Below are 144,179 nucleotides of genomic sequence, written 5' to 3' on the forward strand. Positions count from 1 at the left end.
CCAGGGGAGCATCCTACCAACCCATGCTTTCCGATTGTTGCGAAGTACAGCTCGACCTGAGCCCTAAAAAGGTGGAGCAGAAGACACAGAGCAAGAGGTGAAGTATTGAACACACACAACCGGCCGTCTCAGAACAAGGCCGGGGGGGCCGCCCGGAAGTGGCGGCCACATTAAGCTCCTGGGGGCGGGGTTAGCAAAACCAGTCTAACCGCGCACCCGCGAAGAGATGCCTACCCCGTCCCTACGAACACTGGAGTCGCGATCCATTCTGCTACACACCTTTCTGCATTAATAACAACCCCCAAATGCAGAAGGGGGGTGGGCATTGGCTAGACGATCTTGAGCTGCGGGGAGGCCGGATAGGGATAAAAGCTCCTGCGGGACTACCGCCAGGAGCCCGGGGCAACTGCCAGGGCGATATGCCATCGCAAGACGCCACCACCATCCCATCAACAGCCTAGGCCAACTTGATGCACTAGCATCGGTCTGATAACCCCACAAACAAAGGCCCTAAAAAGGGCTGAGACAGGTCTTACTGCAGTTCATGCGCTAGCCTGACCTCACATATTCATCTAGACATTTCACTAGCAGAGGTGCTAACGCTACCCAAAGGTGGCTACGGCTAAAAAAGTTCGCTAGGAGAACGTACGTCAGTTTACATCGCCGCTACATGCCCACGGCATGTGCGGTGGCCTCAACTGCTCATATTACACATATCCAGAAGAGAAACAGCCTTATAGACAACCGTTGCTACGCTAGCAAACATACAGCCTACATAAACACTCTGTGTTTATCACAAACATCGTTCTAGCCACCTTAACAGGGGAACTACAGGCCCAAACTCCAATTGTTACATATTTTTTGCAAAAAAAACCATCCCTCAGGGAAGCATAGAGTCCAAACATACGGCTTTGAAAAGAAAGAATGTTTGCCCTAAAAAGGGGACTCACCCGCTGTCTTCAGTGCCTCATCGCAACATGTAACATGCACGCTTCGGCGCACTAACCTGAGGGTGGGGCGCTCTCACACCCCGGCCTGGCAGGCCGTTAGAATCTCACATCCGCTCATCATAGGCCCGCCCGGCCTGGTGTAAAGCGCGCCCAGGGAGAAAAAGGAAGAAAAGGAAGGGGCACATCATTGCATCCTCCACGCCCTTGGGGGCGGAGACTCACCTCGCTTCCGGAGCTGGAAGCGGTTCTTCTCCCCAATGTCCCTCCTCCTGTTGCGGGTGTCCCACCTCTTCTGCGTCCTGCTCCTCCACGGAGGGGGTGCACGAGAGGCCAAGCTACTACGCTGGCCCAGCCCATGATCCTCAGATCTCGACGGGCCAGGGACACCCTCCTTGCCTGGGCGCCACCCCGGACCTCAGCGGGATACAAGCTCTATAGGCCCCCGAGCCCGCCCTCGCCTCTTTGAACCTTCCCACCACCCCCTGACGGAGGTGCCGAGAAGCTCAGAGGGCAAGACCGGGGCATCGAGGAGAAAGGCCTTTTCTTTCGCCCCGATGTCCGTGAGGTTCAGCCACAGATGCCTCTCCGTGGCCACCATAGCCGCCATCGACCGTCCGATGGCGACAGCTGTCTGTTTGGCCGCTCGGAGAGAGAGATCTGTGGTGCGGCGCAACTCGGCCATCGCATCACCGGTATTACCCAGCAGGTTGGCCTGATAAGCTTGCTACACTGATACGTGCCTGACCCGCCGACGTGTATGCCCTGCCATTAAGACGTGAAGTCGTCTTTAAGGGTTTCGATGGCAGGGCAGAAGCTCTCAGTGCTGATGGCCGCCCAGACACGCAATAGTTCACAAATGTCTCGTCAATGGGCGGCATCGACACATACCCTGCCTCGGCCAATCCCTCGACATCAGCGAAAATAAAACGCTGATGTCGATGGATTCGAGCCTAGTAGGTTTCTTCCATGCCCCCACGACCTGATCGTGAAGGTGAAACCTGATCGTGAAGGAGAAACTGATCGCCCAATCTGTCAGGGTGGGCGGCCTCTCCCCTGGCTCTCTGCCACGGCAACTGAAGCCTCAGTGCTGCACGCCCCATCACCTCCAGCAGCTCCCCATACACGGGGCAGGATGGCTGGGAGGATTCGGCCTCAGCCTCATTCTCCTCCTCATCCACAGCCATCCTCTGATCGACTGGAAGAGCACGGGCTGACGAAGAGGAGGAGTCTCCATCCGACTCCTCCTCCGTCAGCCTGCCCTCGCGACCTGGCTGATCGTCTGCGAGCACCGTGCTCTCCAGACGATAAGCCAAGTCCATCTGGGAGCCCCAGGACAGACTGCGCCGCTCAGCCTCGACATGAGCGGGACCGCTCCCAGATGCTGGCTCTTCTTCCCTCGAGAAGAAGGCCAGACGAGAGCGGAGCGTCCTCAGAGGAAAACGCTCGCAGTTCGCGCAGGAAGCCCCCTCGAGAACCTCCCGCACGTGCTCTTCCCCCAGGCAGAGCACACAAAAGGTATGCATGTCCTCAGGCGTGAGAAACCTTGGACACGGGTCAGCGCACTTTCTATACGCACCCTTACGTTTCTGTGTGCATTTCATTTCTCTTTCGACTTTCTAACGAACCAGACAGAACAGTCCCTGAAGACGAAAAGGATAGCGTCATGTTGGCACGGTGCCCTTTTATACTTCCTGGTCGCATGGTGATGACGTCACCAGCTGCCGACGGTCAGTAGGATTGTGATTTGATAGCGACTTCAGACACCTGTCACGCTGGAGGCGTTTCCCCGTAGCGTCAGCTGACGCAGCTCGAGTTCCCTTTCGAAAGGGAACCGCTATTTCTGATTGTAGCACATATTACATGTCTTAGGGTGAACAATTAATCCGTCCAAGTTAATACAAAAAAGTTTGCCATGGTCATCTTTAATCAAAATCTGAAAAGTAACTTGGAATTTCCGATGACAGTTTCACGGCTTGGGTCCCTTCCTTAATCGCTCCTCTCCAACCGTGTCTGCTATGAGCGCTAGATGGAGAGGAAGAGGGTTGAAGTAAAACCTTTACTCTCTACGAGTAAAACCTTGCCCTTTATTCAATATTGCGTTTCAATTGGAAATACATCACTCACAGCACTGAAATAAAATCAGTTGTAACTTCCAGTTCATTGGGACTTTAATGTTAAAAACAAGGTTGTTATCAAAATATTATCAACAAAATAAATAAACCTACATGGCCTTATTCATGCACTGCCATTCAAAGTTTTTGATCAGTAAGATTTTTAATGTTTTTTAGACCAAGGCTGCAATTATTGGATTATAGCTGCAGTCCGTAACTTTTTGCACTCTAGCGGAAGAATCTTCTGGACGAACATTGCAGCCAGAGCTAATTTTTTCTGTTTATGTCTGGCAAGTCACGCAGGGACTGTGCTCCCCCACAGCAGTTCCTACCAGACCGGTCTGAAATAGTCCCAATATAAACACTTATTATAAGTGTACCATAGTGATTCAGGATAAAAATAAATAAATAAATAAATAAATAAATAAATAAATAAATAAATAAATAAATAAATAAATACAAATAAAAACATGGTTTGGAAAATGTATTAATGTTGTACATTCTCAATATATAATTTTTGTAAATCTTTGTAAACACAAAAAGCTGCTTAAAAAACAAACAGTAGGCTAATATTGTGAGATATTTTTAAAATGGAAAATAAAATGCAAAGCTGAGCATCACTACTCCAGTATTCAGTGTCACATGTTCCTTCAGAAATAATTCCTAATGATTTGCTGATCAAGAAACATTTATGATTATCAATGTTGAAAACAGTTTCAAACCTTTTCAAGATTCGTTTGTATGCCATTGTAATAGCCTACTCATTATTGAAGTGTAAAATCAGAATAAACCCATCATTAAATATTCCAGCAGAACATGCTCCAAAGATTAAATAGTAACCTTCTGAACACAAAAAACATTCATAAATGAGAACATGTGTAGGCCTACACTTATCAAAGGGGCATTAACAAAATATTATAATACATTGTTTTTTTTTTAAATCAACTAAATACTACAACATCCCAGCCTTTTAATTATTATTTAAGTAATTCTTGGAAAGTACAAACAGGAGGAGAGAAAGCATGAACAATGCACATTTGTGGATAAAACCATGGATAAAACACTTAGATAAGTGTTTCTGCTTAAAACGGTAAGCGGAAAAACTACAAATAGAACAGAACTTCCTGTCGCGCGGTTACACGTCATCAACCGACGACGCTTTTGACTTCAACGCGGCGCGCGAAACGACCACTGTTTCTATAGCAATTTTAACAACAATGGCCAAAGAACAAGCGATAACTTTTGCAGATAGACGTCGTTTAAACAGCGATGTTGAAACAAAATTCAATTTATTTTGAGGAAATTGCATGAACTAAAAAGATGACACAGTCTATAGTAGTCCAAGGTAAGAAAGTTCATTTTTAATAGTCACACTTTAGTTAACCCCATTATTAACGTTACATGCGCTAGATCAAACAGGTGTTTTGCGTTATAGTTTAAAGTGTGTTTAAATATAGCTTAAAGTATTTCTTGGATTCATGTTTACAAGTGTGCAAGGAATCCAACTCCAATCCAAAACTAGAAGTGCACCACCAGACAATCATGTCTCACCCGGACAACACGGTCAAGCTGTCATTGTTGCACGAATAAAAGGTGGCTTGATGTCCCTGCCAAGAATTTGTCTACCTGTTTTTTTTCCAGTTGGTCAGTGTGGGAATCAGGTGGGCTGCCGCTTCTGGGACCTCGCACTCCGAGAACATGCACATATCAATCAAGTAAGACATTATTTCTTACATAAACGTTATACATCTGATTTTCAAAATACTTGATTCTTATAATTATTCTTGCATGCAACAGTATATGATGATCTGTGTCTGCTCTCTCTCTAACGTTACTCATGATCATCACCTGCAGTTTCCTCTGCTACTACACAAACGTATGTTGCATACAGGGCCGTTTCTAGGCATAACGTTAGGCGAACTTGGCGTTTGCTTAGGGCCCCTGCGTCCCGATTCGCATACTTATACTACGTCCTAAAATTATGTACTCTTTTTGTGAAGAAAAAGTACATTTTGAGTGTGTAGCAAAAAAGTATGCAAGATTTGAGACCTACTACTTTGTCCTATTTAAAGTGTTAGCTCAACCAAAAATGAAATTTATGTCATTAATGACTCACCCTAATGTCGTTCCACACCCGTAAGACCTCCATTCATCTTCGGAACACAGTTTAAGATATTTTATATTAGTCTGAGAGCTTTTCTGTTCCTTTAATGAAAGTGTATGCACACTATACTGTCCCTGGCCAGAGAGGTAATAAAAACATCAAAGTAGTCCATATGTGACATCAGTTAGTTTAGAATCTCTTGAAGCATCGAAAACACATTTTGGTCCAAAAATAACAAAAACTATGACTTTATTCAGCATTGTCTTCTCTTCCGCGTTTGTTTTCAATCCTCAAATAAAGATTCAAACAGTTATGAATCACTGGGCCTTTATGGGCATGTACAATAGTATAGTGTGCATACACTTTCATGAAGGAACAGAAAAGCTCTCGGAATAAATATAAAATATCTTAAACTGTGTTCAGAAGATGAACGGAGGTCTTATGGGTGTGGAACGACATAAGGGAGAGTCATTAATGACATAAATTTAAATTTTGGGTGTACTAACCCTTTAATGGACTCTGTTGCTTAGTTACGTGCATCCCGTCACAGTTTAATGGAAATGTCCAAGTCAAATGCGCTTATGACACCACCTACTGGTTAAAGTGGTAACTTATGTTTTTTTTAAAATGTAAATAAAAGTGTTTTTTTTGCAATAAAGTGGCCTACACCTTTAAACTTTAAAAATTTGAAATTAATTAACACACTAAAAATTATATTAAAATGGGATAATATTTAAGTGCTGGGAAAAGTGTGAATTTCACTATCCAAAAAGGTTGTATTTACCCTGAGGTGAATAATGTAAAAACAATACCTTAGTATTCAGGGTGTTAGCCCCTGAAACCCCTAAATTTTTACATTTTTCTCCTAATCTCTGCATCAACGCTGTGGATATCTGTGGTTTATAATTTAACAGGGAGAATTCTGCACAAAATACTTCCCACTAGGTCTCGCAATAGCAATGTTATAATACTGTGGTGAATTTAGGCGCTTTCTTACCCGGTCTCCCAGCACTTTTTATACAGGGAGTGCAGAATTATTAGGCAAATGTCTAAGGCTGCAGAAGGAAACTTATGCAGCGACTGTGTTCTTCCACAATGAGGAATAGCGCAATATCTTTATTTTCCTCTGCATATCTATTGTTGTTGACCAGCTAGCACAAGCCCTCCTTGAGTCGTTGGGCGGGGCTACTGGATTAGACGCGCTGTATAGGCGGTGTTTCATCTGATGTCAGTATGAAGCAAAAAAGGCTAATATTCGGGCCTAAAAACATAGTCTATTTAGTTTCAAAGTTAGGCTATGTTTTCTTTAACCCACGGAAGACGAAGATGCTGGCAAATTAAAGCTACACTGTGATATTTTCCCCCATCTAGTGGTGAAAAGATATATGACCATCCAGTGAATAATAGTTTCTGTTCCTCTCAATTTCGATTTCGTTTGAACTCCTACTGTGGCCGATTTAGTCATGGCTTCCAGTTCGACCTCTTCGGTGAGTGTTGCTTCAAGTGATGAGGTTACTTTTGAAAACTATTATAATTTGCAGTTATTTGCCAAATATCAGCCAAATGATCTATGATCAAATTAATCTATGTAAAATGAATAATAGTTTTATGTTTTCGTTTTTTTTCCATTTCATTGCTAATATCAGCTATCAGGTTCCCAGACGAATGCAAGCTAGTAAAGGAACTTTTATCAGTGCTATCGTTATTCTGTATATTGTACGACATCACTAGCGTAAGGCAAACAAATTATAATGCAATTAAAATATTAATCTCATCTTATCCGTCATAGAACACGGATTTATGTTATAAGGTAAACAATACTTTTTCATCATTGACGCGAGGAAAACTATCCTAGACGCCGTTCCAGTGTTATGCACAGCACACCATGATATAATTAGCCAAGCAACAATCAAACTTCCAATATACACAAATAGGCTGAATTAATATTACCTGTCGAGAAGAAAGCAGGCAACGTCGGCGTTCTTTTTAAAATCGTTGCTCCTCATGAGCTCTTTCCATCTTGGAAAGGCCACTCCAATATTTACTTTTGTCTTGTTGATTTGGCTGTTGCGTTGCCGTCTTAATTCTCTTTTCCGCTTCCTTGGCGACTCTGATACATATCCCGCAATGTTACTAGGTCCCCGCCCCGGGTCGAATTCGGTAATCAATTCCGGGACGTGGTTGCTTTCACACAGAAGGCGACCCGGCAGTGTCACATGATCCTTCAGAAATCATTCTAATATGATGATTCATTTTCAGTTGGAAACAGTTCTGCTGCTTAATACTTTTTCATAACATGTGATACTTTTTTATAATACTTTGATGAATAAAAATGAAATAAAAATAAATAAAAAAAGAAGCAAATGTTTTAAAAATCGAAATCTTTTGTAACACCAATATACACTACTGGTCAGTACATTTTTTTTCTTTTTTTGAAATAAATTAATAATTTTATTCAGCAAGGATGTGTTAAATTGATAGTAAAGTCAAGTCAAGTGCATCTTTATTGTCATTCCCCTATATACATGTATACATTGTAACGAGATGGCATTTCCTCAGGACCGAAGGAGATTTATATTATTTGAAAATGTTTTTATTTTGAATAAATGCAGTTCTTTTGAACCTTTTATTCATCAAATATATTAGGCAGCAGAACTGTTTCCAACACTCATAATAAATCAGAATATTAGAATGATTTCTGAAGGATCATGTGATAGACTGGATGTCACATGTGACACTGAAGACTGGTAGCGTGACAAGCCAGACCCACATCAAGATGTTTGGTCTGGAAACTCACCATAGACAGGGCTCAATCCGAGGGGCGGGATAAATGGTTGTCTTTCAAACTCCCTCTGCAAGCGATAGGATAGCGCGACCACCAACCGGAGCAACGACGGTGAAGGGGAGCTCGCTGACTGATTAAACATTTACCGTATCCGGTCGGCTAAACTCCGAACACATCTTCCCTTTTTAAGAATGACTTCAGTGCCGCTCTTTGTTCTTTTCTCAGAGGAAAGCTTAACTCCAAGTCTTCCGGAGGCTGGGGCAGAGCTGATTCGAAAGACTGCCGCCGTTCGCCAGTTTCTGTGTTACTAGAAGCACGCAAACGCATCTCGGCCGTCGTCATTATGGCCCCGCCCGCCGACTCTATACACGATGTGATTGGGCCGTCCAGATTCTGAGGAATACAGCTCAGATAGGAATTGAGAGTTGCTAGACCACACTTGCGGGCAAATTAAATTTGCTGCCGCTAGGGTGCGTCTAGATTTCTAGGCTAGAAGACTGGAGTAACGATCCTGAAAATTCAGCTTTGCATCACAGAAATAAATGATAATTTAAATTATAATAAATTAAAAAACAAATATTTTAAATTGTAATATATCACAATATTTAAAAAAAACTATATTTTTGATCAAATAAATGCAGGCTTGATGAGCAGAAGAAACTTTTTTCAAAAACATTACACTTAGGAATGTGTCCAAGCTTTTGGCCTTTACTGTATGTGCCGCTCAAATAGCCTAAAAGGGGCTTTCCTTGCCATTTAATGCTTGGATAACGCACATCTCCTTCCATTTAATAATAATTTTGCCTGTACTACTGTACAACATCAACAGATGAAAACGAGAATTATAATGGATGGAACAAAAAAAGTAAAAAAGAGCCAGAGCAAATACTTTTAAATTGTATCTGCATTTTTATATAGAATCAATACAGAAACAAACTATCTGTGAAATGAGATAATAGTAACACTTCAGTTTATTTTTCGTATAATAACAAGCAAAGAGTGTCAACTGAAAAAAAAAACGCTGCGCTGCCAAAACACACTCAAGCGCCTGTGGTGGACGCACAGCCTTATTGGCATTGGTGTTTTTATAACATTCACTGTAAAATGTATTTTCTAAAATGTGAATGCAACACAAATCTGACTGTATTTAGGCTGGTGCAAATCCTGATCCACTTAAAATGTAGGTTTAAATCATCAAATACATCTCCGATATGTGGACATCTAGCCTACATCTAAACAAGTACAGTTTTTCTCATGTTTACATACAGTCCCCCTTGCAAAATATACATGATCAGATTTTTCTGATCTGAATGAAAACATTAACCGAGTCTTGCTTTTGTGTCTGCAGACAGGAGTTTATGATGAGGCGCTGAGCAGCTTCTTTAGAAATGTTGACCAAAGGTAGCCCCTCTCTCTCCTCTAGCTGTCTTTTCTAGTCTGTTTATGTCACTCTGGTAGTCCACATGTCTTCACTTTGCTGATCCACTTGAGATATTGTGGGATCTCATGTCTGTACTTATGGTGTATTTGTAGGAGAGGGGGTGGAGCAGACACTACAGGGGGAAGGATTACATCTCTAAAGGCCAGGGTGAGCACCATGTCAGTTGATGGATTGGGATTGGAGCATGGAGACATGATTGTAGTATCTGACTTCTACTTTGTATGTGTGAGAGGTGTGGCTTTTAGTTCCTAACGAGTCTTATGCTCATTAGAAAAGGCATTACATGAGCAGAAAGCCAATGTCAGTATACATGGACCAACAATTAAAAGAAAATGTTCTCAGTTGATTAATATACTGTTCAGTACTAAAATAGACAACATGACATTCCTAATTAAAACTTAGAACAACAGAAGTCAGTGGTAAGATAATAGAATAAACAAGTGTGTGTGTGTGTGTCTCTGCAGGCTGTTTTAGTGGACATGGAGGAGGGGGTACTAGGAGAGATTCTGCAGGGGCCGTTGCGTTCTCTCTTCAACAGCACACAACTCATAAGTGATGTCTCTGGTTCAGGGAACAACTGGTGAGGGTCTTTCTCAGCAGGGACTTTGTCACATAGTCTTCATGTATACATGTGGAATGGCTGCTTCTAAAAGGGGCACAGTTCTAACCTGGGGCTGGAAGGTATGGTGTCATACTCTGCAAAAAGAAATGTGTTGACAGGTTAATTTAAAAGCACAGGTACTTGTCAACCTGCTGGGAATTATTGTCTGCCATTCAGTGAACACCCTCCCCCCATTAGAAATCCTAAGGCCTTTGTCCTAAGGCCTATGCAATTCAGACTATACTAAACGTACTCTTGACAGACACATTGCTCTTGGTTCTGTATGGCACTCCTTTTTCTCCAACACCATGGCTAAAGCTCAAAGTAATATTTTATTATTTGGGTTAATGCTATTGTATGCATACAGGGATGGTAATTTCATAATTAGCATAGAACATGTACACTATACACTAGATTTTTTTAACCAGCTTGCACAAGGTGGCAGCATCAGCCCTGGCCATTGTTTCACATAAATAAATAAAAACAAGTTAAACTAGAAAAACGAGTTACGCATGTAATCCTGGTTTCCTCAGTAGGGAATGAGACAACAGTGTGGATTAATCATTTCATCTCCATAAGAACTTTGATTTGCCCCAAAGCAGACTTCTTACGTCAGCCCGTTCTGATTTTGTATGTGCTCATAACGGTAATCTTAATTCTACATTCACACAGAGCACATTACCAGTAATTTACTGTTAATGTTACAACTAGAGATGCACTGACATATCGGCCGGCAATATTTAAAATCAGTGGCATATCAACTATAGCATAAAAAATTCCTAATATAATAAACCAATAACCATTAAATAACTAATATCATCTCTCTCTCTCTCTCTCTCCCTCTCCCTCTCCCTCTCCCTCTCCCTCTCTCTCTCTCTCTCTCTCTCTCTCTCTCTCTCTCTCTCTCTCTCTCTTTCTCTATCTCTATCTATCTCTCTATCTCTCTATCTCTCTATCTCTCTATCTCTCTATCTCTATCTCTATCTCTATCTCTATCTCTATCTCTATCTCTATCTCTATCTCTATCTCTATCTCTATCTCTATCAATTCAATTCAAGATTGCTTTATTGGCATGAATGTAAAAATACAATATTGCCAAAGCGAATTACATAAATAATAATACACATTGACATAAATAATGATAATTGATAGTAATAAGAAAGAAAATATTACAACACCGTATAACTTAACTTGAACTTAAATAACCGGTGTAACAAATTAGAACATTTGATACCACAGTGTTTTAACATATACACACAATCACACATTCAGGGGGTCACTGTGGTGGACAGTAGGGACACACACTGAGGTCAGATGCATTACACACATTACACACACTCACCTGCTGTCTCTCAGGCTGTGGCACGCACACACGTATCTTGCAGCCGCTGTCAGGCTGTCTGTCCCTCTCCTAGTATTATATGTATTTGTTCTATTTCAGTCATGGCTGTAAAGTTATTCATTAATGTATTAAATTTATTAAAGTAGAGGTCTCTTATAGAGATGTATTTGTGACAGTGAAGGAGGAAGTGCGTCTCTGTCTCGATCTCTCCTGTCCTACAGTGAACACACACCCTTTGCTCTCTGGGTAACCAGCTCTTTCTGTGCCTGCCCGTCTCGATGGCCAGACTGTGCTCACTGAGCCTGTACTTGGTCAGGATCCGTCTCTGCTTTGTGTCTCTGACACTCTGGAGATATTTTTCCAATTCATAATTTGATTTTAGAGTTCGATAGAATTGTAATTTACTTTGTGTTTTAGTTTCCTGATCCCAATGTTCCAGATATGTATTCTTCAATTGTTTGGTAATTTGGTTTGTTCTGATGTTCGTGTGAGAAGCAGTGCTGGTCTGAGACTGGTGTGTGTTAGTAGAGTTAGTCTGGTTAGTAAGTCTCAGGACCAGCTGACTGAGGGGACTTTTTTCGGGGTTCAGTTCTTGGGTTTGTAACGCTTTAAAATGTAGCGATTCTGTGGGACTTGATTTAAGGTGCATCCAGAATTTGAGGGATCTTTTTTGCATATTAATAATCAATGGGAATCTGCCTAATTCTGCCCTACATGCATTATTGGGGGTTTTTCTTTGTAATTTTAGGATAATTTTGCAGAATTCAGTGTGTAGGGCTTCTGTTGGATGCCTGTCCCATCTAGTGTAGCTCTGATCACTGAGTGGACCCCAAACCTCACTTCCATACAGCGCAATGGGCTGAATCACACTATCAAAGATTTTAATCCAGATTGGAATCGGTAAATCAGTGGTTTGAAATTTTTTCTTAATGGCATATAGAGCTCTTCGAGCTTTGTCTTTGAGAGCATTCACTGCCAAACTGAAACTCCCCGATGCAGTGATGACCAGGCCGAGGTAAGTGTACTGCATCGTGTGCTCTAGGGCGGTGCTGCCTAGACTGAACTGGTGTCTGTGTTCCTGACATCTGGGCTTTTTCTGAAAGACCATAATGTTGGTCTTTGTGAGGTTGACTGCCAGGGCCCAGTTCTGGCAGTATTTCTCCAGCAGGTCCAGGTGCTGCTGTAGTCCCTGTGCAGTGGGGGACAGCAGCACCAGGTCATCTGCGTACAGCAGGAGCTTTACCTGTTCGTCTCCTAGAGTGAGTCCAGGGCCTGCAGACTGGTCCAGCTGCACCGCTAGTTCATTAATGTAAATGTTGAACAGCGTTGGACTCAGGCTACAGCCCTGCCGCTCTCTATCTCTATCTCTATCTCTATCTCTATCTCTATCTCTATCTCTATCTCTATCTCTATCTCTATCTCTATCTCTATCTCTATCTCTATCTCTATCTCTCTCTCTCTCTCTATCTCTCTCTCTATCTCTCTCTCTCTATCTCTCTCTCTCTATCTCTCTCTCTCTCTCTCTCTCTCTCTCTCTCTCTCTCTCTCTCTCTCTCTCTCTCTCTCTCTCTCTCTCCAAATGGAGATCCAAATGTAATATCTTGTATGACTTCCATGAGCTTGAAGGACTGCATCCATGCGGTTTGGCAAGGATTCATTCAATTGATTGATGAAGTCATCAGGAATAGCTAAGAAAGCAGTCTTGCATGCCTCCCAGAGTTCATCAATATTCTTTGGTTTCGTCTTCCATGCGTCCTCTTTCATCCTACCCCACATATGCTCAATGATGTTCATGTCTGGTGACTGGGCTGGCCAATCCTGGAGCATCTTGATCTTCTTCGCCTTGAGGAACTTTGATGTGGAGATGGAAGTATGCGATGGAGCACCATCCTGCTGCAGAATTTGGCCTCTTTTATGGTTGGGAATATAAGAGGTAGCTAAGATTTCTTGGTATTTTAGACTATTGATGTTGCCTTCCACCCTGCAGATCTCTCGCACACCCCCATACTGGATGTAACCCCAGACCATGATTTTTCCGCCACCAAACTTCACTGTTTTCTGGGTGAATCTCGGATCCATTCTGGCTCCACTTTTCCAGCGTCCATCCTTTTAGCAGGCTGTAGGCCTTGGCAAATGCCACACGGTTTTTCAATTGTCTTTTGTTTAGTGCTGGCTTCTGGGCGCTGATTCGACCATGGAGGCCATTTCGAGACATAATCCGACAAACTGTTCTGGTTGACACAGGGACTTCAGGTGACCAGGTCTCGTGGAGCTCTGCTGCAGTGGAAAATGGGCTGGCCTTGGATTTTCGAGCCAACAAATGGTCCTCTCGAGCAGTTGTCTTGCGGGGTCTGCCTGACCTTGGGCTTGTCAAAAATGTCTCCAGTCTCTTCAAATCTTTTTTTTATCCTCTGTACTTGACGCTGAGACACATTGAAGTTGTCTGCCACATCAGCAGTGGATTTGGTCTTCAGCCTCTTGATAATCAAAACTTTAGTCTCAGGGTGAATCTTAGGCATGTTTGCAGAGGTCTAGTTGCAGTTGATGTGAAGGTCTAGTGTACTGGGATTCTTTTTATACACACTTGAGACCTAATCGATCCATTATTAGTCACAGGTGAAGCTCATATGACAACACTTATGTCTTTGCAAAAATTGACTCAATGGGCTTTACCAAGCTGTGAATATTAGAATACTTTTTGAAAGTTTAGTTTTTCACTGAAACATAATCACAAAAGCTTGAATCTAGAAAATCTAGAAATATATTTCATCGGCACTTTAGGTCAATTTGTACACAAGCGACAATACTTTTGTCAGGGACTGTATATATATATATATATATATATATATATATATATATATATATATATATATATATATATATATATATATATATATATATATATATATATATATAAAATATTAAATTCAGCTTTATTGGCATGACTGTCGGATAGTACAATGTTGCCAAAGCCTTAAACGTGTAACAAGTTATACAGGTATAGATATATAAATGGAGAGTATAATTAAAGAAGAAGAAGAAGGAAAAAAAAAATATACATTGCTATATTGTAAATATATTATGACTCAATAGGTTGTAAAATACAGGGTAAATGGTTACAGAGAAGTGAAGCATCAACTGTCACTTGAAATAACGGTCTTTGTCCAAACATAAACAGTGCTGCTTACGTGATACTTAGTCCATTAAACTCATTTTTAATACTCCAAGGAGATTGGAAACTATATTTCAACTCTTAAAAACACTGAGAGAGTGAATTTGTTGTGAAAACACCCCCTTTACACTTAAAATAACAACTTATTAAAAACTCTGCGCCCACCGGAGAAAAAACTTGCGTCACTTCACTCCCTCTCTCTCGTTCTCTCCCTTGCGTCAGTCGTAACCCACCAATAAGAATACACCTGCCGCTAAAGGAGGTGGGACCATTACTTTCATAAGCCAATCAGAGAGAATGACTGCGTAACCATATTTGCATACTGAGGTCATAAATACAAGTTAACACTTTTTCTAAACATAAGCACTAACAACTTAACCTTCAATAGGAACAATTAAAGTGTTCCTGTACCATTGTCAATAATCAACAGGTATTAACCCAATTTTGCCCAGGGTTACATCTATCTGTCTTATCTATCTGTCTTATCTATCTGTCTTATCTATCTGTCTTATCTGTCTGTCTTATCTCTCTGTCTTATCTATCTGTCTGTCTGTCTATCTATCTATCTCTATCTCTCTATCTCTCTATCTCTATCTCTATCTCTATCGTGCCTTGCGAAAGTATTCGGCCCCCTTGAAATTTGCAACCTTTTGCCACATTTCAGGCTTCAAACATAAAGATATAAGACTGTAATTTTTTGTGAAGAATCAACAACAAGTGGGACACAATCATTAAGTGTGAATGAAATTTATTGGATATTTCAAACTTTTTTTAACAAATCAAAAACTGAAAAATTGGGCATGTAAAATTATTTGGCCCCTTTATTTTCAGTGCAGCAAACTCTCTCCAGAAGTTCAGTGAGGATCTCTGAATGATCCAGTGTTGACCTAAATGACTAATGATGATAAATAGAATCCACCTGTGTGTAATCAAGTCACCGTATAAATGCACCTGCACTGTGATAGTCTCAGAGGTCTGTTTAAAGTGCAGGGAGCATCATGAAGAACAAGGAACACACCAGGCAGGTCCGAGATACTGTTGTGGAGAAGTTTAAAGCCGGATTTGGATACAAAAAGATTTCCCAAGCTTTAAACATCCCAAGGAGCACTGTGAAAGCGATAATAATGAAATGGAAGGATTATCAGACCACTGCAAATCTACCTAGACCTGGCCGTCCCTCTAAACTTTCAGCTCATACAAGGAGAAGACTGATCAGAGATGCAGCCATGATCACTCTGGATGAACTGCAGAGATCTACAGCTGAGGTTGGAGACTCTGTCCATAGGACAACAATCAGTCGTATACTGCACAAATCTGGCCTTTATGGAAGAATGGCAAAAAGAAAGCCATTTCTTAAAGATATCCATAAAAAGTGTCGTTTGAAGTTTGCCACAAGCCACCTGGGAGACACACCAAACATGTGGAAGAAGGTGCTCTGGTCTGATGAAACCAAAATTGAACTTTTTGGCAACAATGCAAAACGTTATGTTTGGCGTAAAAGCAACACAGCTCATCAACCTGAACACACCATCCCCACTGTCAAACATGGTGGTGTCAGCATCATGGGTAAGTGGATGGAGCCAAATACTGATGGAGTCTGCAAAAGAACTGAGACTGGGACAGAGATTTGTCTTCCAACAAGACAATGATCCAAAACATAAAACAAAATCTATAATGGAATGGTTCAAAAATAAACATATCCAGGTGTTAGAATGGCCAAGTCAAAGTCCAGACCTGAATCCAACGCTCTCCATCCAACCTCACTGAGCTCGAGCTGTTCTGCAAGGAGCAATGGTAAAGATTTCAGTCTCTCGATATGCAAAACTGATAGAGACATACCTCAAGCGATTTACAGCTGTAGTCGCAGCAAAAGGTGGCGCTACAAAGTATTAACTTAAGGGGGCTGAATAATTTTGCACGCCCAATTTTACAGTTTTAGATTTGTTAAAAAAGTTTGAAATTTCCAATAAATTTTGTTCCACTTCATGATTGTGTTACAGTTTCATATTATTATGTTTGAAGCCTGAAATGTGGCAAAAGGTTGCAAAGTTCAAGGGGGCTGAATACTTTTGCAACGGACTGTGTATATATGGAACGCCAAACTAATTGTAGCCTCTTTTTTCCTATTTGTACTGGAGATGAGTAGACCAGTGGGGTCTTCTGCTATTGTAGTCCATCCACCTAAAGGTTGTGCATGTTGTGGCTTCACAAATGCTTTGCTGTATACCTCGGTATAGCGTGGTTATTTTAGTAAAAGTCAGCTTCTATCAGCTTCAATCATTTGGCCCATTCTCCTCTGACCTCTAGCATCAACAAGGCATTTTCGCCCACAGGACTGCCGCATACTGGATGTTTTTCCCTTTTCACGTCATTCTTTGTAATCTCTAGAAATGGTTGTGCGTAACAATCCCAGTAACTGAGCAGATTGTGAAATACTCAGACCGTCCCGTCTGGCACCAACAACCATGCCTTGCTCAAAATTGCTTAAATCACCTTTCTTTCCCATTCTGATATTCAGTTTGGAGTTCAGGAGATTGTCTTGACCAGGACCAAACCCTTAAATGCATTGAAGCAACTGCCATGTGATTGGTTGATTAGATAATTGCAGTAATGAGACATTGGAACATGTGTTCCTAATAATCCTTTAGGTGAATGTATTTATTATAAATTATAATTTTGTCTTATCTGTATGGCTAAAAATTAGGGAGTATTGTAAGTTATAGCGGCTGTCATAAAGGAAAATATCCATCAGAATGCGCCGCCGCCTTTGTCGGCCATGGGTTAAAGAAACCGTAGCCTATTTAGTGTCACAGTTAGACTGTTTAAATATTAGCCTATGATATTCTTCTTCTTATTATTATTGTATATGTTGACTATGAAAAGTAAGCAGCATGAGTAAGATATACATAAACATAAGATGTGCATATGTCTGGTGACATGGAGTGGGGTCAGACATGATTTTGACCCCCAGTGCTTCATTGAGTATTGTTTTGTAGAAAGTGTATTTATTTAAAGTGAATTTTGTTTTGTATAAATTTGTATTTTAATTTTGATTAATCTTTCATCAATTAATTGTCTGTATATTTAATAAATAAAAAGCAAACCTAGAACGTCAGGAATGGATTGATATGCGTAACAAACCCACTTGCCTGTTTCCACAGCCTGAGTAAGACTGAAACGCCACTGAGGCAAATCATGAGCAGTCCATGGCTCCAAAAAGTTTCTGAAATTGTGATTTAGATGATGGCTTTTTGTTATGAACTGTAGGCCACATCAATAAATAGCAACAATTTTGTGCTATGGCACTGCCACAGATACAGGCAGTGGAAGAGCCTATTTTATGATGAGCTTGCTTCTGCTTTATGAACATGGAAGTTTGACAAAGGTACAAGCTATATAAATTATATAAATGTGGATAAAGGCATATTTTGTCCACATCGCTATACAACATGTCGTTTTAACATCGTTACACAGGGTGTCCGCGGGGTCTTAAAAAGTATTAAAAGGTGATGATGAATGAAATCCATTTTGGGAAAATTAAGACCCTTGAAAGGTATTGAAAAGTCTTAATGACGATTTTATGAGGTATTACATTTTGTTCAAGCTTTGTCAAAAGAGTTTGACTTCAAAAAGTATTCATGAATATATTTTTCATCCCAATTAGTATTAAAAAACAACGGGGTGCTCAGTCTGAGATTGGCTCGGAGAGCACGCGCCAGGGATGGAAATTAGCACCCGCCACCAGACAAATGCGGGTGATTTTGAGTTGTGGCGGGTAAACTCGCTTCATCTACCGAGCTGTTTCACCTCTTTGTAAACTTACAATGCATGCGAGTGCTGCCATATGTTCGCATATGACCAGTCGCTTTCCCCGTAATCCCCCGCGTGAAGACGCTAATGAAGCGCTGTGAGATCTGTCTGCGCATCATCCGAGAGCGCGCATTCGTCTCATAGCGCGCAAATATTGAGTTCTCTTTCAAGTCTTGTGCTTAAACGGACAAATTCACACAGAAAGTATGTCAACATGTCCATCTTGATGAGTATCCTAGCAGACATGGTCTGTATATGCCTCAAGTGAACTGTATAGAGTTGAGAAAGATGACGCATATCCTTCCATTATGTCTTAAAGGGAGAGTAGCCTTAACTGCTGTCTGTTTAATGTCAAACAAAAGATAAGGACATCACTCAATGCTCTTGATTGAATAGCTTTTGTAAGTTTAATAAGGATTAATCTTTCATTTAAACAGTTAAATATACAGTTATTTTACATTTGATTACTTTATTCAATTTCTGTACCTTTCTGCAGGCCAGTAGGCATGTGCATTATTATTTAATGTACCAATGAGTGCGGTCAAGTTAAACATTTAGTTTGAATTTTATTTGACTAAAATGCAACTCAGAAATTGGGTCTGCAGCATTTTCGAGGTTTGCAAAAATTGTGCATTTAAAAATGAAAATGCACTAGTACACAGGGCCTACAACTCAGAGTATGTTCCTGGTTCAAGACATTCTTCACAAAGCAACAAATCAATGATTCACCATGGAAACAAATACTAAGAGAGAGCACGCCAATGGCAAGTTTTTAATGGCAAGTTACATAATAATAATAATAATAATTCATTACATTTATATAGCGCATTTTTAGGCACTAAAAGCGCTTTACATATAGAAGGGAGAATTTCCTCAACCACCACCTATGTGCAGCATCCACCTGAATGACTGCAGCCATATTGCGCCAGAACACCCACCACACACCAGCTGATTGGGGTTACACCCCTACTCTTTATCGAAGGACATCCTGGGATTTTTAACGACCACAGAGAGTCAGGACCTCGGTTTAACGTCTTATCTTAGGACGGTGCTCATTGACAGTATAGTGTCCCCATCACTATACTGGGGCATTAGGACCCACACAGACCACAGGGTGAGCGCCCCCTGCTGGACTCACTAACACCTCTACCAGCAGCTACCTGGTTGTCCCATTTGGTCTACCATCCAGGTACTGACCAGGCTCAGCCCTGCTTAGCTTCACTGGGAAACCAGTCTTGGGCTACAGGGTGATATAGCTGCTGGCCATATTTACATACATAACCTACTTAGTGCACATCGCCACCTATTTGGTGATTATGAAATATTATTTTCAATGTCTTCATTTAATAAGTAATCTTTATTCACTGAGAATAAAGATTATATTTATTGTTTATCTGATGCAAATTAATTCAATGCAGATCCTTGTGTGAATTTTTTGTGTGTGAATAAAACCTCTACAAGAATATTGGTTGCTTTCTCAAATTGTACATGGCTGTATTATTAGTGCTAGCAGTCAAACATAAAAATAAATAGTCAAAGAAATATTGAAATACTGTTGATCTCATTTTTTTTTGTTCTTACTGAGAATCATTCATAAAAGAGTAAGGTACATTTTGAATTAGCAGGGTATAAGGTGGAATAACATTCATAGCATACTACTCACTACTACTTTTAAAAGGTCTACATTTTACTCCTACTTTGAGTAGCATTTAGGACAGGTATTTTACTCTACAGGAACTACTTTTTATTTTACAAGTAACAGTACTTCTACTTGAGTATGCGTTTTCAGTACTCTTTCCACCACTGTTTCTACTCTCATAAAATACTTGATTTATGTGTTGACTTTTAACTAAATTAATGTTTTTGTGCTGAATATTAAAGGTGTCATGAACTGGAATTTTTATTTTTATTATAATGTTGTCTGAGGTAAACTAATGACGTTCATGTGGTTTTTACTTTCAAAAACATCATAATGAATAAGTAATAGGCTCTTTTTGAAAGAATTCAAAATAATCAAAGATATTTGAAATTGAACAAAGACATTTGTTTTACTGTTTTTAAACAATATTTGTTTAAAATATTTAAACAAATATTTTTTGTTTAAATATTTGAATTTTTCAAATATTTAAAAAATTAAATATTAATTTTTATACATAAAAATCCCCCCCCCCCCCCCCCCCCCCCCCTTATCAGAGGGGCCATTTGGGATTCCTAAAGACAAAGAGATGCTGAAGGCCTGTAGGCCAAATGGGTGCCACACCTGTAGTACAGTGGGGGAAGTTTGGTCTGATTGGTCAGTTTGAATGTCTCAGGGTTTCAGTCACATGGTCAAGGGATAGATAAAAGAAGATTCCAACTGTTGCTCTGGCTCTTATTCTCTGGCTGTCTCTTCTCTTCTGTCTCTCTTCTTCTATTTGTCTTTTTGTCTCTATCTCTCGCTCTCTCTCTCTCTCTCTCTCTCTCTCTCTCTCTCTCTCTCTCTCTCTCTCTCTCTCTCTCTCTCTCTCTCTCTCTCTCTCTCTCTCTCTCTCTCTCTCTCTCTCTCTCTCTCTCTCTCTCTCTCTCTCTCTCTCTCTCTGGTAACATTCTATACTTGCTGGGTACGATTAATGGTATAAGTTTTTATCATCTCATTCATCTATTTTGTAACTATTTTAAGTGTAACCATAATCAGATTTTGTCATTAAATTATTTAAATTATAAATGATTTGCTAACTAGTTTTGATTTGGTATTGACTTTGAAGTGCTACCTATTGCAATACAATATAGTCACATTAAAGCAACAATCTCCCACATATTTTGCTATTGTAACTGTGCTTATTTCTGTCGTTGGTATAAGTTGCAGTGGGTGGTTATAGACAAGAAATGTACAGTTTTCTACCATCTTGCTGATAACGTTTCTTTAGTCGTTCGGCAACCCTGCAGTCAGAGCCACTGTAGGCGATCCACCCTTAACGTTTTGAGGCTCTCTCCTGCATACTCGGTCTCTATGGGCGTGCCTTACTAAAGACTTGGAAGTAAACGGCTTGGATTGGATAATATTTGCATATTATAATGAGCTCCAGTTCCCCTGTCAGTACATGTGGGAATTGTTTTGAAAGAGTGTGGAGAAATGTAAACCCGAATTAATTCCCGAATGGGCTCGCAAAACATCTTTAAACATCTTTAAACACTCGACTTTAAACATCAAGTAAAGAGCATGAACAATGCACATCAAGAAATTAATGTTATTTCACTATTTAAGATTTAAGGCCGGTGGTTTTGGTAGCCCAGGGACTTTGGGCTTTACGAGCCATGGCCCATAAACGTCAGAGTCCGATTCAGAGTATTCATTAAAAATAAAGTTCATCCATCCATTCATAATATTGGAATCCGAATGAAGCTTATGCAGTATATTTATTGCTAAGAAGTTGGATCCGGTTTAGCTCCAGGTAGGCCTGTGTCATGTCAGTGGGATGAGATTACGTGGCTACATAATCAGGTGTTGTTTTTATTCTGTTGAGGCAGTGTTTCACCTAAGGGTGTGCCGGTTTCAGAATAGGTGACGGTTATGATGTGAGTCAAATGTGACGGTTCGTAACATAAACGTAACATAAAAAATGCATTAACAGTCTGACAGTCATAAACAGGACTCAGGCCACAGCCTGTATAGAAAAATAAATTGTTAACTTAATGTTTGAAACAGCAGGTTATCAACTTAATCGATATGAAGTGCCACTATGCAATCATCACAGCTTTCAGCTTGTCTGTCACATTAGATGTCGACGCCTTCCTCTCAAGGTTATTATAGTTTTGCTTTTTTAAATTAGTTTTTATTTTATTATCGTTTTCAATTTTGCTAGTTTCAATGGTTTTGCTAGTTTTAGTTTAGTTTTTATTTTGCACATACATTTCTATTTAGTTTTTATTTATTTAGTTTCAGTTTTAGTTTTAGTAATTATAGTTTAGCAGAGTTACCATAATGAAGTGTAGAGACCAAATCAAGGTTTTTAATTTCAGCAAAGTTTAATTAACAGATTAGAGTTTAATCTTACTAAACATCCTTAAGTGAAATAACTTGATAAACGAGCATTATTGTTTAAACCCAGGACGGTCTTACAAAACATGCAGTAAAGTTGGGTCTTCACCTTTGAGCAAAAAAGCTTGAGTCAAACTATGACCTATACAGGATCTATCTTAAAGAACAAAATAGATGCAACGTAAAATATAAAAGTAAAAATTATAAATTCCAGACAAACTCACTCATAACAGATGAAATATTGTTAAACAATTAAAAGCTTATTTTAATTTCTTCAGTAGTACAATGTAGGCTAGCAGTGTCTACACACTGTTTTGCTCTGTGTGTGTGTGTGTGTGTGTGTGTGTGTGTGTGTGTGTGTGTGTGTGTGTGTACATGTTTTTCTAGCCTGGTGAGGACTTCAAACTGAATGCACACAGACTCATGGGGACTCGTGTCACCGTGGGGACCTAAATTGAGGTCCCCATGGGTACAAAAGCTTATAAATCATACATAATGAGTTCTTTTGAAAATGTAAAAATGTAGAAAGTTTCCTGTGATGGGTAGGTTTAGGGGCAGGGGCAGTGTAGGGGGATAGAATATATGGTTTGTATGGTATAAAAACCGTCTATATGGCAAGTCCCCACAAAGATAGCGCACCAGACGTGTGTGTGCGTGTGTTTGTTGTGCTATAATTGTAATGGGGACCAATGTCCTCACTTATCTAGTAAAATATTATGATAACTGACTAGTAAGGACATTTGACTGGTCCTCACTAGTTAAAAAGGCTTATAAATCGGCCAAAACATGTTTTTATTTAAATCTATTGTTTTGCACGTTCTTGGGATGGGTAGGTTTAGGGATAGGAATTGAGTTAGGAGATATAAAATATCATTAACCTGATATAAAATCAATGGAAGTCCATGCAATGTCCTCACTTATATAGTGAAACAAACCTGTGTGTGTGTGTGTCCTGGCATTCCCTACTTTGTGGGGAAATGTCTCCACACAGATAATAATATTATTAGTAGTAAATGATTATGATAACACCTTTGAGCCTGTCAATATTATGCAAACATGAAATCTCAAACGCACAGTAGGCTAGTAACGTTATTTGCTAATATAGTTGCTGACTTTTGCGCCTGCGTCTCTCGTCACGTAAGAAACGGCATTCTAAAGCAGTGAGCTTAAAAGAAGTTCAACGTGCATCTCATTACCTTGTGTTATTTCCCCTTTCACTGCCACGGACGCATTGATTCTTTGTGAACTGCCGTTTAAGACTAGCGATGTGTTGACTGTCTGCACGCGTCCATCACAGGACAGCGGTTAATCTCCTCCTAAGATCACTTCACGCGCAGTAGCGCAATATACACTCCCTCAACCGCCACAGTCAGATTTTCCACCACATTAAAGAGAGCTTATTAACAACGAAAACGAATATTTATTTTTGCTAATTATTATTTTATTTCAGTTAGTTTTTTAGTAAGAGTAGTTAGTTTCATTTAGTTTTAGTTTTTTATTTATTCAGATTTTTAAATTTTATTTCAGTTTACGAAAATGTTTTTTGACCAATAGTTTTAGTCTTAGTTTCAGTTTTCGTTTACGAAAATAACCTTGCTTCCTCTCCAGCAGCTGGAATTTGTTTATGGATGCCATAGCAACTCTCAACTGCCACCAGGACTTATACGGTTTTATAAAAGCTATTTATTCGTTGTAAAGTGTAATAATCATCTCAGAGAAAAATAAATTCTAATGTCAGGCGCAGTTGAAGTAGTTGATTGTTTGCTTACATGGGTAGGTTTAGGGACGGTGTCATCATGCCAACATTATCTTCATAACTATCTTCAAAAATAAGAAGTTTATCCCTCTCTTGTTAACATTATAGCTTGGTGCATGTGAGCTCGGCGAGCGCTCTGTACGTCATATAAGGACACACACTCAAAAGTAATCCGGTCAGGTCGTGTACTACATGGTTAAGCATGTTGGTGTATTTACGTGCCAATTTTGCTAAGAGCGGATAGTGCGTTTCATTGTCTTCACCATGCTAGTGGATTAGCCGTAGAGTCGATTGGTTGTTCTTGGAGATAGCGGGTTAACTCCGTGTCAGCGCAGGTTGTTCTTGGAGATAGCGGGTTAACTCCGTGTCAGCGCAGGTTGTTCTTGGAGATAGCCGGTTAACTCTGTGTCAGCGCAGGTTGTTCTTGGAGATAGCGGGTTAACTCTGTGTCAGCGCAGGTTGTTCTTGGAGATAGCGGGTTAACTCTGTGTCAGCGCAGGTTGTTCTTGGAGATAGCAGGTTAACTCTGTGTCAGCGCAGGTTGTTCTTGGAAATAGCGGGTTAATTCCGTGTCAGAGCGCGCTCTGGGGGCAGAGATTTCAGACCTCTGTTTATTAAGGAGATGATGATCTCCAAGATTTCTCTTCTTGGTAGAGGGTGGTGCACAGACCTCTCCTGAATCATCTCCAGCAGTAGCAGCCTCCGAAGCACCACTAACTCCACCTCCGTTTCCCTCGTCAGCTGATACAATTTCCCCTCGGAGTGCATCTTTTTTTTTTATGTTTGTAAAAAATATTTTTTAATAACATGGTTTTGGCGGTTATAGCGTTCTAATGATGGTGTTTAACTATAACCGTCGGTCTCACGGTTATTTACTAAACATCACACCCATCTGTCAAAGTCCGTGGCCGAGTATGTTAGATGCTAATGCATTCGCTTGAAGCTTAAAATAAACAATTCGCATGTTTTGGGTGCTTGTATCATGTAAGCAAGAGGGGCTTTCTGGCATGTTAATGAACAGTCGCACATTATGGTTTTTGACTGTTTAAAGGGGGGGTGAAACACTCAGTTTCAGTTAATCTCATGGCAATCTTGAGTACCTATAGAGTATTGCATCCTTCATATCTCCGAAAAGTCTAGTTTTATTATATTTATAAAAGAAATATAGGCTGTACCGAGTCTTTCCGGAAAAAAACAGAGCGCCTGGAGGCGTATCGTGTGGGGGCGGAGCTAAAGAATGACGAGCACCCCTAAAGCGGTGACGTCCTCAAGCGTGGAGAAACCCATGTATGCTATCGACCCATGTATGCTATCGATCGGATTCAGCTAATACGTGATCCAGAATCAGGCTGAAATAAATTGAACAGGAGAAACAGCAACAGCAGGACATCCGTCTCTATGGTATGTACTGTATTTAGTGGCATATGTCAACATTTGTGTGTCTTTACTCGCAGTTTATGAGGACATGATTCGGTTTATGGACTATTGTATGCGACTAAACCTTAGCAGTAGCAAGCAAAACGGTTTTGCAAGTCAGACTAGTGTAACGTTATACATAGAACAACAACGGAGTAACGCTAACCCATAGCGCATTTGAATGACGAAGCACGCGATCGTATCGTTTACTGATGTTTACTCACGCGACGAGCCAACAGCATAGACATTTGAAGCAGTTTTACTCACCGGCTGCTTCCAAAGCAGGACCAAACCTTTATCGCTGGGGCCGCTCCGTCAAAAACACACTTCTTTGGTATGATTTGGTGAAGTCCTGTGACAGCAGTGACCGTGGAAATCCGCGATGTTGTGAAGCTTCCCGCCATTTCTGCGTTCAAATCGCTTCAAATGCAGCGCTGCCTTCCGGGAATGCTGTGCTGAAGCGTTGAAGTCGCTTGATGTCACCCATTAGCCTGACAAGCCAGACCCACATCAAGATGTTTGGTCTGGAAACTCACCATAGACAGGGCGCAATCCAAGGGGCGGGATAAACGGTTGTCTTTCTAACTCCCTCTGCACGCGATAGGATAGCGCTACACCAACCAGAGCAACGAAGGTGAAACAGAGCTCGCTGATAGATTAAACATTCACCGTATCCGGTCGGCTAAACTCCGAGTCATTATGGCCCCCACCCGCTGACTCTATCCACGATGTGATTGGCCCGTCCAGATTCTGAGGAATACACCTCAGACGTGTATTGAGAGTTCCTAGACGACACTTGCGGGCAAATTAAATTTGCTGCCGCTAGGGTGCGTCTAGATTTTTAGGCTAGTCATCCAAAGGAATAAAGAAGAGCGGCAGCGCGGCGTGTCATAAGTGTTCACGGACGACTGGATCTGCAGCTTGAGAGAGTGTTTATGGGCGTGCATTTCCTCTCTCGCGCGCACCCACCCTACCGGGAGAAGAGCCCGTATGGCCCATACAAGGACCTTCCGCTCTATTGTCAAGTAGACCCATACTCGAAAAAAACTGTCCGAAACTTGTGAGAAACCGGAAGGAGTATTTTTGACAAAGAAGTACTCCATCAAACGTCCAACATTAGTTTTTGAAACTTTGTCTATGTTTAGGATGGGAATCCAAGTCTTTAACAGTGTAAAAAGCTCAGTATGCATGAAACGGCATTTCACCCCCCTTTAAGTGGTTCTTCATATGTCAGTGCTCAAGTTCGGTTGCACGTCATCTTAATTATACAGGTATTCAGAAACATTGATTTTGATTGGCATGACACCAGCCAGTGAAGACATTTTCATGTTATCTCACATTTGTAGTGTTAAAAAATTTCAAATGCCTATGGGCATTTAACATTTCACAAAATCAACCAACCGAGGCATTGTGTAGGTGTGTTATTAATGCAAAAACTGATCAAAAGTTGCAAAGAAATGTAGATTAAATAGTTTAACTTTATATTCATTGATGTTATTTAAGCACCAAATCATTAAAGACTGGAGTAATGAGACCAGGAAATCATTTCATTTTAAAACATTTAACTAGAAAATTATTTAAAACTTCAATAATATTTTACATTTATTATTGTTTTTACTGTATTTTGGATCAAATAAATAGAGCCTTTTAACAAATTTTACTGACCCCAAAGTTTTGAACAGTGTATATACCTGTTTTTTGCTTTGTTATTATGGGATATTTAGTGTAGATTGATGTGGAGAAAAAAATAAATAAAGCATTTTTATCAAAGGACTGGAACTTAACATGTCGAAGTGCACTGCAAGTGTGGAAAAAAACAACAAAGGGGACTGACTCTTTTCTGAATGCACTGTATACAATCGTTAGTTCTGTCCCTCTAACTTGTTTGGAATTTTTTTTTAAACAAAATATTGGACAAGCAGTATTATACGAGTGTGGATTTGATTTTATTAAGAGTGCTGTTCTTTTATTAACAACTTAATGTGATTTTAGTTATACATGTTTTTTTTGACTGTTGATCAGTGATTGTTCTATGACCCTTAGGGCTGTCGGACACCACACATATGGCTCGACCTACAGAGAGCAGATTGTGGATCAGGTCCGTAAGGCTGCAGAACACTGTGATTGCCTTCAGTGCTTCTTCCTCATTCATTCAATGGGAGGAGGTGAGCTTCTGATGACTGTCATGTTACCTGTTTTCAGATTTAAAGGGTCATGAAACCCCAAAACACTTTTTTTGAGATGTAAACAGATATGTATAGGCTGCACATCATTGAAAACACTAAGGGTACTCATTAATGGTATTCATATGTGAAAATAGTTATTTTTGCATTTTTCAGAGCGATTTCTGTCTTCCGGTTTGAAAAGCTTAGTCGGAGCAACGTCACAAATGCTGACGTCGGCACAGCCTTTTCGGCCCAAGTATGGGCTGCTGGGCACATGCTGACGTCGACCGCTCCGAGCCATTCTCGATATATATTCATGACATAAAGCTCATTCAGTCCAATCCCTGCGCTGTAGTATGCATACAAGATAATTTAGTTAATATGCATGAGACAGTCACTTCTGTCAGGCTCGTCTTACATCATTATTGTAGAGATATGGTGGGGAAGTTTTGGAAGCAGCGTGCGGAAAAGTCACGGAGGAAAGCTAGGCGTTGTGCTGATACGAAGTAACGTAAAGGGCGCCGAGCGAGCTGTAACCGGCGCCGTCTGTGGTAAAAAGGCTCGGTAAAGTAAAATTCACCTGAGGAATCGCACGCCGAACCTGCAAGCGTTGACTATCTATGTCAGGAGTGCAAAATAACCAATCTGTAATTTCTAGGCTAATGAACAAAAGCCACGTCCTCTCCGTTGTATTTGTCGTCACAGCCATGCACTAAACCGCATGTGTTCGGGCTCTTAGTGAAACTGTGCATATTTGGACAAATATAGACTTAGCTGCCGAGTGATAGACAGCGCGGATCATCACGGCAACCCAGCGCGCGTCGCTCTGTGCTTCAGATGCACGGTCGAGACTATAGCCTCAAACCCCTTCGCTTTTACCCCGATCTAAAATTACACATCTCTATCACATCGCATGTTGGGTGGTTCACGTTCTCTTATCACGTCGGCGCGTTGTTCATCTTGCCAAACAGCGTGCATATTTGGACAAATATAGTTTTATCACGTTTGCAAAATATTTCGTCATGCAGAATAACATTTATCTTCATTTCTCACTGAATTATGCTGGTTTGAACTTTGAAGAGCTGAATGATTTGCGATCTCTGCTGCACGCCACTCATAGCTCTCTCATTCGCTGTACTCATCCCTCATTTAATCTCACTGTGGTAGACTATGCCAACGTGAACCAAGAACATGTCTCAGAACCGCTGTAACTGCTGCTATTGGTATCGCTAATCTTAATGCACCTATTGACACTCCCCTATTTATGCAAACATTCCCTCTTTCCACACAATACCATCCCACCTTTTCACAGTCGACCACTCCCCTTTTAACAAGCTTTTTCAAATCGAAGGTGTGAAAAAACACCGCTGCAGCAGGAGGGTTTCATGACCCTTTAATGCTTGAGAAACATGGGGTAACCTAAGCGTACGTTTGTGTGTTTAGGGACTGGTTCGGGGTTGGGCACGTTTGTGTTAAAGCTTCTTGAAGAGGAGTTCCCAGAGGTATGTCGTATTGTCACATCCGTTTACCCGACAGCTGAAGATGATGTCATCACCTCTCCCTACAACAGCATCCTAGCTATGAAAGAACTCACAGAACATGCAGACTGTGTCTTGCCAGTAGATAATCAGGTAAGGATTAATTTCAAGGGTATCTAGAACTTAAAATTGTCATTCTTTACCTACTCCCATGTTTTTCACTTTTGATTTTGTTTTGTGGAACAGATGTTAGCCAGAATGTTCACACTGCTCTTTTACATACAATGAAAGGAAATGGGCACAGATGTTTGCAAGCTCCAAAAAAGAAGAAAAAAAGAAAGAAATAACATAAAGAACCTCTGAAGTTCCTATCTAAACAACATTATAATTTGTAATTACATCCTTCCCTCTTCCAGCTCTCGAATACTATTTGTGGTCATGTAAATTTCAATAAGTATGTGAAGACACAATGCACCGGATTTTAACAACAACAAGTTGAATATGTTGACATGCCAATTAATTGTAAACATAGGTAGGAATGCCTGCAAAGAATTTCTGCCTGCCACACCTCAGGCAGTGCCATTAGGGCTGGCTGCAGAATCATCAGCCGGTAGCAACCTGAAATGCGGTTTCCACCACCCTCTGAAGCCAGCCCTAGGATCCTTCTCTACACCACACCTTATCCTTTCTCTGGAGCCAGAGCCATAAACTCCCTTTCTCAACAAGATAGCACGGCACAATCAATTCAACCATAACCAAAGCGTTTCTGTCTTTTTAGGCAGTTTCTATCATAAAAACTGCCTAAAAAGACAGAAACGCTTTGTCTAACATCCATTAGAATACATGGAGGGGTGGGGGTTATGAGCTATACCCCCCCCCCCCCCCCACACACACACACAATAATTTCAGTAATTTCAAGTTTTTTAAATAAGTTTGGTTTTGGTTAGTGGTTTGATTCTATATAAACAGGGATGTGATGTCATGATTGACAGCTCCTCTGAGGCACCAACAGATTTTTTAATTACTTCTTTTGGCCTGTGTATTCACAACGAGTACAAATAGCGATTCAGATTAAGACTAGGCGATTTCCTAGGCAGATACTGACTTGGGACTATATTATGGGGAAGCACTGCTACTTGGGTGCAGAGATATCACGGCTCTCATCCTCATGTCCTCTGGCTAATGAGCAGTCAAAATGTGCTGCGTGATATCTCTGCGCCAAAGTAGCATTGCTTCGCCTGTGCTTCCCCATTATATAGTCCCAAGTTATTATCTGCCTAGGAAATCGCCTAGTCTCAATCTGCATTGGTATTTATACTTGTTGTGAATACGCAGGCCACAAGAAGTAAATAGGTGTTGGTTTTTTGTGCTATTTTATCACTTTTACTCAGGACATGCTAGCTGAATCATTAGTTGGGTTTGTAAATAACAAAATTATAGTTTTTAAGTAGAAAATATTTATGTGAAGAGATATACCGTAGTAACCACCTCCCCAAGACAATATCATAATCCGTGTCTTACTTTAAACATCATCAACTGCAAATTTAGGGGACATCGCCAACCCTAATTGATGTAACTTTTCCTTTTGTGTACAAACATATTGGATCTTGTACAGTTTTGGAATGTCTTGAGGGTGAATAAATCATAATAATTGTATTTTTTCTCTACTATTATTCTAGTCTCTGGTGGATATTGTTGGTAAGATACAACATATGTCCAACACTGGCAAACCAGGCTGTACCATCAAGAAGGACTGTACCATCATCTCTGGACAAGGAGGGGTGGTGAAGGTTGAAAAACCTTTTGATGCCATGAACAACATTGTGGCCAATCTACTTCTTAATATCACCAGGTACTAAATCATGTGCTAAAAATGTCACCTTTATTTGTATAGCACTTTTTACAAGTCCAATAACATCAGTTTTCTCCAGAGTTCTGTGAATTCTGTTGCATTATTTTCCTGTTAACACTGTGAAGCTGCTTTGAAACAATTGGACTTGTAAAAAGCACTATATAAATAAAGGTGAATTGACTTGACTAAAAATGGGAAATGCTTGTGCTTTATGTAGTTGTAAAAAATGAAGTGAAACCTACATTAGGTATTAAAAGAGAAGTACATAATAAGAGGTATGCTTTTTACACAAAAATAATCTTTTAAAGATCAATCACAGGAATTATTTTATGCATAATAATTGAGATTCATAGAAATTAGATGCATTTCACTCCTAACTTACACCAGAATATACCATTTATCTTGTTTGACATTAATTGACATTAAATCACTACTTGAGTCTAAAAACACGTGGAAAACACCGGCCATGCTGCTTTCTTCTTCTTTCAAAAAGCGATCGGGAGCACGGACTCCCATCCTGTGGTGTCTGCCATTGCTTAACAATCATAAGCCGCATTCTCCATGCTGACGAGTAAGTTTCAGCAAAGGATAAATGGATTTCCATGTTACTAGATCATGTGTGCTGATACTAGACATATTTTTATGCAGATGAGGAGAAAACCCAGCCTGTACAGCTATCATCAGCTGTTCGTCTGTTTTGGCTGAGCTTTCATTGTTGTTATGGAAAGGGTGGAACTGCTTCTTGTCACTTGACCTGCGACGCACTTGCAGCATTCTGAGTTTTTTATTTATTTATTTATTTATTTTTTATCTGGAAAAACATGTACGTCTTCATTTAAAAATAATGAACTTGAGCATGTAAAAGACGTGATTTGAACGATCTGAAGGCGCAGCACAGTAGGGCTGCAACTATCGATTCTTTATGTAATCATTTCATCTAGCACTTAATTGATTGATTAATTGGATAATAATTATTTTTTTCTTTATTAAAGAACAATACTAAATATATAAAAGAAAATAAGACGGGTATCTTAAAATTAACATCTAATTTGTTTTCTTTTTAGAAAAAAAATGTTTTTTTGCCGAAATTGCATACATTAATAACTGTGAAACTAAATAATTTTAACACATACATACAAATTGCAATATTATCTAAAAATCTATTTCAAATTACTTTAAAAAGTACATTAATAACTGTGAAACTAAATAATTTTAACGCATACATACAAATTGCCATATTATATTATATAAAAATCTATTTCAAATTACTTTAAAAAGTACATCAATCTAAAACTAAACCTACAACCAAGAAACCAAAATAATAGTAATATAAATAACAATAATGCCTAAAGATTGTATTTATGTTGTGCAACTTTCATGTTTCAGCTTCAGCTCAGGCATGACATAAGCCTTTACTGTCTTCTGAAGGCTTTGTGGCTTTTGTAAGAAGCAAAATTGTACAGGAAGGTAGCTTGAAATAAGAACAAGAGTATGGATGGGCGTAATGATGCGCGGATCAGCTCTAATTTCACCGAATTCACTGTTAAAAACAAACCATCCATAAGCACCCGACTGTCACATCTTCAAAATCTCAGTGTTAAGTGTGATATCGTCACATATTAGCTACACTGAAGTAGGTTGCTTTAAAAAAAACTTATTTGGCGAAATTACATTTCATAACCTAAACCAGGGTTGACAACCTATATACATCACACAGAGGAGTAACCACTGGAACGTGAGCAAATGCGAGAGATGTGTTTGTATATTGAAATAAATTATAACGCACATACAGATGTTCATTTTGAGCTAATCATTCATCATTTTAACACAGCTTGTTTTATTAAGTTAGTAGCTATAAATAATATTAAAGTGTGATATTTAAATGACACAAATCAATGAAAGCACGAGCGCTGTGCATCACGCGCGTTACAACACTTGTTCTGATGTTTGTTACAACTAGGGTTGAGAGCATTTTAATGGTGTATTTCGAAGATATTATCAAATGTATATATGGTCTCATTAAAGTTCCCACACACATCACAATATGATCCATGTGCAAAGCTGCAAACTCCATCACATTCATGCGTTTTAAGTTGCTTGTATCTCTTCAGCTGGTGCGCGAATCGCCGCAAATTGCTGCAAATTAAACTTAAATGTTCAGCGTTGCATCCTGAAGCTCAACACACAGTTGTCTTCATTTATAAAAAATAGCAAAACTAAATGATATCACCAGTGCTAATGCCACTCTCTCTCGCATTGCAGTCTTTGATCTCGACATGAACTGAAAACGAAAATTAAAGGTCGCATTCTTTGCGATTCCATCTTTCAAACTTTAGTTAATGTGTAATGTTGCTGTTAGAGCATAAATAATACCTGTAAAATTATAAAGCTCAAAGTTCAATGCCAAGCGAGATATTTTATTTAACAGAAGTTCCCTTTCAAAGCCTACAGCGAACGGCCGGTTTGGACTACACCCCTGCACTTCCTGCTTTATTGACGCAACTAAAACCGTTTGTTGACGAACCCTCCGCCCACAAGAACACGCAAATTCGGGGGCGTTGTCCTTTTGCTCTTGCAGGTCGAGAATAGGAAGCGTTGTTTTTGTAGAGTGCGTTTGTCGCCATGCCATTGAAACGCTGTTATTTTCATCCCGGAGACAAATCACCTTTGTTTGGCCTTCCCACGGACGCTGTACGGAGAGATCAATGGCTACAGTTTAGGTTTAACTCGTTTCTGGAAAATTATAATCACAATTTAAAACTATGTGCAGCACATTTTGCTGAAGACTGCTTCCTCAATCTCAATCAGTTTAATGCCGGATTCGCAGAAAGATTATTCTTAAAAGATGACGCAGTTCCCTCTTTGTCTGGAGAAGGCGTTGTTTATGGTGCACAACCAGTAAGTGTATTTTATTATTTAAGCTGGTCCGTTTAACAGTTTATGTAACTCATTACACAAAGTGCAACACTGTTTAGCTTTGTTAACTAGTTAAATGGTAAATGAAACTAATCCGAAAAATTTAGCATATAAAAGTGTAGTAATTAATTCAGACACCATCGATTGTTGGTGTTTGTAATGATCAGTTTAAACTACTGAATAGACAGCTTACCATTCTGAAACATCCAGTAAAAGTTTTTCCTGAGCAGGTTGTAATCGATCCTCTTCGATATTCTCCGGGTCTGATTCCGACTCAAATTGATAAGGCAATATAGACATTTTTGCAATAACATTGAGCGCGCATATCTACCCGTTATGGTAAGACGCGGGACCTTTCCGGGCAACGTGCGCTAAGCTGCTGTACAATCACAGCACGGGAAGTGCTGGCCTAATCAGAACTCGTTACGTATTTCTGAAGGAGGGACTTCATAGAACAAGGAAATCATCAGGCGTTTTTAGGACAGAGGAAACAGCGGTATACAGATAAGTAAATTGTGTGAAAAATACTGTTTTTTTACACGCAAAACATGAACTGCACACTGTAAACATAATCAAAGCTTCGAAAACACGCGAAGAATGGGACCTTTAAAGAACGACACTCTTTCATCGCGTTTTACCTTGAAATGAGCGTTCCGTATCTTTATTAAAATCAACACAATAAGGATTTCTCATCCACCTGCAATGCTTTGGATGTTTTCCCACCTGAACCACGGATATAACTGCAATCCGCTCATACTCCGAGTCCTTAAACAAAACAATTTTTTTTTGCTAAATCCGTGTGTAGTTAAATGGACTAAACAAAGCGTCAAGGCAGATGATTTTGTAAAATCACTTTATATCAACTTGTTTATTGGACTCTTGTCACATTTGCAATCATGTCAATACCCGGAGCAACAGGAGTCTCATGTTATATTGCTTAAAGATGCAGTCCATAACTTTTTTGGGCTCTAGCGGTTAATAAACCAAACTACATGCATCTTGCGTAAGAGTCACGAAAGTACTGGGCTAATCCGCAGCAGTGTGACCCAAACCGGTCTAAAATAGTCAGAATGTGAACACTTATCATATGTGTAACAGAGTGATTCAGGATAAGACAAAAACACAGTTTGGAAAATGGATTCATGATGTAGTCACTCATTTACATTTTTAACTCAAAAAAGTTTAATTTCTACTAGCCTAGAAATCTAGACGCACCCTAGCGGCAGCAAATCTAATCTGCCCCCGAGTGTCGTCTAGCAACTCTCAATACCCTTCTGAGCTGTAATCGCCTAACTCTTGCCGGGCCAATCACATCGTGTATTGAGTCGGTGGGCGAGGCCATAATGACGACGGCCGAGTTGCGTTTGCGTGCTTCTAGTAAACACAGAAACTGGCAAACGGCAGTCTTTCGAATCAGCTTTCACCACGACTCTGGAAGACTTGGAGTTAAGCTTTTCTCTGAGAAAAGAACAAAGAACGGCACTGAAGTCATTCTTAAAAAGGGAAGATGAGTTCGGAGTTTTGCTGACAGGATACGGCGAATGTTTAATCTCTCAACAAGCTCTGTTTCACCTTCATTGCTCTGGTTGGTTGTAGCGCTATCCTATTGCGTATTATCCTGCCCCTCGGATTGAGCCCTGTCAATGGTGAGTTTCCAGACCAATCATCTTGATGTGGGTCTGGCTTGTCAGGCTAAATTTCTACTGCTTCTATTACACTTTTGCGGGAACCAATCACAGACTGGCTTATCCACCTGGCGGGTTTCACACAATGACAGATAGAGAAATTATGGGTTATTGCCTTTTAATCATGCCTCTTGTGGTCTGATTAGTTGAAGGACTATCCAATCCTCTTGTGGTCTGATTAGTTGAAGGGCTATCCAATTGCGTACATTCAAATAATGCTCATTGATCACACCTCTTGTGCAGTAGAAAATACAGAGCAGACTCCCCAGGCAATTGTTCAATTTTAAATTGATCTTGGTCTGGTGATAGCCAGACATTTTTTTGCCTCCAAAATGGATACAATTAATTTGTATTACTACATTTGGATTATCATAACCTTGTTTATGATAATACAAATGTAGTATTTTCAGTTATTTTGATTGCAAAGAAACATCAGCAGCATGATGCAGTCTGGTAAGTATGCATACATCCCACCTATTTCACCTTGTACACTATCTTTGAAGGGTAGTCTTGCATATGTTTTTTGCACTTGCTCTGCTGACTGAAGCAAAGTCTTTGAAGGCACAAAAAGCAGCCAATCGCAGTCCAAAATGTAACTGTTGCTTAGTGTTGATGCATTTTTGGAGTTGTACTTTTTATTCCGACTGTATTATACATTAATTCCTGAAAATTGATCAGGTCATTGCATCAGTGCGACTAAATATTTTTTTCACAGTCACACGCAGTTATTTTTGATTGTATTGTATGTGCAGTTCGATTTTTTTTGTTGTTGTTCTTTTCTATCTTTTGTTAAGATATTTGATTACTATTTAATTCGATTTGATTTCTTCTCTTGGAGTTCAGCACGTTTTGAGGGCTCTCTCAACATGGATCTGAATGAGATAGCCATGAACCTTGTACCGTTCCCGCGGTTACACTACCTTGTACCCAGTCTGACTCCTCTCTACACACTTGCAGATGTCAACGTACCACCACGCAGGTTTGTTATTATACATTTGCAGTCATTTTTACCCAGTTATATCTTCAGTACTTGCAGTATTAGCTGTGTGAACAGCCGCACACACAGAGAGTTGCGTTTTGAGCAGACATAAAAAAAGTAAGTAATAAAACATAAACAAAACCATAACATAAAGTCCAGGTCCTCTCTCTTCCTTTACTGATGTCGCTATCCTTATATTCCTCCGAGCTCCCTCATAAGAGAACTCAAGACCAGTGAGGCTCGCAGGTGACGCTCATTCGCTAACACGTCCCCTGTCTCGCTCGCTCCCTCCCATGTCTCTCGCTCGTCCACCTTGCCACATATGTCAAATAGCAGTCTTGGCAAACATTTTGTAAACTTAGGTGGTTATTGCTTAAGTGAACATAAATAGTTGAGAGAGAAACTGTGCATCATAATATTGGATCCATGCATTCTGTCTTAAAGTGAAAAGGGACTTATAAATACCTGCTGCCGTCTAACACCACGTTCACACATACTCTTTTTGCAGTACGTATGTGGAGAGCATTTTCTTCTGTGCCCATGTTAACAGGTTAGAATGTTTACACATTCTATGAAATGTGATGAAAAATTTATTTTTAATATGTTTAAATGTTTTGCCACTTGCTTGAGCAACGTCCAAGTAATGCATTGAATAATATGTTTAAATGTGAATACGTCTATGAAACATTGTATAACTGTATAGTGTACTAAGAGAATCACAATGCTAAAAACATTTTTAGTAATAACTTCTGGGTTTTAAATAAATATAATGAATAAAGTGAATTGAATTACCACAGTTACAAGTTCAATTCACATTTATTTGTATAGTGCTTTTCACAATACATAGTCTTTCAAAGCAGCTTTACAGAAAATGCATGTTTCTACATTGTATCTTCAGCTGGTGCACGAATTGCCACAAATTAAACTTAAATGTTCAGCGTTGCATCCTGAAGCTCAAAACACAGTTGTCTTCATTTAAAAATAGCAAGACTAAATGATATCACCAGTGCTAATGATGCTCATGCGCAGCATATACAGCCAGTTTATGGCTCACTTCAAACGTATCATATGTGAAAGCACAATAGCCTGTGCGGTTTCTGCACTGCATAAACACTGCAAATGAAGAATGAAGAGTCAATAGAACGAAAAGTGTATTGTGACAGCTCATTTAGAGCTGAACTCTACAGGACAGTGACCCTCCAGGACTGAATTTGAAAAACTGCCACAGAAGCCTTAGTGTCTTATGTCATCATCAAGTGAATAACTGAATGCTGTGCTGTGTTCTGTAGGCTGGATCAGATGTTCTCAGATGCATTCAGTAAGGAGCATCAGCTGATCAGAGCCGACCCCAAACACAACTTGTATCTGGCCTGTGCTCTTATGCTGCGTGGAAACGTTCAGCTGTCCGATCTGCGCCGGAATATTGAGCGGTTTGTCTTGTCCCATACTTAAATTCCATAATTTTGTTTACTGTCCACATGCAGCTGGTCTCTAAGGCAGGATCCTAACCTCTACATAGGCACTCGCACATGTTCCTCGTGAACTGATTCCAATAAATCCTGTTTACACCTGGGGCTTATGCCATGAAGCCCGTTTAGCTGGATAGCCAGATATGTTTAAGCTTAGGTTTAAGGTACCATTAAATTGGTTTGGCTTTTAGCATTGTTCATCTCCATAGTAACTTACGCTCCACGGCTTTCCTGCTCCAGGGCAGGTTATGTTCTGGATAAGAGATCTCAAACTGAATTTGGACCAATAAGCTGTGAGTAAAGTGACACACCTCTGATGCAATAAAGTCACTCCCCCTGTTTCTACTCCCAATTAAAGGTCACTACATAGCAGATGGTTTTTAAAGACTAAAGTGTTTGGCTTTTAACAATGCTTATTTATAATAAAAATAATTTTTAATGATTAAGATATAATTTATGTAATTATTATACACTTACTCAATTACACATGTATAATTTTAAATAATCAATCATTAATCTGCATTTTTTTTAAATTTATATAAATAGCCAATATAAAGGTCATACAAATTAGCTTTAAAATCAATAAATAAATCTGTATAAATTACTACATGTGAGCTTAAATGTTCAATTCTCTATATATCAACTAAACTAACTTCATGACTTTTTCTTGCGCTGACGTAGTAAGATTTTTCTTTAAGTTGTCCTCTTTCATAGACAGTTCTTTTCTTCTTGCTGTGTAAATTTGTGTAAATTCTTAATATTTTTCAATCATGAAATATTCTGGAGAAGAGATAAATTAATCTCAGTTCCACTGATCCAGAGCATGCAATTGGCTGTTCCCTACTGATGTCACAGACTTTGATCCTGAATTTAGGAGTTTAGCTGAGTTGACAGAGAAAGCTGATGATCAGTATCATGGGATCAACAAAGCCCAAATATATTGGTTTGGTTTTGTCGACTCAAAACTAATCCTGTAACCTTGAGTTTGTTAAACTACCATCATTGTTATAGGCCCCTGGAATCACATCCATTATTTATTTATTTTTGACAAAGAGTGTATTACCGATTTTACCAATACCGATTTTAACAAGCAGTTATTTGCCAATTCCGATACCAGTATTTGTCACTTGCCTTCTTATTTAAAGTTTTGTCATTAAAATAGATAGTGTTTTGATCATGTTTTAAATCAGCAAAGTAAAAATAAAATAAAAACATACATTAACTTAGCTTACTAGCTAGTTTATTGCAGCATTATCAAAAAAATTCAAAAAGGGATTCATTTAACATTCAGCAGGCAAACATAAATGCATCAATACAACAGAATAATGATACATATGAAATAAAGTGCGTTTTAGGTATGTTTAACAGTTTCAGGTATAGAAATAAAGTAAACAAAATGTTAAATAACACTGCATATTTTTTACTGTATAAATTAAATGCATATATTAATATTGCACAACACTTTTATTATTAATTAAGAGGTAGCTAAATTTTACTCTTGACGGGTTGCCATGAATACCTTTAAGTTTTTATGTGTGTTTATGATATGATGATAGATTGTTGAATGAAATATTCAGAGGTGGACAGTAACTAAGTGCGTTTACTTGAGTACTGTACTTAAGCACACTTTTTAAGTATCTGTACTTTACTTGAGTATTATTTTTTCTCGAAACTTGACTTCACTACATTTGAAAGACAAATGTCGTAATTTTTACTCTACTACAATTCTATCAAGGTCCTCGTCATCGAAAATCATTTCTGTAGCAGCTTTGAAAGTCAGTGTATGATTTTTTTTCTTTAAAAGGTGTTTGGTTTTTGCAGAAAGCCTATTAGGAATCACACCTGTAGGGTCGCGTGAAGATCAGAGATTTCCCAGCATTTTTTGAACACTGATCAAGTTTATAGCAAAATGATAGAAAACGGATGTCAAAATCTTCATTTTGGCGAGTATTCACGTAAAGTTGATTATGTCTTAAGTGAATGCAAACAGTTGGGAGAATATCAGATGTGTATCAGTGTATTGGATCCGTGCATTCGGCCATAAAGTTACAGCAGCTTTGTAAAGAGCTTTGTAACTTATATATAAGTATTTAAATGAGTTTAAGTAAGTCATATGCTAGCATGGCATCACTGACTGGCTTAAACCATGATGGCATATTGTGCATTTGTACAACAGTTATAAAATAATGCTTTGACATAAAAAAGGACATTTATTTTTAATACTTAAGTACTTTGGAAAAAAAATACTTCTGTACTTTTACTTAAAGGTGCCCTAGAATGAAAAATTGAATTAACCTTGCCATGGCGAAATAATAAGAGTTCAGTACATGGACATCACATACTGTGAGTCTCAAACATCATTGCCTCCTACTACTTATGTAAATCATTTATATGCACGCCCCCAACATTTTCATCTGTCCAAACATGTGCATTGTCAGGTGGAAATGGAGCGAATCATCAAAACAAGCTGCTCGCGTGGACACACGTCATGTTCCAGGCTGTTCAGGAGACTTGTCTACCCTTCCCACAGATAAAAAATGTCAACAGTCATGGTTTATGTGTATAATCGGATACCACAACAATTTAATTCAAGATCGTTTGTTTGTTCGGCCCATTTCAAGCAAGTTTCGCTCAGCGTCTTAAACTGAAGAAAGTGGAAACTATATTCGTGCAAGGAGTAAGTAGCGATTTTATCCACTTATTGACTGTTTAAACAATTTCTGATTAAATTGAAAGTTTCTTAGAGAGACAGCATTGTCTAGATAACGCAAAATGCTAGTACAGTAACAATAGGAAACTCCAAGTACCATACAAAACGAAATAGTGTGTCTAATGACAAAGGGTAATATTATTTTGTATTACAAAATACAACCGTAGATACGTCGCTTAGATCGTTCACTCGATCCTTCTAGCAAACGTCACCTTTTACACCATATAAGTTAAAGCGATAGTCATTTGACAAGGCTACATGCCTATTTGTATTTCAGATTAGGCTACATCACAGTCACTGTGTAACGTTAGCCTACATTGTAACTAACGTTATATAAATATGCAATATCGTTGACGAAAAAAGACAAGTCTAAAATGTAGGCTGAATTACACACTTTAAGCAGAAAATCTCAAATGGAGATTTATAAAATGCAGCTTACTTGTTTATTGGTGTTTTCAGATCGTCCATGCGTGAGAGAGAGCTCACGTGCATATGGTTGCCAGATTGGAAATGTTTAGGTAAAAACCGGAGAGTATCCGGGTCAGAATCACAGAAAAGCTCTGTTTGGAGGATTTAATTACTGAAATCTGGCAACCGCACGAACGCAAACTCTTTCTTGCCCACGGATGTTCTGAAAACACCAAATAAACAAGTAATCTGCATTTTATCAATCTCCATTTGAGATGTTTTGCTTAAAGTTTCATTTAGTTGGTCTGTGTTCTGTCAGGACGGTCAGGACTCACGAGTCGCTTCACTGAACTGCTGTGAGCTGCTGAAATAAGCCAATCAGAGCAAAGCTCAACATTAATATTCATGACCCTTCCAAATAAGGCAAAAACAGAGCATTACATCCTAGGGACAATTTATAGGGCTGTAAATGGACCTGTAAAACTGTATCTGGACAATTTGTTTTCCCTTAAATAAGCCACATACCCTCTATGTACATATCAGAGAACAATTTAACATATTGTTTCAAATAATTCTAGGGCACCTTTACAGGGTGTCCGCGGGGTTTTAAAAGTATTAAAAAGTGATAAATCAAAATTGTCAAATTTAAGGCCATTAAAAGTGTTAAATGTCGTCTCAGAGGTATTATTTTTTTCCAAATTAGTATTATTTTTTCAGACTATCAGGTGTCCTATTCTGATTGAAATTCTATCTGCGTTCGCGTTAGTTCGTTTAAATATGGGCTTTAGCATATCTGGGCACATAATCAAAGATCTTTCGTCTCCGTCTCAACGTATGTTTGATGCTGACGTCATATTCAGTGGTCGTTCGGCATCAACTCAGAACACTGCGCGCTCAACAGAAGTGGCTGGCTTACGTTTTATTTTAGACTTGCTTCAAGGCATATCTTCAACGACTATCCTCATAAGAGCAATCTTAAATGATTTGTATAAAGTCTAAAATGAACAAAAAGAGTTGTGAGAGAATGAGGCGCGATCCATAGACAGTATATAAACAGTGAGATCCGCGTGTCTGTCTGCTCTTAAAGGGACAGCAGCCAATAAAGCTTCCTGCCAGTAAAGTTAAAGAACAAAGGGAACAGAGAAAATGACTCGCTGCTCTTGACTAAATAACTTTTGTAGCTTTAATAACGATTAACTATTTAATTTATAGTTTATGCAGTGCAGACTGCATATAACTTTGATAACTTTATTAAATATCTGTATATTTCCTAACTGTTAAGACAGGAACGGCAGGAGTAAACATTACATTTATTATGGGTTTATATTAGCATTGTTTTAAGTTTACTTAAATTAGAAACTGTTATATTTTTGAAGTCTAATAATAAATGTAAAAAAATAAATAAAAAAAAATCAGTAGTTGTATTAATATCAGTAATACTGGCCTTCATTCATAAAAAGATGCCATTTAAACAAGTATTTAAAATATACTGTCTTTATGTTGTTTCTACATTAATTTGATTAACTGTGAAATTATTATATTAAAAAATATATTAAAAACGTACAAAAACATTTCTTTTTTTATTGCGATTAATCACAGAAAAAAAATGTGTGATTAATCTAGTTAAAGTTTTTAATCGATTGACAGCACTAGTTTTTAGTATTTTGTTAAATTCAACAACTTATCACAGTTATAGAAATGTAATATTTGGCTCAGGTTTTGTTGTTGGGAAAAAAACACTAAATAATTTAATTGCTGAATTACCAATTATTAATTGAAATGTGTATGCAGTAATGCTTCTCCTTAACCAACCTTTGTGAATGTTGAGATCTATTTTACTGTGTCTGAATGATAACTTATAACAGATTTCCTCCTGGTGTCGATTCTAAATCTATTCTTTTTTGTATGTTATATATGTCAACATCTGAGTAAATAATAGAAAGGTCGCTGCAATTCAGTGTCGTGATGGTTTTAAAAAATATTCTGAAGGTAGTAAAAAAGGTATTAAAAAGTAGTAAATTTAACTTAAGGATTGCTGTAATATACCCTGCTTTAAGTAAAAATCTGTTTTTACAACTTTCACTTGTAACAGTGTTATTTGACCAATGGTACTGTTACTTTTACTTAAGTAATGAAGTTGTGTACTTTGTCCACCTCTGGAAATGTTGAATGATATTGAAGTGGCAGAGATGGAAAACACTGCATGTTTCAGTGTGTGTGAGGTAAATGAAACTGCGTGTCTCTGCCATTCATTCACCCAGGGAAACATGCTGGATTCATATTTAAAGTCTTTTTGTTGCTTAGTATTCATATAAACTAGGATTCCATCTGTTTTTTTTTCCGCATTGCGGAAATAAATCCTCATGAAAGTTATTAAGTCAAGAGTAGTGAATGTTTTTTTTGTTGTTGTTTGTTTGTTTTGTGTCTTTTGTTGTTTAATTAACATTAAAACGCAGACAGCAGCGCAGCAGGAATATTACATTATAATCTTGGATTATGCAACACATTATACAGCTATATATACAGTTATAATGGCCTTTTTCATGCTGTAGTTAATATGCCGATGTTTGTAAATTGATTAAAAAAAATTGCACAATAAATATCGGCAGCCGATACATCAGCACCTCTAGTTTAAACTGATAATCATTTGTTTTACCTGCGTTTTCGCAGTTTCCCCAATTAATGCAGCAGCTCTTCTGCCACTTATTTTAGCTGAGGTGGGTGTGTTCAGATGGGAACGTGATGTCAATGCATACCCTCTATACACAACTTCAAGACAAATTAGATCTCATATTTAACAGTTTGTACAGAGGCACCAGAACCACCAGGAAACGTCAGAAGGACTACCCAAAGTAAGGCTGTTCTAGGTGGGGGACATGAACGCTGAATGCCCAATGAACATCTGGATCTTAAAACTCCAAAATCGTTGAACAAATTTTCAAATGGGCGTTATCTTTATAAATAAGCCACAGATTTAAGCTTTAAACAACTACATTCTCACTTGAAAAACTTTGTGACACGATAACAGTAATATTTTTTTTAATTGAGCTGGTTTTCTTGTCAGCCATTGATTAATATTTGTTTGTGTGAGATGCATTCTGGGATACCTGGCTTTCTCAAGTTTGCACAAGTCACCTCTTGATTCATCCTCGATAAAAGGGGCGGATCAAGAACACTCGGTGGATCAAGTAACTTGCAATTTTATGTTTCAAACAGAACTATATAGGCTGTAGAGGCAGAAGTAGTGCTACAACTTTAATGAAATAAAACTATTTATATTTCTTTAGTTTCATCTAATCTCGTCTTGTCCTTGACAGTCTCTGTCCTACATTTTGGCCAACTAGCGGTGTCTTTTTTTCCAGATTGTTGTCATCTTTTTGAGAAGCTTTGCATTAGGAGCACTCCTGTGGCAGTTTAAAATGCTGTCTAAATAGGAATAGAGCTATAGTTTATAATCCACAATTTCAATGTAAAAAAAATAATCTGTGTTCTTTTTTTTTTCTTTTTTAGGCTAAAGCCCACCCTGCCATTTGTCCCATGGAATCAAGAGGGATGGAAGACTAGTCTGTGTTCAGTCCCTCCTGTGTGTCACACACATTCTCTGTTGGCCTTAGCCAACAACACATGTGTGAAATCTACCTTTTCAGAACTAAGGGAGCGTTTTGTGAAACTCTACCGTAGGAAGGTGTGTCCCAAAATTCCACTGTATAACATATCACACAGGTTGCATATTCATAATTAGGGATGGGTACCGAAAACCGGTATTAAACGGGCCCTGGGGGTCTGATTTTATTTTAGATTTTGGCTTCCAAAGATTATAATAATAATATTTATGTCTAGCGCAACTTTTGCAGCAGTAGCCTACGCTGCCATTTCTCCCTAAAACTCAAACGTAATGACAGAATCAACACGATCAGTGGATTGTTGTAAAATACAGTCTAGCCACTGTTGGTAAATTGTGGGACGCGTTTTATAATAAAAAGTGCGATTAAAAGCACAAAAATGTCAAGTCAAATTACACTTTCGGTTTCACACTCGAGTCTAAACGATCAAATGTACACAAACATCTATGTCAAAATGACCGGCTTGGAGAGTCTCTTAAACATAACACAGTTTGTGTCTTAAATCGACGTAGTTATTATGGATATAGTCGGGAGAAAATGTAGTGCATCTGCCTATTATCAGTCGCCTATAAATCTGCACATCTGTCTTAAAGAGGCAGCAGTGTAAATAAACATGATTATGAATTACTGCGAATTAAACAACCAAATGCAAAGAGAAAATCACTCACAGCTCTTGCATGAATAACTTCAGCTTTAATAAGCATTATTTTGGCTATTTATGGTAAACTATGCATTGTTATGTTACATTTGATTACTAGAATTCTTCCTGAAATGAATGCACTGCATGTGTAGGCTGTGTTTTGTTAATTGTGTGTGTGTATATGTGTGTGTGTATATATATATATATATATATATATATATATATATATATATATATATATATATATATATATATATATATATATATATAATACCGTTAAAACCTTAACGATACCCATCCCTATTCCAAATTGCCTTCTGTTTTATTTAATGCAGAGACACTAGTTTTCTCAGCGATGACAATTTAAGGGGAAATAAATTGTTTCATGTCATGAATTGGGCTTTAAAGATAAAAACTTTTTACTAAATTTACTTTTTTAATTTAGCAACATAGTTTCAGTAAACATTGCTAAAATCACCTGAACAAACACCTCAACTGTACTTGAAGAAATTAATAATCCTACTTCAAACTTGCACCTTTAAATGAGTCAGTGTTGTCGCTGGCAAATTTACAAAAATCTTCCTAAATGGACTATATGTAATTTTCGTGTATTAATCGCTGTTTGTTTTGTTTTTTGACAATGTGTGAACAGCTTGTCACGAAACTCGGAAAACAAGACCGTTCCTGACTTCCTAGGTTGTTTATGTAGACTGATTTTATCTTAAGGATTCAGGATGTTTCTAAGTGAAATTGACCATAAAATAAACTGCAGTAAAGTCTAATATTCCATAAAATAATATTTCTTTCAATTTTTATTTCATGTTAAATTTAAGAAATGTCAAAATACAAAATATTCTTAACTTTATTAAGTTAGAAAATAAGTAGAACATGGCAGTTAAGAAGAACTGTATTTTTAAGTATGTTTTATGAATCCGGCCCATGGTCAGGATGATATCGGCACAACACCAAAGTGCTTAAAGTTGTTAGATAGTATTTTAACATAACAAATTGCACATTTTAACCTTGAAAATAGTTATGTCACATAAACTTCATCAATTAAAATAAAAGCTACATGGTTTGATATTTTGCTTCACATTCCTATATTTTTAAGTGTGACTTAAAAGGATCGTTCACCCAAAAATGAAAATTCTGTCATCATTTACTTACCCTCATGTTGTTCCAAAACTGTATGACCAAACCAAAGAAACTGGTTTGGAACAACATGAGGGTGAGTAAATGATGACAGAATTTTCCTTTTTGGGTGAACTATCCTTTTAAATACATGTAAAGTAATGGTGTTTTTTGTACTCCCCTCAGGCTCACTTGCATCATTATCTAGCGGTGGATGGAATGGAGTTGGCTGGATTTAATGAGGCACTGTCATCTATCTCAGATCTTATTGAAGATTACACACATCTGGAAAGCCCTCTCATGCCCAACGCGCCCAGACTTACTATCGCCACCTGACCTGCGTATATACTAGCAAAGCATTTCAGTCGGCGGCCATATTTGAAATGCCTCTCGGGCAGCTGTTTCAGCCGTGCAAGTACAGCTCCTATCTCTTTGAATGGGTAAACATTGAATTCTCCAAAGCTGTTCACAAAGCTTATGAATAAATTTCATATTTGAAATCACCAATGAAATCTTGCAACAACTGTCTCATCAGTGTTGTTTCTTATGCTCAAAAAACATAAAAAAGCTTCTAATAGCAGTTGCAGTGACACTTAGACTTTACCAATCAGCGATTGGCTCTTTTATTTAGAAGGTGTGATTTATTCCACCATATTTACCACTGCACTTTCACCCATTCTTGATAATACATAATCTTTAGTTCTATTCAGACGGTAATATTTTCTCCATAAAAAAAAAAAAAAATTGTATGACTTTGAATAAGTAAAAATTGAATAAGACTTGGATCCTATAGGTATGCTCTGCTCATTTGGGTATGCGCCGCATGATTGTCTGCTTAAAATAAAATGTCATATGTTTGGAATAATAAGATTAAATTAATATTGAATTTATTAATTTGAAAATAATATCCTTTTTATTATGTGATTTATTTAAATTTCTGGTTTAAAAATAAGAAGGTAGACACTATAGTACTTTTTTTGTATTGTATTTTTTCTCTCAAAATTATGTAATTTTAAAAATGGTTGCAGATTTTTTTTCATTAACTTATTTACATGAGGTAAACATAAAGCTGCTTGGATTATTGATGCTATTTCAATTTTGTGCTTTTTTTTTGTTGCTTTTTTTTAAAAAGTGGTGATGAAATATTTTTCTGTAAATACTGTCCTGCAGAGTTGAGCTCCATCTCTAATCTAACAAACCTTCCATTAATTATCAAGTAATTCGATTTTTCTTTTTTAGAGGTGATTGATTAGGTCCTCTGCCGGACAGTAGCCTTCCAGGGCAGGAATTGCCCATCCATGTAAAATGTTATTAGTTTGTTGTTGTTGTTTTTTTGTTTTTTTTTGTATGAAAAAGTTAATAAAATAGTCATATCAAACAGTGCCTGGATAATGTAGTTTTATCTGAAGCAAAAGCACATTCATTTTTTGTCATTACACTTACACAATTACACAATTACACATTACACAAAAAAACGTAATGCCACTTTATCTGATACTATTAAATTGCACAGTAAGTTCTTTATTTTTGTCATTGGCACAATCAGCACAAAGCTTAAACTCTCGTCCTCATTTAATATGGCTCTGTTCATATCGACTACTTGGTAGATTTTTTTTTGCAGGTTTGCGGTAGTGGTATTTTTGCATTACACTTATTTTCACATCTCTATTATAATTTATTAAGAATGTTTGAATGCATGCCTTTTTAGTTAATTGGTGCAGGTGCCTAAAGTAGTATTTTTCTGCTCTGATGAACAATGATATGGTTCATTGATCATGTTGTGGTTAAAGATATGTCTCCCTTAAAATGTTTTAATGCCTCATAGGTTTTTAATTAAATTCAATCTTAAATTATTCCTTAAAATCATAACGGGTATTAAATATAATAGCCTTAAACATACAGACAGATGCGGGGTAGTAACTGATTATGGAATCTGGATTATGGAATCAGATTCCTAAAATGTAGTTCTTGTAATTATATTAATTAGAGATTACATTTTAAAATGTTCATAATCAGATAAAAGTTGCTTTTTTGTGGATTAAATGGTTAAATATTCACACAATGGCAGTAATTATTATTTATATATTAGTTATAATTATATATTATAAATTAATATATAAATTAAATTATACATTATTATTATCATATTTGATTTATTGATTTTTTCATTAGTTCTTTTTACTATTCAAAAGTCAAAAGGTAGTCAAAATACATAACATGAAATGAGTAATCCAGATTACATTATTAACTACAATTTTCTTCACATTTTGAGCAGCCATTTACGCTATTACAATGCATGAAGTAACCAGGACATGTTTTAATATAACTCGGATTGTTTTCATCTGAAAGAAGAATGTCATTTACACCTAGAGAGAGTAGTGCTCTGTAGAGCAGTTTGTCCATTTAGGGCTACTGTAGAAACATGACAGCGCAAAATAGTGTAAAGCGCAAAACTTCACTGTAAGGGGACCCAAGGACCCAATGGCTCATTTTAAGGTAATAAAAACATAATGTGTTCATTATGTAAGGTCTTTATACAGCACTGAAAACATAGTTAAGTGTGTTATAATGCATTTCTGTCAATAGATCAAATTCATTATACACTTTATTGACAATGCATGCTAAATACAGGGACATACATGAGCCCAGAATATGAACACACTGTCTTCATGCATTAAGCCATATTAAACATTTTCTCTATCATAGTTTTCTATGTAAAAATGCTTAACATGCAATTAAGCTTGTTGTGTTCATATTGTGCTCTATCGGGTTTGGGTTGATCTGCCTGCCATGTGTAGTATGCATCATCAATAAGTTGTATTTTGAATTTGGTCTATTAATAGCACTGTCTTGGTTCAAAACTGCTAAAAATAATATTTGTTATTTTTTGAATTGTTTAAGAGAGTTCCAAATTGTTCCAAAGTTCAAGAGAGTTCCGCTTATGCAAAGGCACAGCATTGCGGCAGGAGTATGTTCTGTGTGGGTTCATCTGACTCTTGACTTTAGTTTGTCCCAGAATATATTATCATTAGCTTTCCTCATATACTGCATCACATTAATGGTCTATTTTAAATTACTTGTATCTTTTCCTCTATCTAAACCTTCTAAAGCTATAAAAAAAAATATGAATCATGAATATTTATGCAGTTAAACATGTATAGGAATGCTAAAGGATAGCTTTCTGTTTTCAGTGTCACCCCAGGATTGTGTGTGCGTACGAGCGAGTGTTTTTAAGAGGTTGCAATTATGGCGACTTTTGGCTTTTTCAGAAGCATATCAGTGCTTAACCTCTGAGCTGAGAGGTAGATCTGTCTTGAAAGTTCAGTATGTTACAGGGTTGCCAACTTTTAAGTTCAGGTTGGAGTGAGATTTTTTTTTTGTTTTTCTATTTCGATATTAATTTAGTATCAATTCAAATGTAGTATATAGCTTACTGTACTTAATAAGGACAAATTAGTTTGTCTTAGCACTATTTTAGCACTATTTTAAACGTTTCTTGGGTCAAATTATGTGCTTGAATTCATTAATATTCACTTGTGTGTGCTTATATGTATCATTATTCATTTAAAATATTAGGATACTAAGTTATTAACATTTTAAAAATTTCACATTTAAAGAAATCTAGTGTTTAATCATATCTAAATATTTATTAAAATGCAAGACTGTTTTTGAGCAACTAGATTAGATAAATGTATTTTTATTAAGGAGCCAATAATAAGGCACCTACTGGGTAATGGCATTACAAATTAACATTATTATTTTTTAGCCACAAAATGACTCTAATTTACCTCTTTGAATTGGAATTATCTATTTTAACCTTAATTACTACACAATTTGTAAAATAAATAATACAAACATTAGAAGAAATATATTTTAAGTGGTCATTAATTGTCAATAATTATTGCACAAATAGTATTTAGTACCAAAACTCTTCAAAATAGTCAATAAATATTATTGAACTAAAATATAGAACACTTATAATTGAAAAATAGTAAGGTGTATGGTCACATTTGACCATCAATGAGTATTAGTGTGACCAATTAGTAAGGAATACAATAAATATACATAATACATAAAACTTGTGGCATGAGATTAAGTTCCCGAAAGCGTGTGTCACGCCAAATGCGTGAGAGTTGGCAACCCTGCAATGTTATCCCACAAGTTCACTTTAGTGCCATCTCTACAGGTTATCCACACCCAGGAAGGTACCTGTGACTGATAATTTGATATACATGAGTCAGAGTTAAAGCAAGACGTGTATTAACATGTTTAACATTGCTTCATTAAAGTGTACAAAAGTTTTTCTTCTTAAATCGCTGTATTCCAAACAACAGAGTAAAACACTGATTTATATATGTTTAGACTGAAACTATATATAGTTTGAGACTATGAGATAATGTTAGGCTGTATTGACATTTCAGGGATTAATAATATATTAACTAGTAACTAACTTAACCATTTACTACGGATGTTTGATTATTTTATGAAATGCTATTTTTTTAAAGATAGGCCTAACTTAGGCCTAAATGACTAATTATGTGCTTTTTAAAAATTTGTGTATGGTTTATAAAATTGTAAATGGTTTGGCTCCTTTGGTACTGAGAGATCTACTAGATCATCTATAAGAAATTGTGCTGTTCCTTTTCGTCGTTCTGCTTTTGGACAATCTTCTTTTGCTGTGAAAGCTACGACTAACTGGAATGCTTTACCAGAAGGTATAAAAGGGTGTAAATCGATTGGAATCTTTAAAATGCAGTTGAAATCTTTTTTAGAATGTAATCAGCTTTGTACACACTGACATGGTTGTTGTTTAAGGGGGGGGGGGGGGGGGGGAATGCTGTTTCATGCATACTGAGCTTTTTACACTGTTAAAGACTTGGATTCCCATCTTAAACAAAGTCAAAGTTTCAAAAACTAATGTTGGACGTTTGATAGAGCATTTCTGTGTCAAAAATACTCCTTCCGGTTTCTCACAAGTTTCGGAGAGTTTTTTTCGAGTATGGGTCTACTTGACGTTAATAGATCGGTAGGTCCTTGTATGGGCCGTACGGGCTCTTCTCCCGGTAGGGTGCGCGCGCGTGCGTCACTAGCGCGAGAGAGGAAATGCACGCTGTAAACAGTAAACTGCTCTCAGCTGCAGATCCAGTCGTCCGTGAACACTTATGTCGGTTATAGTCCGCGCCGCGCTCCACTTCATTCCTCCACTTTCACATTAAGCGACTTCAACGGTTCAGCACAGCATTCCGGGAAGGCAGCGCTGCATTTGAACCGATTTGAACGCAGAAATGCTTCAGTCGCATCGCAAAGTGGATCTCCACACTCCAAGAAGTGTGTTTTTGACGGAGCTGTCCCAGCGATAAAGGTTCGGTCCTGCTTTGGAAGCAGCCGGTAAGTAAAACTGCTTCAAATGTCTGTGCTGTGCTTATCGTCGCGTATGTAAACATCAGTAAACGACACGATCGCGTGCTTCGTCATTCAAATGCACTAACGGACTTCATTGCTGTTCTATGTAACTTATAACGTTACACTTCTCTGACGTGCAAAACCGTTTTGCTTGCTACTAAGGTTTGGTCGCATACAATAGTCCATAAACCGAATCATGTCATGTTGACAGGCCTCTAAATACAGTACATACCACAGAGACGGACGTCCTGCTGTTGCTGTTTCTATTTCAGCCTCCGAATTAGATTCTGGATCATATCTATTAGCTGAGATAGCGATGGGTTTCTCCACGCTTGAGGACGTCACCGCTTTGCGCATATGTCATTCTTTAGCTCCGCCCACACGATACGCCTCCAGGCGCTCGGTTTTTTCCGGAAAGACTCGGTACAGCCCATATTTCTTTTACAAATATAATAAAACGAAAGACTTTTCGGAGATATGAAGGATGCAATACTACTCTATAAGTACTCAAGATTGACATGAGATTGACTGAAACTGAGTGTTTCACCCCCCCCCCCCTTTAATTGTTTGTATTGACAATGTTTTATTAATTTATTTTTATTTTTTTTGTATTGTGTATTTGTGTATATATGTATTGGGTATGTTATTTTATTGTTGACCTGCCAAAGGACTGCGGGTGAAAATTAGCTTTGAGCTAAATCCGGTACAATACATGAAATGGAAACATTTATGTTAAAAATTGTACATTGTCCTTTTATAAATAAAGTAAAGTAAAGTAACTTATGACAGATTTGTAAATCGTTAGCATATTAATAATTTATGAATGTATAATCATGATTTTTAAATTATTAGTTTATCATTATCTAATAACTTGTAAATAATTTATAACTGAATTTACAAAACAGACAAAAAAGTTACATTTAACAAATACATTGTGATGTTTTGTAAATTATTAGTTCATCATTAACTTTATGATGAACTAATAATTTACAAAACATCACAATGCTAACTAATCAATTGTAAATTACTTATAACTAAATCTACTAAATATATGTAAACTAATTAACAAATCACTCTTTAATCATTAATGAATGTGTAGTCATGTTTCATAAATCATTAGTTAATAATTTACTAATCATTGTAAGTGACTTGTAACGGAATTTACAAAACATTCATAAAATGTTAGCATATCACTTGATAATCATTTATGAATGTTTTGTAAATGATTAGTTCATCATTAACTAATCACTTATAAATGACTTACAACTGAACGTTATTATAAATTGTTACCAAAAGGGGTAAAAAACTGAGGTATTGAGGTTTATTACCACCACAAAAGTGCATGAACACATGTACAACAGGAGTGTTGACAATACTTTGTTTACATACTTGCATAGATTATTTCTGGCCATAACTGTACATACGCTATAGCTTTAAGTAAAACTAATAAGCATTGTGTACTTCCTTTTTGTCTCTGTTTTATATTAAGTGCAGCTCTGAGAACATGTCGTTGTCATCGTTACACTTCCTCTGACACACACAAGAAGTGATCCACTGCATCTTCCAGCGAACGTTAGATCCTCCTTTACAGTGGAACTCTATGTTCACCATTTTGGACTTATTGGGAACGCAGCAGCGCTTGTCTGTGCAGATGCCGCAGTACGTTGGGCGATGCTTCTTAACGCTGGTACAGCCAGACAGTGAGAGCTTCTCCGCTTTACTGGCTTGGAATTTTGGTCTGCAGGTTTTCCCTCTTGGCACCTACACATGGAGGAAAAAAAAAATCCTTTTATTTCTTGGTTATTTGGAGTTCAAAAATAGACATTTAGCTTAATTAATTACTATAATGTAATGTACTTGCATATCTTTGAGTACAATAATTAATTGATTTCAGCATCCTTTAATGCAGTGTCTGCCAATATTGTGATGACTTGATGACTTGCCGGTGTGAGAGTGTCAGTCCAGTTGATTGTCATTTGCACTTTCAGAGCATTTGTTGGAAATGCTTTTTCCACTGAAAATTTTACATTAATTGATTCTTCATCTTGATTCACATTTTTGATTTTCAGTAATATATATATATATATATATATATATATATATATATATATATATATATATATATATATATATATATATATATATACAGTCTTGTTCAAAATAATAGCAGTACAATGTGACTAACCAGAATAATCAAGGTTTTTAGTATATTTTTTATTGCTACGTGGCAAACAAGTTACCAGTAGGTTCAGTAGATTGTCAGAAAACAAACAAGACCCAGCATTCATGATATGCACGCTCTTAAGGCTGTGCAATTGGGCAATTAGTTGAAAGGGGTGTGTTCAAAAAAATAGCAGTGTCTACCTTTGACTGTACAAACTCAAAACTATTTTGTACAAACATTTTTTTTTCTTTTTCTGGGATTTAGCAATCCTGTGAATCACTAAACTAATATTTAGTTGTATGACCACAGGTTTTTAAAACTGCTTGACATCTGTGTGGCATGGAGTCAACCAACTTGTGGCACCTCTCAGCTGTTATTCCACTCCATGATTCTTTAACAACATTCCACAATTCATTCACATTTCTTGGTTTTGCTTCAGAAACAGCATTTTTGATATCACCCCACAAGTTCTCAATTGGATTAAGGTCTGGAGATTAGGCTGGCCACTCCATAACATTAATTTTGTTGGTTTGGAACCAAGACTTTGCCCGTTTACTAGTGTGTTTTGGGTCATTGTCTTGTTGAAACAACCGTTTCAAGGGCATGTCCTCTTCAGCATAGGGCAACATGACCTCTTCAAGTATTTTAACATATGCAAACTGATCCATGATCCCTGGTATGCGATAAATAGGCCCAACACCATAGTAGGAGAAACATGCCCATATCATGATGCTTGCACCTCCATGCTTCACTGTCTTCACTGTGTACTGTGGCTTGAATTCAGAGTTTGGGGGTCGTCTCACAAACTGCCTGTGGCCCTTGGACCCAAAAAGAACAATTTTACTCTCATCAGTCCACAAAATGTTCCTCCATTTCTCTTTAGGCCAGTTGATGTGTTCTTTGGCAAATTGTAACCTCTTCTGCACATGCCTTTTTTTTAACAGAGGGACTTTGCGGGGGATTCTTGAAAATAGATTAGCTTCACACAGACGTCTTCTAACTGTCACAGTACTTACAGGTAACTCCAGACTGTCTTTGATCATCCTGGAGGTGATCATTGGCTGAGCCTTTGCCATTCTGGTTATTCTTCTATCCATTTTGATGGTTGTCTTCCGTTTTCTTCCATGTCTCTCTGGTTTTGCTCTCCATTTTAAGGCATTGGAGATCATTTTAGCTGAACAGCCTATCATTTTTTGCACCTCTTTATAGGTTTTCCCCTCTCTAATCAACTTTTTAATCAAAGTACGCTGTTCTTCTGAACAATGTCTTGAACGACCCATTTTCCTCAGCTTTCAAATGCATGTTCAACAAGTGTTGGCTTCATCCTTAAATAGGGGCCACCTGATTCACACCTGTTCCTTCACAAAATTGATGACCTCAGTGATTGAATGCCACACTGCTATTTTTTTGAACACACCCCTTTCAACTAATTCAACTAATTGCCCAATTGCACAGCCTTAAGAGTGTGCATATCATGAATGCTGGGTCTCATTTGTTTTCTGAGAATCTACTGAACCTACTGGTAACTTGTTTGCCACGTAGCAATAAAAAAATATACGAAAAACCTTGATTATTCTGGTTAGTCACATTGTACTGCTATTATTTTGAACAAGACTGTGTATATATATATATATATATATATATATATATATATATATATATATATATATATATATATATATATATATATATATATATATATATATATATATATATATATATAAACTGACAATCAAAAATGTGGCAAGGCACAAAAAAATGTACAAGAAAAATAATACATGTTTAAAATAATTAGTCAATCCTAAAGCAATATTCCATCAACTGTTACATGTATAATTTTGCTGTACTTCAGTTAGCATGTATCCCATCTGTGAAACTGAAATGTGGATCTAAAGTAGGTTAAAAAAAATCACACCTTTTTTCAGAATATTCCTGGAACATGAATATACAGTTGACATATAATGAAGTTAGGGTCAACTTTTTATGAAGTCAACTTATTTTAATAATATACTTAATATCTCTATGTAAAACTAAAATAATGATGCGGCCACTATTATAAGTTTGCCCTGTAGATTAGATTCAAATCATTAGTAAAACAAATTTTGGTCCCAGTTTACAAAATAAAACATTACTCTGCAAATATTGACCATTTTAATAATTTAATGTGTTAACTTCCTGCCTAAAAGGGGTGGTATCCGGTAGATTTTAAATTAAGCCAGGAGTAGGCCTTAATCTAGAACAGTTAATTGTGTTTTAAAAATTGCTTTTTGAAACACAGATTGGGGGGGGGGGGGGGGGTTCAAAGTTTCAAAAACTAATGTTGGACGTTTGATAGAGTATTTCTGTGTCAAAAATACTCCTTCCGGTTTTTCACAAGTTTCTGAGACTTTTTTTCGAGTATGGCTCGACTTGACGTTAATAGAACGGAAGGTCCTTGTAAGGGCCGTACGGGCTCTTCTCCCGGTAGGGTGCGCGCGTGCGACTAAAGCGAGAAAGGAAATGCACACCCGTAAACACTCTCTCAGGGGCAGATCCAGTCGTCTGTGAACACTTATGTCGTTTATAGTCCGCGCCGCGCTCCACTTTATTCCTATGGTTGACGTTGAGCGACTTCAACGCTTCAGCACAGCATTCCGGGAAGGCAAGTCTGCATTTGAACCGGTTGAACGCATTTGAAATGACGGGAAGCTTCACAACATCGCTTCAGTCGCGTCTCAAAGTGGATTTCCACGCCACTGCTGTCACAGGACTTCACCAAATCATACTGTGGTGTGACAAGCAGCGGGGCGAGGGACCGCGAGAGCGGGCCGGTGATGAGTGTTGATGAGTGCCAGCTGCATGGCACACCGGTCTCGTCTCGCTCCAGCACCACCGCCTCGGGCAGCCACTTGCTGTCTTTCCTCATCCACGCTGCCCGAACTCTTCAGCACCGCGATCCCCCTCAGTAGCGAGGGCTCTCTGACAGCACGTCCCTCCTTCCTCCCGGGTTTCGGCACCAATGTAATACAGTTTGTAGATAGGAAGGAAGGAGGCGGGAACCGGCGAACATTTAACTTTTATTAAACAAACAAAACGAAAGTGTTTTTGACGGAGCGGTCCAAGCGATAAAGGTTCGGTCCTGCTTTGGAAGCAGCTGGTGAGTAAAACTGCTTCAAATGTCTCTGCTATTGGCTACCGTTGTATGAGTAAATATCAGTAAACGACACGTTGCGTGCTTCATCATTCAAATGCGCTAACGGTTACTCCATTGCTGTTCTCTGTATAACGTTACACTAGTCTGATGTGCAAAACCGTTTTGCTTGCTACTGCCAAGGTCCAGTCGCATACAATAGTCCATAAACCGAATCATGTCCTCATAAACTACGAGTAAAGACACACAAATGTTGACATGTCACTAAATACAGTACATACCACAGAGACGGACGTCCTGATGTTGCTGTTTCTCCTGTTCTATTTATTTCTGCCTCAGATTTGATTCTGAATCATTATCTGTATTAGTTGAGATAGCCATGGGTTTCTCCACGCTTGAGGACGTCACCGCTTTGTTCACGATCGTCATTCTTTAGCTCCGCCCACTCGATACGCCTCCAGGCGCTCGTTTTTTTCCGGAAAGACTCGGTACAGCCTATATTTCTTTTATAAATATAATAAAACTAAAGACTTTTCGGAGATATGAAGGATGCAATACTACTCTATAGGTACTCAAGATTGACATTAGATTGACTGAAACTGAGAGCTGAGGAAAAATAATATGAATATATAAAAATAAAAGGGGAAAAAAGGTTGCTTTCTCACAAGTGTTTTGCATTCCCTCGAGAAACTTTACATTTACAAAAATATTGTGAGCGAATGCAACTCTACCCACTCTGAGCAGGATTTGAACCATGGTCTCCAGCATGGAAGTCAGATGTGCTAACAAGGACTCTTGTCTCTAGCGTTAGTTGCTAAATCGTCTCTTGAGGTTTTCTGTAGGAGAATTATCTGATGGTTAAAAAAAAGACTTAAAGGGTTAGTTCACCCAAAAATGAAATTTCTTTCATTAATGACTCACCCCAATGTCGTTCCACACCCGCAAGACCTCTGTTCATCCTCGGAACACAGTTTAAGATATTTTAGATTTAGTCTGAGGGCTTTCTGTCGTGAATCAGCAGATTGATTCATGATTTGTATCGCCAATGTCACGTGATTTCAGTTTGCCAGTTTGACACGTGGTCTGAATTATGATTCATGACCGTTTGAATCTTTATTTGAGGAACACGGAAGAGAAGACAATGGTGAATAAAGTCGGGGTTTTTTTTGTTATTTTTGGACCAAAATGTATTGTCGATGCTTCAAAAGAGTCTAACTAACCAACTGATGTCCCATATGGACTACTTTGATGATGGTTTCATTACCTTCTGGACGTGGACAGCAAGTGGGCATACACTTACATTCAAAGGACAGGAAGACCTCTGACTAAATCTAAAATATCTTAAACTGTGTTCCGAGGATGAACGGAGGTCTTACGGGTGTGGAACGACATTGCACTGTAAAAGGGTTTCTGTAAATTTTACAGTAGCTTACTGGCAGCTGGAAGTTAGTTACCAGTAAGTTACTGTAAAAGTGTTTACAGTATCGTTACTAATTTAATTTACAGTAATAATAATGTATACTGTAATGACATTTACAGTATGAGTACTGTATTTTCATTTACAGTACAAGTTCCGTATTTTCATTTACAGTAATAATACTGTATAGTATTATTTACAGTATGAGTACTGTATTTCATTTACAGTACAAGTACCATATTTTTATTTACAGTATTAGCATTGATTTCCTATAACAGAATTATATTTTTTTTTTTACGATTTGAGTTTAGCTTAATTTACTTTAAACAAAATTTATATAATTTAAACTATATGTCATAGGTAAGGTTGTGTAGCGACTCAGGCGAATCAAACACACAATCGCCAGTTACATTTAACAAATATGTTTTGAATGCTTTGTGCTTAGTAACAGACCTTCCCCCAACACAACAGAGAAAGATTCTCTGTTACCCTGGAAACCATCTGATAAGGCGTTTTATGGCCCAAAAGAATTTGGCCACATGAAAAGTTCCATACACAGAGAGTTAAAGCTTGTAAAACACACGCTTTTGCCTCAAATTATAGACAAACCATCTATAAATGAACATGCACCCCAGGACATTATATCTAAACACATAACTGTCTTGTAAAATGTTTCTTCTGTATGGTATTTTGCATCTTTTTGTCTTTGTCTTAACAATTTACTAGTTCATGTAACCTCATATATGTCATGTCTCCTATCAAATTAATGCTCACTTCACGACTTACACTTCCATGTATATCACTTATTCAGAGAATGCAGTGTGTGTTTGTTGCATTAATTAGAGTATGAATGGGCAGAGACCCATCGATTCGAGCTTGAAACAAAGAGCCATAAAATCTCCGGAGGAATTTCCCGCCTGGAAATCCCAACAATCTCATTGGTTAAGTCTAACCCCGGAGGGTGGGACTACTCCCAGACTTTAAAAGGAGGTGCTCGGATGCCCTCCCTCTCGCTCTCTCTCTGGCTGAACCAACACGCCACCGTGGCTGGCCCTTGAGCCAGGCCACCAATGCAGGCCCTCCAAGCAGGCCCCAACACTCTTCCGCAATCTTCTCTTCTACAATCCGCTCTTCCACAATCCTCTTCTCCTCGCTTCCCTACTGCTTCATCAACTTACTAGCCCCCAAGGGCATTCTTCAGAAGGAGAACACGGAGCATCTCTAGAGCAACCAGCCACTCCCCCCGACCTCGGAAAGAACCGCCGGACACGCAGGACATTTGAACTCGGAACACACGCACACACGCGAGAAGCCAAAACTAAAGCAAGTATTCTTATTTCCAAATTCAAACTGCTGTTTAGAGGGTGTGTTATTTTCCCGTTGGGACAAGTTAACTCCGTGAAGGTTGTATTTGATGAACTGAAGGAAGCTGCCCCCCCCCCCACTCTCTTTCTTCCTCTCTCTCTCTCTCTCTCTCTCTCTCTCTCTCTCTCTCTCTCTCTCTCTCTCTCTCTCTTTTAAAATGGCAGCTGATCAACTTTGTAGTTGGTCAAGCAAAACTTGCAATTTATGTGAGTAGGAAAAATAGAATAGAAAATAGGTCTGGCCAAGATATTATATGTCTTTTTAAAGCTTATGTGAAGTCAAGAATTGTTGTTGATTTTAAGTATTATAATTTAATGAATGATATGACATCTTTTGAAATGCAGTGGTGTTATAAGAGTATTTTCTGTGCTGTCATGGAGGGGAATTTATCTTTTTCTCTATTCTTGCATTGAGGTGCATAGTTTAAATATTAAATGTTAATGATTTTGTATAATTGATTGTGTGGAATAAAGATGTTTTTTAAAAAAAATCTCTCTCTCTCTCTCTCTCTCTCTCTCTCTCTCTCTCTCTCTTTATCTCTCTAAGTTCAGTCTATTCATTATCTTCGTTTATGTACCATATTCTTTCGTTTACTATCTATATTTCTACTCTCTTGATGCATATTTAGTGTGTACTTTCTGTGTGAATTGTAGTGTTATTTTTAGTCTGTGTTTATTAAACCTCCAAAAGACATTTAATGAGTTGAATCTGTTATTCTGCCACATACACGAAGTCAATGAAACTTACGATCTAACGTTACCTAACTGCTTATGCTACTATTTTAGTAAAGCAAACTGTACGACCACTTGAAATATTGATTTTGTCCTGATCAGTAAAGTTACTGTTTCTTATGTGCTCGTAAAGCAGTAATCCCTTATTGAGAATTGATTTGAGAGTCTATAACTAATTTGCAGGACAAACTTAGTAGGATAATTTCAAGCAATTCCGTAAAGGGTTACTTTTATTTAATTAAACAATTTTCCCTATCGGAAAATTTTAATACGTAATGAACGACTAGCAAATTATATTCATAAATTCATGAATATTGAATATTAAATCCCTTTTGAGTTAATTATTCCCCGAGACATTAAACTCATAGTCATTGTCGTTACAGTTGCAATAAAGTTGATGAAACAGATCTAATCAGAGCAGTCAGTTTTATTTAACACAGAATTCAACATACACAGAAAACAAAGGAACAAAACAACCAAACCAAACACAGAGTTTAAAAAGACAAACCAATTAATGAAATTAACAACAGGTGTGACAGCACTGTAAACTATGTTTTTTACCCCCAAAAATGAGTCCTCATGAACATTTGTCATTAAAAACTGTTTAACATTTACTTTAAAAAGTACATTTTACAAATGTGTTTGAATTCATCTTGTGTATTTAAAGTGATAGTTCACCCAAAAATTTAAATTTGAATTTGTTGAATTTGATGATCCAAAATGTAGGTGTCTTTGTTTCTTCAGTAGAACACAAATGAAGATTTTTAACTCCAACCGTTGCTGTGTGCCAGTCATATAATCATGTTGAATGGGTAACGTTCTATGAGAGCAAAAAAAAAAACATGCTTAGACAACATGCACAAAGAGCCCTGTGGCTCATGACACACTGATATATTAAGACACAAAACGATTAGTTTGTGTGAGAAATCGAGCCGCATTTATATATTTTTTTACCTCAAATACAACAATATATTCAACAGCCTGGAACGCGCTTCACTTCCGGTAAGGTCAAAATACACACTCTTGCTTGTATATCCCATTTCCAGAGCATGTATTTTGACCTTACCGGAAGTGAAGCGTGTTCCAGGCTGTTGGATATATCTTTATCTCTGTGGGGCACAGGGTAGACACAGGGTGGTAAAATTAAATCGCTAGTTAATACCACTAACAAGGCTCAAAATAGCCCCACACTAACACGGTAGCATAACGAGGGTCCCTACATTCAAACTGAAGCATTGAGAACTTTGTAAGTGTACAAACAGTTTAATAAGAAGACACTTTATAAATAGTGAATTACACATTCACGGACAGACGCCATCTTGGAAAACTGTCTCGATGAATCGATCCACGAGCGCTGTTCTAAGCGAGCTGGTCGATAGGAATTGCGTTTGTAAAATGTAATAACATGGACATTTTTATTTTTATTTATTTATTTTCTCTGTTGTGTTCCGTGTTTTCTTCCGGAAACAACGGACCATATGAGATTCCAAGTCACAATTCATCACTTAGCACAGCGTTCGTGGCTCGACAAGTCAAGACTGTTTTCCAACGCCTGTACGTGAATGCGTAATGCACTGTGTTTATAAAGTATCTTCTTATTAAACTGTTTGTACACTTACAAAGTTCTTAATGCTTCGGTTTGCATGTAGGGACCCTCATTATGCTACTATGTTAGTGTGAGGCTGTTTTGAGCCTTGTTAGTGGTATTAACTAGAAATTTAATTTCACTACCCTGTGCCCCATAGACTAGTGTTATAAGCTAATCTGTTTTTAGAGATAAACTCTTTACATTCGATTTCAATGAAAACGCATCCCAGAGAACGATCTACTCTGTAACCATCTGTTAATTACACCTAGGTTAATTTCTCACCGGAGTTGTCCTTTAAATCGATCTCTATGTCAAGGTCTTTTATTGTTTTAATACTGAAGATTTTGGCATACAGCTCATGAAAACCCAAAATTCCTCAAAAAATTAGCTTATCACGAAAAGGTTCTCTAAACGAGCTATTAACCTAATCATCTGAATCAACTAATTAACTCTAAACACCTGCAAAAGATTCCTGAGGCTTTTAAAATCTCCCAGCCTGGTTCATTACTCAAAACCGCAATCATGGGTAAGACTGCCGACCGACTGCTGTCCAGAAGGCCATCATTGACACCCTCAAGCGAGAGTTTAAGACACAGAAAGAAATTTCTGAACGAGTAGGCTGTTCCCAGAGTGCTATATCAAGGCACCTCAGTGGGAAGTCTGTGGGAAGGAAAAAGTGTGGCAAAAAACGCTGCACAAAGAGATGAGGTGACCGGACCCTGAGGAAGATTGTGGAGAAGGACCGATTCCAGACCTTGGGGGACCTGCGGAAGCAGTGGACTGAGTCTGGAGTAGAAACATCCAGAGCCAACGTGCACAGGCGTGTGCAGGAAATGGGCTACAGGTGCCGCATTCCCCAGGTCAAGCCACTTTTGGGCTACAGAGAAGCAGCACTGGACTGTTGCTCAGTGGTCCAAAGTACTTTTTTCAGATGAAAGCAAATTTTGCATGTCATTCGGAAATCAAGGTGCCAGAGTCTGGAGGAAGACTGGGGAGAAGGAAATGCCAAATTGACTGAAGTCCAGTGTCAAGTACCCACAGTCAGTGATGGTGTTGGTCCACTGTGTTTTATCAAGGGCAGGGTCAAGCAGCTAGCTATCAGGAGATTCTGGAGCACTTCATGCTTCCATCTGCTGAAAAGCTTTATGGAGATGAAGATTTCCTTTTTCAGCATGACCTGGCACCTGCTCACAGTGCCAAAACCACTGGTAAATGGTTTACTGACCATGGTATTACTGTGCTCAAGTGGCCTGCCAACTCTCCTGACCTGAACCCCATAGAGAATCTGTGGGATATTGTGAAGAGAAATTTGAGAGACGCAAGACCCAACACTCTGGATGAGCTTAAGGCAGCTATCGAAGCATTCTGGGCCTCCATAACACCTCAGCAGTGCCACAGGCTGATTGCCTTCATGCCACGCCGCATTGAAGCAGTCATTTCTGCAAAAGGATTCCTGACTAGCTATTGAGTGTATAACTGAACATAATTATTTGAAGGTTGACTTTTTTTGTATTAAAAACACTTTTTTTTTTTTTTGGTCGGATGAAATATGCTAACTTTTTTAGATAGGAATTTTGGGTTTTCATGAGCTGTGTGCCAAAATCACCAGTATTAAAACAATAAAAGACCTGAAATATTTCAGTTGGTGTGCAATGAATTTAAAATATATGAAAGTTTAATTTTTATCATTACATTATGGAAAATAATGAACTTTATCACAATATGGTAATTTTTTGAGAAGGACCTGTATATACACACACATTTTGTCATGACTGACTTACTAGCATGAAAAACAGAAAATAATTTCACAGCTAATCTCCAAATTAATGTGGAAACAACATAAAGAAATTTTAAATTATTGTTTAATGACATCATTTTAGGAATGAAAGCCAGTATCACTAATACTGATACTGCAACTGATGTCTTCAGTTATTATTATTTTGCAATTTTTAAGGTAAAAAAAAAACATAAATACTGTTCGGTTTCTCACACAAACCGATTTTAAGAATCCGTCTTACGAAATCATTGTGTCATGTGGAAATACACAGAAATTGTAAAAAGTTATCAAACACTTTACAGTCTTCATATTAATCCTTATTAAAGCTACAAGCATTCTTTAGCCAAGAGCCAAGATTCATTTTCTCTGTTAACTGTGTTCTTTTGATTCTGCTGCCACTGCTGCACATGTGGAGCTCGTGTCCCATTTTCTCACAACTCTTTACACTCATTTAAGACTGCTCTTTTGAGGATACTCAACAAACCGGATGTTTTGGCATAATTGTTTTTATTCGTTGAAGTGCGAAAGAGCACTTTTTAAAATTTATTTTTACACATTTTAGCAATTTAAAGAAGTTGTATGCCGTTTTTACACGGCACCCCTGCTCTCGCCAGATGCAGCGGCACGTTTGGGAAACACTTCTCTACATTGTTGGTCAATATCATAACGCTTTTGAATTAATTTATGATTACCTCTGAACTAACTCCAGCGTATTCATTGCCTCTTCCTGGTACTGCACATTGAACACATAGTAGTAGCCAAACAAGATAGCTAATGCAGATTGAAAATCTGTTAGCTCTTGTGGCTCTATGATGACTCTGCCCTCCATTGTCAGCATCCATTTTTTGCAATGAAAACAGAATTTCCTGTAACAGACAACATCATAGCAGATTTTTTTTTTAGTAAGACTTTTTAAATACTTCTTTGGAATCTTAAAAAAAAAAATCTATCACTTTCTCAATGAAAATAAAAAAGCAGCATAACTGTTTTCAACATTGATAATAATCAGAAATTTTTCTTGAGCAGTAAGCCATCTTAATTACAAAGATTTCGGAAGGATCAAGTGACACTGAAGACTGGAGTAATGATAACAGGAATGCATTACATTTTAAAATATATATAAAAAGAAAACAGTTATTTTAAATGGCAATAGTTTTTAAAAATATTACTGTTTCTGATCAAATAAATGCAGCCTTAAAGCTTTAGGATAAGTGCTTATGATGTACAGCCTGGTTGGATTGGCTGCTGCCTAAAATAAGTTAACATAATTTAATAATTTATTTACAAAATATTAATCTCCAACAAGAGGTTCCTATGATATGGTGTAAAATCTGCAATGCGTTTGCATAGACAACTTGCAGTGTTTGCACACAAACTGCGCATCCATCTTGACTGTTGCTTTTTTAAACCGCATCTTAATGATATAAGGTTAACGTTTTAATATCATATAATATATAAGAGTCATATAATCACCATCTTCTGCTTACCAGTTTCCTCAGATGACGGTAACCGCCAGAAAATAATTCCAAGACACCCCCATGTTTCAAATGCCGGTTTTAACAGCAAACTTTAAACAAAAACAACAGATTCACATCAAAATGCTGTAATTCATTAATCAATGAAAAATATTACTCAAAGAAAAACGGTTAAGTTACAACCTCACACACCGGACGCGAAGCTCGGTGCTGCGCAGCTGAAATTGGAACACATTCAATGTAACGCACACCGGCGGCGGCATTCGGTGCCTATCCGCGGCCACTCAGGAAGTTGCCCAAAATCCTGCCGCACCACGGATTGCCATTTCAAGGTTTTATATTAAATTTATATTATATTCCTCTCAAACCGTCAATGTACATAACTTACTGATCACTGTGCTATAAGATACACCTATCGTGCAGCTCTTCTGTCAGAAGAAGATTCAAAACTGAGCTTTGCGTCCGGTGTCGGTGTGCGACCCCCTCACTTTTCTTTCAGTATTTTGAGATAGTTTGCTGCTCCTGCTTAGCTAATTTACATGAAAGAGGTAGAGGAACATTAAAAGAGCTTTTTTTTAACTATTGGTCAATGAAAAACTTAATTCACCCCGTTGAAGTAGCGTAAATCACAAGGACAACCGTAACCACCGCCTTGACAAATATGCAGAAAAAAGGGCTTTGACAGGAATTTGCTTATTTCAATTTGCAGCACTGGTTCATGTTAGGTTGTTGATAGTAAGGGAATGCATTTGAAAATATCTCAGTCTTACATAAAATAATGAATGACCGAAATAATACTAACCTTTTTGTTGAGTCTTTCCTCAGTTGCCCCCACCAACCGAAAAAAAAAAAAAAACTTGAAAAGACTCCATTGTCATTGGTCAGTTTTTCGCGGGCATTGTCACTACTGTAAATCGATTTACAGTAGAGAATAATTACAGTAGTAAACACATAGTTTCCCATAATCCTTTGCTATTAACAGTATTATACTGTTGGTACATTTAACAGTATTATACTGTACATATTACAGTAAAATACTGTTCAAATGACAAAAATCCGTTACAGTGTGGGGTGAGTCATTGATTAAAGAAATTTCATTTTTTGGGTGAACTAACCCTTTAAATCATCTCAAAACAGTTCCCCCAAGCCCCCACACAATGTTAATCTAGAGATTAGAATCCTGTGGTCAATTGTATCAAAGGCAGAGGACAAGTAAACAACTGAGTTACCTTAATTAGCACTTCAAATATCATTAAGAACTCTATATATTGATCGAGACTCATCAGACCAGGCAACATTTTTCCAGTCTTTAACTGTCCATTTCTGGTGAGCTCGTACAAATTGCAGCCTCTTTTTTCTATTTGTAGTGGAGATGAGTGGTACCCGGTGGGGTCTTCAGCTGTTGTAGCCCATCATCCTCAAAATTGTGCGTATTGTGGCTACACAAATGCTTTGCTGCATACCTCGGTTGTAACGAGGTTATTTGAGTCAAAGTTGCTCTTCTATCAGCTTGAATCAGTCGGCCCATTCTCCTCTGACCTCTAGCATCAACAAGGCATTTTCTCTCACAGGACTGCCGCATACTGGATTTTTTCCCTTTTCACACCGTTCTTTGTAAACCCTAGAAATGGTTGTGCATTAAAATCCCAGTAACTGAGCAGATAGTGAAATACTCAGACCGGCTCGTCTGGCACCAGCAACCATGCCACGCTCAAAATTGCTTAAATCATCTTTCTTTCCCATTCTGACAATCAGTTTGGAGTTCAGGAGATTGTCTTGACCAGGACCACACCCCTAAATGCATTGAAGCAACTGCCATGTGGTTGATTAGATAATTGCATTAATGAGAAATTGAACAGGTGTTCCTAATAATCCTGTAGGTGAGTGTATATATATATATATATATATATATATATATATATATATATATATATATATATATATATATATATATATATATATATATATATATATATATATATATATATATATATATATATATATATATATATATATAATTACACACAAACCTGCCTCCTGGTTTAGTTCTGGAGAAATAATTTTATTGTAAATGTACAAAAATGTATGTTGATATAACTTATTAATCAAACCATTTTTTTTACAGTGTAGTTTATGTACCGTATCCAACAGTGCCCAATTCGTAGAAAGTGCCTAGAATATTTGCATCAGTTTATGGTGGTTTTCTTTTCAGTTGAAACTTTTGTGTTTGTGTCAAGCCTACACATGCCTATTCTTGACTGTTTGTTTCCATGAGAACTCACTGCAAGATCCTTAGGAATGCTATCATATGCTGTCATCTTATATGAGTACTGACACCTGACACTTAAAGGTCAGTCCTTGCAAATCCACTAATTGAGTTGGTAGTTGAATAAGAAAACGCTTTCAGGGGTTTATATGAATGCTTGTCTTATTCAACTACCAATTCAATTAGTAAAAGAATGGCAGATAGATTTCTGCTAAAAAAGTATGTGGACTTAAATCACATTTAGAATGCCATCCCATTAGATAATAAAATACAGCCTGTGGTAACACCTGTTGCCGGTTGCATAAAGTGCTTGACTAAAGTTAGTCATATTTTTTTCTTCAAGACTAGTACTAGCTTTTTTAATTAATTTACATAAAAGTTAGATCGGTCTAATTTTAATCAGAATAGTAAGACTGATTATCTCTTACCTAACTGCTAGTTGGTCGAACTAGTTCTTAAAGCTTAACTTTTTTCATTCTGGTTAAAGCTCACATTGTAAATAGCAATCAATAATAACGTTTAATTTTTTTTTTTTTTTTTTGCATATTTGACCTTTGCTGACAAAATTAGTCATGAGCAAAAATGAGTTAATTTTCACATTCTCTATTTAAAAAAAAATAAAAACACTTCAAAATTATGTAGGCCTATGGTTTGTTGGACGTTTTGTTTATATCAGCATAAGTTTGAAAATTACCTTTTAATTTTGTTTCAGACTCATTCCATCGAGAATTCACTATAAATATTTTCAGATATTTCAAGTTGGATTGCTGCAATTTATAACGTTACCAAACTTGTGCTGAGGAGAAGCACCAGTCTTCAGAAAACAGACAAATAAAGATCATTTTAGATGTTTAATAACTCTTCGGAGCATTGGGATCACTAGACGAGAGCTTAAATAATTAGTTTACTTAAAAATTAAAATTGCCTGAAAATTTACTCACCCCCATGTCATCCAAGATGGTTCATGTCTTTCTTCAGTGGAATATATATATATATATATATATATATATATATATATATATATATATATATATATATATATATATATATATATATATATATATATATATATATATATTTTTTTTTTAGGAAAACATTTCAGGATGTTCTCCACACAATGGACTTCATTGGCAACCAAAAAGTTGAAGGTCCAAATCAATGCAGTTTCAAAGGCTCTGCACAATCTCAGCTGAGGAATAGGGTCTTATCTAGAGAAGCCATTGGTCATTTTGTAAAATAAAAAAAATCTTTATATACTTCGTAAATTGCTCATTTTGGCTGCTCTGCTAAAGACTGCAAAACACCACAGAATCAGGTCGGAAAGGTTACGCTAGGCGTAGCCTTTGAATATGCATTGATTTGGACCTTCAACATGCTATTGTAGTCCATTGTGTGAAGAAAAATTGGGACGTTTTCCTCAAAAACTTGACTGGAAACAAGACTGAAAAAAGAAAGACATGAACATCTTGGACTGAAGGAAGAAAGACATGAACGTCTAGGATGAGATGGGGTGAGTAAATTACCAGGAAATTTTCATTTGAAAGTGAACTAATCCTTTAATGTACCCTTTTTTCTGAAAATCTCAAATTCAACCCAAATTTTAATTTTTCATGTACAATTACAAATTTTGCCTGTAAATTAGCCTGGGAACAGTTCAAGTCATCAGACTTGAACCCAGTGCTGATGCTGTCTGATTCCGAGGGATCAGACCAGTTCAGCCTGGAGGCGGGTGGCGTGCAGGTGAATTCACCTCTTCACTCCCCCGCTCAAGAAGAGCTTGTGGACGTGTTGACACGCGCTGTGGCCAAACTGAACAACGAATGGCCACAGGAAGAAGTCGAAGTCCAGCCGAGCAAGCTGGACGGATGCTTCTTCAGGAAGCGTGTTCAACTGCCACGCAGAGGCTTGCCGTTTTTCCCAGATTTGCACAACGAGTTGTGCATATCGTGGGGAAAACTGTACTCAGCGCGCCTATCAAACCCCCTGGTGCTAGATTTCGGGTGTGTCGGGTGTGCCCCGGGCTACGTGCGCGTCAGAGGCTGGTTACGGGACGCTGCCTCGTGTCGAGGAGGCACTAGCAAGCTATTTGTCTCCCGAAACAGCAGCTTCCCTGAAAGCCCCAGTTCTGCCCACCAAGCCATGCAGGGACACGTCGTCCCTGGTGGGCAGGGCTTATCGAGCGGCCGGGCGCGCTGGTAGTTGTCTGCACACCATGACGGTACTGCAGGCCTACCAAGCGGAGCTCTTAAAGGAGCTTGATGAGGGATAGGGTCCGTCTCCGGACGACATTACCGAGCTGCGAAAAGCGACCGACCTGTCTCTCCGCATCACCAAAGAGACGGCCCGTGCTATCGGCCGCTCTATGGCTGGCTTGGTGTGCGTGGAGAGGCACCTCTGGCTGAAACTATCGGGGATGAAGGAGAAGGAGAAATCCTTCCTCCTAGATTCCCTGATAGCCCCTGCGGGTCTCTTCGGCGGCGCAGTCAATAGCGTCGTCGAGAGATTCCAGGAGGTGAGGAAGCAGTCGGCGGCTTTTCGCCAGTACCTCCCTCGCAGCTCGGGGCCTCCTGATGCCAGCAGGGAGGCCTCGGGTGGCCAGTCCCGGCCGTCCACCAGCGCCGCCTATCGGCAGGCGCAAAAAGAGAGCGTCGCTTCCCGCGCCCCTCCTGAGGGAGCTTGGCAAAGGAGGCGGCGTTCTCGCCAGAAGTCTTCTAAGCCTAACGGCCGTTTCACACCGCAAGCGTGAGCGGCGCGTGAGCAGCGCGTATTTTTTTCGGCGCCCATGTTAATCAATGAGTGCATTCACACCGGGAGCAGGAGCAGCGCATGAGCGTCAAGCAGGAGCGTCGCGTGAGCAGCAGTGAAGCGGGGGTTTCGGCTGAGAGCCTATTTTTGCTGCGCTGCTGACGCTTCTGACGCTCAATTAAAGTGAAAGCACACTTTTAAAGGACAAAATAAATGTAATTCCACACAAAAAGGGCCTAAAATGCACACAGGAAGCACGTGTAGTGTATTTGAACAATAACTGGAGTATGTCAGAAAAGAAAACAAAGAATAAAAAATATCTGTGGAAGATTTTAGCAATTTAAACTTGTTTTGATTATTCAGTTTGGATGAGAGTATGGTTATGATTATAACAAATAAAGTAAACTAGCCAGAAAATATAACAAACTTTCGTTTAATTTAGTATTTAATACTCTCGGTCTGCAGCTGCAGTCACGGTGTAAAGTGAAAGCACACTTTTGATGGACAAAATAAATATAATATCACAAAAGCGCTCAAAATGCACACAAGAAGCACATGTGGTGTTTTAACATTAACTGGAGTATGTCATGAAAGAAAACGAAGAATAAAAATCATCTGTAGAAGATTACCCATTTAAACTTGTTTTAATTATTCAGTTTGGGTGAAAGTATTATAAAAAGTAAAGTAAACTAGCCAGAAAATATAATAAACTTTCGTTTAGTTTAGTATTTAATACTCAGACAGGTATAGGCTCTATCATTGTAGGAGCCGCTGCTGTGACGCTGCACCAACGCTTCCAGTGTGAATACTGTCGTGCGTCTGCAAAGAAGGATTCAGGCAAAGAAGGATTCTGGCAAACGGTCCTAACTGCGGCGGGACCGTTCAGAGCTGGCCCTCCCGCGGGCAGACGACCGAGGTCGTTCCGAACCCGCAGCTCTGGGGAAATCGATGCTTTGCTCCCGCCGTTAACAACGCTTCAGGCCTCATCGGTTTCCCGCGTGCGTACGCCGCTCCAGCTGCCTCAAAATCGACCTGCGGCGGGGCAGCGAACGCGTGCGCACATCGAAAATCCTCCCCAAATAAACTCTGCTGGGCGACAGCTTCAGGAGGTCGGGCAGGAGGTTTGGTGGGTACCAGAGACCTGCCTCGAGAGGCTGGTTCCCCCAGTAGAATATATGGGCGCATGGTCATGCCTCCCGAATATCTCTGCTTGGGTCCTGCGTACAGTGGGAGGGGGGTACAGACTGCAGTTCAGGGCCCCACCACCGAGATTCAGTGGGGCGGTCCCCGTGGTCCCCCCGGCCCAGAGGCAGGTTATAGAGCAGGAAGTGCGCTCCCTGCTGGTCAAGGAGGCTATAGAACGAGTTCCTCCGCCAGACAGGGAGTCGGGGCTTTACAGCCGGTACGTCATTGTTCCCAAGAATGGTGGAGGCTTGCGTCCAACATTAGATCTGAGGTACTTGAACCGGTCTCTCAGGAGATTCAGGTTCAAGATGCTCACCATTCAAGCTATAGTGACTCAGATCCAGTTCGAGGACTGGTTCGTCACAATAGATCTGAAGGACGCATATTTTCATGTCTCCATCCTCCCTGCCCAAAGGAAGTTCCTGAGGTTCGCTTTTGGGGGTAAAGCATACCAATTTCGGGTTCTTCCCTTCGGCCTAGCTCTTTCCCCTTGCACCTTTACCAAGTGCATGGATGCAGCGCTGGCCCCAATGAGGCTCCAGGGCATCCGTGTACTCAATTACATTGACGACTGGCTCATATTGGCTTAGTCGCGCGAGATGGCGATTCGGCATCGAGATGTCGTTTTGTCTCATCTCAGGTGCTTGGGGCTGAGACTGAACACGAGCAAGAGCGTGTTAACGCCCTCCCAGAGAACAACGTTCCTGGGAGTAGTATGGGATTCGACCACGTTGCGGGCGGGCATGTCTCCCGCGTGGGTCCAGACCATACGGGCGGAGGTCTCAGGTATGAAGCTAGGCCACAGCGGCACTGTGAAGCAGTTTCAGAGACTGCTAGGCCTCATGGCAGCAGCTTCCAACGTGATTCCGTTCGGCCTGCTATACATGAGGCCCCTCCAGTGGTGGCTGGGGACCAGGGGGTTCTCCTTGAGGGGAAAACCTTTCCGTATGATCAGGTTAACGCGCAAATGCCTTCGTTCCCTCGTGATATGGAAAAATCCCAGGTTGCTGTCCCAAGGGCCAGTGTTAGGAGCGTCATGTTGCAGGAAGATCCTTTCAACAGACGCCTCCCTCACGGGCTGGGGCGTGGTCATGGAAGGCCGGTTTATGAGAGGTTTGTGGGGGCCCCAGCATTCTTCCTGGCATATCAATTGCCTGGAAATGTTGGCGGTTTAAAAGGTTCTGAGGAGCTTTCTCCCGGACCTCCACGGCCACCATGTCCTGATACGGTCCGACAATATGTCTGTGGTATCGTATCTGAATCATCAGGGGGATCTGAGGTCGCGCCCACTATGCAAGTTGGCGCTTCAGATCCTCCTGTGGTCCCAGGGGAAACTGTCATCTCTCAGAGCGATGTATGTCCCAGGGGACCAGAACCAGGGAGCGGACGTCCTGTGGAGGCAGGGGCTAAGGCCTGGGAAGTGGTGGAGGCCATGTGCGAGAGGTTCGGCCTGGTGGAAGTGGATCTGTTTGCGTCTCTAGAAACGACCCACTGTTTCTACCACCCCCAGAGGGGCTCAGGACTCAGGCATGACCAAGGCTACGTCTGTACGCATTCCCCCGATCGTTCTGCTCCCGGGAGTTCTAGAGTGGGTCCGCTGGGAGGGCATCAGCCTTCTCTTAGTAGCACCCCAGTGGCCGACCCGGGTTTGGTTCTCCGACATCGTGGCACTCCTAGACGGCCTCCTGTGGCCTCCTCTGAGGAGGGACCTGCTGTCTCAGGCAGGGAGAATGATATTTCACCCCAGGCCTGAGCTGTGGGACCTCTGGGTCTGGCCCTTGAGGGGGCACAGTACCTAGGGGATGGCCTGCCACAGGATGTCGTAGAGACCATTCTCAGCTCTAGGGCTCCCTCTACGAGGAAACTGTATAGCCTAAAGTGGAATGTCTTTTCCAGCTGGTGTAGAGAACGGAGGGTGGACCCAGTTAACTGCACTGTGGCTTCAGTGCTGGAGTTCCTCCAAGACCGTTTCTCCGCCGGTCTGATTTCTCCCCATCAACGCTGAAAGGTGTATGTGGCTGCCATAGGGGCTTTCCACTCGCCTTTAGATGTGGGTCCACTGGGTAGACACCACTTGGTTGTACGGTTTCTCCATGGGGCTCGGAGGTTGAGGCCTGCGGCTCATCCCAGAGTCCCAGCCTGGGATCTGGCAGTGGTTCTTGAAGGGTTGGTCGAGGCCCCCTTCGAGCCACTGGAGTCGGCTGAGGCGAGAAACCTGACCCTCTAGGTAGCCTTTCTCCTCGCCATAACTTCTCTGAGGAGTGGGGGACCTCCAGGCCTTGGCGGTTACGTCAACCTGCTTGGAGTTTGCCCCAGGTGGGGTGAAAGCTATCTTGCACCCCAGGCCGGGCTACGTGCCCAAAGTTCCATCTACGGGGATGAGGTCAGTGTTTCAGTGTTTCAATAGCCACGGCCTATCGGGTGCACAATCTGCCTTCACCCATGGCCGTGAGGGCTCACTCTACGAGGGGCCTGGCCTCCTCTGTGGCCCTCCTTTCGGGAGCTTCGCTTATTGAGATTTGCGAAGCAGCGGGGTGGGCTAACCCTCACACCTTTATCAGATTCTATAAGCTGGACCTCCCGGCTATGCTGGGTGCTAGGGTGCTCGCGTCCTGAATGTGCCTGGGTTTTTCAGCTTCACACCAGGACGGGCGTGTTTCGGTGTGGCCTAGTGGGTATTCGTTCCCCAGAGTGTCGTCACTCGACGACACAGTGCGAGTTCCCTCGATAAAGGGAACGTCTCGGGTTATGTATATAACCCTTGTTCCCTGAGAGGGAATGAGACACTGCGTCTCGTCGCCACACCTTCACGCAGAGCGCTCGCTTCATCGCAAAGGCTGTCTGTTGTAGGAGACGGCGCCTTCTTATAGCTTTCGCGTATGCTGTCACCTACTACGTCATGACAAAGCACCAATCGGATTGGTGGCAGATTTCATTCATACTTCAGAGACGTCATGCCGAGGGCGTTCCCCAGAGTGGCGTCGAGTGACGACGCAGTGTCTCATTCCCTCTCAGGGAACAAGGGACGTTTTTGAGACGCTCTGAAGGAACGGTGGGATCTAATGCTTTCAAAACTAGCTTTGCTATTGCTAGCCACTCCGGAATTGCCTACCCTCCCTTTAACATAAAAGTTTCAAATGGAGTAAAACTCCACAATTAATCTTAGTACGATCAGCCTAATCAATTGATGCTACCCTTAAAATAAGCTGAATTAAAATAATCAAGTATCCAATTTTTGACCAAAGTGTTTTTATCCAGCTGGCACTCAGCTCAAAATGCCTTGCTGTGAACGATTGAGAGTGTTTTGGCAGCACAGCGTTTTTTTTGTTGTTGTTTTTTTCCCATTGAGCCTCTTTGCTTGCTATGATATGAAGAGTTACTAGCATCTAATTTCACAGATAGTTGGTTTGTGTATTGTTTCTATATAAAAATGCCAATGCAATGTAAAGTATTTGCTCTTGCTCTTGATTAAAATTATTTTGTTTCATTATAATGCTTATTGTTGGCATGCTATTGTTGGAATATTGTTCCTGGATCCTTGGATTATACCAGTACAGTATGAATTATCTGTTTTATTATGTTTTTTTTTTTTTGGGGGGGGGGGGTGAACTAACCCTTTAAAACCAACAGATAAAGCATGTGATGTTTCAGCAGGATAGATCTCTTACCTTCAGTCCCTTTAGAGCATTTTTATCACATGGTCGAAGCAGACAGAGTCGGCGCTCTTTTCTCATCTCACACTTGCTGTTGTTGTTGTTGACTCGTACAGAGATGCCGATGCCACAGGTCCGCGAACAGGCTGACCATGGTGTGGTCTGGACCAAACAGTTCTTCTTCCAGGCTAAGGGAGGATCCCTGTAAGCTTTCAGTGTTACAGTCACAAAGCACTATGTCATCCCACAGCACACATTCAAACATCTGACCTCACCTCAGGTTTCACATTCTTACAGCAACAATCAATGAGTACTGTATAGTTATTGTTCTGGTCTTGAAGGCTAACTAACCATGTGTTTCTCAGGAATTTCTAGGAGGATTTTAGAATAGTTTTCAATAGGGTTATGAATAATAGTAATGAATAAGGTTAATACAAATAAAAAAATAAATAATAATAATTTAGTCAGCCACCAATTGTGCAAGTTATCCCACTTAAAATGATAAGAGAGGCCTGTAATTTTCATCATAGGTACACTTGAACTATGAGAGACAAAATGAGAAAGATTTTTTTTTTTTTTTTTTTTTTTTAAGAATTTATTTTCAAATTATGGTGGAAAATAAGTATCTGGTCAATAACAAAAGTTCATCTCAATACTTTGTTATATACCCTCTGATGGCAATGACAGAGGTCAAAAGTTTTCCTTAAGTCGCCACAAGGTTCTTACACACTGTTGCTGGTAGTTTGGCCCATTCCTCCATGCAGATCTCCTCTAGAATAATGATGTTTTGGAGCTGTCACTGGGCAACACAGAGTTTCAAAGAATTTCTACGGGGTTGAGATCTGTAAACTAGCTAAGCCACTCCAGGACCATAAATAGCTTCTTACGAAGCCACACTTTTGTTGCTTTACAGTTGGTATGGTGCAACTCAGTATTATTTCTCCTCCAAACACGACAAGTTGGGTTTTTACCAAAAAGTTAGATTTTGGTTTTATCTCACCATATGACCAGGGCCGGCCCGTGGCATAGGCGGAATAGGCAAATGCTAGGGGCGCCATTCGTCCATAGGGGCGCCAAAATGAGTGATTTTTTCGGTTTTATTAATGTTTTTATTAATATTAATTTGAAATATTACCAAAAAAACCTTAAACAAATCCCCAGACTCTTCCCAGACCACCGCATCAATCTCCTCCTGCCCAGCGAGTGCTTTAGTGTGTCTGATATTGAACGCGCGATCAGTTTAACATTGGGAATTTGTTGTTGCATCGCCTCTCGCGCATCTAACAGACAGGAATGTTTCGCTTTTAATGTGCTTGTTCGCTCGCGCCAGTGAAAGTTGGAAAGTTGCCTAATTATTTATGACGGATGGCCAATGTGTCAAAAAGACCGAAGCCCTCTGATACAGGAAAGATAAGGAATAAGGGAATAAAGACAGGTAAAGTGATGAAATGAATGAACAGTTTATCTAAATGCATTATCTAAATATGAATGTTTGCTAATTAATTCCAGTTATTTTTACCTTAAACTTTATGTAAGCAACTGTTCTGGGTGATCAGAATCTGTAAAAAAAATCATGTCAATTGTTTATAAACACACACACACACACACACACACACACACACACACACACACACACACACACACACACACACACACACACACACACACACACACACACACACACACACACACACACACACACACACACACACACACACACATATATATATATATATATATATATATATATATATATATATATTTTTTTTTTTTTATTAATAGCCTAATGTTTTTACTCTGTTGTGCAATTGTAAGGGGATATATGCCATATATATACACACACACACACATTTATATGGGGGCCACATTTATATGGGGGGCACGTCTGGCACTGCAGGATTTGAGTCCCTGGCGGCGTAATGTGTTACTGATGGTAGCCTTTGTTACTTTGGTCCCAGCACTCTGCAGGTCATTCACTAGGTCCCCCCATGTGGTTCTGAGATTTTTGCTCACCATTCTTGTGATTATTTTGACCCCACAAGGGTGAGATCTTGCATGGAGCCCCAGATCAAGGGAGATTACCAGTGGTCTTGTATGTCTTCCATTTTCTAATAATTGCTCCTACAGTTGATTTATTCACACCAAGCTGCTAACCTATTGCAGATTCAGTCTTTCCAGTCTGGTTCAGGTCTACAATTTTGTTTCTGGTGTCCTTTGACAGCTCTCGTCTTGGCCATAGTAGAGTTTGGTGTCTGATTGTTTGAGGTTGTGGACAGGTGTCTTTTATAGTGATAACAAGTTCAAAACGGGTGCCTTTAATACAAGTAACAAGTGAAGGACAGAGGAGCCTCTTAAAAAATAAGTAACAGGTCTGTGAGACAGAAATATTGCTTTTTTTTGTAGGTGACCAAATACTTAATTTCTACAATCATTTGCAAATAAAATCTTTAAAAAAATGTGATTTTCTGATTTTTTTGTTCTCATTCTGTTTTAATAGTTGAAGTGTATACCTATGATGAAAATCACATGCCTCTATCAACTTTTTAAGTGGGAGGACACAAAAGCTGTAATATTCAGGTTGGAAGTATGAGTATGTGTAATCTAAGAAATGAAAGTGTCTTCAAGTAATGTTAAACACAAACTTGTTTTACTTAAATCAAAAACTTGATCTAAAAAAAACAAACTAAGAAATTCCAGAGTGAACCCATGATGTTTAATTCTCTTATGGCAGTGCAATATAAATTCTCTTCAAGGGCAACCATATAAACAAATTGAATTAGTTACACTATACTTAGAAACATAAACGAATGAGGATTTTAACATTCCAAGATTTTTACTGCCATCAAGGCAGGCTATTTGCACTTGTGTAAATAGTATAAACAGATGTTATTTACCAACATTTTCTGTGGTAACAAGGCATTTTTCCATAAATGATATTCAACATAATTGTATCAAAACTGGAACAATCATTTTTAAGTCAACGTGATATCAAAATTATATACTGTCTTAATATCAATGGACTTGTTGGCATAACCTTTTATCAAAATGTAATAACCCTCTTCACTCCTGTACTATATTTTTCTTTTCTGCTGATGTAACAAACAACAAAGGTGGTGAAAAATATTATTAACCAATTAAGGTCCAGATTTACTAATAGCTTCCGCCCGTGCAGACCCTCTTTTGCCGTTAAACTGTCAGTATTTACAGCATACTCGGAAGCTATAAACGGGAGGGGGGTGCATAGTAGCGTCAGTTATCGCTCTTCAGCATAACGCTCTGTGTGAAATTGTCTGTCTATTTATTGTTGTTTGTCCAACTACATATATATATCAAGTATTGCGACCAAAAGTAGCGAGTTCAGACGTGTCTGAACGTGTTCAGATGTGTGCCTCCATTTCATGTCGGGTGCGGACACACAACTCCGTTGTGTGTGCTTTGTCTGGGTGTTCAGCATGCCACAGTGGATCTCGAGGGAGCCGCTTGTGAGCATTGTGAGAAGCTGATGTTCAAAGTGCTTCGCTCGAGGTTGGCCGTTTTCAGTGACGGCGGTCAGCCCCGTGAACCCCGTGGTTCTGGTCCCGCGGCCGCCGAGGCGGCTCGGCGTCGCAGATCATGGGGTTCACAGCTGGATTAATCAGCGAAGATTGAGACTGCTGAGGCACTTTCTATTTCTATCATCCGCTGACAGTTCAGATGATCTCCTTCCCTGCGTGGAAGCCCGTGCTGCGGCTTCTTCCCCCCGGGGTGGGCGGTCCGATGCTCGTCCTCTCTGGTTCTGAGGAACTGGACGAGTTCGACATCGAGTCGGGTGGTGAAGGTATTGTGTCGCCACTTCATCCACCCGTCAATGAGGAGTTGGTTGAGGTGCTGACCCGTGCAGTGGCCAAATTAAACATCGATTGGCCACAAGAAACGCAGGAATAAACCATACTCCGCACGTGTCTCCAATCCCCCAGTACTGGATTATTCTAACGTGCTGGGGGCGCGCGAGGCTGGTTATGGGACGATGCCGCGGGTGGAAGATGCTCTCGCGAGCTATCTTTCGTCCGAATCGGCATCGTCCCATAAAGCCCCGGTACTGCCCACCCACCAAACCATGCCGCAATACATGCGTGTTGGTGGGCAGGGTGGCTGGGCGGGCTGGTAGTTTCCTTGCAGGCATACTAGGCCGACCTCCTCAAGGAACTAGACGAGGGAGAGGGTCCCTCTCCGGAGGATATTTTAGAGCTCTGGAAAGCTGCCGATTTGTCTCACCGCATCACCAAGGAGACGGCCTGTATCATCGGCCTTTCCATGGCTTCTATGGTGACTGTGGAGAGACATCTCTGGCTCAATCTGTCGGGGATGAAGGAAAAGGACAAAACCTTTCTCTTAGATTCCCCGATTTCGCCTTCGGGTCTGTTCAGCGACGCCGTTAACACCGTTGTCGACAGATTTCAGGAGGCGAAATGAAGGCAGCTTTCCGCCAATTCCTCCCTCGGCGTTCTAAGGGGAAGGCTGTCCCAAGTGGGCAGCCTCAGCCGTCAACCAGCTCCTCGCACTGGCAGGTGCAGAAAGAGAGCGTCGCTTTTAGAGCCCCTCCTCCGGGAGCCTGGCAACAAAGGCGGCGCTCTCACCAGCAGTCTTCAAGGCCGAAGGGCAATCTGAGGAACGTCCTTCTCGCTAAGAAGGCTGCTGGGAAGAAGTCCTAGCCGCGGCAGGATTTCTAAGAGCGGTCCCTCCCGCGCGGGGGCAACCGAGTTTGTATTCCGTGCGGCACTCTTGGGAAAACCCATGGGCAAGTGCTGTCTCAGTCGCCTCGAAAAAGACCTGCGACGGGACGGCACTTGTCTCCACACAACGGAAATCGTTGCCAGCTTCTCCCTGCCGGGGTTCCGAGGTTCGGATAACACCCGAGGTCAGCCTCGAGAGGCTGATTCCCTTAGCAGATTACCTCGGCACATGGAAATGCCTTCCGTATATATTAACATGGGTCCTGCGTATTGTAGAAATAGGGTACAGACTGCAGTTCGATCACCCCCCTCCAAAATTCAATGGGGTGACATGGACCACAGTGGTGCCACAGTGGGTTCGGGTAATGGAACAAGAAGTAAAATCCTTGCTGGCGAAGGAAGCCATAGAAAAGGTTCCGATGTTGGAAAGGGAGGCCGGGTTCTACAGCCGGTACTTTATAGTTCTAAAAAAGGATGGAGGGCTTCGGCCGATTTTAGATCTAAGGTATCTGAACCGGTCTCTGAGGAGATTCAGGTTCAAGATGTTAACTATCCCTACCATCGTGAGTCAGATCCTGCCCGACGATAGATTTAAAAGACGCCTATTTCCATATATCCATCCTTCCATGCCACAGGAAGTTCCTGAGGTTCGCTTTTGGGGGCAAAGCGTACCAATATCGTTTACTTCCGTTCGGTCTAGCTCTTTCCCCTCGCACGTTCACGAAGTGCATGGATGCAGCTCTGGCTCCATTGAGACTTCAGGGCATCTGTGTACTGAATTATATCGACGACTGGCTAATCCTGGCACAGTCATACGACATGGCAGTTCGACATCGAGATGTAGTTCTGTCACACATCCAGTGCTTGGGGCTGAGACTCAACACGAAAAAGAGTGTGTTGGAGCCGGCCCAGAAGACAAGTTTTCTGGGGGTTATATGGGACTCGATTTCGATGCGGGCGCAATTATCCCCTGCGCGAGTCAAGACCACTCTGGCGATAGTCTCAGGAATAAAGCTAGGCCAGAATATCACTGTGAAACACTTTCAGAGTGTTAGGGCACCTAGCGGCAGCGTCCACTGTTATTCCCTTCGGCCTGTTGCACATGAGGGCCCTGCAGTGGTGGCTAAAGACCAGGGGGTTTTCCCCCAGGGGGAACCCTTTTCGTATGATCAGAGTAACACGCAAATGCCTTCGGGCTCTAGTCATATGGAAGAAAGTCTGCTTTCTGTCTTAGGGACCAGTGCTGGGAGCATCATGTTGCCGGAAGACCGTTTCAACAGATGCATCCCTCACTGGTTGGGGCGCGGTCGTGGAAGGCTGCTTTGCAAGAGGTCCGTGGGAGGACCGTCATTCCTCCTGGCACATGAATTGTCTAGAGATGATAGCGGTCTACAAAGCTCTGAGGAGTTTTTTCCTGGATCTCCGCGGGCGTCACGTTTTGGTCCGCACGGACAATATGGTAGTCGTGGCATACTTGAACCGCCAAGGGGGGTTGAGGTCGCGCCCTCTGTGCAGACTGGCGCATCTCATCATCCGAAGGGAGGGAGACTTTTCCTCTTGTGCCCCATTAGGGCCCTGACGATATATTTAGAGAGGTCAGCACAGTGGAGGAAATCTGACCAATTGTTAGTTTGTTTTGGTTCGCCTAAGAAGGGGTTGCCTGCATCTACCCCTACTATTAGTAATTGGATAGTGCAGGCTATTGCCTTGGCATATCAGGTGCGCGGTTTGCCTTCACCTATAGCCGTTCGGGCACATTCTACCAGGGGCATGGCCTCCTCGGTGGCTCTTCTCTCTGGCATTCCAATGCAGGATATCTCTGAAGCGGCCGGTTGGGCCACTCAGCACACGTTTATTAGGTTTTACAGCCAAAACATCCCTGCGACTCCCGGCGCTAGGGTGCTTCAGTCCTAATTGTGCCTGGTCTCCAGCTTCACAATAGGGCAAGCGTACGCTTGGTGTGGCCTAGTGGGTACTCGTTCCCCAAATTCGTCGTTTCGACGCAGTTCCCTCGATATAGGGAACGTTTCGGGTTATGTATATAACCCTTGTTCCCTGAGAGGTCTCATGGTCTCATTTAAGCCTCTTTCACACTGCACGTCAGACCCGCAATTTTCCCGGAACATTGCCGGGTCGCCTTCTGTGTGAAAGCAACCACGTCCCGGAATTGATTACCGAATTGAACCTGGGTCGGGGACCTAGTAACATTGCGAGGTTCGTTCCGGGACGAGCGCTGTGTGAACAAAAGCCAAAACTAATGCCGCAACGTGTACGTAGTTATCGTGCGACTCCTAGAGCTTGTTTTTTCAATAATACAACCCTGCAGTGCCAGAAGAGCTAGTCGGTGTTTTAAACGCAGAGAGTGTTCGTATACAAAAGAAACTAAAATTAAACAAGCAGAAATGTGCGTAAACTGGACACAAGTCGAGACCATGGAGCTCCTTACAATCCGCGCTGAAGCTGAGATCGCTTGCTGTTATATGTCACATCAGGATGTCACGTGTCAACTCGATCCGGGACCGTTATGGGTTGTGTGAAAGCGCACATATTACGGTATTTCGCTGGCTGTGTGAATGGACCAAATCTAGCAGCTCGGTAACAAATGCCGGGTCGCATTATCCGTGTATTTGCCGGAATCGCAGTGTGAAAGGGTCTTTTGTAACTATCAATTACCTAATAAGGAACTACTAAATTCAATATTACTAACTAATTAGTTCAGCTTTTTTCTATATTAGTTAATAGTAGTAGCTGAAGTGTTAATGTAGTGCTACGCATTAGTCCTGCATTACTTCCTGTATAGTTATCTATTAATAACGGACCATTATTCTAAAGTGTTACCCAAAATTTATGGGAGGAGAGTATTAAAATGAATCATGCAAGGTGATTTACAAAGGTTTGTGTTTGTCAATTTACTGCTATTTGCACCATTATTTACCGCCTTAAACCAGACACTAACTGGTAGATTGCGTTGGTCTTTATGGAAATGATACGGCTGCATCTATGTTTTAATTTGACTTCGATACGACTCCGTGACTTCGATACGACTCCGCGTCGTCAGTAGATCATGCACAGAACTTTCCACTCCCGTTTGCGTTTTTTTTTTTTTTTTGCACTCTCATGCTAATGCCCAAAATGTATTTTCTCAGAATTGTGTTGTGAATGCTGTGAAATCCCTTCACAAACAGGCTCACATTTACCTGACATGGTCCTGTAGGTGGTGTCCTGTTGGTGTTTATGGCTTTGATTGCTTTTGAGTCCTGCTGGCAGATTGCCCTGGAACACAGCAGGACTCAACATTCCTGCAGGCTTTTGGATGAAGGCAGGGGTACAGCCGATGGCTCCAGCAATGCAAGTGCATTTGTAGAGAGGGTTGGGCTGGAAGGCCTGTCCATTATCATAGTGAGCTCCATTCATGTCACAACCAACCCCCATCATGTCTGCAAAAATATACAGGATTGACTATGGAGTACTAAAAGGAAACTTAGTTCTACTAAACTTAATTCTTCTAAATTTAATTATTTGTTTTAGTTTATTCCCTCATTTTAGTTCAATTGTGGACATGCTTTAAGTAAATTAAATCAAGGGCATGAATTAAGACAAATTCTGCACAATTTACTAATCAACAGAATGTGGTCAATCGAGGGAATTAATTCTTAATTTGGGGCTGTAACAGCTTTCCCCATATATCATTTGATCTAAACAGTTTTCGAATAATAAAGTTGTGTAATACAGAGGTAATACACAACTTTATTATTTGAAAACTGTTTAGATTCTGAAGTAAATTTATCTTATTTTAAAGATGCTGTGATGTAACAATCAAAAGGGTTTTCCGTAAAATGTTCACTCACAAGCACAGATGCCAACCTCATAACGTGGCTGGTCTTTGGAAAAGTCACAGTACATGCTCTTATGAGGGTCACAGATGTCCCTCTCATTACATGATTCCCCGATCTGCCGTGCACAGGTTTTGCAGCAGCCACAGCCATCCAAGATAGCGCTGACACCAGGGGCGCACAGCAGCCGGACACCACATTTACACGGCCAGCTACAGAACTGCCTCCTCTCAGTCAGGCCTGTCCTTTCTCGCTGCTTCTGTCTGCTATCAGCGATCTGCAGTACATGAAAAAATTAAATAATTTGTTTGTACTGAAGAGCAACTATATTTTTACATTACTCTTCTGGTGATATACAGGCTTCTTTCCAAAATGTAAATGTCTAAATGTGCAACTGAACTGAGAGTTAAAGGGATAGTTCACTCAAAAATAAAAATTTGATGTTTATCTGCTTATTTGAGAGTGTGTTTGTTTTGATGGCGATACATATTCTTATGCATCTAAAGACACAAAACGATCGGTTTGTGTGAGAAACCCAACAGTTTTTAGATCATTTTTTACCTCAAAAACAACACTATGTATATCAGCCATCCCCGCGCCATCACTCCACACACAGAGCGACTGGACAGCCAAATCAAATTTTGTTGCAATATTTTCCTGTTTAAAGGAAGTTTATGTAAGATTGTGGCCAAAACTGGTACTGCAAGTGTATCCCCTCTCCCCCTCCCCCCTGACTTGAGGTTGCCAGATAGGCTGCAGGATCCAATAGGAACGTTTGTATGTGCAGCTGTGGTAACTAGAGCAGAGCTGGCAACCCGGATGCCGAAACACTACTGACTTCGTGATTGATAGGTGGAGGGTGGTGTTTCAGGCCAAAACACATGTCAACATCAACCTCAGTTGAGGGCTGCAACAACAACTTCTAAATGACAATATCCTGGCCGGACTACTGTTGTCAGTGATATTAGTATTTGAAATTAACATGATTTCTTGACGAAATATCAGGACCATTTTGTGATTAATTGAAATACATTTCGTACATTCCTCAAACACTGTAAAGTTCCTTTAAGCTGGTTTAAAGCAATTGTCATTGTAAAAACGCTATATTAACAAAGTTGACATTAAAAACTGATCTTTGCCCTACACCACTTATCACTGGAAACAGTAGCTTGTTACTAGAAAAGTTATTTTAAAAGCATCTGAACTTCTCTCAAACCTGGTTGGAGTGTTACCTTCACAGTGCTTGTTTTGTGTTGAGTGCCACATGCTAAATCTTGCACAAACTTTACCTACAAATGTCAAGAATGTGTTGTTATTGTGGATGATAAAATCACTCTAAAATCAGACAAACCCACATAATGTGGATGAATTATTCGTGCTGATAACAGCTGCATAATATCAGTTATGCTACTAGCCCTACCACTTTCAGGTACTACATTTGATGAAGTTCTCTGATAAAGTATGTTTCATTTAGTGTGTAATATGAATATAATCCACGCATACTATATATTGTCATGTGACCTCTGATGTAAACCGTGTTTACTTTACCACTCATTTGTCAAAATATCTGTCAGCTGACCAAAACATCCCTGTACAACTGTACTAACTACGAACAGGGGCTCGTACTTCATACCTCGCTTAATACATCTGAGATGATTTGATAGACCCCAGATCTTTTAATTGTGATAACTGATCTCTGGCTAATTTGGTTCTTCAAATGAATTTGCGGATTGGATTAAAATATCTGGATTAAGTTATCTGAGATCACTGCTCGTGCCTGTGTTCCCTGAAGAGGGCAGATGCATCGATACTCGAAACCACGATCAGCAATGCAGCGATTGGCTGGCGTCAATACAAAGTAATGAAATCGTACAATTAAAAAAGCCACCTGGCAAAAAACTTGTCAAAGAAGAAAAAGCACAAATTTCTGGATATTTATAAGGAAACAGACAAACCAACATAAAAGTTAGATCAATTAAATTTGCACTGTTTTGATGAACATGATTCCCAATTATTTATATTCACGATTTTAAAATATTTTTACACACTTTACATTTTTATTTCAATGTTGTAATTTCATTTTTAATTAAATTTGAAGCAGATTTGTTATGTGACAGTATTAATTAAGGTTTCTTAACAGTCAAGATCAAATTATCTTCATCTCTTGCACTGCATCAAGCCACTCCCATATTATCCGTCATCACTCAAATTAGATTAACTGCACAATGTGTGTAGGCTCAAGTAATCATTCCATCACAATTCACAAATAAATCTCTCAATCAAGTAACTGTGTCTATAGTATTGTACGCACATTTTACACAACATTAAAATATTATTTTCAAATAAACTGATATTTTTATTATTATTTTACATTATTATTGCCCTTGGTTCAGTAATGAAGTCTTTTAATAAAGTAGCAGTGGCTGGGACAGATTTTAAAGGGTTATTTCATCCAAAAATGATGTCATTGATGACTCACCCTAATGTTGTTCTACACCCGAAAGACCTCCGTTCATCTTCGGAACACAGTTTAAGATATTTTATATTTTAGAGCATATGCAGTCAAAGTCTACCAGCACATCATAAAAGTAGTCCATATCTGACATCAGTTGGTTGATTAGAATCTCTTGAAGCATCAAAAACACATTTTGGTCCAAAAATAACAAAAACTACGACTTTATTCAGCATTATCTTCTCTTCAGTGTTTCTTAAATAAAGATTAAAACGGTCATGAATCAGTGACTCGATCAATGATTCGGATCGCCAATGTCATGTGATTTCAGCAGTTTGGATCACGTGTCAAACTGCCAAACTGCTGAAATCACGTGACATTGGTGATCCGAATCGTCCGTTAGCTTAAACCTCCTGAGCAGGTTTAAGCTAACAGACCCGTTGCTTTGACAGCAAGTCCAGGATGAGCTTCGGAGAACCAAACAATCTGAGATCAAGCCAAATCGTCAACAGCCAAATCCAGCTAACTGAGTTAGCGACGTACGAAGAACGGGCTCCAGGACAGCAAGATTAACAAGGGTTTGTATTTGACGACTAACTGAGCTTTTGCCCGGTGTCATGATCCTGGGCCTCATTTATAAAATGTGAATACATTTTCAGTCCATTTACCAATTACTTTTTTAAGCAACAGTGTGGATCTGTCGTCTGGCAACAGAAGGGCAACTTCAGACCATGACAGTTTTAGCCAAATTGAGGGTTGAGCCCTTTTCCATGAGCAATTGACCAAGCTAAAAAATTAAAATTAAATGCTTCAAAGTGCTTCTAACATTTCAATATTTATTCATCTGTTTAATTAATTCTGTATGGTAGTTCTGTAATTCTCTGGCTCTTTCAGTGAGTTTAGCAGCAAATTCACATGCAAAGCCTGGCAAAGAAAAAATCTAACAAGTGGCCCTTTAACATAGCTCTACTGACTGCGCCACTGTTATAGCTGCCTATGGAAGAAAAACATCAACCGAACCAGCTGCATTTACAGTGTTGACACTCTGCAGGCAGCAAGTAAATAACCTATGTATGCACCCCTGTCTTTCATTTTCTACTTTTAAATACCAAATAAGCATATCAGTTTATTTAGGAAGATTACATCCAAGAGCCTTGCTAGAGAGAAGCAACAGTAGTAGAGTCTGTACTAAATATTACAAACTAGCACCATGTGTTATTACTGGTAATTTAACAATATGACTTAATGTTATATAAATTCCAGTTTTCTGTATCAGAATTTCTTGTGAATTTCTTGTTTGTAATTTCACCATTGTAACACCATAAAATATTAGTAAAATCAAAATCATAGATGCTCTTCCCCAAATCTGCCAATGTAATTATAATATTTTGCTAAACTGCTAAGGATAGCGATGGCAAAGGGGAGGCAAATCCATATTAGCCAGACACTTTTCCATCTGTTGGGGGGGGGGGGGGGTCAATCACTATTGAATATTTAACTTTCAGCAGTTAGAGCATTGAGAGAAAATACATTGCAGAGATATCAAATATTTGATTGGCAACAAATTTACAATATGATTTACTATTGGAACAAAAACGAAATTGGACATATAGAGTGTATTTTAGAGTGTATATTTCTTATTTGTATAACATCGCTGTCGAATAATATTAGCTGGTGAAGTGGATTTACCTATTGTAGAGTTAACAAAAGTTATTATGAGCACTGTAATGTTTGAAGTGAATGTCATAAATGCCAGTAGACCTGAAGATTTTGAAACGAGCGATTCATTCATAATTCTGTAAGATCTTACCTTCATACTGTGGAAATACAAACCAGTGCTGAAAAGGGACGAGACTACATAAAGTCTATAGGCTACACTATAGCAATCATAAATAAATTATACATTATAGTACATATATTATTATTTTGAAATGTATTAATACTATGATATAAATATTTAATTTATAGATATAATCATGTAAATTATTTCATTTTAATCTGTTCAACAAATTTTAACATAATAATTAAAATAACATAGTATCACCCAGATGACAGAGATTTGAACAAAGACATTGAAATCCACAAGAGCCCTTGAAATTCCTTAAAAGGAAGTTTCTAAGTTTAGTTCTTTAAGTGTAGTCAGTAAGAGAGGTGCAGTTTATCATATGATATATCATTAGATAAAGGCAGTCATGTTTCTGTAGGTTTGACTGTGGGCCCCATCTCTTTCACACAAGTGCTTCCAGGGTCACCAGAGGTCAAAACAAAAATCTTAAGTCTTTCTGCCAAGTTTACAGGATGAGCTCGTTGTGTGAGAGCAGAATAATATAATAGGAAATGATATGCCAAAGCAAACTCATGAATCTTATAAATTGTCTCTTGGGAAGTTTCACTTTAAGGACATGCTGTAGTAAATTCCATTTCTCCAGTCACACAGAATCTCATGGAGATAGAGATTTTTAAATAGAAGCTGATTTACATTCCATTATTCTGAAACTGACCTGTCATAAGCACTTTGACAACTTCTTCATATTTGAATACCTTTAGAACAACACCAGCATAAACCTTAAAGACACCAACACATGGTAAATGGACTGCATTCATATAGTGCTTTCAATAGACCTATGGGCATCTGAAGCGCTTTACATCTTGCCTCACATTCACCCATTCACTTACTCATTCATATTCATACACCGACGGCGGTGTCAGCCATACAAGGCGCCACCCAGCTCGTCGGGAGCATATATATATATATATATATATATATATATATATATATATATATATATATATATATATATATATATATGCTCCCGACGAGCTAGGCCAACCATAAAGGGTCATGGACACACAGTGATGCTATTGGTTAGTCAAATTTTGATTATGTAGAGAGAAAGAAATCGGTGGCTCTTACCTGACAAAGCAGCAGAACCCAACACAGTAGTGATAGCATCATATGTGGCTTGCAAAGTAGCTCTGCGCACCCAGAATGAAAGAAAGAGGGAAAGAAGCTAGGCTGTGTGTGTGTGTGTGTGTGTGTGTGTGTGTGTGTGTGTGTGTGTGTGTGTGTGTGTGTGAGAGAGAGAGAGAGAGAGAGAGAGAGAGAGAGAGAGAGAGAGAGAGAGAGAGAGAGAGGGACCTGTCTGAGAGAGGTACACAAAGCTCCCCTCTGTCTGTTCTCCAAACACACCTTTCCCCTACAGAACTCACACAGAACTCTATCTGAAATATTCCACCCACCCTCTGCTCTCTCTCTTGCCTTTCGGTTTTTCTTACTCTTCTCGCACCTTGTAGCATCTGTTTTTGCATGCGCGCGCACACACACACACACACACACACACACACACACTCACACACACACACACACACACACACACACACACACACACACACACACACACACACACACACACACACACACACACACACACACACACACACACACACACACACACACACACACACACACACACACACACACACACACACCTTACACTGCCCCTGCCCCTAAACCTACCCATCACAGGAAACATGCTGCATTTTTACTTTCTCAAAAAACATAATTTAAAATGTTTTAAGGCCATTTGAATTATGAGGACATTTGATATGTCCTCATAAACCACATTTATAGTGTAATACCAGTGTAATACCCATGTAGTTATACAAATTTGTGTCCTCATAAACCACATAAACAGGCTCACACAAACACACACACACACACACACACACACACACACACACACACACACACACACACACACACACACACACACACACACACACACACACACACACACAGTGTGGCATGGTTGTTGGTGGCAGACAGGCCGGTCTGAATATTTCACAATCTGCTCAGTTACTGGGATTTTCATGTACCACCATTTCTAGGGTTTACAAAGAATGGTGTGAAAAGGGAAAAACATCCAGTATGCTGCAGTCCTGTGGGTAAAAATACCGTCTTGATGCTAGAGGTCAGAGGAGAATAGGCCGACTGATTCAAGCTGATTGAAGAGCAACTTTGTCTAAAATAACCACTCGTTACAACCGAGGTATGCAGCAAAGCATTAGTGAAGCCACAACACGCACAACCTTGAGGCGGATGGGCTACAACAGCTGAAGACCCAACCGGTACCACTCATCTCCACTACAAATAGGAAAAAGAGGCTACAACTTGCACAAGCTCACCAAAATTGGACACGTGAAGACTGGAAATATGTTGCCTGTTCTGATGAGTCTCGATTTCTGTTGAGACAATTAGATGGTAAAGTCAGAATTTGGCGTAAACAGAATGAGAACATGGATCCATCATGCCTTGTTACCACTGTGCAGGCTGATGGTGGTGTAATGCAATGGGTAGTGGTGTGTGGGGGATGTTTTCTTGGCACACTTTAGGCCCCTTAGTGCCAACTGGGCATCGTTTAAATGCCACGGCCTACCTGAGGATTTTTTTCTGACCATGTCCATTCCTTTATGACCACCATGAACCCATCAATGCCATGTAGAATTAAGACAGTTCTGAAGGCGAAAGGGGGGTCAAACACAGTATTAGTATGGTGTTCCTAATAGTCCTTTCGGTGAGTGTATTTTAAAAAAGGCCATTGCTTTATAATAATTTTGGTTTTTGAAGTCCATAAAACTGCTTTTGTCTGTCAAATAATATGCTCCACATGGCTCTGGGGGGTTAATAAAGGCCTTCTGATGCAAATGAGTTTACGTAAGAAAAACATCCATATTTAAATATTTATAAAGTAAAGTTTCGGCCAATCGCCTTCTGTATTCAATTTATGGGAAAAGGGCTGAAAGTGCCTCTGCAGTTCAGAAGGCTTACTCTACCAGTGACGTCAGTGTGTTGTCAATTCAGCGGGTAACTTTGACAAGAAGGGGTTCCGGCAAGATGGCGGCGTGAATAGTCAAATGTTTCGAGCTCTCGGCACCAAACTTTTAACAGGAAATTAATTAATGTAGTTGTCAACAAAATTTCTATATGTTTTCGTATGTAAGATATTTTTTTACTTGAAACATGCCCAAACCAGCACAAAAAAGAGCCAGTGACTCTGGGAAAACTGATTCACATGTATCTGCTAATAACGATCATAGCTACAAAGGTGGTTTGATTTGAGACAAAGATATGACGGAAGATGAAGACGAATTTACGCCATTCCCTGTAACTCCATCTAAACCTCCACTTGCAAAAAACATTCTCCAACCTGAAAACAGGGAATTCGAATTCTGATGAAATAATCATGACGCTCGCTAATCTCATTAATAGATGAAGTGATGCTCTGGAATCGATGGTGCAAACCGCCTGTGCAGAAATAAAAGAGCTGAAGAGCACAATGCTTTACATGGAAAAACGGATCGACAGGGGTGAACAGACAACCAGGCTATGCATGAGTCGGGTAATGGATTTAGAGTGGTACGGTAGGCGTTGGAACCTGCGGCTACATGGATTGCCAGAGGCGATCAAAGAGAATGTGCGAGAAGAAGTCATCCGTGTATGCCAAGAATTGCTTCCACATGAAGCGACGAAACTACCAGATGCTATAGATGTCGCTCACCGCCTGGGTACAAAAGCGCCCTAACGAAAAGCAGGCCCTGAGGCCCTGAGCAACAATCATTCGCTTCACAGCTTGAAGATTCAGGGATGCAGTTTGGAAAGCGGAAAAAAACAGCAGGTTTCTTCGGGACCATGGCATGCATTTTAAGGAGGACCTGACAAAGGAGGACAGAGATAGCAGACTAATGTTATGGCCTCTGGTCAAAAAAGCCTGTGCCAAATATTCTACAAGTGTTCAACTCTCATTGCAGGGATTCACATGTTAATTTGCGGATGTGCAAAATGTGTCTGTGACTTCACATATGCACTGCAGCAACTATAGCAAAAATGTGAGCGTATGAGTTTCTTCATGTGTGATTTGTAGAATAGGATTTGTGCACCTGCAGTGAATAATGTGTAAAGGTGTAACTGTTGTGTTGTGTTTGTAAGACTAAAAAAAAGCTACAAGTTTACAACTCCTAAAATATTTTTTTCTGTGACTTCAAATTTATTGATACACATGTGTGGATATGCTCTACAGATACACATTTCATTCTAACATGTGTTTAGCTGTTTCACACCAAATATACCTTCATAGAATTCACTTTTGCCAATAGTTTGTATGACATAAATGATAACATAGTAACAATTTGCACATGGATGGAAATCCAAGACAGCATTGTGAATAACAAAGCTCAATAATGAAAGTAAACAAATAAACAGTAAGTCAAACTCAAACCCAAAATACTACACAAATAAACAAACAAAAAACAAACTCTCTCTCTCTCTCTCTCTCTCTCTCTCTCTCTCTCTCTCTCTCTCTCTCTCTCTCTCTCTCTCTCTCTCTCTCTCTCTCTCTCTCTCTCTCTCTCTCTCAGCAATGCAAGTCTTTTATCCGAGTGTTGTAGCCCCAGTCTCAGCAGGCAATGAAGATATACAATCTTAAATCCTAGATAAAGCACACAAGTCTCTTTAAACCATATTCTTCTGCTACTGTATTGATATTCCAACCAAATCCTTGACCTTTATGTTGTTTCAAATACTCCCAGCAATCACTTAATACCTCTGAAGCAGGTTGTTCTTTGCCAGATCCTTTTAATTTAACCCGACAAATTTAACTGTCTCAAGTATAATGGTAGTTTTTCAGTTTCTACAAGTAATGCATTAGTAGGAGTTGTTTTAATAACACCAATACTAAGCCTAAGGGCTCTAAACTGTATTCTGTCTAGTTTTTCCAGGACACTTTTAGCTGCTGCTCTATATACACCTATAATCAATGCATGACCGTATTAAGGCCCTATATCCAGTAGTGAACTTTTATCTGCTCCCCAATCATAACCCATAACTGATCTCATAAGATGTAATACTTTATTACATTTAGTTTCAATCTGTTTAATATATGTCTTCCAAAAATATCTCTTATCAAACCATAATCCTAAATATTTGAACTTATTAACCCTTTCCATACTTTGAATAAGGTTGTGTCACAAGTTCAGGGTCTGACACTGGCTCTTCCTGTTGTTTGTCCTGTCCTGTCATTTCCTTGCAGCTCGTGATTGGATTATCAGCTGATCACGAGTTGATATCCTGCACCTGTCATTCGTTCCCTCTACCCTTTGCCTAGATGTGTCTACCTCTTGTTGTCAGTTGATCATATGCTATGTCGTATGAACGTGTGTCGTGTTTTGTGTTCTTGTGCATGTTTTTTTCTGTGCTTACCTGCTGACGTTTGTGTTCAGGAACCTTAAGACTTGCTGAGCCCGGGATTTATCTTTTGGTGATTCTATCGGTTGTTCTCTGTCTGTTGGTGGTCTACTCCTCTTTGCATGCTTGTTGATGTGTGGGCTGTGTGCACGGGAACTGCTGTCAGACAATCTAAAGTTTTGCACTGTCACACTGAGACTGTTTATGTTCTGTTCTCCAAGTTTTCTAATAAACTTTTCTCACGATCATCACAGCAATTGAGCCTCCGATTTCCTGAAAGAGAACTTGGAGAATAGAACATAAACAGTCTCAGTGTGACAGTGCAATCCTAAAACCTTTTATCCTAAACTTTTTTTTTAATCAAAACTACAAACTTTTATATACATGCTGTTCAGCAGCTCACATATTATTGTAGCAGAGTTCGTGCTTAATACAGTGTATTCAGGAAATTATTACTAGTAACAGAAAAATCACAAATGTCAACCCCATTGACCAAAAACAGCTCAGGGTTTAGAGGGTAATTTTGTACCCTCACATTCATTCTCTGTCCGGTTACGTCAACAGTGTGTGTTAGTCTTTGTATGGATCACTACCTGTTTGGAATAATTTAAGTTAAGTTACCTGTTTGAATCTTCTTTGTCTATAAACACGATTACATGCACACCAGTAAGCTGAAAACTCACAAATATCAGCTTATTGAAATAACCAGTTTTTTCCATTTACATGTAAACCAGTAAACTGACAACACAAGTAAACCGTGTTTACATGACTTTATTAATAAACCGGGTTATTTACTTGTAGTGAATAATAACAAAATAATAATGTTCGTATTTGACTCAGGCCCCGTCCACACGAAGCCAGAGCAATCCAATCTTTTTTATTTTTCTTGTTTCAAGAAATATCTGCGTGTGCACAAGATCACTAAAACCTACTCAAAACTATGTACTATACATGCCAGGCCAGAGTGTGGCGATGTAATTCTGCCAAAGAAATACACTAAAAACAGAGACGAGTTGTGGCTAGAAGGCGTATAGCAGTGGTTGGAGGTGAGGCAAAATCTCAGGATAATATAACAATAAATAAATGTTTTACTTAAAGGGTTACTTCAGCGATTAGCATATGGCTTTGTATCAGTAGAAACCCTGGAGTATAATCAAATGATCATGCTCCCCCCTCTCATATCCCCCTGAGACAAGAGATTTATGCATTTTATTTCTGGAAAAATTCCTCCCGTGGCGCAAATTGACGATATTTGCGTCATCTTTGGAATGTTTGGCCAGAGGCTAAAGACTACAGCCAGCAGAGGGAGCTATTTCCACATGTTTTCAACCCGCGCATGGGGATGGAGATCTAACACTCACCGCACAGCTCCCAGCTGTAATTGTTTTAACTTCTCTAATTAATTTCTATGAAAGTTAAGCTTCCAAAGGCATGAACTGAAAACGCGCCAGACTGAACGCGCATTGTGAATGTATGTATTCTGCGAGTGTGGTCGCGATTACCTCAGCTCTCATCACGAGAGCTCATTAGCTCATTTATGAAGTTAAATGTAATCTGACTCCTAATCTGAATTAGTGCTGTGAGACTCATGTGGCGACTCACCCATTATATTGAACAGACACGTTCAGTATTTATTTGTAGTGTCTCTTCTCTAACTCAGTCACTGTAGGGAATGGCCTCACAGGGCAGTGAAGCATTTTGGGAATTGTAGTCTTTCATCCCCATGAGACAAAAATACATTTTCTGTCTTTTCTCAGTCTAGAAAGCACCAAATTCAAAAATAATTTCACATTTCTACTACATTAATGACCCAGTTTAAATACAGATTCATCTTCCCAGCGCTGAAGTACCCCTTTAACAGATGTGTTCCCTATCGAGAGGTTCCTTGTATTGCGTATGGGAAAAACTCCTTTTCTCGACAATATGAAGCAAAACTTTATTAATAAAGGTATCTATGTGAAGCGCAGTGCAGCTGCACAGCAATAGCCCAGCGCGAGGAGTGCTCTGACTGGCCGGGCCACGGCAACTGCAGGAACCTATGTTGAGGTGGCTGAGAGGAATGAACCAATGGGGGCACTCCAGAGAGACAGCCGAAAAAGGGGCTTATATTAGCATACAGGAGGCTATATAAGACCCTGATTCGCCATAGGTGTCAGATTTTATCTCCTTCAGCGACACCTTCGCTAAACTCCGGAATCAAGCAAACCGCCGTCGAAAAGCAACCAGCGGAACATCCCTGCAGCCCTGAGGACGCCGGATTCCCACCGGGTCTCCGCCTTCAGCCACCTGCGTTCCAGCTGCGCCATCCGGAGTTAAATATCCTTTATTCGGTGTGTCTATGTTGTTGTTGTGTGTGTGTTGCCGCTGCAACGCCACTTCAAAGAGCTTACAGGCTTGTTCTATGCGAGGACTCTCTCCCTCTTCTCTCGTTCCGCCGCACCCAAGAAGTGCCGCAGAAAGACGGAGCTCTACTCACTCTCCCTCTTCTCTACAAGGTTATTATAGTTTTGCTTTTTGAAATTAGTTTTTATTTTAGTATCGCTTTCAATTTTGCTACAAATTTCAGTTTAGTTTTAGTTAGTTTTACAAATGGTTTTGCTAGTTTTAGTTTAGTTTTTATTTTGCAAATACATTTCTATTTAGTTTTTATTTATTTAGTTTCAGTTTTAGTTTTAGTAATTATAGTTTAGCAGAGTTACCATAATGAAGTGTAGAGACCAAATCAAGGTTTTTAATTTCAGCAAAGTGTAATGTTTGCACAGATTAGAGTTTAATCTTACTTCCTTAAGTGAAATAACTTGATAAACGAGCATTATTGTTTAAACCCAGGATGGTCTTACAAAACATGCATAAAGTTGGGTCTTCACCTTTGAGCAAAAAAGCTTGAGTCAAACTATGACCTATACAAACAACGATCTGGAGATTAAAAATGAAATAAATTATATTTTGACATTAAAAAATTATATTTGATATTTTTGACATAGGCTAATACTCAGAGGATCTATCTTAAAGAACAAAATAAATGCAACGTAAAATATAAAAGTAAAAATTATAAATTCCAGACAAACTCATTCATAACAAAGATGAAATATTGTTAAACAATTAAAAGCTTATTTTAATTTCTTCAGTAGTACAATGAAGGCTAGCAGCGTAAGACCACAGCTAAAGTCATCTGAATACAGCCAACACACACTGTTGTGCTGTGTGTGTGTGTGTGTGTGTGTGTGTGTGTGTGTGTGTGTGTGTGTGTGTGTGTGTGTGTGTGTGTGTGTGTGTGTGTGTGTGTGTGTGTGTGTGTGTGTGTGTGTGTGTTTGTTGTGCTATAATTGTAAAGGGGACCAATGTCCTCATTTATCTAGTAAAATATTATGATAACTTTATTATTATTTATAAGCCTTTTTAACTAGTGAGGACCAGCCAAATGTCCTCACTAGTTAAAAAGGCTTATAAATCGGCCAAAACATGTGTTTATTTAAATCTGTTGTTTTGCACGTTCTTGGGATGGGTAGGTTTAGGGATAGGGATTGGGTTAGGGGATATAAAATATCATTAACCGGTAACGCTTTAGATTACGGCCCGGAAAGTACTGTATAATTAAAGTGAATTTACAGCATAACTTTCTGTAATTATAGTGTAACTATAAAGTAAGTATATGGGAACAATATGTAATATTGGGGGAATAAAGGGGTAACTATCAGGAAAATTTATAAATTATTTATACTGTAAGTATTTTTTAATCAAGTGGTAATTATACTGTAAGTATTCTTTAATTAATGGGTAATTATACTGTAAGTATTTTTTAATTAATGGGTAATTATACTCTAAGTATTTTTTAATTAAGGGGTAATTATACTCTAAGTATTTTTTAATTAAGGGCTAATTATCCGTGTAGTTACGGGGTAAGTATGGATGTGCGGGCTGTAAATTAAAGTGGCCCTTGTTCTCCTCTTGTTTCGTGTAGTTATGGGGTAAGTATGGATGTGCGGGCTGTAAATTAAAGTGGCTCTTGTTCTCCTCTTGTTTCATGTAATTACAGGGTAAGTACAATAAAAACACATACTAAATCTGAAATCCCTCAGAAACCTTTATTTAAAAAATGAAAAATAAAAACTTTTAAAAAAACCAAAAAAAAAAACAGATTTAGAGCACATTCATTTCTCTTGCTTGGCTTCATCCTCCTCTTGTTCCTCTTCTTTTTCTTCCTTGCCACAGATGAATCTTAAGAAGGATCCCATGTCTAGCTAGTATTCTGTAACGGTTACACTGAAAATACAGTGTTCGCAGAAATATCCTCACCGTTTACTCGTCTTTTACCCTCATGTAATCCGAGATGTATACGACTTTATTTCCTCAGATGAACACAGATAAATAAATAATCTCTGCTAATTAAAACTCATTTGGGTTTCTAAGAGTTAAGGCATCAAACAGCAAATACAGCAATAACTACAGTAATCAATGGATGAATCAATGTCTTCTGAAGTTAAACGATGAGTGTTTGTAAGAAAAATAACAATAAATCGCATCCGACCAGCAGTTATCTGCGTGTGCATGCGAGGGTTGATTTTACGCTTGACGTAACTTGAAGGGTCAAGCGTGACGTGCACGCGCCATAAAACTGGTCATGTGGATGTCTGATGATGTCAGGTTTTTTTTTAATGCTCACAAGTTCAACAGTATACAAACAATAACATAATATATGATGATAGCAATTAGAAACAAACAAGAATAAAATACAAGAAATGTCCGTTCTCACGTGTGTTTCAGATGAAACGTGCATGAGAACGTCATGAAAGCCTGTTTGCCTGTTACCAGCGTGTGCATGAGACGCTTCAAGCTTTCATGACGTTCTCGTGCACGTTTCATCTGAAACACACGCGAGAACGAACATATCTTGTATTTTATTCTTGTTTGTTTCTAATTGCTATTATATTATTATGTTATATATTATGTTATTGTTTGTATACTGTTGTGAGCATAAAAAAACGACAGCATCAGACATCCACATGACCAGAGTTTTTCGGCGCGCTCAAATCAGCGAAATCAACCCTCGCATGCACACGCAGATAACTGCTGGTCGGATGCGATATATTGTTATTTTTCTTACAAACACTTATCCATTGGGATCGTATGGTTTACTGTAGTTATTGCTGTATGTGCTGTTTGATGCCTTAACTCTTAGAAACCCAAATGAGTTTTAATTAGCAGAGATTATTTATTTATCTGTGTTCATCTGAGGAAATAAAGTCAATGGCTGTTACATCTCGGATTGCATGAGGGTAAAAGACGTGTAAACGGTGAGGATATTTCTGCGAGCACTGTATTTTCAGTGTAATAGTTACAGAATACTAGCTAGACATGTGGGATCCTTCTTAAGATTCATCTGTGGCAAGGAAGAAAAAGAAGAGGAACAAGAGGAGGATGAAGCCAAGCAAGAGAAATGAATGTGCTCTAAATTTATTTTTTATTTTTTAAATAAAGGTTTCTGAGTGATATCAGATTGAATTTGTGTTTCTATTGTACTTACCCCATAACTACACGAAACAAGAGGAGAACAAGAGCCACTTTAATTTACAGCCCGCACATTCATACGTACCCCGTAATTACACGGATAATTACCCCTTAATTAAAAAATACTTACAGTATTATTACCCCTTAATTAAAAAATACTTACAGTATAATTACCCCTTAATTAAAAAATACTTACAGTATAATTACCCCTTAATTAAAAAATACTTACAGTATAAAAAAATTGTAAATTTTCCTGATAGTTACCCCTTTATTCCCCCAATATTACATATTGTTCCCATATACTTACTTTATAGTTACACTATAATTACAGAAAGTTATGCTGTAAATTCACTTTAATTATGCAGTACTTTCCGGGCCGTAATCTAAAGCATTACCCATTAACCTGATATAAAATCAATGGAAGTCCATGCAATGTCCTCACTTATATAGTGAAACAAACGTGTGTGTGTGTGTGTGTGTGTGTCCTGGTATTCCCTACTTTGTGGGGAAATGTCTCCACACAGATAATAATATTATTAGTAGTAAATGATTATGATAACACCTTTGAGCCTGTCAATATTATGCAAACATGAAATCTCAAACGCACAGTAGGCTAGTAACGTTACTTGCTACTAGTTGCTGACTTTTGCGCCTGCGTCTCTCGTCGCGTAAGAAACGGCATTCTAAAACAGTGAGCTTAAGTTAAAAGAAGTTCAACGTGCATCTCATTACCTTGTGTTATTTCCCATTTCACTGCCACGGATGCATTGATTCTTTGTGAACTGCCGTTTAGGACTAGCGATCTGTTGACTGTCTGCACGCGTCCGTCACAGGACAGCGGTTAATCTCCTCCTAAGATCACTTCACGCGCAGTAGCGCAATATACAGACACTCCCTCAACCGCCACAGTCAGATTTTCCACCACATTATTAATAACGAAAACGAATATTTATTTTTGCTAATTATTATTTTATTTCAGTTAGTTTTTTAGTAAGAGTAGTTCGTTTTGTTTAGTTTTAGTCTTTTATTTATTCAGATCTTTTAATTTTATTTCAGTTTACGAAAATGTTTTTTGACCAATAGTTTTAGTCTTAGTTTCAGTTTTCGTTTACGAAAATAACCTTGCTTCTCTCATTCCATCGCGCTGAAGAAGCGCCGGGGAAAGAGAATGTTAGAGTACATGACAAACTCAAGCCGAAGATCTCTTCCTTCTGCCGCCGCCGAGGCTCTTCTTTCCGCCACAGTTTTCCTCACTCTTCCTCTTCTCTCATTCAGTTGCGCTAAGAACTGCCGCGGACAGAGAATACTAGAGTAAATAAACAAACTCGAGCCGAAGCTCTCGTCACTATGCCGCCGCCGCCATGCTGAAGAAGTGACATGGACAGACAGAGTTTTCCTCACTCTTCCTCTTCTCTCGTTCAGTCACGCTAAGAACCGCCGCGGACAGAGAATACTAGAGTAAATAAACAAACTCGAGCAAAAAGCTTTCGTCACTATGCCAGCGTGCTGAAGAAGTGCTCCGGACAGGCTGAGTTTTCATCACTCTTCCTCTTCTGTCGTTCAGTCACGCTAAGAACCACCACGGACAGAGAATACTAGAGTAAACAAACTCAAACCGAAGCTCTCATCACTATGCCGTCGCTGCCTTGCTGAAGAAGCGTGCGGACCAGGGATGGAAATTAGCACCCGCCACCAGCCAAATGCGGGTGATTTTGAGTTGTGGCGGGTAAACTCGCTTCACCTACCGGCCTCCGTGGCAGGTAAATAAAAATAGCATACCGTTTCCCCTCTTTGTAAACTTTGTTCAATGCATGCAAAGTGCGGCCGTATGTCCGAATATGACCAGTCGTTTTCGCCGTCATTAACCGGATGTAGTACCAAAAGACGCGAATACGAACTTGCACGTGCTGAAAGAAGATCCGTCACTGCGCATCATCCGAGGACGCGCACTCGTCTCACAGCACGCAAATATTGAGTTCTCTTTCAAGTCTTGTGCTTAAATGGACAAACTCACACAAAAAGTATGTCAACATGTCCATCTTGATTAGTATCCAAGCAGACATAGTCTGAATATGCCTCAAGTGAACGTTATACAGTCGAGAAAGAAGAGCATATCCCTGCACTAGGTCTTAAAGGGGCAGTAGCCTTTACTGCTGTCTGTTTAATGTCAAACAAAAGGACATCACTCACTGCTCTTGAATAGCTTTTGTAAGTTTAATAAGGATTAATCTTTAATTTAAACAGTTAAAATATGCAGTTATTTTACATTTGATTACTTTATTGAATTTCTGTACCTTTCTGCAGGCCATTAGACCTGTACATTAGCTATTATTAAATGTACACATGAGTGAGGTCAAGTTAAACATTTTAGTTTGAATTGTATTTTATACTGTGGATTGTTGCAATGTGCTAAATAAATATTTGCATAATTTGTAATTGATTAATATATGAAACTTCAATATTAATTTATGCAAACGCAATGCCTTGATTTTTAGTAAAGTTACACAGTCACAGCATTAGCCATAAATGCAATGGTACTAATAGTTGGCATAATTTCTTTTGGTGTTTCGGTTTCGGCCAAGAATTTTTATTTCTGTGCATCCCTACTGACAATGTTCTGCCCGGTGTGTCGTCAACACGCTTCAAAAGATGCCAAAACTAATAGTTCCATTGTTGGGACTAAAAAACTAAAACTGGAAGCCATAAAAGACCACGAATCATCCAAATGCCACATCCAGGTAAAAAAAAAAAAGCGCACAGAGCACAGAGCCCTACTCATTTAATGCAATGTATATCAGTTCATGGTTTGTGTGTGTATAAGAGAGATAGAGAAAATGTCAGTATTTCATTGAGACTTGAGATTAAATAAACTGCTTAAGTATTGTAGAGCTTGTAGTATTAATTTTTCACATGCAGTTACACATTGTCGGTTAAAAACAAGAAAGTGGCTGGTAAAAACATGGAGTGGCTGGTAGATTTTGAAATCCACCAGCCACAGTGGCCGGTAGAGTGCGACTTACGTTATAGCACACGCTCACAGTCAGAGCATAATGGCGTCGAAATAATTTGAAAAAAGCTAAGCCTTTTTTCACTCTATCACTTCTTCCAGTCCCCTCTATTCAGGCGGCTGGAGAGGTTTTTACACTGTAGACAATGTGTCCACTACACAGTGTGCACCCCTACATAAGCACTGTTAATTCAGCCCCGCAAAATCACTCATAAATCCCGCCGCGGCCGGATTACACCATGGGCTTCCTTATATTCTCCCAGTTCCCTTGGTTCAGGTGACTGAAGATGTAAAAATTGCAGTCAACTAGCCTGTGGTCAAACACGCTTGTCTGCACACGCGCTTTCAGTCTAGACTAGAGCATAACAGCATTGTAGAATGGCTTCCATACCACCCGAACTTCCTTACATTCTCCCAGTTCCCTTAGTTAAGTGACTGAAGAGGAAATATTGCAGTCAACAAGCCTGTGTCAAACATGCTCGTCTGCACACTAATGCTGTGTGTGTTTTCCCCTGTGGACTCGCTCACTGGCTTGCGCCGTGGGTATTCTACGTAGGTTGCGCCCACTTCACAGTGAGCACCACTGCACATGATTTACAACGACACACAAAAGAGCTTTTTCTATGTAGGAAATGTGCCCACTTTACAGTATGCACTCCTGCACCAAAGCACTTTTCACAAAGCGCACTCACGTCACGAGCACTATAAATGTGAGGCGCACGCCAACTGCAAAGCCTGCGCCGCCAAAACCTAAACACTATCCCTACAGTGTTACAAGCTCAGTGTTACAGCACAAGCAACGGGGTTAACTGGTCCCTATTACTAAGCGGCCTGCCCCTGAATCTAATTCAACCCCTGGCTTCACGAGCCCAGGCCTGGCAGGCCCTTCCTGGTATATCAAATTGGGTGTTAAACATATAAAACGAGGTTACTCTTGGAAGCGGTGGAAATAGTGCACCTGACGCTAAAGAGTCATGTATTTACTGTCGCTAATTCATCGTCCTGAAAATGGATGGCGGCCTCAGGCCCATTTTTCAGACATCTGAACAAAGCCCTTATGACATGCTCGTTCAAGATGCTGATTGTGAAACAAATCCTCGCGCACATTCGCCGCAAGGATTGGTTTTTCACAATACTTTTTTACACAATACACAAAACGCATACTTTCACGTTCAGATTGCCATTCTTAAGATTCGCCTTCAAGGGGCAGGCTTATCATTACAGTATCTTTTCTGGGCACTGTCATAGACTCAAGACTCATGAACGAGTGACTTACGTCATAAAGAACCACCACGTCTTTGTAACGTACATAAAAACGCCAGGGTGGCCGAGATCAGACTCTCTTCACCAAATGGATAAGCATTTACTTTTATGGACAGAGCACAATCTGAGCTCCCTAAGGGCGGCTCACGTGCCAGGTGATCTGAATCAGGGTCCGGACATGTTATCCAGTGGACCCATTCCCCTAGGGAAATGGTCTCTTCACCCGCAATCGATTCAGCTCACACAACATTTTTCTGCAAATGCAGGGATGCCCTGGCCCATGTTTGGCCTGACTCCCTCAATATGCTCCCTCCGATTGCGATTCTGCCGCAAACTATCAAAAAAGATCAGGGAGACAGTATCCACAGTGCTTTTAATAGCCCCACTTTGAAAGAACCGCACATGGTTCTCCGAACTGATTCAGCTGTCAGACACAGCCCTATGGCCCATTCCGCTGAAGAAATACCTCCTCACACCGGCAAAAGGGAAGATCTGGTATCCCAGTCCCGAGCTGTGGGCCCTCCACGTATGGCCCATCAACGGGTATCCGGAAACCTCTCTGACAAGTTATGAGCCCCCACACTCATGCGAAGTGGCGGAACTGCTCGATTTTCTCCAAGAGCTAATGGACGTGGGTCAATCCCCCTCCACGCTCAAAGTTTATGTCGCCACCATAACAGCTAACCACGCTCAGATCGCGGGACATTCACTAGGGAAAAGTGATTTTATTTTACGTTTTCTTAAAGGGGCCAGGAGATTAAACCTGCCTCGCCCTTCCTCAGTCCATATTTGGGACCTCGCCGTGGTTTTAGAAGCCGTGAAGCCCCTACTAACGACTTCAGACCACGAGCAAGCACTTATCACTGAAAACCACTTTTCTGCTGGCTTTGGCCTCGTTTAAGCGAGTGGGTGGCTTACACACACTCTCCTTGAGCCCTTCTTGTCTTGAGTTCGGGTCCAACAACTACAAGGTTGTGCTCAAACCAAGACATGGTTTTATACCCTAAAGTGCTATCAACCCTTTTCAGTATGCAGGTCATTACACTGCTTCCGTTACCTGCGTCTCAGACAGAATAAGACGCGAACCTATTCTGCCCAGTCAGAGCATTGAGATTGTATCTAGAGCGCTCCACCCCCTTCAGGCAGTCGGATGAGCTCTTCATTGCTTCTGTGGCTGCACTAAGGTTGTGCTGTCATGAAACAAGGACTCTCACACTGGATAGTGGATGCGATCTCACTAGCATATAGGTCTAAGAACCTAACCTGTCCTACAGGCATTAAAGCCCACTCCACTAGAGGCATGGCCTTGTCTTGGGCTTGGTCATGTGGCACTTCCATGGAAGATATCTGTGCGGTGGCAGGCTGACCTCTCCATCCACTTTTATCAGATTCAACAATTTGGAGGTCCCAGCTTACAAGCAGTGCTGTTCTCCCTCTAAGGGCTCTCTCTCTGCAGCCCTGGCAACACGATTGCTTATATTGCGTTCCGCTTATACACAATCGTTCATAAGCACCATTTACACTCTACCATAGAACCCATGTCCGGTCAGGTGTTCAAACGAACTGACTCTTCTGGTTCTTTTCATTCTCCTTATGAAGCCCGTCTCTCTAGAGGTTTTTTGACTTTCCCTCATTTAGGGATTTTGGGTCAGTCAGCATGCACAGCGTTTTACATTGTTCCCATATGCAATACGAGGAACCTCTCAATAGGGAACGTACTCGGTTACTTTCGTAAACATGGTTCCCTGAGAGAGGGAATGAGTATTGCGTTCCACGCCGTGTTCGTACTTCTCAGGTATCACTTCAGTCGATATTTAACACCTGACACCTATTGCGAATCAGGGTCTTATATAGCCTCCTGTATGCTAATATAAGCTCCATTTTTGGCGGTCTCACTGGAGCGCCCCCATTGGTTCGTTCCTCTCAGCCGCCTCACCATAGGTTCCTGCAGTTGCCGCGGCCCGGCCAATCCAGCCGGGTTATTGCTGTGCAGCTGCACTGTGCTTTACATAGATACCTTTATTAATAAAGTTTTGCTTCATATTCTCGAGAAAAGGAGTTTTTCCCATACGCAATACTTGTTTACGGAAGTAACCGAGTACGTTTATTAACGCCTATACCTACCCCAACCCTAAACCTACCCTAACAATAATGTAAATACAGTAATTAAATGACCCAATATTGATGTGCGCATGCCCAGTGCCCCTAGTTGTACACTGTAAAAAATAAAAACGGAAAATACTGGTAAATTTCTGTCAGTATCTAGTAATTTTACAGAAATTCCTGGATAATGTACTGGCAGAAAATTACCAGTACATTTTCCGTTAAACCCTTAAAATACAAACTATGTCAATGTCCGACGGACTAAACAATGTCCGTCTCTTATTATCTGTGTGACCAAAATTACAGATTGTATTTGTTTCCAGCTCGTTCACGAGGGCGCCTCATGTGCACACAACATTCCAGCATTGCAAACTTGACATCTCAGTCAGTTCATTATCAAAATAAAATAGCCAACCTAATTTATAAAAAAGTTATACAGCTCAGTTTAAATAGTGAGTACTAGCCAACAATTCGTACCATAATAAAAAAAAAAACATTCCCTGTACGTCCATGATATTATTTCAAGTAATTTAACGTAAAAACAAGTGTATGCATAGTTTGGCATGGCAGAATAAGCACTAATTGTGCTCCCTCAATATTCCAAAAAAAGCTATCATCTCAGTTCATCGCAACTTCACAAAGCTCTGTTATCATTAAAAAAATACTGCGCAATGAATCTTCCATAATGTCATTTTCTTTGCTATGATCAGAGGATTTGCCAGCATACAGAACTATTTCGTGCAGTGAGTGGATTCTATCTTAAATGCTTCTGTTTGGCCATTGCGTTCTAGAAATAAGCACATATTGGTTACATTGCACAACACAGCAAAAAACATGTTATAAACAGAAACTCTGCCTATATGTTTGCACCTGTAAATCATTTATATTTTATTTCAGTTGATCTTGTTCTGTTCTGTTCTGTATTTTTATTTTATTTATTTATTTTTTATTTTATTTTATTTTTGCAGTAGATGGATAACAGTGCAGGTCTCTTTTCCCAAGCACATTTTTTTTTGCATGTGTAGTGGAGTACTATTGTATAAAAATATGATTATAAAAAAATGTTTTGGCATCCAAATACATTGCAAATATGGAAACATTTGGATTAGAATGAGAGAGTTAGGGAGCCTAACACTGGTTACTTTCAGTTCCTCAATAAATCATTTTGTTTTGGCTTTATAGTTATAACCTTCTAATATTTTTTTAATTATTGATCTTTTCTGAATACCGTTAAATTTAAAGGATTTGTTGTGGAGTGACGGGAACTAAAATATAGCTATGTTTGTAGTGTTTATAATGTTTGTAGTGGGTTTTCGCATACTGGTATTATTTCTGAATGCAATCAAATGCGACCTTTACGTGACTTACCTGTTTTTCTCTCCCTCTCAATCTTAGCTATCAAATTAGTGAAGAATCAAATTTGCGTTGCTTTCCTTGCGTTCCTTTCATCGCTCCTTAGCTCCGCCCCTTCAGGATGCAAGGGAAGGACACGAGGAAAAGACGCGAAGACGGAGGAATTGAATCAAGTGAATTGATATATCCTCTCTCCCTTTAACGTCACTTCAAACTCCGTCAATTAATGATGACACCGCTGGATTTAGTAGGGATCCTTGAACATTAGAGATAGCTATTTATATTGTGAGCTTTAGCCTCCACAAATTAACTGCTTTTTATTCATTGTATAGTATTGGTTTCTATTTGTTTCTCCATTTGTTTCATTAATTTTCTTGTGCTTTGATATAATTCTGCAACTGTCAGTTGTTGTTATTCGACAAACATTTGTGTCTTGTACATGTAAACATAATAATAATGATGAATTAACTGTGGCACGATATGAAGGGGGAGGGGTGCATCACGTTTAGTCGATTAAACACTTCCGCAAAGGATACTCCAGTGTATCCTCGCTCATGACTCCTCAGGAAGCCTCCTCACTTCTCCATCCTCGCCTCCTCGCAGTGCAATTAGAGAATTGAGATCTCCTACAAGATGGCTGAGCTCCATCGGTTTCCGGGTCATAGGATGGAGGACGGAGGAGCGAGGAAACGAGGAGGTATATTGAGAAGCACCTCAGATGTCTGAGATCTAGAAGGGGCCTGAGACCTCCGTCTTTTTTCCGTCTTCCCTACAAGGAAGTAGCGACTGTAAAAGCCTGACTCGCTTTGTGATGGGTGAATGGCTTTCACCGCCCGTTTCGATATTTCGGTTCGAAGCACGTGACTTGTGTCACTTGCCACCGTTGTCTCTACCACGGCACGAAAGCGCAGAACATAGAATATTGGTGCTTGTGTACAGGTGAGCGCGTTTGTGTACTGGCTCGTTGACTGTGAGGATAGTGTTTCCTGAGTGCAGGAGGCTGGGGAACATAGGGGAGTGATTGAGAGTAGGGGTACATGCTTTAATGCTGGCACACTGCCTACAGAGAAAAAAACCTTTTTGGGATTCATATAGGTCGCCGTGAAAACGGTGTTTGTATACACGCGAGCGCATTTGTTTATGGGCTCGTTGGCTGTGTATGAATGTGGTCCAGGTTTAGCATGACGGCTAGCGGAAGAGCTGGAACGCTTAGGCAGGAAAAGTCGCATTGCCTGCGAGGCCTTCTGCACCTCAGTGAAGCGTTCTGTGAACCCTACCACAGAGGGGCCGAATAATCCTGAAGGCGACATGGGCGAGTCCAGGAAAGTGTTTTTTTCAGAGTCTTTCTTTTCAGGTAGGTTAAGCCACAGATGGCACTCTAATACCGTCAAGTTGGCCATGCATCTGCCAATCGCCTGAGCATTGGCCTTGGTCGCGCGCAGAGCCAGGACGGTGGTGCCACGCAGGTCCTTCAGGGCCTCGGTGTCAGGGACAGACTCATCCAGGGAATGGAAGAGTTTGGCATGGAAGACCTGAAGCACCGCCATAGAGTATAGCGCTGAGGAAGCCTGGCCGGCAGAGGCGTATGCTCGACCGGCGAGGCTGGAAGTAGTGCAGCATGCCATAGATGGGTGTACAGCTTTTGACTGCCATCCCCTGTTGCAGAGGTGTGCAGCGACAGCTTCTTCAAGGGGAGGAAGAGCGTGATATCCTTTTTCCTGAGCGCCATCGACCATCGAGAGCGTGGGAGAAAAAGAGGATTTGGCACGAGAAGAAAATGGCGCCTTCCACAACTTGGATAGACCTCATGGAGAAAGCACTCTGGGGCCTCTAGTCGCACCGTTTGTTGTTTCGCGGCTCTAGAGGCTGAATGCAAGGGACAGGATACGGGTCGAAACTGGCGAGCTGAGCCCGCAGGGTCTGCAGCGCCATTTCATCGCACTCCGGGCAGCCGCCCAGGGAGAGTGCGACCTGCGCGTGGTCTCGTCCGAGACATGAGACGCAGATAATGTGCCGATCCTCGTCGGGGAGAAGACCTCTACACGAGGCGCAGGAACGAGACATTTGAAACACCTCTCGGCTCTTTTCTGAGTGTGTAGCAATAGCAAACACACGGATTGGTATAAAAAGATATATGCCGGATGGCGCAGTTCAAAGGCAGGCTGAAGGCGGAGAGTCTGACGTCCTCAAACTGCGGGGTTCTGCTGGGTGCGTGTCGACACCAAGCTTCAATCCAGAGCTAAGCAACGTAAGTCTATGAAGAAGAAATAATCTGACAAACCTGGCGAAACAGGGTGTTTAATACCCCTGGCTATGCAAATTCTGCTGCCCCCGGTGGCGGAATTATTGGGGGACCTGATTGGTTCTCCCCGCCCAGTGGTCTCGCCATAGGTTCCCTGCAGTTTCAGCAACACAGCCAATCAGCACGCAGCTGCTTCCTGCTGAGAGCTGTGCAGCTGCACTGCATTTTGCATGGTACATTTACATGGTATTTTTAGGATAAAAATTTGCTTCAAAATCTTGAGGAAAGGAAATTCCCCTAGCGTTTAGCACAGAACAGACGAGAGTATTCTCAAAAGGGAACGAGGAAGCATGACCATATTATCCCAGTTCTGACAAATCTGTATTGTATCCCTATTAAAAATGGTATATATTTTAAAATCTTGATAATTACTTTTAAAGCAGTAAATAGTTTAGCTCTCCAGTACTTGAGCGAGCAATTAATGCATTATTTATTTATTTATTTATTTATTTATTTATTTATTTATTTGACATTGTCATTATATGTCACCTTTATTGCAGCATGACTAGGCAGGCCAAGATTCTGAGTTATGTATTCATGTCGTCTGACTGCAGAATGTTACAGGAGTTTAGAGCAGTTTTTACAGGCTCATTACAGAATATTCTTTTTTGACATTTTGATTTCTGAATTTTAGAGTATGTTTTAAAAATATATCTAACACATTACAGATTTCATTATACAACTCCTTTAAAATGTGAATTGCATTCAAATGACATAGGAGAACTGGAATGCTGGACAACAGGAACCACACTGTAGTTACTCTCAGCAGGGTTTAAAATTTCCCTTATACTTTGGTGTTCCGAGTACTTAAACAGACCTCTTCTGTCATAAACTGGTCTACAGAGCAGGTTTTAATGAGAATACAGCATGCAAAGACTTACAGCGCTTAATTTTTAAAGGCTAAAGTAATTATAATTTATTGCCTTTCCTCTAAACACAGAAAGATTTTTTACACAGATATTAAATACACAAAGTACGAGTATAAAGTGCTTGTGGGGAATTATTTACCAGAATTCCTCAACTTGTTTTTGAATTTGTATTTTGGGGCCCTAATCCAGCTCTGCCAATTTCTTGGTTGTTAAAAACTGTTAAAAGCTTAGAGAGCAATAGGAACACTGAACTGATGCCACAATGCATTTCTATTTCTATTTCTATTTCTATTTCTATTTCTATTACACTCATAAAAAAGAAAAAAAGAACAAGAAAACACAAAATAATTCATTCTTAAATACCTTTGTAATTTAACCATGAACATGTTAAATAGAAGTGATTTGCTTGGTCAGGTAAGCATGGAATTCAGAATGAGGTATGTGAAAGCTAAACTCATGCTGTGAAATAACACACTTGAGTTCAGTCTTATCTGAATGCCTAACTGAAAGTGAGCATAGTCACAAATACTTATCTTTGGGATTTGAATAAAAATGCTTGGAATTCAGTGATTAAATAATTGGGACATGATGGTCAGGATGGACTAATCGTTGAACAGCTGACTGGTCTGAGTGAGGTCAAATAGTGAATAGTTTTTGCATGGTGCTTTTAAATTTTTTGCCCCAACTTGCTTTTAACACAAGATATCCCCTATGCTTTTTTCTGCTGTATTTCATACAATGCTGCTTGTTTTTAAAGTTGATTGTTTGTAAAGCCTTTTCTATGAGGATTTTGACTTATCCAAAACTTATGTGAAATGTTCAAAAAATAAATGTTCTTCAATGTCCTTTCTTGCAGTAAGTCAGTAAATCCAGCAAAAGAAAAAAAAAGAAAAAGATCTTCTAATCAAGAAGATTTTTTTAGAGGGTTCCTGACCAAATGATTAAAATAATTGAGTTTTTTTTTTTTTTTTTTTTACTGTTTTTATGATATTACATTACAGGTTCTACATGTCAGTATTTTAGTTTCTTGGCTTCTTTGAAGCAAATAATCGTCTACTGTTTGTTATCTTCTAATAAAGAATGTTAAAAACATTATCATGACATCAGGATTTATGCTTTTCAGCCATTTATTATATTCTATTAGTTGCTTAAAGGCATAGGCGAGTGGTATAGTTCAGGAATCCCCCCTGAGGCCAAGTGCAAAAGCTTATCTAATTAAAATTGTGACTGAAACGTTTGAAGCCTCCTGTATTACTAAACTAAACAAGGGGTTGTTTAGACTAGTTGCAACACAGCTTAGAGCTGTTTAACAGGTATAACCTCTTTGACAGAATGCCAAACAGACTATACAGACAGAAGAATAAGGAATTTCAGTGTCAGTGTTTCCAACTGACTTTATTTTTGAGTGATAATGTCATGAATATATAATGCACTACTCTAAAATATGTATGTAAAAAGAGTTACATTTGAGCTCAAAATGCTGGATGAACCAAGTAGTGCATTCTCATCTGCAAACCATTTTAATAGACCATTTCATCAGTTCTACCAGACAGACTAGGGAGACCAGATGAAGTACGATGAAGTAACGCATTTATTAACAGACCAGCAAGTATTACATTTATAGATTGTTTTTGGCGTGGCGCCTGTAGCTCTCGTCTCTGCATTTCCTGCCTGATGATGAAGGCAGGGGAGCAGCCCAGCCCGTAGGAGGTGTAGACAGGGACCATCCTGGCGGTGGTAGGGAGCAGGGCCGGCGTTTGCTATAGGCGAGCTAGGCGGTTACCAAGGGTGACAATTGTCCCCATTACTTCCCATTAAGCATAGAATCGGAACAAGCAAAATACAACATAATGTTTATTAAACATGATCATCAAAGGGCGTCCCCTCAGCAACACGTTTAAGTACTTATCAATTAGATTGAATTGACGGTGATTATTGATTATTGGTTCAGGCGTTAGGTCAGGCAAGTGCTCATGCCTTGCTCGTTCATCAAAAATAAGGCATCTAAACCCACGGGCGTGGATGCACAGGGATGGAAAAAGAGAAAGGAAGAAGATAAAAGCCCAGTATAGAAGTTAGTCTTCTTATCTCAGCCAATAAGTTGTCAAACTAAATAAATGTACTTAGTATTATAGATATTATCAACTAATATTGGAAGTATTGGACGTTTCTGTCACCAAGCTATCACCTGCTAGTTTTCTATGTCATACTACGTATTACAAACATAACTTTACTGACAATAATCTACAATAATCTACTAAACATGCATGTCATTATGCTCTGATGCAAATCGATCATAGGTTCAAATCAGTCTCCTCCCACACTCGCTCTATTCCCATCACATATCAGATCGGAAAGGCATTTATTTTCAATAAAAATTTAGAAAATATTAGAAAAGTGGACATAAAGCGTCTAACGTGTTTAAAAAGAAGTGTTTCTATGTTAGGAGTAGGTAAACAGACATGTGCTGAATTAGAGATGATAAAGGGGGCGCAAAACTCCATCTCGCCTAGAGCATCCAAAGAGCTAGAGCCCGCCCTTATTGGGAGGATAAAGTTAAATTTTGGCATCAGCATCTGCGAAACTTAGATGCGTAAGTACTGATCTTTTATACTCCAAGTATTAGAACATGATTGGTTAGGTCTTAATGTAATAAGTGACGTAACATTAAAACTTTTCACTAGAGCTTTAATTTCTTCTTAGGTAATCGAAATTCCATCATTGTTTCTGTACACTCAAACACATTAAATCCATATGTGGACACATTTGTCTGTGAAGTTATAATAATACACTGTTAAACCTTGCTGTAGATTTCTTGGTAACTAAGTGTAAAATTGCCAGTATTTAGCTTTAACATCATTGGAAGGTATTTTACTGTAATATGAGGTGAGGTTTTGCTGCACTAATAATAAACTACAGTACATTACTTTCAGCGCCCATGAAGGGAAATAACTAACATTTACTGTTAAATTACTGGTCTACATTCCCATGCTGCATTACTTCACAGTTTATTTTAAACTGTTTAGATCTTCAGTCAGAAAACAAGGATTAATGCATGTAGTCAGGTTCGTGGCTTTTAACTCTCTTGTGGGGAAGGAAGAAGGCGGGGTCGGTATGACTGGGACTAGTGAAAATGTATTTCCCTTTCGAGAGAGGTTCCTCGTATTGCGTATGGGGAAAAACTCCTTTTCACGAGACTATGAAGCAAAACTTTATTAATAAAGGTATCTATGTAAAGCGCAGTGCAGCTGCACGGCAATAGCCCGGCGCGAGGAGCGCTCTGATTGGCCGGGCCGCGGCAACTGCAGGAAGCTATGGTGAGGCGACTGAGAGGAACGAACCAATGGGGCATTCCAGAAAAAACACAGAAAAAGGTGCTTATATTTGCATACTGGAGGCTATATAAGACCCTGATTCGCCGTAGGTGTCAGATTTGATCTCCTTCAGCGATACCTCTCTCGTTCTGCCGTGCCGTAAAAGCGCCGCGGAAAGACGGAGCTCGCCTCACTCTCCCTCTTCTCTCATTCTGTCGCGCTGAATAAGCACCGCGGAGAGAGAATGTTAGAGGACATGAGCAAACTCAAGCCGAAGTTCTCTTCACTCTGCCGCCGCAGAGTTTTCCTCACTCTTCCTCTTCTCTTGTTCCGTCGCACTACCACTGCGGACAGAGAATACTAGAGTACATAAACAAACCCGAGCCGAAGCTCTCATCATATGCTGCCGTGCTGAAGAAGCGCCACGGACATACAGAGTTTTCCTCACTCTTCCTCTTCTCTCGTTCTGTCGCGCTACCGCAGCGGACAGAGAATACTAGAGTAAATAAACAAACCCGAGCCGAAGCTCTCGTCACTATGCCGCAGTGCTGAAGAAGCGCTGCGGACAGACAGAGTTTTCTTCACTCTTCCTCTTCTCTCGTTCAGTCGCGCTACTGCCGCGGACAGAGAATACTAGAGTAAATAAACAAACTCGAGCTGAAGCTCTCGTCACTATGCCGCTGTGCTGAAGAAGCGCCGCGGACAGACAGAGTTTTCCTCACTCTTCCTCTTCTCTCGTTCAGTCGCGCTACCGCCGCGGATAGAGAATACTAGAGTAAATAAACTCGAGCTGAAGCTCTCGTCACTATGCCGCCGTGCTGAAGAAGCGCCGTGGATGGACAGAGTTTTCCTCACTCTTACTTTTCTCTTGTTCAGTCGCGCTGCCGCCGCGGACAGAGAATACTAGAGTAAATAAACAAACTCGAGCTGAAGCTCTCGTCATATTTTGCCGCCGCTGTGCTGAAGAAGCGCCGCGGACAGACGCAGCTGTCCTCACTCTTCCTCTTCTAAGAACCGCCGCGGACAGAGAATACTAGAGTAAGTTAGACGAGCGAGCTCGGGCTGTTGGGTATGTCAAGAACGTTCTCATTGCAGAGTGCGCTTACTGCCAAGGAAGTTGTAATGGCTGCCCTGTCATGATAGCGTGCGCCCCTTCCACAGCGCGCGTTTGCTGACTAGAGCGCGACTTACATCATAGCACGCACTCACTGTCAGAGCATAAGGAATATGGCTGCCAAGCTAAGCCTTTTTTCACTCTATCACTTCCAGTCCCCTTTATTCAGGCTATATTGTCGCTGGAAAGGTTTTTACACTGTAGACAAAGTGTCCACTACACAGTGTGCACCCCTACATAAGCACTGTTAATTCAGCCCCAAAAAATCACAAATAAATCCCGCCGTGGCCGGATTACACCATGGACTTCCTTATATTCTCCCAGTTCCCTTGGTTCAGGTGACTGCAGATGTTATATTGCAGTCAACTAGTCTGTGGTTAAACACGCTTGTCTGCACACGCGCTTTCAGTCTAGACTGGAGCATAGCGGCATTGTGGAAAGGCTTCCATACCACCCGCACTTCCTTATATTCTCCCAGTTCCCTTAGTTAATGTGATGTGACAGGCAGCGGGGCGAGGGACCGCGAGAGCGGGCCGGTGATTAGTGTTGACGAGTGCCAGCTGCATGGCACACCGGTCTCGTCTCGCAGCCAAGTGACGGGAGCATAAAAGGAGGAGCAAGGGCTGCGGAAGATGAGAGAGGACCAGGCCTGGATTTATGTTGAGTTTTGTTTACGTTTTATTATGGGTTTGTGGGCAGTCGTCCGTGAGGGGCTGCCCACGTTTTATTTTGTGGGTATTTGCGGGCAGTAGTCCGTGAGGGGCTGCCCGTGGTTTTACTTTCATTTAATTCATTTATTTTGAATTAAAGTTTTGAAACGTTCGCCGGTTCCCGCCTCCTTCCTTCCCATCTAAGATTCGTTACAGTTAAGTGACTGGAGATGAAATATTCCAGTCAACTAGCCTGTGTTAAACACGCTCGTCTGCACACTAATGCTGTGTGTGTTTACCCCTGTGGACTCGCTCACTGGTTTGCACCGTGGGTATTCTACGTAGGTTGGGCCCACTACACAGTGCGCGCCACTGCACATTGTTTACAACTACACACAAGAGCTTTTTCTATGTAGGAAATGTGATATAAATGTGAGGTTCACGCCCACTGCAAAGCCTGCACCGCCAAAACCTAAACACTATCACCACAGTGTTACAAGCTCAGTGTTACAGCACAAGCAACCGGGTTAACAGGCCCCTATTACTAAGCGGCCCGCCCCTGAATCTAATTCAACCCCTGGCTTCATGAGCCCAGGCCTGGCAGACCATTCCTGGTATATAATATTGGATGTTGAACATATAACATATAAAACAAGGTTCTCGCTACAGTTTTGCTCGCAGACCCCCGCGATTCAAGCCATGGTCGAGCCCTCAGTAAGAAGCAGTGTCAGTTACGTGCTTCTCGCTGAGGTGTTAAAACTGTTAAAGGAGAGAGCGGTGGAAACATTGCACTCGACGCTAGCGAGTCAGGTTTTTACTGTCGCTAATTCCTCGTCCCGAAAATGGATGGCGGTCTCAGGCCCATTTTCCAGACATCTGAACAAAGCACTTATGACACGCTCGTTTCAAGATGCTGAGGGTGAAACAAATCCTCGCGCACATTCTCCCCGAGGATTGGGTTTTCACAATTGACCTGAAAAACGCATACTTTCACGTTCAGATAGCCCCCCCACTACAGGCTATTCTTGAGATTCGAGGGGCAGGCTTATCAGTACAGTATCTTTTCTGGGCACTTTCATAGACTCAAGACTCATTAACGAGCGGCTTAAGAACCACCACGTCTTGGTAACGTACATAGAATCGCCAGGGCAGCCGAGATCAGACTCTCTTCACCGCATGGCTAAGCATCTCCTTTTATGGGCAGAGCACAATCTGAGCTCCCTAAGGGCGGCTCACATGCCAGGTATTCTGAATCAGGGTCCTGACATGTTATCCAGAGGACCCATTCCCCATTCCCCATTCCCACCCGCAAACGATTCAGCTCACAAAGCACACGCTGCCCAATATTTTTCTGCAAACGCAGGGATGCCCTGGCCCATGTTTGGCCAGACTCCCTCTATATGCTCCCTCCGATCGCGATGCTGCTGCAAACCATCAAAAAAGATCAGGGAGACAGTATCCACAGTGCTTTTGATAGCCCCAATTTGGAAGAACCACACATGGTTCTCCGAACTGATTCAGCTGTCAGACACAGCCCCATGGCCCATTCCGCTGAGGAAATACCTCCTTACGCCGGCAAAAGGGAAGATCTGGCATCCCAGTCCCGAGCTGTGGGCCCTCCACGTATGGCCCATCAACGGTAATCCGGAAACCTCTTTGACAAGTTATGAACACTATTTCGGAAGCTAGAGCCCCCGCTATCTGGCAGCTCTGCTTTGAAGTGGTCAGTGGTTTTCTAATCAGTGTGCTGCGCGAAACATCGACGCACACTCATGCGAACTGGCGGAATTGCTTGCTTTCTCCAAGAGCTAATGGACGTGGGTCGTTCCCCCTCCATGCTCAAAGTGTATGTCGCCGCCGTTGAGTTCGTTGAGTACAAACATAACGTGTAAACACAACCAAGCACGAGGGCGTAAAACTCTGTCTCTCCAAATCAATCTCACAACTCGTAAACTCTTCAGTCTCACTCGCTATCGTCTCAGGCTCAGGGGTGTCTGACAAGTCCCAGTCCAAACTCTCTCTCCCTTCCTCTCCTCCAGCAGCGGCTTTTGTTCTGTCTCTCCACGCCAATTACTGCAATTAGACACAGGTGTTATTCATTTGCACTTGACCTACTTACTCCCCGCTCTGCCCCGTACCTTCTCTCCCGCTACAGACCTCGCGAAACCACGCCCCCTCCGCCACAATTACATTAAAATTACTATACCACAAACATACATCACTACTGTCATGATCACACTTGCACCAGCTCAAAGTGAACCACTTTATCTTTATTGTCATCCATCAAGCTGTATGTGGTGTACTTTGCAGAATATCCAGGACTGTGTTGAGATATAACAGAAACACGCAATTTCAATGTTAATTGTTACATTAAATATAACCTAATATTACATAATCACAAATCATACCATTCATAAAATTACCTGACTGATCTTCCATCACCAGATAAATGTACTTTCTTTTTTTCTGTGCTTTCTGTGTTCCAGTAAGGCAGTCTGTTGCTCTTTGAATACCTCATCAATTGCAGGTATGAGGTAAGAAGACTGAATTGCATAAAAAGTGGTTTTGTGTGGTACTTGAAGATTAAGCACAGTAGCCCATTCAGAGATGTCTGCATACGTGGATCCCATAAAAACAGTACCTGCTGACACTAGAAGGTTGTTTGATGGAATTCCATGCACATCATAACACAAATTCCACTGTCCCTTATGTCCTTGATCACACTCCCAAAAAAAACTTAATGGGCTCCCTGAGTCCTGCTGCATGAAGCTAGCTGAACAAACTCTGAGTGTCAGAGTAGGTTTAGAGTTGACAAATCCAGATAAATCCAACCTGGTTTAGATCTAGTTCAATCGTTTCTCAAAGCTCGGTATAAACTTTCTCTGTCAACTCAGGTTTAATCCAGATTTAGCAATCAACTCTGAAAGCGCATGCACCTGAAAGTGTGACGCATGCAGCAATCAGCCAATCACAGTGTCCGTTTGATGCCCTTCTCTTCTGAAGATTGAGAGATCGTTTTGAAAATTATTATGAAATTAAATGTGTTTAGGAGTGGTAGGAATAAATAATGCTGCAACGCATATCAAAGCATGATGTGAATCAAAGAAATATGCCTAATAATTATTCACAAAGTTATTATTTAAAAAAAATAATCATTAAGTTCACAAAGAGTTCAAATAAATACACATTGCTTAAAAGAATTATGAATGCATGCATTATATTTATATTACTATTTGGCTACTAGTCAATTAATATAATATTTATATGAACATATGAATTCAAAGTGATTATAATTCATCTAATATAAATATAATAAATAATTAGCATCAAAAGCACAATTTTATTTCTTAAATTCTCTCATTATAAACTGCTTTAATTCGGAATGAGAGATACACGGGGTGTGGTTTATTGCATCTTTACTTGCAGCTGATTGGTCCAGTTTGGGTTTGCGATCTCTAACCCAGAATAAAACCTGCTCCAGAGCAGGTTAGCCCTGTAGTGTAAGTTACCATGGTGATGAATAGAGATAAAAACCAATCCACCTTCTTGAGCCCAAAAAAACAGGGTTTGCTCAAACTAATCTCGAACTTACCTGGGTAACAACTGAAACCAGCATTTTGTAACAGGCTACAGAAGTTGTTTTTTTTCTTTTTGTGATCAGTGCACCACATTCTTGATATCTTCTAAATTGTTTCATCAATGCTGATTCATTAACAATCCATTTTCGTTCTTGCCATGGATGTTCTTCCTCTTCTTCTGTCGTAGTGTACCATACCATATTTAGCTGTTTTACAGCTCGCATGTACAACCCCAAATCAGAAAAAGTTGGGACAGTTTGGAAAACGCAAATAAAAAAAGAAAGTAGTGATTTCTAAATTGACTTGTATTTCATTGTAGACAATATGAACACAAAATATGTTATGTTTTTTCTGGTCAACTTCATGTCATTTGTAAATATGCATCCTTTCCTATCATTTAGACCTGCAACACATTTAAAAAAAAAGTTGGGACAGGAGCAATTTAGGGCTAGTAATGAAGTAAAAGGGTTAAAAAATTATGTGATTTGAAACAGGTGACGTCAACAGGTGATTGTAATTATGGTTTGGTACAAAAGCAGCTTTTCAAGAAAAGTCTAATACTTTAGGAGCAAAGATGGGCCGAGGATCGCCAGTTTGCCAACAAATACGTGAGAAAATTATTGAAATGTTTAAAAACAATGTTTCTCAAAGAAAGATAGGAAGAGATTTGGATATTTCACATTCAACAGTGCATAACATGATTACAAGAAGGAATCTGGAGGAATTTCAGTGCGTAAAGGACAAGGCCGCAAGCCTAAGCTGAACAACCGTGATCTCCGATCCCTTAGGCGGTAATGCATCAAGAATCGTCATTCATCTATAAGCGATATCACCACATTGGCTCAGGACTACTTTGGCAAACCTTTGTCAATTACCACAATATGTAGTTACATCCACAAATGCCAGTTAAAACTGTTCTGTGCCAAAAGCCTTATGTTAACAGTGTCCAGAAGCGCCGTCGACTTCTCTAGGCTCGGAGGCATCTGGGATGGACCATCACACAGTGGAGATGTGTACTGTGGTCAGATGAATCAATATTTCAGGTATTTTTTTGGAAGGAATGGACGCCATGTGCTCCGGACCAAAGAAGAAAAGGATCATCCAGACTGTTACCAGCAACAAGTCCAAAAGTCAGGGTCTGTCATGGTATGGGGTTGTGTCAGTGCCCTTGGCAAAGGTAACTTGCACTTCTGTGAAGGCACCATTAATGCTGAAAAGTACATAGAGATTTTGGAGCATAATATGCTGCCTTCAAGAAGACTTCTTGTCCAGGGATGTCCATGCATATGTCAACAAGACAATGCAAAACCACATTCTCCAAAATCACAAAGTCCTGGCTGCGGAGGAAGAGGGTAAGGATACTTGACTGGCCTGCCTGCAGTCCTGACCTGTCTCCAATAGAGAATGTGTGGCGCATTTTGAAGCGCAAAATGCGACAACAAAGACCCCGTACTGTTGCCCACCTTAAGACTTGTTTGCAGGAAGAATGGGACAAAATTACACCTGAAACACTTCATCAATTGGTGTCTTCCGTCCCTAAACGTCTTTTAAGTGTTGTGAAAAGGAATGACAACATTACAAAGTGGTAAATGCTTTACTGTCCCAACTTTTAAATGTGTTGCATGTCTGAATGACAGGAAAGGATGAATATTTACAAATGACATGAAGCTGACCAGACAAAACATGTTCATATTGTCTGCAATGAAATACAAGTCAAAGTAAATTTAGAAATCACTTTTTATTTATTTGCATTTCCATACTGTCCCAACTTTTTCTGATTTGGGGTTGTAAAATTTAGAAACACACGCATACTTACAAACTGCTGGCACCTTACAGCTGGAAGAGCATAATATATCCGAGATGTGGAGGTATATGAATGTTTTTCTGATGACTGTGGACTTGTTAGTAGTAACCTCATATGCTTGTGTAATTTGTCCTCTTGTCCAGTTGGTTTTGTCAACACCAGATTTTATTAGCTTCTGATGTGTTGATTGTGAAACATATTTAAGTCCTTTGTCTGCACCAAGGCACTCTGTTTCTTCACCTTCTTCTGACTTGTGTTCTGCAGGCTAGTCTGGTTCCTGTTGACTTAGCTAAGAATATATTGTTTGTTATTACATCGTCAACACGATTTGGAGCTAACTAAAAAAATTAACTTTACTAAAAAATGAATACACACCCTTATTGAAAAGTAAACAGTTTCAGAATGGTTTTACAACAAATCTCTGTGTCTCTGTAGTAAAACCATGGTTTACCATAGTTTAAACATGCTGCCTGTAGTACAGTTTTTATACAAGTGGAAGTAAACTACTTAAAAAACACAGTTTTATTAAATCAAAACTTCCCTTATTTGTTACTCTTCATAAGGGCAGCTTTACAAATAATAAGGACATACCTTGGTTTGATGTAGATAATATGTAGGAACAGCTGATGATTTAATTAGTCCTGAGTATGTAAAATCATCAGGGGAAAAATGATCACTGCAGATCTTCCAACATTTTATCACGTGAATTGGTGTGTTGATATCAAGCCAAAAGGCAACCAACCATAACGTCAGATGAGCAGGATCACAAGTTGGGAATCTGTGAATAGTCACCACTCCCGAACGAGTTTGCGCAAAAGAACGTATTCTTTGAATTTTTGGTAACACTTTATAATAACATTCAGTTGTAAGTCATTTATAAGTGGTTAGTTAATGATAAACTAATAGTTTACAAAACATTCATAAAGGATTATCAAGTGATATTCTAACATTTTATGAATGTTTTGTAAATTCCGTTACAAGTCATTTACAAGTGATTAGTAAATAATTAACTAATGATTTATGAAACATGACTACGCATTCATTAATGATTAATGAGTGATTTCTTAATTAATTTACATATATTTAGTAGATTCAGTTATAAGTAATTTACAATTGATTAGTTAATGATGAACTAATGATTTACAAAACATGACAATGCATTTCATAAATGTTACTAAATTGTTACTTTTTTGTATATTTTGTAGATTCAGTTATAAATTATTTACAAGTTATTAGATAATGATAAACTAATAATTTACAAATCATGAGTATACATTCATAAATGATTAAGTATAATATACTAATTTTCAAATCTGTGGTGTTATATTTTAAAAAAATACCATATCATAAAATAATCAAACAGATCCTTAGTAAATGGTTATTAAGTTACTAGTTAATATATTATTAATCACTGAGATGTCAGTGTACCATTATCTCAATAAACAATTGTTAATCATGAACAAATGATGATCAAACCATTAGTAAACAATGAATATTTAATCATTAAATTTGTAAGCTGGTCTGTTAAAACCCACAAAATGCATTTATAAATGTATGCATTTATATTTTAAAGAATGATAAATTACTAGTTGTCAAATTAATAAACATTTTAGAATGACTTAAAGTCAGGGGATTGCAGTGTTAAGTTAAATCCTTTCACTCAATGGTGCAGACTTGTGTTCTGTGAGAGGTCTAGTGATAATGTGAACTGCTTTTACCCTCCAGTGAAGCATCTGGTGCACATTAAAGACTCCATGTGTTAGAGAAGAAAGCTGTCTATACCCTCACCAGTCAGCATTTACCTTAAAGTACACACTAAAGTGTTCATCACCTGTTAGAGATGATGTTGTAAACACATGAATAAATCATTTACAAAGCTTTATCACCTGTTACAAATGAGCTGTACATGTATACAAAGCATTTACAATGCTTTCTGCGTCCCCTAATCTAAAGGAATTTTGCTATTCCTCACCGGTTGCAATAGAAATGTGTAATAGGTAATTGAGCTAATAACTGAAAGCATTAACTCTTATTTGTCACATAGCCAATCCCTTCCCTAAACCTACCCGATTGTGTTTTATATTATAAAAAAACAGGCAGATACGACTGCAGGAACAATTTATTTAAAAAGTACAAATATTCCAAGTGTCCCGAGGCCAAAGGATTGGTTTGTGTGAAGTAAATCCCTGTCACAGACACGCCAGGCTCCCACGTCACAGTCACACAGCGATCACAATCACGCACACCTGCAGCCCATCATCACTCCAATCACCAGCAGCACAAAAGGCACACACACGCACCCAGTCAGTGTCCGGTCTCGTTTGCAATAAGGTACTAACCCCTTATGCTTACCTTAAGGACTCCCCCGAAGATACTTACCCGTCTCCAACATCTTCTCCCAAGTCTCCAGCGATCTCCTGTGTCCAGCACCAGTATGAGTCACCCGGATCCCTTTCAAGAACTGGTGGAGGCAGTTTGCCGCGCTCTACCCTCCAGTCCACCATCCTCAGCGCCGGCGAGCACTTCCGCATCCACCAGCACCACTTCCACATCCCCGGTGTTCGCCAGTCCCATGGCCAAACTAGCGGCCTTCTCTGGATCGGCGGAGGACTGCAACGGATTCCTCCTGCAGTGCTCACTGGTCCTGGAGACCCTTCCCTCCTCCAATGCCTACGCCAACGCCCTGCCGGGTTGCCCACCAGGACTCCAGTATATCCCATGGACACAGCGCACTCCACTAATTCACTCGGCTCACACATCATTGGGCACTGGCCACCCAGGGATCAATGAAACCCTCTCGCTGCTACGAGACCGCTTCTGGTGGCCCAACATGGCAGGAGAGGTCAGAAGGTACGTGAGAGGGTGCCGGGAGTGTGCCATCTCGAAGAGTCCCCGGCACCTTCCTGCCGGTAAGCTCCTTCCTCTGCCCGTTCCTAATCGGCCATGGTCACACCTAGGGGTGGATTTCATCACAGATCTCCCAGTGTCCGATGGCTACACATGCATCCTTGTGGTTGTGGACAGATTCTCCAAATCCTGTCGCCTCATTCCCCTGAAGGGCCTGCCCACGGCCCTAGAAACTGCAGAATTAATGTTTAATGTGATTTTCCGATACTACGGAATCCCAGAGGATATCGTGTCGGATCGAGGACCGCAGTTCATTTTCCGGGTCTGGAAAGCATTCCTGTCGCTCCTAGGTGTGACCGTAAGTCTCTCTTCTGGTTACCATCCACAGACGAACGGGCAGACGGAGAGGAAGATCCAGGAGATCGGCAGATTCCTCCGTACCTTCTGCCACGGCCTCCAGAACTCCTGGAACCAGTTCCTCGGTTGGGCCGAGTACGCCCAGTACTCCGTTCGTCAGGCTACCACCGGACTCACGCCCTTCCAGTGCGTACTGGGATACTAACCTCCATTGTCCCCCTTGTCGGGGGAACCACCAGATGTCCCTGCGGTCGACTACTGGTTCCGGGAGAGCGAGAGGGTCTGGGACTCTGCTCACCATCAACTCCAGCGAGCCCTGCGCAGACGTAAGATGACAGCGGACCTTCGTCGTTCTACCACTCCCACCTTCCAGCCTAGACAGAAGGTCTGGCTGTCCACATGAGACATCCATCTACGTCTGCAATGCAGGAAGCTCAGTCCCAGGTCACAGACACGCCAGGCTCCCACGTCACAGTCACTCAGCTATCACAATCACCTGAGTTCTAACACTGAGAATTAACACATTTCAAAATTTGCCGCCAGGAAGAAACGTCACGTCAGCTTTGACAGCATTGGCTGTCTTGTGTCTCGTGACCAATTGCTTCATTACCTCAGCTTTGATTGTAAAATGCCATTGGCTCTCATGTGTCATGTGACCGATTGCATCATGCTAGAGTCAGGAGTATTATTTGAATTATAAATATAAGAAATATGCGTTCATGAAGGGATCATCATTTCAATGATTAAAACATTAAGATCAACTCTGTTCTTCACATAAAGATATCGTATAACTTCAGAAAACTTGGAATGCAACATGAGCTAATACTTTTATACTGTTTTTGGTCAGTTTTTGCAATAAAAGCCTATTTATATTTATAAAATCATGTCTTCTTTTACAAATGCAAAGAATTAAATGTGTCTTGATCTGATGCATTAGGATGTGCATCAATACATTATATAGGCTACTCATAATTTACTAATGGTAAATGTTTGATCATCATTTGTTCATGATTAACAATTTATTGAGATAATGGTATTTTGACATTTCAGTGATTAATAATATATTAACTAGTAACTTAACCATTTACTAAGGATCTGTTTGATTATTTTATGAAATGCAATTTTTTTAAAGATAGGCCTAACTTATGACAGATTTGTAAATTGTTAGCATATTCATCATTTATGAATGTATAATCATGATTTGTAAATTATTAGTTTATCATTATCTAATAACTTGTAAATAATTTATAACTGAATCTACAAAACAGACAAAAAAGTAACATTTATGAAATGCATTGTCATGTTTTGTAAATCATTAGTTCATCATTAACTAATCAATTGTAAATTACTTATAACTGAATCTATGAAATATATGTAAACTAATTAACAAATCACTCATTAATCATTAATGAACGCATAGTCATGTTTCATAATTCATTAGTTAATTATTTACTAATCACTTGTAAATGACTTGTAACGGAATTTACAAAACATTCATAAAATGTTAGCATATCACTTGATAATCATTTATGAATGTTTTGTAAATGATTAGTTCATCATTAACTAACCACTTATAAATGATTTACAACTGAATGTTATTATAAAGGGCCCTATTTTAACGATCTGAAACGCAAGTGTCAAAGCGCGGAGCGCAAGTAACTTTGTGGGCGGGTCTCGGCGCTGTTGCTATTTTCCCAGCGGGATAAATGGCTCTTGCGTCCGGCGCAAATGTAAAATGGGTTGGTCTGAAGTAGCTTCATTATTCATAGGTGTGGTTTGGGCGTAACGTGAATAAACCAATCAGAGCGGCATCCAACATTCCCTTTAAAAGCAGGTGCGCAAGTTCCATTATGGATTGCTATTATTATGGCGTATTTACCAGGCGCACGCCAGGAGCGGTTCACAGCCGACGTGACTGATGTTCTTGTAAGAGCAGCCCTTACGAAACAAAAATATATTGCAGTATATTGAAAAATTCCATGCAATACATTAGGAAATATATTAACATATATGGGAATTAATATTTATATCTTTCAATATATTGCAATATATTGAAAGCGGCAATCATTTGTATATTTTGCAATATATTACATGAATATATAATATATTTTATAATACCATCAATATATTATTCCATATATTTACAATATATTAAAATATATTTCAACTAATATATTGGTAAATATATTTTCCTTTCGTAAGGGAGTGAAAGACAGAGAAGTTGTGTTGTATGGGGATGGGAGAAACCCACCCAAAATAGCGTCGGTTAAACAGGCGTCGGTTAAACAGTTTTTTATTTTTTCAGTCGATTTTTTTTTCCTGGTTCTTGACGGACAAACCAATTTGTCAGATGTCCTTATATATATATATATATATATATATATATATATATATATATATATATATATATATATATATATATATATATATATATATATATATAAGGACATATGTCTTGACACTATTGGGCAAACAGGTCTGATCCTTAATTACTACAATAAGCCTGAATAATTTGTAAGCTAGATTTATGCCTATTTTTCACATCTTCGTGGCACACCACAATGTGTTAATATTTTTTTTTTTAGTGTAACAATTTATGATTTGCAAAAATAACTGTTGCATTTGTGTAGATTTCATGAGCAAAGTGTATGCGCGTTGTGCACGCTATACATTTTGGTCAAGCATGCGCCCTTAAAATAGCATAATGAACAACGCGCAACGGGCCACTGACTTTAGACCAGGTTTTTTCTGGTCAGTGGCGCAACTGTTTAATGGAACAGCAAAATAGCACCAGGGATTGTTTGCGCCGGAACACGCCTCCTTTTTTGCGCTGAACCGCCCAGGGAGCGCAAGTTCATTCACTAGTTTAGCGAAGTGCTTCTGTGGACGGAAATGCGCGCTTTGCGCGGGTGCAAAATAGGAATGACACATGCGTCAGTGTACAAAGTCAATTGCGCTGGGTGCAAGATAGGGCCCAAAGAGTTACCGAGTTGGTAATTGGTTAGAACAATCTGGATAAATGCAAGTACGTACCATTTTGATTAGCTGTCCTACAATGACTGCAAACAATAAGTGACGTATACGCACAAAAAAATCCACCTGGTCTATGAACCGGGTCTGGTACTAACATTTTATCACGTGAATTGGTGTGTTGATATCAAGCCAAAGGGCAACCTGAATGACGAACTAATTGTTTAATGTGTTATGTGTACTAAGATGTACTAAGTCCAGCAGTTCATTAGACTGGAATATCAAAATCATCTTCCATTGTGATGACTTTCTGTACGTCTATCTTTAGATCTTCACAGTGGCATTGAACGCTTCTGCAATGACTGTGCTCTGTGTAAACAATGACTGACGTATACGCGCACAAGATCACTTCACTCTAAAAACTGCTGGGTTAAAAACAACCCAAGTTTGGTTGAAAATGGACATACCCAGAAATTGGGCTCTTTGAACCCATTGAATGGACCCATTCAAACAACCCAATTTCTGGGTTTGTCCATTTTCAACCCAACTTGGGTTGTTTTTAACTCAGCAGTTTTTAGAGTGTTCTGTTGTTGGCGTAAACTAAACTTCTGTGACGTAAACTACGCCACATCGTATATACCGGAAGAGATGTCTTAACACCTACACGTATAGAGAGGGAATAAATGACTTTTCTTGCTGGAAGTGAAGTGTGTTCCAGGTTGTTGGATATAGCGTTATATTTGAGGTAAAAAATTATATAAATACGGCTCGATTTCTCACACAAACTGATCGTTTTGTGTCTTAAGATATCAATGTGTCGTCATGAGCCACAGGGCTCTTTGTGCATGTTGTCTAAGCATGTTTTTTTTGTGCTATCATAGAATTGTTAACCATTCACATGCATTATATGACATTCACACAGCAATGGTTGGAGTTAAAAATCTTCATTTGTGTTCTCTCTCCCCTCCTTGAACTATCACCTTATCGTGGTGGAGGGGTTTGAGTACCTGAATGATCCTAGGAGCTATGTTGTCTGGGGCTATATGTCCCTGGTAGGGTCTTCCAAAGCAAACAGGTCCCTACAGTGGAGATGGGCAGCTGTTGACCTCAACTGGGAATATTGTTGGACGGTGAAAGGAATATTTTGACAATCTCCTCAATCCCACCGACACGTCTTCCTTTGAGGAAGCAGTGGCTGAGGGCTCAGAGGTGGACTCGGCCATCACCCGAGCTGAAGTCATTGAGGGAGTTAAACAGCTCCTCGGTGGCAAGGCTCCAGGGGTTGATGAGATTCGCCCTGAGTGCCTTAAGTCTCTGGATGTTGTGGGGCTGTCTTGGCTGACAAGATTTTGCAGCATTGCGTGGCAGTTGGGACAGTGCCTCTGGACTAGCAGACCAGGGTGGTGGTCTCTCTTTTCAAGAAGGGGGATCGGAGAGTGTGTTCCAAGTACAGGGGAATCACTCTTCTCAGCCTCCCCATGAAAGTCTATGCCAGGGTACTGGAGAGATGAATTTGGTGCTGGAGGGTTCATGGGAGTTTGCCCAACCAATTCACATGTGTTTTGTGGATTTGAAGAAAGCATTCGACTGTGTTCCTCGTGGCACCCTGTGGAGGCCGCTCTGGGAGTATGGGGTCCGAGGCCCCCTGCTTAGGGCTGTTCGTTCCCTTTACGACTGGAGCAGAAGCTTGGTCCGCATTGCCGGCAGTAAGTCAAATTTGTTCCCGTGCATGCTGGTCTCCGGCAGGGCTGCCCTTTGTCACTGGTTCTGTTCATCATTTTTATGGACAGAATTTCTAGATGCAGCCAAGGGCCAGAGAGTGTCCAGTTTGGGGACCATGCGATTTTGTCGCTGCTCTTTGCAGATGATGTTGTCATGTTGGCAACCTACATTTGCAGCAGAGTGTGAAGCGGCCGGGATGAGAACCAGCACCTCCATGTCTGAGGCTATGGTTCTCAGTCGAAAAAGGGTGGCTTGCCCACTTCAGGTTACTGGAGAGTTCCTGCCTCAAGTGGAGGAATTTAAGTATTTTGGGGTCTTGTTCACGAAATAAGGGAAGGATGTAATGGAAGATTGACAGGCGGATTGATACAGTAATGCGGGCAATGTACCAATCTGTTGTGGTGAAGAAGGAACTGAGCCGTAAGGCGAAGCTCTCGATTTACCGGTCAATCTATGTTCCTACTCTCACCTATGGTCATGAACTGAAAGGACAAGATCCCAGATACAGGAGGCTGAAATGAGCTTTCTCTGCAGGGTGGCTGGGCACTCCCTTAGAGATAGGGTGAGAAACCTGGTCACTCAGGAGGAGCTCAGAGTAGAGCCATTGCTCCTAAACATCGAAAGGAGTCAGCTGAGGTGGCTCGGGCATCCATTTCGGATGCCTCCTGGACGCCCTCCCAGGGAGGTGTTCCGGGCATGTCCCACCGGGAGTAGGCCCTGGGGATGACCTAGGACACGCTGGAGGGATTATGTCTCTCGACTGACCTGGGAAGGAGGAGCCGGAGGAGCTGGAGGAAGTGGCTAGGGAGAGGGAAGTCTGGGTGTCTCTGCTTAGACTGTTGCCCCCGTAACCTAGCCCTGGATAAGCGAACGATGATGGATGGATGGATGGATGGATGGATGGATGGATGGATGGATGGCATTTTTGTTCTACTGAAGAAACAAAAAACACCTACTGTACATGTTTGATGCACTGGGGGTAAGCAGATAAACATCAAATTTTCATTTTTGGGTGAACTATCCCTTCAAGATACGCATACTGCTCTCTGAGAGGGGATAACGCAGCATCCAACCACTTCAAGAACGTGCGGGGGCCCAAAGCCAAGCCGAAGGGGAGAACTGCATATTAGTATGCTCAGGGCCGGTCCATGGCATAGGCAGAATAGGCAAATGCTAGGGGCGCCACTCATCCATATGGGGTGCCAAAATTTGTGATTTTTCAAGTACTGGTACTATGTTATTAATATTCATCTGAAATATATTTAAAAAAACTCACACTCGACCACCAACTCCATGGCATCACCAAAGAGGCTGGAGGGAGTAATAGAAGCATTGATGAGGGTCTTATGTCCTTACACAGGTTCTTTGTCCTTCAGGTTAGATAAGGTTAGCCAAAAGTTCCTGTAGGGGACTACCATAAAGCCCATAGTGCAGCCAATGGCTTGGGTGAAGCGTTTTTTTTTTTTTTTTTTTTTGCCATCAGGGTGAAGTCCGTTAACAACTCAACATCGACACTGCCATACTCCAGGGAGTGCAGAAGCTTCGCTTGGAAAACTTGCAGCACTGAGGTAGCAGAAGGGCACAGGTACGCGGCAACATTCTCCTCGATGGGGGGCATGCACACATACCCATGGACCTCTGCCCCGTCTACATGGGAGAAAAAGGTGTGGGTGGAAGCATGGACGCCTGCCGACAGGGGTGTAGACCACAACTTGACCACATTTTCATGGATGTCTGAAAAAGAAATCTCTGACTGTTTTATCTAGCACCCTCATTAGCTCTTTTAGAGGTCTAAGGGTGTATCAATGTCCAGAGAGACGGGCTCCGAAGCAGCCCAATACTTTTTTGAAGCAGAGATGGACATAGAGATGGACACGTGCCAAAGGAGACAAAGTCGATGATTTTGGCATTTTGATTAGGATGGTGGGGAGAAAGGAGATCCCAGGCATCTTTACCATCTTCATCATCTCTGTGATGGCAGTGGGCCTTGTTTCTGAAATTATTAAAGTGTGTGGTCCCCCCTGGCCCTCAGACCCAGGCAAGCCTGCGGCGGTAGTGGCTCAGTGGTTCATGTAGGTTGTCTACAAACCAGAAGGTTGGTGGTTCAATCCCCGGTTCCACCTGACCAAGTGTCAAAGTATCCATGAGCAAGACACCCAACCCCAGCTGCTCCCGACGAGCTGGATGGTGCCTTACATGGCTAACATCGCCGTCGGGGTATGAATGGGTGAATGTGAGGCAAAATGTAAAGCACTTTGGATAAAAGCGCAATATAAATGCAGTCCATTTACCATTTACCAAGCCACGCAGTGAGGATGGGTATCCAGCGGGTCATTAGATGCAAAGAAGAAAAAAATCTTCAGGTGAACTTCAACAGTGAGCGTAAAGGATGAGATTCTGAGGTAATTGCCACTCTCTTTGCCTTTTATACTGCCAGGTTAACCCGTCAGTAGTTGCATGCGATTTGCATATTGCACAACAATTGGCCAATTTCTCTAACTGCTGTTAGCCTATAATATTCAGCATTTTATGAAGTGACTGCATTTGAAAAGGAATTCAACCATGAAAACATTAACACAAAATAATGCCTAACATGCCTAACACTAAAGGGCCTAACAGAAAGCGATGGCTTAAGTAGAAGGGTAAACAAAGAATCTGATGAGATAATTAATGAAACACACCTGAACTGAGAACTCAAATCAATTTGTAACCATAGAAACAAACAGGGAGAGAATGGAGGAGAATTTAACTAATTAACAGACTAAAAGATTAACTTCTTAACCCGCACCGGATCGTGGGCGGGGAGTCTGACGCAAGTGGGCGTGTTTTTACTTATAATTACTTTTGTTTTATACAAACTGTTCAATCAACTATCACAAACTATGCATCACTTGAAAGCTAAAACACTCAAGATTCATGTTCTGAACTCGTTTTTGCAATAAATACACCAGAGAGGAAAGGGTTAAATTAAATGCTAAAGCAGTGGCTATTTAAACATTAGCATAATAAACGCGGTACTCATCTTTCATCTCCTGACGTTCAGATCAGATCGGATGAATCCACGAAACAACAGCATACATGTCTGTGTAAGAGTCCACTCTTCAAAATGCATCCCACTTTTAATCCAAAGCAACGAAAAAATAAGGGGAAAAAACTAAAAATCCTCCGTTGTTTGCATGAGCGTTTTGCGTTAGAGTAATCAATCATGTCCATTTTCAATGAAATAGCGATTATAATCATTATTTTGACAATCTCCTCTGTACTGTGGACTGTTCCGGTCATATTAAACCCTCCCAGGTCTCTCTCCTTCAATCACAGGCTCTCTTTGGCTCTATGAGGACACATGATAGAAAGGGAGCGCGTCAGTGGCTGATAAATCTGTCAGTCAAATCGCCTGTCCTTTTAGTTGGAGAAGCCAGTCAATGCCTAGCCAATGCATAGCCAGCATAGATTTGATTGATGGATGTAGTAACGAATCAAAAGACATTATTTTGCGTAGTGTTTCTAAGAGATGCCGTAAGAAGCATTGAAGAATACAGCTGTTCTTAGCGTCTTCATAGTATTCATTAGGATCCAGCGCGGCCTCCCAGTGTAAGTGCCAGACACACATGCAGCCTAAATGACAAACTGTTTTTATCAACTAAATGAGTTTTTTTTACACTTGTAAATTCTGTAAATAGTTGCTTTATTTATCAGGGACTGCAAATGCATTATAATTAGCAGTTTATTGCAGATTTATTTGAATAAAAACTACTCTTTACTATTACCTAAATGTTATAATGTAATTGGCCTTTTTTTGAAAGGACGCCTAGTCTTTTTTTGACATAAAAGCTTACAGAAGCTACATTTTTGAGAGAATCTTCCTCAAATTGTAATCAAAGCATGATCAGACATTCAGTTTTATATTTAAGTTATTTCAGGGCCTTTAAATTAAAATCTCATTTTTTTTTCCATAAGGGAATATTTGAAAAATAAAAACATGAGTCACTTACATGCATATTTCCCCTTGTTTTAATCTGTCCCTATACTACTTTGAGTTATTATGACTTTTGGGTAACATAATTTGAAGTGTTTCGTTTAAAATAAGACCAAATTTATGGATATAGACCATAGGGTTTAAGAGCTGCAGACATTTTTATGTGGGGTATGTCGTTTCTTTTTAATTCTCAAAAAAAGGGGCGAGGGTTAAGAGGAAAACCACACTTAAAACATGACACCTCACACTTACTTATTGAATTGATATCATTTATAGACTAATCTGTATCATCAGTAGGCATAATACATGAAAGGATTGATTATATTAAAGGAACACGCCAACTTTTTGGGACTTTAGCCTATTCACTGTATCCCCCAGAGTTAGATAAGTCCATGCGGTAACACTTTAATTTTATATAATTTTATTTTAACTAGTTGTTTATTAGCATGCATATTACTAGGATATTGGCTGTTTATTAGTACTTATAAAGCACATATTAATGCCTTATTCTTCATGAACTTATTCTACATCCCTTAATCCTACCCAATACCTCAGGGTCGTAGCCATCTTTTCAGAAGTGAGGGGGACAGAAATGTCATAATACCATTGTTTTTGGACCGATATAATTTATTGCATCCTTGCTTTTAATTTGGTAAGATATCAAATACACTGCTGAACGCTTTAGATTTAGCCATTTCCCTCAACACGGACCTCTGGAAGGAAATCTGTAACAATACATTTTCAATGACCCACAACACAAACCTCCAACTCATACAGTTTAAGATTATTCACAGAACTCACATCACCGAAAGAAAGAAGTTTAAAATGGGCTTGAGGGACACAGATATTTGTTCACAGTGCACATTGGGGAGCACAGATGACTATTTTCATGCCACATGGACCTGCCAACCAGTTCACTCATTTTGGATATTAGTAACTACAAAACTCTCCAATATCATGGGCTGCAGTATCCCTCCATCTCCATCACTCTGTTTACTCAATCACAGCTTAGAAATCAATAATCTCCCAGTCAAATATAAAAAACCACTCCTCATTTCACTAACTATCGCCAAGAAAGTAATTCTGCTAAAGAGAAAATCAAAAAATTGTATACATATCAATTACTGGACCAACCTTCTTACAGAATATATCACATTAGAAAAAATAACCTACGCTAACAAAAATATTATATCTACATTTATTGATACTTGGAAACCATTCCTAACTCATCTTCACATAAATCACTTGGAAACTGACCCACGCACTCTCCCAACCACATGTTCACAAACTTATAATAAATAATCTATTATTGTATTACTATTGAATATGCTATTATTATTTGAATATTATCATTGAGTATCATTGAATGAATACATTATTCTACAATTATTTATTGATAAGATCTATATATGTAAAATCTATATATTACTATTCCACTTTTGTTTGTGATGATGGTAGTAGGGATGGGGGTATTGGTATTGACGTTATACATTTATCTGTCATATCTCCTTTGCTTAGTCTAAATAAATAACATTTCAGAAAACAAATATTTACTATTTGTAAACCCTTTGTAAAATGGTCTGGGTCAGGCCTGTCCTAGATACTGTCAGTGGGTACAGCTAGCACATCCTGTAGGCATGGTCATCACAGACTTGGCGATTGGGTTGGCTGGCCCCTCCCTCTTAGTGTCTTTGCCCCAATCCCTCCTCTCATGTAAAATTACATTTGATTGCTATCTGGGTTGGATATGGTGGCTCTAGCTGGGGAGCTAACTAGTGCACACTGCGTTCCAAAGCCACAGATAATAATAATCATAATAATAATTTAAAAATAATAATAATAAAAAGCTGCTGAGGGTTACCCAAACATATCTTCTGTTCTGACAGGTCACAACCAGACTAAGAGAGCTTGGTTTGGCGGTGCCTGTTGTGGTGCCCCAGCATACTTGGTGGAGGAAAACACAGCAATATATGAGAGGGTTAACTGCTGGGTTTGGGAGTCACTGACGAGGAGGAAAGGGGCTGGGGGATGAGGAATGGAGAGAAGGGACCATGTCTATCTTAGGGATGTCTGTTGGTTGTGCTCACTGGCAATTATGGAGTCGTTCCCAGATCTATAAAATAAAATTAAATAGTGTATATCTACAATAACGTTACTGGCTATTCTGTTATTATTCTTATCATTATTCTTCTTATTATTATTATTAATAAAATAAAAAAAATAAAAAAATACACTGCTGAACAATAAACACTAATATCTATAATATTATTCTCCTATTTTTTATGCCAATTTTATGATTGGTTTATGTACTTCAAACACTTGTGCATTAAGTCTCCATAGATTTTATGCAATGTAAAAACATTTAAAAAAAAAATTCTGATGTAAACCAGCTGTTCTCTATGTGAATATATAGTAAGTTGTAATTTATTCCTGTGAAATTTATTGAAAATAAATAATTTATCATCATTACTCTAGTCTTCAGTGTCGCATGATCCTTCACTAATCATTCTAATATGAGGATTTGATGATCAGCAAGCATTTATGATTGTTATCATAAACGACGCTGCTGATCGCTTTTGGGGATTGTTACGGGGTACAGACACTACGGAGACAAGCCCTGCGTCTCAATCAGCCCCCTAATTCACTAGTCAGGGCACTGATCAGGACATAAGTCAATGGGCTGACTCCCTGATCAGTGCCCTGACAACTGAACTAGGGAGCTGATTGAGACGCACCCAAGATGTTAGTGAGTCAGGTTTATTGAGCAACCAGTAGAGTGATAACTTGACAGAATGCTGACAGGATGGTGAATGTCTTTGGTTTTGGTTTCTCAGGGTGCTGCTCATGGTGATGCTTAGTTTTTGTGGAAACCATCTGTTACGTCACAGACAAGGGGAAATGGTGCGAGGACTCAAGTGCAGGAAAAATTATAATTTATTAACAAAATAAAACATAAATACAAAACAAACACCCACGAGGGGGCAAAACACGTAATAGAACATAAACTAAAAACATACCAAAATAAGTCACTGGGGGACCGGGAGACGTAGACATGAAACAAGGATCCGACACAGACTGACAAACACAAGGAGCTTATAAAGGAAAGAAATCAAGAGGGAACAGGTGGGACAATTGAAACCAATAATGAGATAATGAGGGGGGAGGGATCTAACAGAGGAGCACATGCTCAACATAACAAAACCCACATGTGCACACAAGACAGAACAGGCATGTGACACCATCTAAACATTTGTGTTAAAATTAAAAAAGAGAGAAATTAATACTTTTATTGATCAGACATGCATTAAATTAATCACAAGGGATATTTGTAATATTACAAAAGATAATAATGTATTCAATAAATTCAAATAAATGCTGTCCATTGAACTTTCTATTCATCAAAGAATCCTGAAAAATAAAAGGTATTGTGGTTTTTAAAACATTTTTAAGCAGCACATCTGTTTTCGACTCAGATAATAATCATACATATTTCTTTATTATAAAATCCTCATATGAGAGTGAAGGATCGTGAAGGATCTTGTGACACTGAAGACTGGAGTAGGCTAATGATAAATTCATCTTTGATCAAAGGAATAAATTACTATATATATATTTACATAGGGAAAAAGCTGTTTTAATTTGTAATAATATTTCACAATATTACTGTTTTAACTATTTATTAAATAAATGCAGCCCTGGTGAGCAGAAGATACTAAACATAAAAAAATCTGCATTATTCATATGATAGGCCTACTTTATTTTCAATAAATAGGCTACATTGAGATGGCTTGAAAAACACACATAAAGCATATATTGTCGCAATCGTTTGATTGTCGTCGTCATGTTTCATCACTCAAACCGATTGTTTTCCTTCAGCTGCAGCTCCAGCATGACAGGGTATTACTTTTACGAATCCACTTTTGGACATTCTGTGTAAGCGCCCTCCTCATATTTAGATACGAATAAAATGACAGGTCATGCATAGATAATTTTTTTGTCTCTGAATTTAAATCTTAATGAGGTTAGAGACAGCTGTTTTTAGTGTCCCTGTTAATTTGCCAGCCACCGCGCAGGGAACATTGGTTCGAATCCCGCTTGGAGTGGGTTGACTAGGATCGGTGAGATCCAGTAAAAAAAATACATTTTGTCGAAAATAATATACATTTTACATTTACATTAATATACAATACATTTCATTAAAAGTGAGGGGGACACGTCCCCCTGTCCCCCTCGTAATCTACGGCCATGTAATACCTAAACTTAAATGCTACAAAAACCACCTTACTAACTATTAATAGGCAGTACAGTATGAGTTTATTGAGGCAAAAGTCATAGTTAATAGTGAATATGTGCTCCTCATACTAAAATGTTACCGTCCATGCATACCATTTTTATCCTGTGCATGCCATAACTCTGTCTGATGCATCCACCGCTAGCCTAGCTTAGCACAAAGACTAGAGGTAAATGGCTAGATCTAGCCTACTGCACAATAAGATACTAAGACCGATGGAAAATGAAAAGTTGGCATTTTTATACCGATATGGCTTTAATACCGAACTACACTCTCATTCCTGTGCAATAATATAGAAACTTTGCTGCCGTACCATGGGTGCAGCAGGCGCAAAAATATTACATAATACCTGAAAATAGTCCCCACTAGGCTCTCTGTGCGAGCAGGTTGTCATGTTGATGGAATTTAGACAGTTTCAGGCACTGCATAATATCATTGCACCTAGGCTAGCGGTGTGTTTCAGACAGAGTTAGGGCACGCATGGAGATGAGAATAGTAGTGAACACAGAATGAATCTTGACACAAAGAAACCTTAACTGACTGGTGACAGAACTTTATTTTGTAGATGATGGAGTCGAAGATGGAGAAGACGATGATGATGATGATGGAGACGACGAAAATGATTAAGACAGGTACGTAAAAGAACAGGTAAGTCGACGGTAGTCATGGTGTGGTGATCGGTGCAAGGCCAGACGACGTGTGCTGGAGAGTGGTGTGCTTATGTGTGGCTTTGGTGATGATGCACAGGTGATCAGAATGCCAGAGATTGTGAGTGAGTGGGCGTGGCATACGTGTCCGTGTCCGAAGGAGCAGGAAGTGCAGTTGTGACAGTACCCCCTCCTCCACGGGCGGCTCCTGACGACTGTGACTGAATGTCCCGGGTGGAGAACCAGCCTGTGCCTTGTGCCTCCGGACTGCCTGCTGGACGTGAGCTGAGTCCCAGACGCTCTCGCTCTGTCGGAACCAATGATCCACCGCTGGGATCTTCGAGGGCTCACCCGACCAAGGAAAGAGAGGTGGTTGATATCCTAGAACACACTAGAATGGGGGGAGCCCTGTGGTGGACTGCCGGAGGGAGTTCTGAGCATATTCGGCCCAGGGTAGGTATTGGCTCCAACCCTCCTGGTTCCAGTGGCAGTACACCCTCAGGAATCTCCCAGTTTCCTGGATCTTGCGTTCAGTCTGGCCATGGGGCTGAGGCTGGTACCCGGAATATAGGCTGACGGATACTCCTAGGAGACGAAAGAAGGCTGACCAGATGCATAATATGAATTGGGGTCCTCTTTCGGATGCTATGTCTTCCGGGAGCCCAAAATGATGGAAGACGTGCTGGAAGAGTGCCTCCGCGGTTTCCAGCGTGGTCGGCAATCCCTTGAGGGTAATAAGTTTACAAAAGTTATTTAAAAAATGTTGCATGTGTGGTGTCCTGTATCAGGGAGGACCGTACAGCGTGAACCAAGTTGGTGAAGTGGTCGGCTGTGCGGTCCCCGCCTGTGTCCGGAGAGCTCTGCATTTGGTCTGGTCTTCTGTCAGACACAGACGATGACACAGAGGTAAGTGTAAAGTGAAACAGTTTATTCAACAGAGGTTAGGACACAGGCAAAACACAGAATTAATCTTGACACGAAGAAACCTTAACTGACTGATGACGGAACTTTCCTTTGTAGATGATGGAGACGAAGACGGAGAAGAAGACGATGATGATGATGATGATGATGATGGAGATGGAGATGGAGATGACAAAGACAGGTGTGTAGAAGAACAGGTAAGTCGCCGGTAGTCATGAGGTGGTGATCAGTGCAAGATCAGACGACAAGTGCTGGAGAGTGGTGTGCTTATGTGTGGTTCTGGTGATTATGCACAGGTGATCAGAATGCCGGTGATTGTGAGCGAGTGGGCATGGCATACGCATCCGTGTCCAAAGGTGCAGGAAGTGCAGTTGTGACAAGTAGCCTTATCTGGACTTATCTGACTTTGGGGGATACGGTAAATAAGCTAAAGTCCCAAAAAGTCAAAAAGCGTGTTCCTTTAAATAATTCTCTAAAAAACATATTTCGTTTTTATATTGTTTAGTTCATTTAAGTATATTTAATTTTATATAGAATTATCAGTTGTACAGTTTTTTGCATCTTGAAATCAATATTTCTGTTCTGTATAACTTTATCACTGTTTTTTCCCCCGTCCTTTTTCTGTTTAGAAGATAACTGAGCCTTTAAATCTACTTTGTAAATGCTTTACAGGGCATAAATGGGTTACCTCCTGATTTATATCCTGGATAAACTCTCCATGTCAAACAGTTCACAAGTAAAACCACTAAGAAAATTGTCAAGTTCCACAGCTCATCTCAATGGACTTGATATTAACTTTGACAGACACAGTTATAATATTATACTCTCATTTGATGGAAGTCCTTTTTATGAAATAAGTTGCATAACAAAATGAGGTTAAAGCTGCCCCCATGTGGCAATATTCAACTTTATGCAAGAGTTACAAAACAGCAGTAACGAATATGTAAGCAGTATACACGTGATCATATTTCAAGAGGGAATCATGTTGGCCAGCCATAAATAGCAAAGTAGACATTACTAATACTAACACACAGACACAATCAGATCAGGTTTTCTGTTGAGACTTAAAGCTATAATTCAACCCAAATTTGAAAATCTGACATTATTTGCCATCATATAATAATACCCTCAGGCCTTCCATGCCTCATGCTGTTTTTTTTTTAGTCCAGTAAAGCACTGTTAAAGTAGTCCATTGTCAAAGTCTTCTGAAGCCATATGATAGTTTTATGTAAGAAACAGACTCAATTTCAGTTGTAATTCACTAATAATCAACCCCTCTGAAGAAGCTGTAAAATGCTACTCCAATGTAATTGACTTTAAAATAGATTTTTCCCATTTTGTTTCCATTTTTCCATTGACATTTTTTTCATCTGGACACAGTACAATGCAAACTAAATGTAATTTATAGTGGAAAAGATTTTCAGTAAATAAACAAAATGTTAATTTCCTTTTGAACCATAAATCATATTGCTCTTGGCAGTCTTGCTAGATGAATGGAAAAACTCCTTTTACAACAAGAGCTTGTGTCTCATCTCACTGGCTTCAAGAGGTTTCTCACATTTTCTCCAGTTTTCTATCTCTCACGCATGAAACTAGAAAACGGTGAAGCATGGGACTAAGTGTGCCCACACTGGTTTTAACCCCAGAATGACTCACCCTCCCTGCAGCAAAGGGATTTTTCCAGAGAGGATTCCTAGTGCAGCTCGCAGTGCGAGAACAAGCACAACGCTGACTGCACTCAAACGAGTACAGTGCTTACTGTGAAACATGAGGGCTGCTCAAATGCAGCGTACCACCACTCTACACTATGAAACCCTTTGGAAAGCGTCTGTCACATTAGATCATAAACACAATAGAACTAACGCCAATTCTTTCCCAAACCACCCCACTTTGTCCACACTCACAAAGTGATGAAAAAAGGGCTATGTTACAACTAAAGAAAACTGAGGTGAACACTCAATAGCAGAAAAGGTAATTTATTAACAAAAATACGATGGAGAAAAACACATAATCAGAAATAACCAAACACAACTTAACCATACCAAAAAAGAATCACAGGGAACCGGGAGATGTAGACATGACAATGATCCGACAAAGACTGACAATCACAAGGAGCTTATAAAGGGAAGAAATCATGAGGGAACAGGTGGGAGAAATCAAACACTAATCAGATAATAAGGGGGAGGGATCAGACAATGACAGGAGCACATGCTCAACATAACAAAACCCACATGTGCACACAAGACAAGACAGGCATGTGACAGGGGCTTATTGGAAAAAGGGTCTATAGATGCGGTTCCTTCAGCCCAAAGCGAGTCAGGCTTTTACAGCGGCTACTTCCTTGTTCCCAAAAAGGATGGCAGCCTCAGGCCCATTCTAGACCTCAGAACAAGGCCCTTATCAAACAGCGTTTCAAAATGTTAACGTTGAAGCATATCCTCACGCAAATTCGCCTGATGGATTGGTTCTTCTCAGTGGATCTGAAAGATGCTTACTTGCTAATTCCCTGTCACAGAACGCTCCTGAGATTCGCGTTTGACGGGAAGTACACAGTCCTGCCATTCAGAAAGTCCCTGGCACTTTGCACGTTTACAAAGTGCATGGACATGACACTTTCCCCTTTGAGATACATGGGAATGTGCATACTGAACTACCTCGAGGACTGGCTCATTCTGGCCTAGTTGTGGCGGAACTAGAATTTTACAAATCTTTGCTCGTCAGCCATCTAGAATGCCTGGGTCTCAGAATAAACAGGAGCCAAGAGCTTGCTGCTTCCCAGGCAAAGGATCCTTTTCCTGGGCGCAATCTTAGGCTCAGCCCAAATGAGGGAGTGGCTGTCAGATGAGTCCTCATAGACCATACGGCAGACAACAGACCCCTCAGAAACTTTCAGAGAATGCTAGGCCTCATGGCCTTAGCCTCATCAATAATCCCACTCAGCATGCTGCAAATATACCCCTTGCAGTACTGCCTGCAAACACGGGTTTCTTTGGTCAAAACCTAGTCTCTTTGAGTCAGGTGTTAGCTTGGGGACAGTATTGAGACAAATGGTTGTCACCATGGATGCCTCCTACATGGGTTAGGGCTCTCTGTGCAAGGATGAACTGGCTTTTGGCTCATGGTTGAGCACGGAGTCACGGTTGCACATCAACTGCCTAGAAATGCTAGCAGTTGTGCTAGCCCTCGAGACCTTTCTACCATGTCTCTCGGGTCACCACGTCTTAGTCCGTATTGACATGACGGTGGTCTTTATAAATCGCCAAGGCTGGACTCTCCATCCTCAAAAGGTTCAAAAGATACGGAATGTTTTCGGGAGGGCAAAAGAAACCCAAAACAATCCTCCCTCCTTTGAACAAAACAGTCAAAGAATGAGTTTCAAACAAACAAGATTCTATAGAAAATACTCTTCAATAAATCTTAAGATAGTACTTGCTGAAGACGGCTTTACTGTTGGTGAATCTGGCTGTACTGGGTCTGTGCTTGTAGATTATCCAGCATCTCCTCTACTTACAAACTTAAGCATAGCACCGGCCAATTATAGATAAAAAATTTTATAAGCTGCATCAGACCCATTCAAACTAGCTCCCCCATATTTCCTTTAATACAATTTCAAACATAAAATACTATTTATACTATGGCTTGGCTCTTGTAATGTTAGTGAACTAGTAATCAGATACATGTAAGTAAGCCTCAGCAGTGTTATAGCTGTGCAGTAGCACTGCTTTATTTTATAAAAGGTATTTTCTCAGGGAACTGAGTTACCGCAGGTACAGAGTACGTTCTTCACACACAACTGTTGTATGGCTTCAGAAGACTTGAATTAACTAGTGGATACATTTACGATTTTCTTTGAAGCTTTATATATATATATGTTCAGTAATACATTATATGGAATTGAAAGATATGGAAGACCTGTGTGAAGATTGTTCACATTTTTTATGTATCATGAAAAAATAACAGCAAGTCAAATCAAGTCACCTTAAATTTTAAAGCACTTTTTACACAGCTGATTGTTTCAAAGCAGCTTCACAATGTTAACAGGAAAAAAATGCAACACAATTTGATTCAGTTCTAAAGCTGCTCTGGTGAAAATGGTGATGTCATCCAGTTAATTTCAACTGCCATGTAGTGTCAATGTGGGGAGGTCAATAATATAGTAGAAATGTAAGTGTCCTCAACTGAACAAGCATAAAAGCCAAAGGCAATTGTGGCAAGGAACCAAAACCCCTTCAGGGCCAGAAAGGATAAAAAAAAAAAAAAAACTTAGGAGAAACCAAGGCTCAGTTGGGGAGCCAGTTCTACTCTGGCTGAAAAACAAATAGTGTATTATTATGATTCTGGCAACATTACAGGTCTCAAGACATATTAGATAATAAGATATTCGTTAGATTATTCGGTGTATAAGATATACACTGGAGACAGGTTCAATGAGGTTGACGTGTCGATGCAGCATTTACAGGGGGGAAATTAATAGACACGCTCTCTGCAGACATTTCAGAGATACACAGGTCCACCATCTGGTCATGACTGCAGTAAACCTTGGGATAAACAGAGAGATTAACATTAGCATATATGCCATTCTTCTTATGATGTAACGAGTACATCAAGTGTTATGGGAAGTGTTCCTGATTGTAAAAATCATATAACTAATTTGAATAACAGGTAATTACGCTGTTTACTGCTGGTTGATTGATTGATACGGAAAGAGTTTTCAAACCTTGAGGATCCCCAGCATTGCATATTTGGTGTCTCCCTTATCTGACACACCAAGTTCAGGTATTGCAGTCTCTGCTAAGCTGATGAGTTGAATCAGGTATGTTAGACATACAAAATGTTCAGTGCTGGGGTCCTCCAGGATAGGTTTCAAAACCCCTGGTTAGCTATAGTTTACCCTAAAGTATGCAGTTACATGCAATCATTTTAAATGTAACTTTTTAACTAAATTTAATAGTTAAAATACCTACTGTAATGTAAAATGGGTCCAACTGAATGAATGTTGAGAAGAAATCTTGATTTGTATTTAGTTGTTGGTTTGAGTTTATGTTAAAAGATCAGGTGATAAATGGGATTATATTATTCTCTTTCAGATGATGTCTCTATAGCGTAATAGAGGAAGTCAACAGGAAGCCAGCTGACAGTGGTATATGCCAAAGTGTATATGCCTGTGCCTTTAAGGTTTCGGCCCATCAAGGTCAAGAACACAAACCTTCTGCATGTGTAACAGCATGCACGTGAGAGAGCATTATATATGTGTTTGTGTAATGTTCATATTTTGCTCACATGTTTTTGAGTCACTCAAAAGGCATTTGCTTGGACACATTTCTCATTTAGCCACTGGCTGTGGGTGGAGCCTTTAATCTTATGTCACACGTGTGAAATATGAGAGCACAGATGGGCCTTCTTTAGAAACGTTACATGTCGCTGCTGCCAGTTCAATACCTCAGTACCCCAGAGAAAAAAAAATATATTGCTCAGTGGTTTATTTTCCTAAGCTCAGGAGACTGTATTAATAACATTTCAGATGTTTCTCCTAAAACTCTCAGGAGAAATAAAAGTGGACACAACTGAGGCAAGAAAGTTTGGTGAGAAAGGAGTCCAAAATGAGAATGGGTTGTAAAAACATGGGAGATCACTTTATTGTCTTGCAGAAGTTGGTAATTTATTTATTATTATATTAGATTTTTTTTTCCACATTTGATGGACAGTGGGCGGAGAGACAGGAAACAATGGAAAAGGCGAGAATGGAACAAGAGCAGGAAAGCACCTTTAGCTGGGACTTGAACACCTGCTCCTGTTACCTTTTGTCAGTTCGCTGCCCACAAGGCTACACCTCTGAACGAGATTTCTCGAAGCCCTGGATACAAAGTGGTAATTCTTTTGTCTTA

The 144,179-nt window shown here is 39.9% G+C and overlaps 2 protein-coding genes across 3 annotated transcripts; one reads left to right on the top strand and one right to left on the bottom strand.

Moving 5' to 3' along the window:
- The first annotated feature begins 4,213 nt into the window (after positions 1-4,213).
- Positions 4,214-47,928, top strand: tube1 (tubulin, epsilon 1). 2 transcript variants are annotated; one of them, XM_067417418.1, is made up of 12 exons: positions 4,214-4,406; positions 4,703-4,776; positions 9,299-9,351; positions 9,484-9,538; positions 9,856-9,971; positions 27,550-27,671; positions 29,115-29,302; positions 30,829-31,001; positions 36,441-36,581; positions 37,871-38,011; positions 44,679-44,853; positions 46,749-47,928. In XM_067417418.1, exons 1-12 carry the CDS (start codon positions 4,382-4,384, stop codon positions 46,896-46,898), a joined length of 1,413 nt encoding a protein of 470 aa, XP_067273519.1. In that variant the 5' UTR covers positions 4,214-4,381; the 3' UTR covers positions 46,899-47,928. The 2 variants fall into 2 exon arrangements, with proteins under 2 accessions (XP_067273519.1, XP_067273521.1); XM_067417420.1 differs by lacking the exon at positions 37,871-38,011.
- Positions 47,929-53,225: 5,297 nt separating this feature from the next.
- Positions 53,226-89,481, bottom strand: ccn6 (cellular communication network factor 6). The gene is made up of 5 exons (XM_067418573.1): positions 89,373-89,481; positions 84,022-84,283; positions 83,371-83,610; positions 75,477-75,670; positions 53,226-53,726 (listed from the first exon to the last, which is right to left on the bottom strand). Exons 1-5 carry the CDS (start codon positions 89,412-89,414, stop codon positions 53,445-53,447), a joined length of 1,020 nt encoding a protein of 339 aa, XP_067274674.1. The 5' UTR covers positions 89,415-89,481; the 3' UTR covers positions 53,226-53,444.
- Positions 89,482-144,179: the final 54,698 nt, after the last annotated feature.

Source organism: Pseudorasbora parva, chromosome 15 (assembly GCF_024679245.1).
Source record: "Pseudorasbora parva isolate DD20220531a chromosome 15, ASM2467924v1, whole genome shotgun sequence".
Classification (NCBI taxonomy): Eukaryota; Metazoa; Chordata; class Actinopteri; order Cypriniformes; family Gobionidae; genus Pseudorasbora; species Pseudorasbora parva.

Coding starts and splice junctions, on each gene's coding strand:
- tube1 (XM_067417418.1), top strand. CDS start 4,382: ATGACACAGTCTATAGTAGTCCAAG. Junction 4,407..4,702: donor ACAGTCTATAGTAGTCCAAG/GTAAGAAAGTTC, acceptor TTTTTTTTCCAG/TTGGTCAGTGTGGGAATCAG. Junction 4,777..9,298: donor AACATGCACATATCAATCAA/GTAAGACATTAT, acceptor TTGTGTCTGCAG/ACAGGAGTTTATGATGAGGC.
- ccn6 (XM_067418573.1), bottom strand. CDS start 89,414: ATGATGCTATCACTACTGTGTTGGGTTCTGCTGCTTTGTCAG. Junction 84,284..89,372: donor GGGTTCTGCTGCTTTGTCAG/GTAAGAGCCACC, acceptor CATGTACTGCAG/ATCGCTGATAGCAGACAGAA. Junction 83,611..84,021: donor TGAGGTTGGCATCTGTGCTT/GTGAGTGAACAT, acceptor ATATTTTTGCAG/ACATGATGGGGGTTGGTTGT.